The sequence below is a fragment of the Panthera leo genome, chromosome A3 (genome assembly GCF_018350215.1).
Source record: "Panthera leo isolate Ple1 chromosome A3, P.leo_Ple1_pat1.1, whole genome shotgun sequence".
Taxonomy (NCBI): domain Eukaryota; kingdom Metazoa; phylum Chordata; class Mammalia; order Carnivora; family Felidae; genus Panthera; species Panthera leo.
This window is the reverse complement of record NC_056681.1, coordinates 55,184,744-55,328,922: the sequence shown is the minus strand read 5'-3', so window position 1 is coordinate 55,328,922 and position 144,179 is coordinate 55,184,744. Positions and strand designations below refer to the sequence as shown.

Genomic DNA, 144,179 nt, shown 5'->3' with positions numbered 1-144,179 from the left:
GCGACAAGTGGCCAGGTGGGGAGAAAAAGAACAGAGAGAAACTTATGTAGTCAACAAAAAAACTAGTCTCTAGCCTAAAGATAATATATAGATAAATGAATCTGGTAGCAAAGACTTGAATACATGTGTAACACAAGATATGGAACATTAATGAAATGATCCATTGTTGTAAACAATGCTACTATAATAAGCGAGGTTATACAGTTTGGTATTTTGATTTTGTTTGTAGTTTTATTTTATCAACAGAACATCCCAGACTTCAGTTCTGTTATCCTCCCTCCACAAAATACAAGCCAGTAATTGAATTTCCGGGTCTTACTCTGATCAAATTGTTAAAACCTCCTGGCACATTAGCATGTGATACAACTTTTAGCAAAATATACAACTTTTCTTATGTTATAGGAGTTAACCTACAGCCTCTGGTGCGGGATTATAAATGGGAAAACATCTGGACCATTTGTAAAAGGGCATTTTTATATCATCTACTCTCTAATCCTCAATAGATGCGCGATTTCAGCAAACTCAGGTCTGATCGTCAGTTCCCATCTGGTATTTGAGTTGAGATTGGGCTATGCGTAGGAAGACAAATCGGGGGCCTATTTCAGGAGACTGGTGAAATACAAACTTCCCAGCACTACACTGGGCCCTGCTATGTCCTTCTCACCCACCCACTGCTTCAGGATTGGGACTGTAGATTTTAAGAGGGCTCACTCTTGCATATTTACCTCACTACTGTATGCCCAATGATTAGTTTTTAACTGGAACAGTGGAGAGACTCAGTAAACATTTATTTCATAAGTGAGCGTAAGTCTACAAATGAATGGAGGGGTAAAAATGATGAAATCTACATGTCAATCAAGTAAGTCACACAAAGAAAAAACACTATTAGAAAGGCTATACCCTGGGGTGCCTGGGTGGCTCAGTCAGTTAAGCATCTGACTTCAGGTCAGGTCATGATCTCACACTCCGTGAGTTCGAGCCCCGCGTCGGGCTCTGTGCTGACAGCTCGGAGCCTGGAGCCTGTTTCGGATTCTGTGTCTCCCTCTCTCTTTGCCCCTCCCCTGCTCATGCTCTGTCTCTCTCTCTGTCTCAAAAACAAATAAAAACATTCAAAAATTTTTTAGAATAAAAGAAGGACCGTACCCTTTCTAGGCCAGTCAATTCATAAATCCAGATCTGCAAATGCCATTAAGAGAAAAACAAACTTGCAGTAAACCTCCCTTGTTGACAGTGGGTAGAAGAATATTTGCAGGAGAATGTTTCTTTTCTTTTTATAAGTCTACTTTTTATTATGAGAATATCTAAATATATACAAAAGTAGAAAAAATAGCCCCCAACGTGCACATCACCCAGGCTCAATGGTTATTTACACAAAGCCAAACATCTGCTTCCCACTCACTCACCACTCCTCAACCTGCACTGGATTATTTGAAAGCAAATTCCAGACATTGTATAATTGTATCCATAAATATTTCAGAATATGCCCCTATTATTATTATGATATGCAACTAAATTAACAAAAACTCCTTTATACTATCAAATTCTCAACCACCATTACGGTTTCCCACATGGTCTCATAATTTTTATTAAAATTTTGCGTGTGTAATGTTATAAAATGTGTAGAATTATTGAATCGCTATATTGTACACCTGACACTAATATAACACTGGTAGTTAGTAATTTAAAAAGGAAAACAATAAATAAAACATTTAACTTAAAAAAAACAACTCTGTTTAAGATTGAAACACGATCCAATCTGCATTTAGCTGATGCGGCTCCTAAATTTCTTTTAATACACTGTATCTCTTGAAGAAAACATGTTGGTTGTTTTGTAGAGTTGCCTACATTTTGGGTTTTCGTTGCATTCCAATGGGATGTTCAATGTAGTCTTCTGTCTCCTGTATCTCCCATTAACCGATGAGTAGAATTGGAGGCTTGGTGAGACTCAGGTTCATGTTGTGTACTTCCTATTATGTCACATCAGGAGGCGATGCTATCTGGCTGTCTCTCTATTTTTGTGATATTAAGAGCGATTAATAGGTTCAGGCATCGTCAAACTGATCTGTCCATTGGAATGTTTGTCACCAGCTATTGACCTAGTGATTTAGCCACCATTAGCGATCAACTAGCTAGATCCATTCTTTTATCTGGGGTTTTAAAATAGTGATATTTTATTTCTGCCATTTCTTGTGAAAAGACATTAAAAAAAATTTTTTTTTAATGATTACTTATTTTTGAGACAGAGACAGAGCGTGAGCAAGGGAGGGTCGGGGAGAGAGAGAGGGAGACACAGAATCCGAAGCAGGCTCCAGGCTCCGAGCTGTCGGCACAGAGCCCGATGCGGGGCTTGAACCCACGGACCGCGAGATCATGACCTGAGCAGAAGTCGGATGCTCAACCGACTGAGCCACCCAGGCACCCCAGAAAAGACGTTTTTTAAAAACAAGTTACTATTCTATGAGCATCTACATATATGTAAAGTGAGGACAATAATACCCGCTTTACCTACCTCACAGAGATGCTATTGGGTAGGTACATGAAGCATGAGGTAAACAGAAGTCACTATACAGATGTGTGGTAGACATCATGGCTGATCCCCCCAAGAGCCATTCCACTTTATTTTGTTTTTAATTTTTTTTAACGTTTTATTTTTATTTTTGAGACAGAGAGAGACAGAGCATGAACGGGGGAGGGTCAGAGAGAGGGAGACACAGATTCTGAAACAGGCTGCAGGCTCTGAGCTATCAGCACAGAGCCTGACGCGGGGCTCGAACTCACAGACCACGAGATCATGACCTGAGCCGAAGTCTGCCGCTTAACCGACTGAGCCACCCAGGCTCCCCGAGCCATTCCACTTTAGAGGAAGCATAAACAATAGTCATGCTGGTCACTGACTTGGGAATGGGCTTGTGACTCCACCCTATGGATGAGTCGTGAGGAGAAGCGTCCCAAGAAGCTCTGGGGAGAGGTCCTTTCTTCTCAGATGGAGCCACAGGCAGGGAGGGTAGCTCTTTTTTTCCCCTAAACAACGTCATATCTGGAACGTCACCTGGAATGGGTGCCGTTATTTGCTACCCCACTGAGGAGAGATGGTGAGCGCCTGGATCCTTGGCGACACTATTAATTTGCTGAGTCAGTCAACCCTGCCAGCCATCTGCAGAATCTCCTGAGGAGACATAGCATATGTATTGTTGATGGCCAGTTTGAGTTGGAGTTTCTGTTGCAACGAAAAATCATCCTAGCTAGTAAAGAAGGTCAGGAATGACCATGGCGGTGATGGTGGTGAATATAGCAGTGTAAGAAAAGCACCGAGCAGAAGTGAGTATTAGAGGTGTGGAGTAGAATTTAAGCGTGTAAACACTCAATGTTAGTCAACACTGACTGTATACGGATTCTGTATAAAGCCCTGTACAAAATGCTAGTATAATTTTAAGCAGAGAGACTTCCAGAAATGACATACGTGTTAATTCCTAGGTAAAAGATGTCAGGACTGATTTCCACTCTGGGAAATGGTATCAGCAAATGACTTCATGGTCCTTCTTGAATTGGGTATCCTCTCTACTCTTTAAATCTTGAAGTCTCTTTGAAGGGTAATAACTTTACCCGAAGCATTAACTTCAGCTGCACCTTAGGAAACTGCTAGATGACTTCCCCATATTGTGACTTCCCACCCACAGCTCATAAGGCACTGCCAAAGGTACTTTGGAATGTGCAATGCCTTTCTCATTTGAAAAAAATTTCTTTTTAGAACACAAAATACCGTATCTTCTAGAAGATGTCTTGAAGTCCCAGAAATACCCTGTCTACACAAAAGCTTGCGTCTAACGTATACACGACATCCCCTCGTCTTAGATTGCGATGTAAAATTGTGTACTTGGGAGAATGGGAGAGAATGACACTAAAAGCTCTTCAGGAAATGCTTAGACCTCCAAAATACTATTACGGGGCCTCAGTCTTAGAGGCCAGGCTGGACGGAGTGGTGCACCGGAAACTGCCACCCAGCAGAAAACATTACAATCCGTCTCCATGCCGGGAGGGACCTCATCCACGTGAAGAGAAAGGGTCAAACCAGGATAGAGTTGTGGACGTGAATGTAAAAAAAAATGGAGGGCAAAATGCGGGGGTAGGAACCAGGCCTTGGCTCCGTAGATGAAGCACAAAAGCCGACCCCAGCATCCCCGGAACAAATCGAATCAAAGACCGAACGTAGGACCCATCATCCAAGATGTCTTGAGAAAGAGGAAAGGGTTCATGTTTGGTCCCGGGAGATACGGTGAATGGGGTTATAACAGACGGAGGCCCAGAAAAGATGAGGAAGCGGCTCTAAGATTGAAATCGATTTTACCTGACCCCAGTGTGATTATCTTGGACACCCAAGAAAACGGCCTTGCTTTCCGGGATCCGGGCCCAGCGTGATCTAGAAAAGGCGGTCAGTGTAGGAACGGGTGAGGCCTGGGATGAGTCAAGGCTCCCCAAGCATGAAGTCTATGGGTAGAAAGTTCCTGTCTCCCTGTTTAGTAGAGTCAAGCCATTTAGGGGGGTGGACATGAGACTGCCCGTGTCAGACACCAGGAGAGCAAGACAGCAGCCAAAGTTCAGTGACAGAAGGGATGCAGGAAGGGGCTAACGACTCAAATGACCAACTAGAGGGAGCCAAATCCTTACAAGAATGATCTTAAGACAAGGTCCAGGGGAAAGGTAAGATCAAGGTCATTGGGCCCTAGCAAGAAAAAGGGCAAGGATCAGTATTACCTCCGTCAGAACAGGTAAGTGCTACGGAGGCCTATTTGCCAGAGGACCACCCGTGAAGGCACCGACACTTACAAGTGCCTCTCTCTCAGCCTTAAAGTCCTGGACGTTGACTAGAGCAGATAGCTTTTCACCCTGAAATCCTTAAGGCGAGAACACGTGTGGGATTGGTCTGTGAAATTCCTGGCAAATGTGACAAAGCGTTTAGCTAGGTCTGGGCTGGGAAATCTTCCACGTGCCCCTCCAAATTCGCTGCTCCTCCTTCTTCAACCTGCCCCACGGCCAGGGAGGTTCACCTGTATGGACTGTACCCACGGGCCCCATTGGCTTCTGGCTTCTGGTTGGTTCAGCCACGAGACGATGCTGGTAGGAGGTCAGGGGGAAGGCAGAGTGTGGAGGAAAGGCATTTATTCCCTCAATAGCTTCCCTAAGTCCCTGTCTTCTGAGAAAGGCCACAACTTCTCCCAGCACACTCCATTCAGCCAACTCACACTCATACTTCCTATGCGCCCCCATCACACACACACACACACACACACACACACATATGCACGCATGCATACACACACATCTGACGATCATTCCTTCCCCTTGCCCCTGGTCAAGTTCAGGTGTGGTGAAGCTCCTGCTGTTCGTAGCCACAGATACTGCACCGGCCCTTATTGCTTTTCCTAAACTTTGCCCGCGTGGTGGTAAAGAATCCTTTTATGAAGCTCCGCTCCGTTTCTCAATTCTGGATGTGCCATTACATGGGATTCTTACGGCTCCGTGCTAACCACCGTCAATAAACTTGGTTTTTTGTTTCTTTGCTTGCAGGATGAAGTCTTAGAGGAGTTGGTAAGGCAATCTCCTGGCTTGTGATGAAGAAGAAAGGGCAAGATGACCCCCCTGTGGGAGTCAGTGGGTGGCAGTGATTGCAGGCTGAGCAGAGGGCCACGACCCCCTGCCTCTGCACCGTGCCATGGTGCTAACAAGAAAAATCAGCCTGGACACGCGTCACCAGGAGTTGTGCATACACACTGCTGTGGCCAGGCCGGTCCATTCCTGCCTCAAAGCTGTTTCAGTGGGACAGCAACAGCGAGGTCATGGAGAGGGTGGGGCTCAGTTTTGCAGGAAGTGCGGAGAACAGCAACAACTTAAGAGTGAGCAGAACCACGATCTGTTGCTGCTTTTGCATGACCTGTTCGAGCCGTCTTTGGCAAAACTCTTTCTCCCTCTTCCTGGGAGGGTGGGTTCCCGGCCACCAGCAATCACCTGCATGCGGGAAGTCAGCTCCGTGGAAAGGATCTGCAGGCCAGGGAAGGACAACCTCTTCCGGCATCCTTCTGCATCTTTACATTCTAGAATCTGGATCTCTGCTGGAGGTTGGCACATCATTGACTGCCTCACGTTCAACAGGACTCTCCAGTGCCTCTGCGGGGACTTCTACAAGACACCTTAGAGCTCTTACATGAGGTCAATGACTCAGCGGTGAGCATTCATCAACAGATGAATGAGCTTTCTCTCAGTACGTTCTTTCTAACCTACATTAGGCAATCTCTTCAAGTAGCCCAGAGCCACCAGGTGATTGCAGATATTGTTTTAAAGTACACGATGTAGACCGTTCTTCCACTCGTTTACTCACTTGACAAATATTTGTGGCTAGCTAGGTACTGGAACTGTACTTATTTATAAGGATTAATAAAGCCACGGTATATGCCCCAAAGACCTCCAACTCTCTTCAAGAAACGGAAAAGTCAACAATTGCCTGGAGCACAGTGTTCTTAGCACCCAGAGAGCCCAGGAACAAAGAGCAGTGGGGGGACAGGAAAGAGAGCAACCAATTCTGCCATGGTGGGGCTGGGGATAGGGAGTCAGAAAACGCTCTCAGAGGTGGTGACATTTTAATTGGGTCTTGAAAGGTACTCGGGATTTTACTAGGCAAAGAAAGGAGACAAGGGCGTTCCAGACCAAGGGAACAGTATGAACAAAGACAAAGATTTGCCTCAGCCAACCTACCCCTGGTCTTTATCTTTTATAACCTCCAAACATTGGAGGCTTTTGGACCTTGGGCCTGGGTCTTGAGTTTTCTTCTCTCCTCTATCACATATTCTCATCAGTAAGCTCATCTGATTTTGTGCATTTATTTATTTTTTTTTATAATTTTTTTAACGTTTATTTATTTTTGAGACAGAGAGAGACAGAGCATGAACAGGGGAGGGGCAGAGAGAGAGGGAGACACAGAATCGGAAGCAGGCTCCAGGCTCTGAGCCATCAGCCTAGAGCCTGACGCGGGGCTCGAACTCACAGACCGCGAGATCATGACCCGAGCTGAAGTCGGAGGCTTAACCGACTGAGCCACCCAGGCGCCCCTGATTTTGTGCATTTAAACCTCTGTGTTGGTATCTCCAGAACTCTCTTCTGTGCTCCAGGCTTATTATCTAACCATTGCCTGGACATTTCTTTAAAAAAAAAAAAAAATTTTTTTTAAGTTTTATTTATTTCTTTTTGAGAGAGAGACAATCACAAACTGGGGAGGGACAGAGAGAGAGGGGGGAGACTCAGAATCTGAAGCAGGCTCCAGGCTATGAGCTGCCAGCACAGAGCCTGACCTGGGACTTGAACCCATGAACCATGAGATCATGACCTGACTTAAATTGGATGCTCAACTGACCTAACCACCCAGGTCCCCCTGCCTGGACATTTCCATATGGATTTTAAGATGATCCCACCCAAACTGGCTCTCAAGAAAGGGCCACACAGTTCTGAAGTCCTTAAATCCATTCATTTCTCTCCATCCTTATTGTCACACTTGTGACTAAGCCACCTTCGTATCCTGTCTGGACCATTGGAATCGTCTGACAACTGGCCTCTCCAAGTCTATTCATATGGCATCCAGGCTGATGTTATTAAAACATAATTATTTTACTCCCCAGCTTAAAATCCTATGATGATTACTTATTGCATTTAAAAATAAACCCCAGGGGCACCTGGGTGGCTCAGTCGGTTAAGCGTCCGACTTCAGCTCAGGTCATGATCTCACAGTCTGTGAGTTTGAGCCCCGTGTCAGGCTCTGGGCTGACAGCTCGGAGCCTGGAGCCTGCTTCGGATCCTGTGTCTCCCTCTCTCTCTGCCCCTCCCCTGCTCATGCTCTGTCTCTCTCTGTCTCAAAAATAAGTAAAAACATTAAAAAAAATAAAAATAAAAATAAACCCCACACTCTCTAGCCTGGCTTATGAGGGCAGCAGGATCTGGCCCTGCCCACCTCTGTCAGTTCCTAGAACCCACAGGACTCTTTCTAGCTTCAGGGTCTCCTTCCCCAGAGCTGTGTATGGCGGATTCCTTCTTGCCCCTCATATGTTAACTGAAATGTTTCCTCTTCAGAAGGATCTCTCTCGACTCTCTTGCCTAAAATACCACCCCCTCCGCTTACTGTCCAGAATATCCCCTTGTTGATTTCCTTTACGGAACTCACCACAACACAAGCAGTGCGTGGATTTTTAACTTAACCCTTATCGTGTGTCTCCCTCACTGGAGCTCAAGCTCTTCAGTGCTGGAAACCCTGACTGTCTTGGACTCTATCTTATTCCTAGAGCCTGGCTCGGTGCCTGGCACAGAGTAGGGCTGCACAACGATATTTGTTTGTGACAAAATGAATGAATGAATAATGGCTCCCTCCTGGCTATCTCCTTGCCCTCATCACTGAACCCTTATCCCCTTCCAGGGTCCTCCTGGAAACTCAATCCTGCACCAGTTCTGCATTGACTGGTTAAGAAATTCCAGAATGCAGATGTGGGGCGGACATCACAACATTTGGAGAGCAAAACTTCTCCCTGAGTTCCCTTTGCTACCCATTTAGAGAAGACCCATTGCCCATGGGGACATCTTCCTGGGTTAGGTTTGGTTTGACTTTTTTTAATCTAAATCAAAGCTTCTCCCCCAACCCCACTTCTACTCCCTCATTCCTTTCCTGCCCCTTGTCCACAATGGCTCAGAGCCAGGACTGACCTGCTGTCTTCAGTGTACTTCTGATATGTTAGATCGAAGTGCTTTTGATTGGGAGAGGTTGAAGGAGCTGGTGAATTACCTGCCTACTGAGTAAAGTCACACCAGGTGGTTGGACCGTTCTGACTCTTGCCCTTTCCTTGACCTTGCTCAGTAGGAGAGGAAGGCAAAAATAAAGATAAAGCATGAGCAGTAAGAACACGATGGTGAATATTAAGATAATTATTCATTCCCCTAGCAAGACTTACGAACAGCCTTCTGTAGCTCCCGTTTACATTCCCCAAGCTTTTCAAATTTACTTTTCGTTTTCACGATGATCATAATGAGTTGAAAAGAAGGAGATACCTGTTTGGGAAATATGTAATTAAATGCAGGACTTAATCTAACCATTAGCTGATATTCTCCTTTCTCAATTTATGTTGATTACAATCCACTTACTGTATGTGTGGACAAGTAATTTATGGTGGTTCAACCTTTACTGGATATAGATTGTATGCTGGGTAATAAGCATAGCAGCCACAAGGGATCCAGAGATGAATTAGACACCTTATCTGTCTTGAAGAAAGTTCGGAGGGCAGGCGAACACGTAAACCACTAATTAAAAGCTTGCGACGAGGGTAGGGTGTGTGCAAAAGAGAGAAGGGGGAAAGTATTTTGGGCACAAGAGAAACAGAAATAACTTGCGGCCATGGGTCAGACTGTGGCAGTCTGTAAATGTGGCCCCGAATCCTGAGACTTCTTTCAGTGAGAGCAGATGTCTGTTTCCCCTGCCCTTGAAAATGGGCTCCGGGACTACTTGATTGATAGATTCTGTGGTGAAAGTGACACGGCCGGTTCCCAAGCCTTCAGGAACTGGTAGCTTCCGTTGCTTGCCTCTGATGTCGCTTGCTGTTCGAAGCTGATACCGTGCCTGGAGGAAGCCCAAAGTAGCCCTCCTAGAGAAAGCACGTGAATTGGGAGGCCTTCAGACTTGAGAGGAGAGGAAGAGATAGATATGCTGGCCAGTGCCCCCACCTCTCTGTCCTTCACGCTTCCATCTGCAACCACTCCTTATTCCGTTTGTCTCGCTGGAATTTCTCTATACTTGCAGTCGGTAGGTAGCTGGCGCTGGAGTCATCCGAAGGCTTGACAGAAACACGGGGGGTGGCCGGCCTCTCTCCCTCTCCTTGCAAATATCAGGGCCTTTCCACGCAGCTACCCTTGCCTTCCTCATAGGACGGTGGCATCAGGGGAGTTGGACTTTTTCCACGGCAGCTATCTTCCCCCAGAGTGGGTGTCCCAAAAGGAGAAGATAGAAGCTTCAAGGCTTCTTATGACCTCGCCTTAAAAGGCTTGCTGGCAACCCAGATTCAGCACCAAAGGGCCCATAAAAGGGCATGGCTACCAGGAGACATGGCCGACGTGGGCGACATCTCGGAAGATCAGATGATAGCCTAGATATTACCTTACAGGTAATGTGGCATCATGGGAGGCTTTTAAACAGGAGCGGGATTGCATTTGAGCTTTGTTTAAAACACTGATTCTGGGACGAGGGGACGAGATCAGGAGGGATCAGTGGACGAGATCAGAAGCCTGTTTCTCTTCTGGGTGACACCGTGGTTATATGGGGAGGCTTGGAGATCTCTGAAATGCCTAGAGAAGGCTCAGGGCTGGAAACCCGGTGGCCCCCAAAGCAGAAAGTCTTGGCCCATATAAATGGGGCAGTCAGCGCTGCTGGGATGGAGAGGCTTCAGTATGATTAAATTCTCTCTACCACATTGCAGTGTCACTTCCTAATGTCCCAGAGGAAGCCAAGAAATGGAGAACAGTTGGAAACAAAGTGGAATGTGAAACCAACTACGCAAAATGTAAACCACAAGTGGGGGAGAGGCAGACACAGAATCGGAAGCAGGCTCCAGACTCTGCGCTGTCAGCACAGAGCCCGACGTGGGGCTCGAACTCACAAACGATGAGATCATGACCTGAGCGGAAATCAAGAGTCAGACGCTTAACCGACTGAGCCACCCAGGTGTCCCTATATGGGTTTTTTATAAGTTCCTCTTTAGCGTTCTGTTGCCAGAGTGTTTATAAATGAAGAAGGAAAGGACCTTACAGCTGACCATAGTTCCCTGAATTCCAGATGCAACTCTGGCCACAAGAAGTATAGTAACGGCTTCTAAAAGCTAATCTGGGGCTTTGAGCTGCAGTCACTCAAACCCAGAGCTAAAAATTCTCTTCTATCATCAGAGAATTTAAGAATCCTCAGCAGTGCCCAGCTGGAAAAACAAAAAAAATCAGCAAATGCCACCTCTGTGGCTCCCATTTCTATCATTCCTATAGGGCTCGTATTGCACGGACTTTTTCAACCTGTTCGATATAAAGCAAGGTTTGGGGGGAACAGAGTTTCTCAGCCAGCAGCAACCACACCAGGCTGCAGTGTCTGTCTCTATCTTCACAGATCTGCACAGGTCACATCTCAGCGACACCAAGTCCTGGTCCATGTCGTCTCGGGCATCAGAAGGAGGCTGAAATCTCAAAGCCCCACTCGAGGTAGTCATCTTTGTGACTTTACGGCACCATGCGTATGCATCCCTTGGTGTCCAGCCAGGAGAGGGAAACCACATCAGAGGTCATTTCACATCCACAGAGATAATCGAACATAAAGAACCGCTGGCTAGATATCGAGAGTTGCAAGGGCAAAAGGGAAACAGTAAGATACGACAGGGGTAGCAGGTGCAGGAAGCAGCCCCCTCCCCCAGCTAGAAGCCGGAAGAAGAGGCTGGGCAGAGCTGGGCCCTGATGGTCTGAGAAGGTGCGGGCACCACCCACTGCGGGGGACAAAGCTGGTCCTGGGAGCCTCGGCACAGCCACTGACTTGGTTCAACGCCACCATTTGAATGAACACTGCTTGTGTGAGCGGAGAGGTGAGCCTGGCAAGGTTACAGGAGCGGGAGGCAACCGCAAAAGGACCAGTAACCCCCTCCACCTCCAAAGCGCACCTCCCTTGACTAGCACCCCCAACTGGCAGAGTGTGATTTGCTGATTCCCAGCCCCGGTATCGTAAATATTATGCAAGTGGGTTCTAGAGAATGGATCAAGAAACAATAGCTTAATAACTGGCACATTTAGTGAGACTTCGAAAATACAGTTGACCCCAGAATGCCATCCCTTACGCCCCCCCCGCCCCCCCAAAAATCACAACACTAACAGACACTCATTTGGGAAAATGTTTTGAGTTTAATCACTTGCTTTTTATATTAAGCCATTGCCTTGGTACGGGAAGAGGGGGGAAAAAGTGTTACATTATTATTGGAAACCCTGCATTGAAGTAATGCAAATCTGTCTTCAAGTTCATTTAACAAAGTGACATTTAAATTACTAAGAAGAATGGAATAAACTCTGTGTTATTTGCACTCTCCCAATACACTGGGATGAAATTGTCCTGGGATCAGCAACTGATTAAGCTGATTATATACCTCATACATGTAGGATGTGGTTTTCAACCGGCCACAATCAAAATACAATTTACTTCTGTTAGTATAATAATGTAGATACTATAAAAGTCATCTTTTGGTAAGTGTTTTTCATTTACATTTCTCCTACTATTAGCAGGGTATTTTCACAGCCTCACTCTGACTTCTCCCTGCCTTCAATTCCAAATTCTCAGAGTGGAATCTTTTTGACCTCCCTGGGTCAATACCGAAAGGGAAACTCGAGGCGCGATGGGAGCGGAAGGGGGCCGAGCCTTGGGAACCACACACACGCCTATGCCAGCCTGGAAGGTGGTGCTAGAATGTGGGTGGTTCCTGGAAAGGTGTTGAGGAAGACAGTGTAGGCCAGCGGAGTGGCTCAAAAGTGCCAAGTTGAAATGGATCTACCAATCACAGTCATTCTCCGGGTGCTTCTGTTCTAAAAGAACATGGGGACAATGATCTCCATGAACACGGGCTCATCAAAAAGGAAGACAGCTGTATTGACTCACTCACCACTCGGATGACTGGACTCCTGTCTGCGGTCTCTCCTCTGATCAGCACATCGATGATGGGACGTGCCTCCTCAGATCATACGAGATCTGCAGGGCGTTATCAAGGTGTGGGCGGCTCTTCTCATTTGCTTCTAGTCGGTTATGTAGGAACACGTGCACCCCTAAGCCATCTGTCTGCGTCCACTGCCACAACCCAGTCCAGGTGTAATTACTTTTGCCTATTACTACATCATCGGCCTGTTCTTGTCCCCTTCCAATTATTCTCCATTAAAGCAGTCAGAGCGAGCTTTGGATCACCCCCTTCTCTTATTTAAAAGCTTTCAGAAGGGGCGGGCGCCTGGGTAGCTCAGTCCGTTTAGCGACCGACTCTTGATTTCCACTCAGGTCATGATCTCCACTCAGGTCACCATCTCACGGTTCGTAAGCTCGAGCCCCTCGTTGGGCTCTGTGCTGACAGCTCAGAGCCTGGAGCCTGCTTCTGATTCAGTGTTTCCCTCTCTCTCTGTCTCTCCCCCACGCATGCTCTGTCTCTCTCTCTCAAAAATAAATAAACATTTATAAAATTTTAAACACATAAAAATAAAAGCTTTCAGAAGTTTTGGGGCACCTTGGTGACTCAGTCAGTTAAGCGACCAACTCTTGATTTCAGCTCAGGTCATGATCTCATGGTTGGTGAGTGTGAACACCGCATCAGGCTCCACACTGCCAGTGTGGAGCCTGCTTGAGATCCTTTGTCTCCCTCTCTCTCTGCCCCTCCCCTGCTCTCTCTCTCTCTCTCTCTCTCAAAATAAACTTAAAAAAAAAAAAAAAGCTTTCAGAAGTTTCCATTTCACTTTGGCTGAAATAAAAAAATTTTTAGCAGAACTTCCAAAGCCCTGCATGATCTTATCCCTGTTCAACCTGATGACCTCATTCAGTGCTATTCTCCTTGCTTAGTCTGTTCTAGCTTTGTGCCTGTTGCCCCGCCCCCTTCCCAGCTTTCCAGAATGTTCTTTGTTCCATGTCTTGTGCATATGACTTTTATGCATTCTTCATCCTTGAGCTCAGATGTCACTTACTCAGAAAAGCCTCCCTTGTTTCTTTCACCTTTTACCCAATTTAGAGAAGATCCCCCTCATCTTAATTATAACTCACCATCCAAATGAATTTATCTAGTTAGTATCCTGCTTCCCACCAGAAGGTAAGTCCCAGGAAGGTAAAGACCTTGTCTTTTTTTTTTTTTTAATTGATTATTGTATTCCAGGTACCTAACCCAGGGCCCCACAGGCAAGGGTATTCAATAAATACCTAATTCACTAAGTGAATTATTGGTACACTACCATACAGCCTGACTTAGCTGTCCTCGAAAGTTTTGTCATCCACTGACATAGAAAAGGCCAAATTTATCCCTTTGGGCCCATCATGTTGGTATCTTCTCAAACCACTTTCCCACTCAGGCATTCCTGACGTCTTGCCTCTCCTCACTGGCTGCCGTCTGCTAACATCCAAAGTCATACTAATTTATTCTCTGCCTCAGATAAGGTTTGCATGGAACCGAAGCCGCCCAAAGCGCCAGATCGGCCTTTCCACATTCCTAAGTTGATGAAGGTGATTTGCCAAGTTAACAACTTACTCTTCTGGGCTCAACCCCTTACCAGCGCTGGGAACCTGCCCACTGACAGTTTGTCCTTTTCACCAAGGCCCCTCTAACACTGTTTCTGTAAGTAAAGGGGAAATCGGTGGCGGTGGTGGTTGTTTTTAGTGTTTATTTTTGAGAGAGAGAGAGAAAGCACAAGCGAGGGAGGGGCAGAGAGAGAGAGAGAATGCAAAGAAAGCTCTAGGCTCCGAGCAGTCAGCACAGAGCCCGACATGGGGCTCCAACTCACAGACCGCGAGATCATGACCTGAGCCAAAGTCGGACGCTCAATCAAATGAGCCACCAGGCACCCCTGTTTTTTTTTTTTAAAGATCTTTTCCTTTTTCAATCTCCAGAACAACCTCCTAAAATCATGAAAAAATGTTACTTCCCATTACACGCGTGGTCTGTGGGTAGTGTCTAAACCCAGACCGCTAGGTTATGGTCAGAGGACAGGAATTTTGTCTCTGAACTGAGAAAAGCCTAGCCATTTGAAGGCGGAGTCTGGGCTCACTCAGATGCCAGGCACAATGCTGATAAAGCAAACAGACCTGGCCGCTGTCACATGCACCATGTGTTCTACTGGGTGATAGAACCAGAAGAGAAACCTTCCCTTCCCCGGGGACCTGACAAAAATAGAAATACTCGTTTTCAGCAAGGAATTGACCTCATTGTTAATATTCCCTAAAACATGCCAAAATATTTAAAAATTAAGGGCCCTATGCTTTATGTCATGAATATTTTACTTCTTATTTTCAAATATTCTGGCTCATACAGAGGCGGTGAAGAATATTTTACACTAGATAGGGAGATTTACATTTTCAGACATACACGTAAAGGAAAAATACCGAAAACACCCAAGAGGCCCTTTATTACCTTAACAACGATAGCAACATCCCTGATTCTATAGGTGGGCAGCAGTACGAATATACTTCCAGAAGGAAGAGTTGGAGGTCATTGAGCTTAAGGTTTTATAAGTTAGTAGCCGAGGCAGAATTATAATCTCAGTATTAACTAACACTAAACTAGTAATAATCACTTCGGCGAGAATCAGATGTTTTCCTCTGCTGACCACCATGACGTTGCACCGTCTCAAATGGAATGCAGTCTTGTGCAAGCAGTGATATAAGCACGTCCCTCCGTGAGACATCTGCCAGTGTGACTGCTGTGGTCCCAGATCCTAAGAAGAGCAAAGACAGCGATGGAATTGGTCATACCTAAAAACAGAGAAAGGATGTGCCATCATTAAACCTCTATAAAATAGGAACGTTTGGTGAAGCAACATAAAAAAAAAAAAAAAAAAAAGGCAGGGAGTTTTCACTCCTACCAATTGTAAGCAGTTTGACTTTTTTTTTTTTTTTAAAGTTCAAATACTTAAAACAGAGACCTATGATCCGAATGGATAATCATAGTCGGAACGTCCATAAAAGCGCCTTTTTTTCCAAGGCTTCTTTGCTCTCTTAATGCTATGCTGAGCTCTATGTGGGAAAGATGAGCGGAGAAAAAAACAGTGGTCTTTCCCAGGTCATTGGGGACAGCCTGAACCCGCAGCTTTTCATCTTTAAGCAAACACATCGGCGCTTATACACTGAACCTGCATTCCCCAATTCTGTGGCATTCTGGGAGAAAAAAGGGAGCCTTTGGGAACGGAGCCCGGAAGAGACCGGAGCGGTACGCTGAGGCTGGTTAATTTCACTTTCTGCAACTTAAAACCATGTTTTAAAGATTTTTTTTTTTATATCAGGAGGATTCTTGATCTAAAGAGGTACTTCAGGAAGTAATCAACTGTTTTACTGCCAGATTGAGATAATAGCTACTTCTCAGCCTATATAAACTTAAATAATATCCATATCTTGGCCCATGCACAGGAGAATGAAGCACTTCAGAACAGACTGATGGGGAAGGCTTTTGACAGCTAAAACCCCACAAGGCACACTGAGCAGGGGAGAATATGCACTGATCAAGCGGATGAGATAAGAGGCAAATTTTATCGACATCAGTTTATTCCTTATCACTCAGTATATGAGACAGAGAAGAGGAGAGTAAGTAAAAGGAAATGAGAGAGAAAAAGAATGAATGGGGATGTAAAAAAAAAAAAATCAGGGGCTCCTGGGTGGTTCAGTCGGTTAAGCGTCCACTTCGGTTCGGGTCATGATCTTGCAGTCGATGACTTGAAGCCCTGCCTCCGGCTCTGTGTTGACAGGCACAGCCTGGGGCCTGCTTCGGATTCTGTGTCTCCTCCTCTCTCTGCCCCTCCCATGCTCATGCTCTGTCTCTCTCTTTCTCTCAATAATAAATAAACGTTAAAAAAAAAAAAAAATCAGCCTACTTGTGTCAAATATAAAGCATGTCTTCATTATTCAGAAACTTCCGGTTAGTTTAGTTAGTTTACTCAGTTTTAAAAGAATCATTTAAAAATGCTTTTGTCTGTGTGCTTCCTTTCCTGATGATTTAATTCTCTACCCATTTCTAAAATACATAAAAATATGGAGACCCGGAAGCTGGGTCTTAACGATATTTACTCATTCATTTAAAGCTGGGCCTTTAGCGTGGAGCCAGACTGCCTCACTGAACCGGTAGAGGTTAGATCTGGACAGCAGTGTGGACAGGGTGGCACATTGTGGAGATGTTCCCTGCAGAAGTGCATTTACGCTATTAGTCCCAAAGACTACTCTTCCATTCGCGTGCTGAACACATAATTCAGGTTGAGTACACGTTACACAAAACTGTAAACTTCTTAGATTTTAAAGTATTTTTACCTGCCTTAACATCCATTTATAAAAATGGCAACCTTCTTATAAAAGAGCAGTAATTTTTCTTCTTCCTGTTTTGCAGCCCGAAAACTTAAGAGTGATGGGAGTTCCTTGAAATTTCAGAGCCTGTTATTGACAAAGGCCGAAGGGGATAAGACCAACACAAACAAACAAAAATTCCTTTCCACCAGAACACCTTGCCTTCAACACTAATAGCATCATTGAAACTCCATTCTGAGCTCAACTTAACATAAAATTAAGAATTCTATGCTCAGGGAAAGCTTTGAAAAATTAAGACACATCTTCCTAACCTTAAAAACTTCCTTTAAGGGATTGTGTAAAAAAAAAAAAAAAAAAAAAATGTTTCCACTCATTTTTCATTCACTAAGTAATAAAAGTAGAAGGAAGATAAATTGATATAATCAAGCCATAAACTCAAAAATAAGACTTAGTTTGACTTTCACTTTCTACAGACATACTGCACGTGGCTCTTTAATTACCCTTCAACACCTAGGTGAGCAAGGGTTTAGGGCAAATCACTACCTTTCTTTCTGATGAAATAATGTTTACATTTTGAGCAGTAGCATGATATGCCCGTGATATTTACAGCAACGATCGTTCTAAAAATTTTAGCATTGGAAACATTTTCAAGAGCAACTATGTACTTCTCTGTCATTCGCACCAGGAGGGGCTAACACTTCCGTCAAAGGAAACATAGGCTTTCATTCACTAATCCGTTCATTCATGTATTAGTTGAGTGTCTACTATGGGTTTCAGGCACTAAGGCCATAGCAGTGGGGAAAATATCATGGATATTCACGGTCTAGTGCCCTACATCCTAGATGAGGAGACAGGCAAGAAACAAAGCAAACAAGGATATAATAAGGAGATGATGATGAGTGTTTTGGAGAAACATGAAGAGGAGAAGGAGAATAAGGGCTGCAATTTAAACAACGTGGTCAAGGGTGTGTCACTGAAAAGGGGACGTTTGCAAATATTCTTGGGGGGTGTCATATGAGTAACTGTGGTGAGGGGTGAGTGTCTGGGGTGTGCGGGACCCAGGACGTGGGAGGAGCAAGGGCAAGGTCTTACATGGGAGCATACTTGGCATATTTGAGAAAAAGCAAAAAAGAGCCAGTGAGACTGGAGAAGCAAGGGGACCCAGAAGGAGCTGAGGTTAGAGAGGAAAGGGAGGGTTGGTAAGCAGGCAGATCCTGTGGGGCTTTTGTAGACATTGCAAAGACCTTCCTTTTACCCTGAGTGAGATGGGAGCCACTGGAAGATTTTGAGTACAGGAATGACAGGACCCGACTGACATTTCTAGACAGCAGAAGTGGAAGCAGGGAGGTGACTCAGGAAGTTATTGAAACGGTCCAGATGAGATAAGATAGTCGCTTGAGCCAGGCTGGGAGCATGGAGGTGATGAGTCATAAGTCTATTCTAAGTATATCTATACATATTTTCAAAGTTTATTTATCAATTTGGGGGGGTGGGGGGTGGGAGTGGGGTGCTGGGCAGAGAGAGAGAGAATCCCAAGTAGGTTCTGCTCTGCCACGGCTAGATCCCATGAACCATGAGATCATGACCTGAGCCAAGATTAAGAGTGGGTCACTTCACCGACTGAGCCACCCAGGGGGCCCCTATTCTAGGTACATTTTTGAGGTAGACTCCACAGGATTTCCACTTGGGTTGGATATGGGCTATGACAAGAAGTCAAGAGCGCCTGCAGGTTTCTGGTCTGAATGCCGGAAAGGCAGCAAAGGGTGACAGTGCCGCAGGACTGGGGGAAAGGCTGAGGTCATTGGTTCACTCTGGGGAATGGTAAGTAAGAGATGAATACTGGACACCCGAATGGAGGGGTCAAGCAGGCAGTGGGATTTACCAGGCTATCATTCAAGAGCGTTCAGAACTGAAGATTCCAATTTGAAATGTGAAGCCCTAAAACTGCATGAGATTTTCAAGGGAGGTGAGTGCAGGCTGAAAGGCATGGAAGTCCCAGGACTACGCTCTGAGCACGCCAACCTAAATAAGCAGAGAGATGAAGAAGAATGGGCAAAAGTAGGAGGAAGATCGGGAACTTGTGGCAAGCTAGGAGCCCAACGAAGGACGTGTTTCAGGGGTGGACCAATCAGCGGTGACAGACGGCTATGTGTAACCACTGAGAATCAGTGCTGCATTTAGCCAAGCGGAAATCCTCATTGGCCTTGTCAGCAGACTGGGTTTAAGACAGGATAGGTGGAGAGCATTTGGCAAATTACCCAGTGAAAGAGAGCAGGAAAATGGCACCATGGCTCAAAGGGAAGTGGAACCAAGGCAGGGGATTGTACAAAATAATATGTGACACTGACTTCAGTAGGGTACTCTGACATGGGCGGAGCCAAGGAATTGATGTCCTAATAACATTTTTAATTTCTTTTCATGTTTTTGATGTTTTTATTTATTTTTGAGACAGAGAGAGACAGAGCATGAGCAGGGGAGGGGCAGAGAGAGAGGGAGACACAGAATCCGAAGGAGGCTCCAGGCTCTGAGGCATCAGCACAGAGCCCGACGCGGGGCTCGCACTCACGGAGCGGGGGATCATGACCTGAGCTTAAGTCGGACGCTTAACTGACGGAGCCACCCAGGGGCCCCTAACATTTTTTAAATACGGACTTTAGGGGCTCCTGGGTGGCTCTGATGGTTAAGCCTGTGACTCTTGGTTTCAGCTCGGGTCATGACGCCATGGCTCATGGGTTTGAGCCTCGAACTGGGCTCTGCCCTGACGATACAGAGCCCACTTGGGATTCTGTCTCTCTGCCCCGCCCCCACCCCCGCATGCATGGGTGCTCTCTGTCAGTCTCAACACATCCATGGGTGCTGTCAGTCTCAAAATAAATCAATACGCTTAAAAAATAATAAATAAATATAGACTTTATTCTTCAGTGCATTTTAGGTTCACAACAAAATTAATAAGAAAGTACAGGGGCGCCTGGGTGGCGCAGTCGGTTAAGCGTCCGACTTCAGCCAGGTCACGATCTCGCGGTCCGTGAGTTCGAGCCCCGCGTCAGGCTCTGGGCTGATGGCTCGGAGCCTGGAGCCTGTTTCCGATTCTGTGTCTCCCTCTCTCTCTGCCCCTCCCCCGTTCATGCTCTGTCTCTCTCTGTCCCAAAAATAAATAAAAAACGTTGAAAAAAAAAAAAAAAAAAAAAAAAAAAAAAAGAAAGTACAGAGTTTCCACATACTTCCACCCCCACATAATGCACAGCCTCTCCACTATTAACACCCCACACCCTATGGCCCATTTGTTACAATCAAGGCACCTACCCCAATGCATTATCACCCCAAATCCCTAGTTGACATCTGGGTTCGCTCTTGGTGTTGTACATCAATGGGTTTTTCACCAGGGTACTAATATTTTACATAATTTAGAATAAATTTGTGTGACAATGACTTTTTTACCATAGTAAGAACACTTAACATGAGATGTAGCTTCTTAAATATTTTTAAAAAAATTTAATGTCTATTTATTTATTTTGAGAGAGAGAGAGAGAGAGAGAGAGAGAGAGTGAGCATGAGGGGGGGGGGGTGCAGAGAGAGAGAGAGGGAGAGAGAGAATCCCAAGCAGGCTGTGTGCAAGCAGCCCCACACCGGGCTCCATCTAATGAGTAAGATCATGATCTGAGCTGAAATCAACAGTTGGACCCTTAACCCAAGGAACCGCCCTGGCGCCCCCACCCTCTTAAATTTTTTTTTTTAATTTTTTTTTTAACGTTTTATTTATTTTTGAGACAGAGAGAGACAGAGCATGAACGGGGGAGGAGCAGAGAGAGAAGGAGACACAGAATCTGAAACAGGCTCCAGGCTCTGAGCCGTCAGCACAGAGCCCGACACGGGGCTCAAACTCACGGGCCGTGAGATCATGACCTGAGCCAAAGTCGGACGCCCAACCGACCAAGCCACCCAGGCGCCCCATAAATTTTTAAGTGCACAGTACAGTATGTACAATATTGTAGGGCAGAGAGCTAGAATTTATTCATCTTGCATAACTCAAACTTTTCACCATTATGCGACAACTCCCCATTCCCTCTTCCCCCAGCCATGACAACCACCATTCCACTCTGTTTCTAGGAGTTTGACTATTACCAAAATATAAAAGATGACAAATATTGGCAAGGATGTGGAGAGATTGGAACCTTCGTATACAGTTGGCGGGAATGTACAAGGGTGCAGCCTTTGTGGAAAACGGTACGAAGGTTTTCTAAAAAAATTGAAGGGGCACCTGGGTGGCTCAGGTGATGTAGCATCCGACTCTTGATCTCAGCTCAGGTCACGATCTCACCGTTCCTGGGATCAAGTCCCACGTCGGGTTTTGCGCTGGCCGTGTAGGGGCTGCTTGGGATTCTGTCTCTCCCTCTCTCTCTCTCTATGCCCCTCCTCTGCTGGTGCTCTCTCTTTCTCTCTCTCAAACTAAATAAATAAACTGTAGAAATAAATTAAAAATAGAACTTCCAGGCTCAGTCAGTTGAGCATCCAACTTCAGCTCAGGTCATGATCTCACGGTCCGTGAGTTCGAGCCCCACGTCGGGCTCACTGCTGTCAGTCTGTCAGCACAGAGCCCACTTCTGATCCTCTGTCCCCCTCTCTCTGTCCCCCTCTCTCTGCCCCTCCCCTGCTTGTGCTCTCCCCCCAAAAAAATATTTTAAAAAATAGAACTTTCGCCTGGGTGGCTCAGTCGGTTAAGCGGCCGACTTCGGCTCAGGTCATGATCTCGCGGTCCGTGAGTTCGAGCCCCGCGTCGGGCTCTGTGCTGACAGCTCAGAGCCTGGAGCCTGCTTCAGATTCTGTGTCTCCCTCTCTTTCTGCCCCTCCTCTGTTCATGCTCTGTCTCTCTCTGTCTCAAAAATAAATAAACGTTAAAAAAAAAAATTTAAAAAATAGAACTTTCATATGATCCAGCAATCCCACTTCCGGGTATATATATTCCCCCAAATTGAAATCAAGATCCCTAAGTGGTGATCCATTGCAGCACAAAGGCCAAGATGTGGAAAAAGCCTAAATGTCCACCGATTGAATGAATGGATAAAGAAAAGCTGGTATATTCATACAATGGAATACTTATTAGCCTTAAAAAGAAGGAAATCTTGCCCTACGCCACCATGTAGATGAACCCTAAGGACACGATGCTGAGTGAAATAAGCCAGTTCCAAAAAGACAAATACTGTATAGTTCCACCGACAAGAGGTTCCTAAAGTAATAATATTCAAAGCCTTGTTTTTCAGTAATTAAAAACATTTTTAAATAAGTTAAGGTGGCACTCAAAATAACAACATTTTAAAAAGTGGTCGTATTTTATCATACACTGTTCTGTGGGCTAATCGGGAGACATATTATCCACTAGAGTTTATAATTTCAAAAACAAAAGTACACAGGTCCTGCCTCCAAGGGCAGTGCTTCCCCTCCCCCCACCCCCACACCATCCCGTGAGTAGGCAACACTGTTAACCGTGCTCTGTCCCCACAGAATGCACTTAGGTGTCAAACTGCTGTAAAGTGCTGCTGGCTAAGGAGCTATCAGGAATACTAACAAGCCTAACAGAATGTGGGAACCAGTTCAACGGGCAAACAAAATGCTTTATGTAGTAGATGAACATTTCAAAGGACACAATGAAAAGAAGAACACACAAACACAGACACGCTCTGCGGGAAGTACAATTGTAACAATATCTACTATGTGGAACACGCCTTCTCTCTGCTAAGGTTTCAGCATTCCTTGTTGCTCCCACCCCCCACCCCCATTGTTGGGGCTATTGTCCCAAGGTAGAGGCTGAAGTACCAGGGGGGTTGTAACTGAAAAGCTAGAAAGTGGCCGTGGTGGATTCTGAACTGAATCGTTGGTATCTGACAGCAAAGCCCATGTTGTTTTCACTGGCACCGGGACACCTTGCCGGAAAAAGAAACAAACAAACAAAAAACACAGGAGTCAGTAACGTTCTCTCCACGACTCACAAAAATCTTCCTGGGAAAAATAGGAATTGCACATTTAAGAATAAAATGCTGGGGCGCCTGGGTGGCTCAGTCGGGTGAGTGTCCGACTTTGGCTCAGGTCATGATCTCGTGGTTCACGAGTTCGAGCCCCACACTGGGCTCTGCTGCCAGCTCGGAGCCTGGAGCCTGCTTCGGATTCTGTGTCTCCCTCCTCTCTCTCTGCCCCTCCCCTGCTCACACTCTGTCTCTCTCTCTCTCTCAAAAATACATTAAAAGGAAAACAATAAACTGCTACTCTAAAGGAAAATGGACAAGGGTAATTCAGCAGTCTGTAGTGTTGAATGCATTCTGTTCTTTCTAGAGAATATAAAACGGCTTAAAGGAGGTCCCAGAGATAGTGGTTGACCAGAGAAGTTCAAATACTTTATGAACTCAGCTGATAAGATTATAGGTATCCAAACAGTTTCATCCTACAATTACCACAACGTGTGACTGTAGCCAAAGGAGTGAAGTGTGCCTTTGCCATATTTTTTTTAACACTTTGCATGATTCTGTCATCCACCCAGAGAAACAAGCATCGATAATATTCAGCAGCGTGCCAAAAATCTAGACAGATTGGGTCAAGTTTCCATCATCATATTGCACCACATTATATTGCCATTTCAGCAATAATGTCGGTAATTAGATATTGGCTAAGTGCCCAAATCCTGGTTCACAGCTACGATTTAAATACATATCATACTAAATAGTGTCATTGTGCAAAGCCAAGAGGTATTCCGTGGTTGGTATTTTCCCCCTTCCTGAGACACAAAGAAGCTTATTCTGTTCTCCAGAATGCAGGTGTAACATTGGAAAATGCCTTGAAAATTCCACATGTGCATTTGCCTGGGAAAATAACTGATTTTTTTAAGTTATAAAAATATACTGGCTTTTCCACCTCAGTGGGCGGATGGAAATGGGTAGAAATGTATCATTCCCAGCTGATATGTTTATGTTATTGAAACCTTGAAAACAGTTCAAAATAAACAGCCCTAAATAGTTAGGCTAATAGGCCGAAAGGTTTCTCATACTTACTGTTTTGCATTGAACCTTCGCTTGTACACAGGAAAATGAGATTAAGGTCATTTCAGTACATTTGGCACGTGTCTTTTCAAAAAGTTACTTGCTGTGGATGCCAGGTCAGGAAAAAAGCAAGTATCTTCTTAAACTCAAGCCCAATACATTTGTGGCAACCGCAGAATTTCCAAAAAAACACGGGTGGGAGATGGGGACCGTGGTCTGTACACCTTCTCTACCCACACAGAGCGTCAGACAAATGGGAAGTAGGATATACATCGGCCTACCATATCACTAATTGACCCTGAATTTCATTGCAGAATGGCTTTGGTCCCAGTGGGCGCTATTTACCGAAAGCCTATTTCAGTCCTCCTGAGCCCAAATTAACCAGTCTTCGAATGTGATACTTACAAAAGGAAACGAAGGGCCTATTTGTCTGACAGTGTGGACCGAAAAGAGAGGAGATACGTGGCATGAATCTGCTATCTTTCTGTCCTAATTCCCCTGGTCCCAAGCCGCACTGTCTTTATGGTCTGGGCACTCTTGCTCAGGATGGTTGTAAGTGGTCAAAGAAGTGACGTCAATGACCTGTCCTGTACATTGACTTGGCTACTGCTGGCCCCCTATTTTCTGGTCCTTGGCTGATTCTCTTGGGCACGTTGAGAAAGAGGCATATAGGTTAAAGCATTATGGTAGATCGCTAAATGCAGCCGTAATTTGTAACTCCACTCATCCAGAGTGGAGTCTCTTTCTCCAGAGACTTTTTGTGTCTGGAGACCTTTGTGACCTTCTCTGAAGAGCAGAAAGCAGTGGAAGTGAGGTTGGCTGTGCTCTGAGCCCAGGCGTCCAGAAGCCTTGCTGCTGCTGCTTCTGGGAATCCTTTTGGCACAATGTGGACAAGCCCAGCCTGGCCTGCTGGACAAAGAAACACCACACGGAACTGGCATCACAGCTGTTCCCAGTCGAGGCCCGGGACAGGTGAGGAAAGCTTGCCAAGAAAAGTCAGGCTGGGAACAGACCACAGAGGCAGCCCAGTGAGCTCAGCCCAAGTTGTCTGAGTTTGGGGTTCCTTATTACACAGCTATAGGTGACTGTTACAAGCCCTATAGGCCATAACAGCCCTCTTAACAGTGATTCCCTTTGCTCAGTCCTTTCCCCTGAAGGGAGGTTAGATTGTTTCTAACAGATCTTTATCTGCCAAAGGTGATTATATCAACAACTGCCTTATATGACTTAAGAAGACAAGCTTCATTGTGAAAATCGAAAGGTTTCTCTGGATAAGGTGGGCTGGCCAACAAAGAAATTAACTCTAGTCTATTGTACAAATCAAGCCAAAAGGAAAGCATTGCCCTAGGTTGAAAGAACTATAAATCGAAGGTCCCCAATGACACGAATATCCAAAGAATTGACAGAAATGCCACCAACATAAAGATTAACTTTGACAACTCTACCAGGCTCGGGGGCACAATACCATGTTAGGAAAGTACCAGTAAGACATTTCTCCTCACTTACCACTCTCCTGCTCTCTGGTGCTCTCTGCTCTGACCGGCAAATGGGGAGCCAAGCCCAGGGAAGAGAGAAAGGGCCATGCTCCGTTTCCTTGGCCTTCCTACAGAAGACACCAGCTGGGCGGGGAAGCAGTTTTCACCCAAATCAAGTTTAAAGCCTTGATTATTGTAGAAAGGGAGGTACATCAGAGGGATCTCATACTCAGCTTGAAGCTACAAGCTTCCCTGTAGAAGGCCATAATTTGAGTAGGTGATAACCAGGTACGACTGTGGTCTTGCATTCAGAAAGAGAAAACTGGCGTGCTAACCACTTTGACTTAACTTTTGCTTTTGGCGTCCTAAAAAAATGTAATTTAAAATGAATCATGGGGCGCCTGGGGCCCTCAGTTGGTTAAGCGTCCAACTTCGGCTCAGGTCACTATCTCGTGGTTCGTGAGTTGGAGCCTGGCATCGGGCTCTGTGCTGACAGCTCAGAGCTTGGAGTCTGCTTCAGATTCTGTGTCTCCCTCTCTCTCTTTGCCCCTCTCCTGCTCATGCTCTCTTTCTCTCTCTCTCTCTCTCTCTCTCAAAAATAAACAAACATTAAAAAAAAGAAGAAGAAGAATCAGAAAATCACCTGGATCATAGATGGTAAATTATTTCTGAGCTTAGTAGTCTGTAAAATGTTCCTAGGGGCTATATATCACATCATATCACATCATATCACATATATCACATCATATCACATACATGTCAGAGAACCAGGCAGTAAGAGGAAGAGGACATTGTGGATGCCCAGTATGTTCTACTAGCAGGAATAGTCATGAGCTGGTGTTCGTGACATAACTGACAAGACAGAATAAGCGTCACTAAACACCAGATTCAGTTCTTTACAAAAGATACAAATGGATCACAAACCTGAAATTAAATGTAACACTTCGAGGGAAAAAAACAACACAAGTTTTTATACTGGACAACAAAAATATGATCTACAAAAGGAAAATTTTGTAGATTAGAGCTCAACAAAATTAAAAACATTTGTTCTATGGGGTGCCTGAGTGGCTCAGTCCATTAAGCCTCCGACTTTGGCTTAGGTTATGATCTCGCAGTTTGTGAGTTCAAGCCCCGCGTCCGGCTCTGTGCTGACAGCTCAGAGCCTGGAGCCTGCTTTATATTCTGTGTCTCCCTCTCTCTCTGCCCCTCCCCTGCTCATGCTCTGTCTTTCTCTGTCTCTCAATAATAAACAAACGTCAAAAAAATTTTTTTAAACATTTGTTCTGTGAAAAACCCCATTAAGAGTATAAAAAGATGAACACCAAGCAGGAGAAAATATTTGAAAACCACATACCCAACAAAGAACTTCTATCTGGAATATGTAGGGAAGTCTCAAAACTCATTGTTGAAAAAAATTCTTGGGGCTCCCGAGTGGTTCAGTCAGTTGAGCGTCCGACTTTGGCTCAGGTCATGATCTCTTGGCTCGTGAGTTCAAGCCCTGCATCAGGCTCACTGTTGTCAGCACAGAGCCTGCTTTATATCTTCTGTCCCCCTCTCTCTCTGCCCCTTCCCCACTTGCACACTCTCTCTCTCTCTCAAAAATAAATAAATCTTTAAAAAAAATTCTTGTTGGCAAATAGACAAAAACAGGAACATTTTCCTGAAAAGGATACATAGATGGCAAATAAACAGGTGGAAAACTGTTCAATTTCATTAGTCATCAGGGGAATGCAAATTGAAATCACCACAAAATACCATTGCACACCTATTAGAATGGCTAAAATAATTTTTAAAAAAACAGAGCTAACACGAAACACCGGTGAGGATGTAGAGAAACTGGGTCACTCATACATTGCTGGTGGTCATGAAAAATGGTATGACTGCTCTGGAAAACAGTTTGGCAGTTTTTAATAAAACAAAATCGGTAACTATCATACAACCAGCATTGATCCCAGAGAGAGAAAAATGTATGTCTGCGCAAAAACCCATACAAAAATACTCTTTTTTTAAAAATTTTTTAACGTTTATTTATTTTTGAGAGACAGAGACAGAGACAGAGCGCAAGTGGGGGAGGGGCCGAGAGAGAGGGAGACAGAATCGGAAGCAGACTCCAGGCTCTGATGCGAGGCTCGAACCCACAAGCCGTGAGATCATGACCTGAGCTGAAGTCGAACACTTATCTGACTGAGCCACCCAGGCGCCCCTGTTAGTTGTTTTATTCATAATAGCTGAAAACTGGAAACAAACCAGAGGACCTTCAACAAACAAATGGTAAACAACTTGTGGTACATCCACGCCATGGGGTGCTACTCAGCAGTGACAAGGAACAAACTTTTGACCCATACATCCTCCTGCATAAACCTCCAGGGAATCATGCCGGGTAAAAAGAAAAACAAAACTCAAGATGTTTGTGTCATTACATTTATATTAACATTCTTAAAATAATGTAATCACAGAGACAGACTAGATTGGAAGTTGCCAGAGGTTAGGGGGTTGGTAGCTGTGAGAAGAGGCTATAAAGAGATAGCATGAGGGGTGCCTGGGTGGCTCAGTCGGTTAAGCATCCACCTCTTGACTTTGGCTCAGGTCATGGTCTCACGATTCTTGAGTTCCAGTTCTGCATCTTGGCTCTGCGCTGACAGCATGGAGCTTGCTTGGGATTCTCTCTCTTCCTGCTCCTCCCTGACTCACTTGTGCTTTCTCTTAAATAATCTTGAGAGAGAGAGAGAGAGAGAGCATCAGAGAGCCTTTATAATTATGGAACTCTTGGGTATCTTGACCACAGTGATGAGTACATGAATCTACATGGGAGATAAATCTGGACACACTCTCTCTCTCTTTCTCTCCCTCTGTCAGTCTCTGTCTCTGTCTCTCTTCCTCCCCAGATCCCCCCCACCAACAAAGCGCTGTAGAACTTTACAGCAGAACTTTGCCAGAGAACTGATAAAAGCTGATAAGCTCTGTGGATTGTCGAATTCCCCGTGTCACGTTGCTCTGTAATTATGCAAGATGTTACCATTGAGGGGAACTGACTGAGGGGTACATGAAACCTGCAAGAACGTTTTTAATTTCGCAACTGCGACTTCAGCCTGCAACTCTTTATAACTATTCTGAATCTTGTAATGTTTAATCTGTAATTATATCTTATTTGGGGGCTACTCTTTATAAGGGTTTCAAAATAAAAATGTTAAACGAAACTAACAAAGAAGGATGCGGGACGGACGATACGGCACACGCGTTAACAGCAAAGATGAGTCTCATGACCCGGTACAGGTTCCCAGACACCGGTCATTCATTCAGGATGGGTCATCTGAGATGGGGCTGAGTGGGTGTGGCTCCCGGCCACCTTCAGCTGGTTAGGCGCGTGCCTCTCATTCTCCATTTCATCAATACCAGTCACTCATTACTCAACAGCGCGGCCGGGGTGCTAGCCCAGGCACGTAGACCTAGGCTGAAATCTATTTGCCTTGCATCTCATCTAAGCCTCCTCCTAACGGATTCCTATGTGAGTGTTGGAAAGGGTGTGCAATCCACACCTCTGGCGTCCCTAGGGGAAGCTAGAGGAAAGGCCACCTGACCAGCTGCTCCCCAGCCTTCAGCCGTCGCAATACCACACAGTGACATTTACAGATAGCCGCCACACACTCGGAGCAGGGCTGTGCCGTGAATTCAATCTGAACTCTGAAGTACAAATGAGAATGAGATTCTAGCAAAATAAAAATGACCAATGCCTGGAGCCTGGGGAAATCTACACACCCTGCTAACTGGTGGAAATCAAGTCTTAGATGGATTCTGCCTCATTCTAGTTTAGTGTGTGTGTGTGTGTGTGTGTGTGTGTGTATACTTCTTTATGACTCATCAGGGGATATAGAGCATCATTCTCAAAGTATAAAAGAAAAACCTATTTCTGGAAATGTCTATAGAAATCAGAAGAAAGTTTAACACTTATGCATCTGATTAGACTGAGAAAAGACAATCATGTTCTCAATGACATAAGAAAAAGAAAGTCCTAATAAATTCTATTAAGAAGTCTCAGAGAGATAAATAATTGTTTAAGGAACTTACATAGCCACTAGCTCATTTATGACTTCAAGTTTTTTTAAATAATTTTTAAAGTTTATTTTGATAGAGACAGAGAGAGAATGAGCAGGGGAAGGACAGAGAGACAGAGAGAATTTCAAGCAGATTCTAAGGGTCAGCATAGAGCCCCACATGGGGCTGAAATTCATGAAACTGTGAGATCATGACCTGAGCTGAAATTGAGTTTGACGCTTAACTGACTGAGCCACCCAAGCGCCCTGATGACTTCTTCAAGTTTTTAAATGGTGGGGTAAAGAGGATTGCCCTTTCCCCTTCTCAAAAATCACGCTGGAGTACTAAGAGAATAGGTACCTATAAGAGTATTAAAAGAAGAAACAGAAGCAAAATCCGTTTCCACTGAAATGAGGAGACATCTGCAACCGTGCACCTGTGAGGAAGGGCTGGCAAGAGTGGGGAAGGTCAAACAGAAGTGTGAAGCTGCCCAGTAGAGGTGTCTGCAGGTAGACTCTGGTGACCCAAGCCCATCATGAATCTGCTCTCAGCCTGCTTCTCAGCCACACTTCCCTTAGCTGGTACTCTGCAAACCACATTTCTCCTGCTGGAGTCTGCCAGTAGGGGGTGCTAGAGAAGGACCAGAAGGAAGAAGGAATGGTGACCACTGGTGCCACAGTTAATTCCAGTTTCCAGTTGTTGGTTTTCTTCTACTGTCCCAGAGCATCATCCTATCCCCTCTGAAATAGCTGACAACTGCTTCTCCATGGCGGTCTGTGTCTCCCGCCCACGAAGCCTCTAGGTTATAATGACCTTAGGCTTTCCTCCGATTTCCTCCAGAGCTAAGAGTGGTGGGGGCCTCCTGCAGTTCCTATCGCTCTGTTAAGTTAGCGTCCCTTTCCCCATTTTCCATCTGCCCAGAATCTGTTTAATCCAGCTCTTATATGAAACTCACTGCTAAAATAACTTGTGGAGTTCTGTTTTCCTGACTGGACCCTGACAGATATAAAATCACTATCCTCAGAAGTAAGTGACCCACTGAGAGGGGAAAAATTAATCATTCTTGAGGGCTGGTTGATCTAATGTCCCTGGCCTTGGTTTGATGGGGGAGCTTCCAGAAGCAGAGAGGGTGATGCTGCATAAACCATCACATAGAGCACCATTGCAGAAAGAGGTGTCTTGGTAAAGCGGGAGGGGAGGACAGTGTGCTGAGCCTCACGAACTGACTGCAGGACTTATATTTCTTGTCTAGGGAGAAGTCACAGCCAAGAGAACAGTCATACAGGGTTCTGTCACAGGAATCCTTGCCAGCCTGGGGCGTGATCCTGCCTGATGTCTGACCTGCACCTCCCATAGACAACTCGTCCAGGAAGAACTCATCTCATTTGAAGATGAGCAACAATCCAAAATGAATTTGCCATAAATTATATGCAGATACATACCATGTTCTACGTGAGAAAGCAATAGCATAAGAATAAATAACCAAAATTCTAAGAAAGATATTAAGCATATACAGTCAAGCAGTACATTTTATAATGATATAAAATAAATAAATAGGATTTATTTTTGGATTGATAAGATGCTTCAACATTAAAATATTCAAATATTATGTTAATAAATCAAAAATAAAAGCCAGGGGTGTCTGGGTGGCTCAGTTGGTTAAGCGTCTGACTCTATTTGGGCTCAGGTCAGGATCCCAGAGTCGTGGGATTGAGCCCTGAATCTGGCTCCGCATTGAGTGTGGAGCCTGCTTAAGATTCTATCTCCCTCTGCCCCTCTCCCCTGCTCATGCCCTCTCTCTCTGTAAATAAAATAAAAATAAATAAATGAATGAATGAATGAATGAATAAATAAATAAATAAATAAATAAATGCCAAATAACTCGTGGTGATTTTTTATAGGTACAAAATATGAACAAAATTCTATACCTATTACCAAAATGTTTAATAAAAGTAAAGAATTTTTCTCAAATATTTTGAACAGTATTTATCAGAAATCAATAGTAAACAATTCTGAAAATTTACAGGTATTCTGACTGTCAGGAACAAGACAAGTATGTTTACTATCTGTATTATTCACTGCTACGGTACTTTGGACAGTCTATTTAATGGAATAAATCTAGAAAACAAAATGAGAGGAAAAAGTGAGGTGGCAATATTTACATACGATATGATTGTATACATAGAGAAAAACCACCTGAAACAAATACAATGTTACACATCAATTGTATCTCAATAAAAAAATAAAGATTTACAAATTAATATCTTTGTTTCTAACTAGCCATAACTAGTTAGAAATGAATTGAAAATAAAATTCCATTTGCAAAAATGACAACTCAAAATTCATCAAGAAAAAAAGTATATATACATATATATACATATATATATATATGTATATATACTTGTAAAAAAAAAAAACTATGCGGCATTAATGACAAACGTGAAATAAAGCCCCAACTGAATGGGAAAACATACCATTCTCCTAGACAGGAAGATTCAAATAACATAAAAATGTCAGTCCTCCCAAAGTCATATATAAACATTGTGCTTTTTCAGTCAGAATATCAAAGGGATTTTGAAGGAACGTAATAAATTGATTCTAAATTTCATCTGGAACAATAATTCCATCAGAATTGCCAAGAAATATTTGAAAAACAGAATAATGAGTAGAGGCATGTCTTATCAGATATGAAAATGTCCTTGAAAACTATTATAATTAAAGTGCCATATTATTATACCAGGAATAGACAAATAGCTTGTTATAGCAGAATATAATCCAGAAATATGTATCTATTTAATACATGAAAAATGTGACATTTTAAATCAGTAGGTAAAGAATGAATTATTCAGTATTTGGATAATGGAACAACTGAATATCCATTTTGAGTAAATCAAACTTAGCTTCCTGCATTATGAGATATATATATGTATATGTACATGTATATGTATGTATATGCATATATACAATTATTTATCAGTGATGGTTTACAAAACCAGCAGAGAAAAATTTTAAGAAAGTTTAAAAAAATCTTTATTGGAGAATGACCTTCTACATAAAGTCCAGAAACCAGACAAAATTGGACATAATTCCTAGATTTTCCTACTAAAATTTAAATTTGCTCTATGTTGAAAAAAATACCATAGACAAAAGTAAAAAGATGAAATGGATTAAAAGAGAATGTTTGCAACTCAGAAAACACAGAGGGGCCAGCAGGGAGCTTCAGTCTGCTTTCAACTTGAGAGTTTTGGTGACCTGGTGAGCCTCATCATCAATTTTCAACAGCTCGGGAGAACAGGAGTAGAAGAAAAGGCCCAAAATGGGAGTAAGTAGGACCCTGTTCGCCACCCCACAAACCTGGAACATCAAAGGACTACACTCTCACAGTAAAGTTAAACTAGAAAAGACACTTCCCCTACTCCATTGGTCTAGAAAGACATGACCAATCTCAAACCGGTTATTAAGTAGCGAAACTATAACCCATCCTTAAGGCAATGAAATACCCTGAATTCAACTTAACTAGGGGTTTCAAAAAACCTCAAGGCAAGAATTTAACCTAGAATGCTCTGGGAGTGTTCCCAAACATTTGGCAAGAGCAAACATAAATCCTTTCTTCAGAAATGCACCTTTATCCAAGGTCCCGAGTATTTCCCTCCCTCTCCAAAAAAAAGAAAGAAAGAAAGAAAGAAAGAAAGAGGAAAGGAAAGGAAGGGAAGGGAAGGGAAGGGAAGGGAAGGAAAGGAAAGGAAAGGAAAGGAAAGGAAAGGAAAGGAAAGGAAAGGAAGGGAAAGGAAGGGAAAGGAAGGAAAATCCAAAGAAAATGAATGTTTTCAATCAAGACAAAACAAACCACAAAAACACAAGCACGATGAGTGAGCATAGCACCAACAATAGCTGAAAAATCTGACCTACAAATACTTTAGATGAGTTATTCTCAAAACATAGTCCCTAAACTAAGCAACATCAGCATCACCAGGGAAGTTGTTGGAACTGCACATTCCTAGGCTCTGCCCTGACCTGCTAATCACAGGTCCTAGGCGTGACGCCCAGCCATGTGTGTTTTAACGAGTTCTCAGGTAATTCTGATGCACACTCAAGTTTGGGAACCTTTGCTTAAATATTAAATTTAAAAACCCAACGTATGGTGCAAATATATTTGATGTGTTTCTCAAGAGAGGCTTGGAAACATGACAAAAGAGCGAACAATTTTGAATAAAGCTGAGCAGGGCTTTCAGAAATGAAAAATACAGCAACTGGAATTTAAAATTCAATTGATCCATTTAGCAGTAGACCCGATGGACATAGCCAAGGAAAGAATGAGTTACCTGAAAGACAGAACCAAAGAATAGTATGGAACGAAGCACGGAGACGTAAAGGAGACGAGGATGAAAGGCAGATTTAAAGACTTCGTGATGCACTGAGTGAATATGCATGTGTTGCATATTTCATGATGTAAAGGAAACATTTTTAAATGCTTGAATGACACCTACAATTAATACAACCCAATTAATGTATACATATTGAGCACTGCACCCACAGAGAAGTCCAAAATTATAAAGGAGAAATGTGGCCTTCAGGCCATGGTCACCCAACAAAGGATAGAAGTCACAGCAAAGGGTGAAGGTAAAAAGGTGGGTATGGTGAGCCTACAGCAGCATTCCTAGAAAGGAACACAGGGCCAGAGAGACCAGAAGCTTCTCTCCACACCAGAGGAGCAGAGGGTCTGAATAGGCTGTTAACAATATTGGATTCGGGCGTGGTCCCTAGGGTGGGAGTAATCTTATATTTGCATCGCTTTTAAGATATGAATGTGACAACTTTCAAGTTTCAATCAGCCTTCAAGAGAAAAGGCAGACTAAGTTAAGGGTCTCCGCACTTTCCTACAAGAGAATTCAGGGCATTTATTTCCTAGTAAATTGAGTGTGAACTAAAAGTTGCTCATGGCAAGCAATCAGGACCAACGGTACTTGCAAACTGCATTATATGTGGGTTTTATATGCTTTAGACAGTATATGGTTGACACTAACATCTAAATACAGTGGAAAAATAAAAACTCTTGGAAAACTAAACAAAATGCTCTCTCCTGGAGCATCTAACATAAGGCATACCTGGCTGGCTCTGTTGGAAGAGTGTGTGACTCTTGATCTCAGGGTCGTGAGTTCAAGCCCCATGTTGGGTACTGAGATTACTAAAAAAGAATAAAATAAAACTTTTTACAATAAAGAATATCTAAGTTAAAACAATAGCCAACACCATACTTTCACAAATCACCCAAGAGATTATCATTAAGTAAAGAAGAGGTCAAAAATGGCTGCTATGTACAAATTACTCCCATTGAAAGTAAAACCAAGAAGATACACTGAATAATTCTACCAAATTAATTTATGGGCTATGAGAATTTAAAATAAGTATGATAGAATTGATACATAAACTTTCTCCTTGTCTTTGAGATTCTTCAATTTTATGGTACTGTACTCAGAGGAAGGATTCATTTTATTACCCAGCCTGTGAACTTTTCCAACCTGAGGTCTTTCATTATTTCTTTCCTTCTAGAACATGGAATATTAAATTCTATCTAATAACAGGCAATTATTTTTAACAAGAAACCAAGTGGAAATAATAATTCAGAACTGTAATTGCTGAAACAACTGAATGGAAGGGGTGAATGTCAGCATGGATTCCACCGGAAGCAGATTTTATGAGCTGAAGATCAGGTCGAGAAATCCTCTCATCAGCAAGTAGTAAAGGATCAATGTGCTGGTAACAGGAGCACCAAAAGGACAGGGGAAAACAGAGGGGAGGAAGCATTTGACAAAGAAATGATAGGGGTGCCTGGGTGGCTCAGTAGATTAAGTGTACAACTCTTGATCTCAGCTCAGGTCATGATCTCACAAGTTCATGAGTTCAAGTCCTGAGTTGGGCTCTGCACAAACATTGCAGAGCCCGCTTGGGATTCTTTCTCTCTCCCTCTTTCTGCCCCCTCTCCTGCTTGCACTCCAAATACACACACACACACACACACACACACACACACACACACACATATATATAAATAAATTATAATTAGTGGAAATTCTCAGAACTTTACAGAGAAAAAGCAAATCACATACAAAGGACCAAAATAAATCAGGCTTTCAACAATACCACTGGCATCAAGAAGGCGGTGTGGTAAGACATTGAAGACCCCCAAAGAGATTGGCTAAATGGGATTGCGTCCTCGCCTCTGAGAGGCAGGAAGAGGAGAGAGGAAAGATGTGTAGAGACAAGTTAGTCGGGGATAGTGAGCTGGTCTGAGGCTGGACAGGATGCCACCACATGCAATCACAAGAAATGTCCCAGTTGGTGAAATAGCCAAAGAGTATTTTTAAGGACAACAATTTTGAGGAACTATATGAGCCATGGCTCAGAAATTTATAGTAGAATATTTTCTTCTGATGAATGCTTTCTATGAGTGTGTGTGTGTGTGTGTGTGTGTGTGTGTGTGTGTGCACGCACATGAAACATTCACAGAAGGGGTTGAATGTACCATCTGGATTGATGTGTAATAAATAAGACAGCTTCTCTGAAATGAGGAGCTTGGAGACAAAGGTGATCAAAAGGGTGTAAGCTCCTAGGAATTTTTAGAAATCTTCAAAGGCAAGGAGGGTAGGACATCCGCAAAGGTTTGAGTCAAGCCCACCTGGACAGCCAGGGTCTGGGGGACTTCATTCCAGCTGACATCTGGGCGACAGAGCACTTCTACTTCCAGAACAAAACTGTGCTCTCCACGGTGGTTCCTGCACCTGGGTTCTTTTTTTTTTTTTTTTAATGTTTATTTGAGAGAGAGAGAGGGTGTGTGTGTGAGCATGTGCACACTAGTGGCAGAGAGGCAGAGAGAGAGAGAGCAAGCAAGAGAGAGAATCCCAAGCAGGCTCAGTGCTATCAGTGCAGAGCCCACTACAGGGCTCGAACTCAGAAACCTGTGAGATCATGACCTGAGATGACATCAAGAGGCAGAAGCTTAACCAGCTGAGCCACCCAGAAGCCCCAGCCTTGGGATCTTTCTGTATGAATTCCCTGATAAATGTCCTCGCTATCTCTGGGCTCGTACAACTTCCTCAGTTTGCTCCCTTGTACACCGCCTGTCTTCCTCATTAGCTTGCCTTTCCTTCCTTCCTTTTGTGGAAACGGCATTTTCCAAGGGTTCCCAAGCACTCCCCTTCTGCTTTCCCGAGCTCGCTGATCCAGGAGGTGAGCCCGGAAGCCATGGCTGGCAGAGTTCCATCTCAGGTACACATGAATCACCTTGAACTCAAGGGGCCCGAATGGCTGCAGATTCACCATGTGTTTGGAAAGAAGGGGGACTTTGTTGTAATATTCACTTCATTTCAAACTTTTCCAACTTCTTCTGTAAAGTTTCATAACTATTTTCGATTTCGCAGGCCATATGGCCTCCGTAGCAACCATGTAGTTCTGCCATTTTGCACGAAAGCAGCCATAGATGATATGTAAACAAATAGTTGTGGCTGTGTTCCAGTAACATTTTATTGACAAAAACAGGCAGTGGAAAGGAGTTGGCCCACACGCCTTCTTTTGATGTAAGCAAGCACTTGCCAAGATGAACCCCCCCCCCCCCACACTCCTCCAGGATGTTAAGTATAGCAAAGGCCTGGGGAATATTGGCCCGATCTCCCTGTCGGTGTCCAATCCCTCCCCCAAGGTTTTTGCAGATTTCAAGATTTCTCAAGGTGAATTTTAGCTCTAGACTTTGGCTTTTGTGTTGTGACAGAGTTGCCTCTGTCATGTACCTGATCTGCCCTGATTTATGTATATAAGCCATTCACTGACTTCCTGAACCATCCACACGATATTTTGATGACTGTTATCATTTTACTAGGGCTGCTGTAACAAAGTACCACAGACCGGTAGCTTAAACAACAGACATTTATCTTCTCAAAATTCTGGAGGCTGGAAGTTCAAGATCAAGGGGCCGGCGGGGTTCGATTCTTCTGAGGCCTCTCTCTTTGGCTTGCAACTGGTCGTCATCTGCTCCCTGTGTCTTCACGTGGCCTTCCCTCCGTATGTGTCTGTGTCCTAACCCCCTTCTTACAAAGACACCAGTCATTTTGGACCTGAATGACTCTAATGACCCCATTTTAATTTACTTTCTAAAAGATCCGGTCTTAAATACAGTCCTATTCTGAGGTAATGGAGGGTTAGAACTTCAACTCCCCCTTCAATATGAATTTAGAGATAACATAAGATAGCCCATACTCATGAGAATATAAATTTTATAAGGTCTTATGGTTATAGCAAGGGGTTCTCCATATATATTACGTAACAAAATTGTTAAATTGCTTATGAACCATTCCTATTGTTAAAAGCCTTTTTTAGGAGCGCCTGGGTGGCTCAGTTGGTTAAGTGTCTGACTCTTGGTTTTGGTTCAGGTCATGATCCCATGGGTCATGAGATTGAGCCCCGCGTTGGGTTCCATGCTGAAAGTGCAGAGCCTGTTTGGGATTCTCTCTCTCTGCTCCTCCCCTGCTCTCTCTCAAAATAAATAAACGTAAAAAAAGCCTTTTAAAAAAGTTTTTATTTAAATTTCAGTTAATTAACGTACCATGTAATATTAGTCCAGGTGTACAATATAGTGATTCAACAATTCCATACATTACTGGGTCATCATGACAAGTGGATTTCTTAATCCCCATCACCCATGCCCCCACCCACCTCCTCTCTGGTAACCATCTGTTTGCTCTGTAGAGTTAAGAGTCTGTTTCTTGGTTTGCCTCTCTCTCTCTCTTTTCCCCTTTGCTCGTTTGTTTTGTTTCTTAAATTCTACATATGAGTGAAATCATATGATATTTGTCTTTCTCTGACTTATTTTGCTTAGCATAATACTCTCTAGCTCCATCCACATCATTACAAATGACAATATTTCATTCTTTCTTATGGTTGAATAATATTCCATTATATATATGTTATATATATATGTTATGTTATATATATATTATATTATATATATTATGTTATATTATATATATAATATAACATAATATATACCCCATCTTCTTTATGCATTCATCAGTCAATAGACACTTGAGCTGTTTCCATAATTTCGCTATTGTAGATAATGCTGCTGTAAACATTGGGGTACATATATCCCTTTGAATTAGTGTTTTTGTATTCTTTGGGTAAATACCTAGTAATGCTATCTCTGGATTGTAAGGTAGTTCTATTTTTAACTTTTTGAGGAACCTCCATACTGTTTTCCAGAGTGGCTGTATCAGTTTGCATTCCCACCAACAGCACAAGAGGGTAAAAGCCTTTTTTGACCACTCTGCCACTCTAGGTTTAATTATTTTTTTAATTTTTTATTAAATTACTTTTTTTTTACCGTACATTGCTTATTTTTGAAAGACAGAGCACAAGCACAGGAGGGACAGAGAGAGAGGGAGACGTAGAACCTGAAGCAGTCTCTGGGCTCTGAGATATCATCACAGAGCCTGACACTGGGCTCGAACCCATGAACCGTGAGATCATGACCTGAGCTGACATTGGACGCTTAACCACTGAGCTAGTCAGGCGCCCCCTGGGGAAGTTCTTTTTAAACTGAAGGTCCTTTCAAGAGAGTTGAGTAAGGCTAGTGCTCCTTTTGGCTCTGAAAGTACAGTTGTATCATCCTTGAAGTACTCAAAGTATTTTAATATACATTTTATTTTTCAATCATATCAGAATTACATGTTCAAATAAAATACCTACAATACACAGAAGGGAAAATCTGCCACAGTCATGCCACACTACCCATCCACTGTTAACTTTTTGAGGCTTTTACTACACTTTCTAACACAGTGGTGACTACAAGATGTATACATTATTGTTTCTTGCGAAGAATGTTTTTTTTTGTCCATAAGGTAATTAATTAGCTGGGTTTATTTCTACTTTGTCTCTGGAAAATATATCTGCTCAAGTACGAGGAATTTACCAGTGAATTACGTTATTAAGACATGGCCTGCCGTTCTCACACGGATGCTTGTCTGAAAGATAAAGGACAAAAATCAAAGCAGTGTTACTTACAGACAGCATTCACCAATAACTTATTCAATGGTATTCAATAGTAACTATATTAATATGCTCCTTTTTAAATCAGCTAATGGAAAGTTAAGTGTTAGCAAGGCCTGTTCCCAGATTTAACAAGAGTCATCAGCTTCCTGATAGTCAACTTTTGGGTTGAAGAGGTTTTTCAATGGAAATGTGTGCATTTGATGAATGCTAATTGCATGGTTCCAAATCTTCTTTAGCCAATCCGTTTGCAGCTGTTATCCAAGTTATTTTATAAACGTCTGAAACAGCTGTCAACATTTTGAGGGGGAAGCTCTTCAATCAATGAATTGACAGAAATGCAATACTTAGATTTTTCTGAGCAGAAGGCTCGAGAACATAATATACATCTATTTAGTGATGTAGCCAGCAATGAAAGGCAACGATTGATACTCCCATTGTGTTTTAAAGTGTTGAAGAAAATCTTCATGCTCATGGGCATGGAAAGTACATCTTAAGAGCACACTACTTGGTGGGGGGGAGACCCACAAAGTCAAATGGGATGTTTGAGTGTCCTAAGGATACAAGCAATGCAATCTTATTTCCCGTCAATAAGAATGCTTCTGATGGTATATAGCAACATTGTAAATCATATTTTAATTAAAATTTTAGTACTTGTTGATGTTATTTGTTTATTGTCTCAATAAAACATTTTTAACAGATGACATCTGGACATTTTGCTTGATTTCTTTCTTTTTTTGCTCTATAAAATTCTTTAGTAAATCTAATTGTTGGGAATTGCGTCAGACTGACAGCTCTGGAAAACGAAGCCTTTTATTCAGGCTCAGAATCTGTGTATTCGGAAAACAGCTCCCTTTATGCTGCTATGGGCCTCAGTTGCGTACCGAAACTAGAAGGCTCAGGTCACTTTTAACCTTCATGGAGCATTTGCTTCTTTGCTAAGGTTGCCACCTTTGGGGGGAAAAATGAGCATTTGTAATTGTGGTGCTTTCCAGAGTGTCACGTGTCCGAAACAAGGCTGAAGACCGCTATGTCTTTCTATCCGCAACTGGTCCATATGATTCCTGTCCTATCATGACCTACTTAAAAATAAGCCAGTGTTTTCTTTGCACGAATGGGAGACAAAGCCTGTCTGCTCTGACTTTTCATGGAACCATGTCCCTGTGTGAGCATGTCAATTTTTCATGCCAGTAACGAAAGAACATGATGAGGGTACGTTAAGTTTGCAAAAGTCTGCCTGGTTAAGTCATGCTGGCAGAACACATATACTCATCTCTGCAAACTCGATACTGATGATTGCATATATGAAAACATTTTGCTATTGGGGCTGTTCCCTAATAGATGAAAACATCAGCAGTCATGGCGTGATATCCCTGGGCAGTTTTTCAAAAACACACAAAATCATCTTTTAACTTTCAAATGATTAAACATAGAAAGTCCTCTTTGTTGACCCTGAAATTTCTTCAAGCATTGTGGAATAAGTTTGTTTGTTTCCAATCAGTGTTTCCGTCTTTATTACTTTCTCTTTCCTCTCTTAACTAACCTACTTCTAGGGTTAGTTACCATGGAGCCACCAGAAGCAGATACCGAGACAAAGATATGTGTGCAAATGATTTATTCAGGAAGTGCCTCCCAGGAGAAACTAATAAGGGACTGGGGAAGCAAGACACGGAAAGGCAAAGTGCAAGCCAGGGTATGATCTCAGGCAAAAGTCCCTGGAGAGAAGAACGAGCCTGATCCGGCTGGGGAACTGGATTACAAATTTTGCCTCAGTGTATCCGAACCGGAGGCAAGAGAGCTGGGCTTTCGTTGGCCGCACCAGTCAGCCATTGGCCAGGGGCTTCCCCCGAGGAGGCAAGAATTCCCAGGCATTTCCTGCTTTCTGTACTTGTGCCCAAAGTGACTTCGGCAGACCTTGGGCAGACCTCCAAAGAAAGACACAGGTGTGGACAGTTACAAGCAAAAGCATACCAAAGCCAAACGAGGGGTGTATAAGAATAAAAGAGATCCAGCTGAATCTGGCTGAGCCCCAGCAGTGTCCAATACACATAGGAACATTGGACAATATGCCTGGAATTGTAAAGTGAGGATAAGAGCTCATTCAGAACTCATGAGCTCCGTCCTGGTAGAGTACAAAAATGTGCAGTCATTTTGAGTAGCATGCTCATGGCCACGAGACAAAGAAAGCACAGAGCAGAGATTCCCATGCTCATTAGAATCACCTGGGAGCTTTCAGAACTCCCAAAGCCCAGGACATACCCCAGACCATTCAATCACCATCTCTGGGCCTGGTGCCAGACATCAGCGTTTTTTTCAGTGTTAAGGACCTTCGGCATAGAAATATGGTCTAGATATTGATGACCCTTGCCAAAGTTTGTCGTCGCCTTTCCTAAAATGGGTTTTGCTCATAACCTGTAAAACAACAAAACAGAACAAACAAACAACAATCGGGCTCCTTAATGTGATAGATAACATGTTAGTGGGAAAATGTCTTGCCTTTGGCAAAAATATCAGTCTATTTCCCTATTAATATAGGGTTTGGTACTTATTTTAAAATTGTTTAATTGGTTCAGGGACAAGCTATTAAGAGTTTTGCAGAAATCTATGGGGAAACATTGTAATATTTTAAAAATGCAAAACAAAGAGAACTATTTTAACAAATACTGAGACAGTTACCTTTTACCTTATAAAAATAAAGGGAGGACTCTGGGAAAATGGCAGAGTAGGAATCGGTCTCCCCACCTAGACAGTAATTGCACTGGCAGGATCTGTCTCATATAACGATTTTGGAACTCTGGAGTCTATTGAAGGCTTGCTACTTCCAGGGGAAGTAAATTTTCTGGATGGTAAATTGCACTTAATTTCAGTCAATTTCATTGTAGCAACTACCCATCTCCCATCCTCTGGCCCCACAAAGACAGCTGTGCACATGTCTCAGGAGCAGCTTGCATACAGCTTGAGGGAGCCAGGGTGGATAATAAGGACTCTGCCTCCAAATACCAGGGATCTTTGCTCTGATCACTGATTGCTGGAGCTGAGCGCAGACACAGAAGCATTGTTGCTTGCCTTCCTTACTCTGCTGTTAGAAGCCTTTCCTCTTTAGGCTGAAATGACTGTCAGAGGATTTAAAGGGCCAGTGTCTTTCAAAATTTTCTTTTGTTTTCTGTTCCCTCTCATTTCCCTCTTTTGGCAGCCAGATAGTTAAGGTCTAGGATATTCAAAAGTAACCACACATATGGGGAAATTTAGAAAATCATCAGGCATGCCCAGGGAAAGTTGCAGCCTCAGCGAGGAATTGAGAAGTCCTTTAGTTTATACCTCAGGCTGATCCCCAGCACAGATACAGTCTACAGCAATCAAAATATAAAAACAAAACCAAAAGTTGGCAAACCCTGAGGAAAAGGGAGAATCTGATTCCAGGGTTACCGCATTATTAGATAAAAATGCCCAGTTGTCAATAAAAAAACACAAGACATTCAATGAAACAGAAAAGGGTGGCTCATTTAAAGCAGGGGAAAAAAACAACAGCGACTGTCTCTGAGAAGAACACACGATGGACCTACTAGGCAAAGACTCTAAAACATCTGTTTTAAAGATGCTCAAAGAACTAAAGCAGACAGGGAGAAAAATCAAGAAAATGGTGTATAAACAAAATGAAAATAACAAGAAAGAGATTTAAAAACCTAAAAAAAAAAAAAAAGAAAGAAAGAATCAGAAATTCTGGACCTGAAAAATACAGTGACTACAATGAAAAATTCACTAGAGGGATCAGAGGGATTCTGAGGCAGATTTGAGCAGGCAGGAGAAAGAATCAGGAAACCCGCATATGGAAAAATTGAAAATATCAAATCTGAGGAAAGAGAAAAGATTGAAGAAAAGTGAACAGAGTCTATGGGACAGGTGGGACACCATAAGCCAATCAGCATACACATTGTGGAAATCTCAAAAGAGAGAAGAGAGGGGCACCTGGGTGGCTCAGTCAGTTAAGCGTCCAACTTCGGCTCAGGTCATGATCTCACAGTCCGTGAGTTCAAGCCCCACATCGGGCTCTGTGCTGACAGCTCGGAGCCTGTGTCTCCCTCTCTCTCTGTCCCTCCCCTGTTCATGCTCTGTCTCTCTCTGTCTCAAAAATAAATAAACGTTAAAAAAAAATTTAAAAAAGAGAGAAAGGGGAAGAAAGATTATTTAAAGAAATAATGGTCCCCAACTCCCCAAATTTGATGAAGGACGTGAATATAAACGAGAAGCTCAATGAACTCCAAGCATAATAAACTCCAAGGGACCCACACCAAGACCCATTGCAATCAAGCTGTTGAAAGCCAAAGATGAAGAGAGAATCTTGACAGCAGCAAGAGAGAAGTGGTTCTCAACAAATAAAAATCCTCAATAGAATAATCAGCAGACTTGTCATCAGAAACTTTGGAACCTGAGGCAGTGGCTGATACATTCATGTGCTGAAAGAAAAAAACATCAATCAAGAGTCCAAGATTCAGCATAACTGTCCTTGAGAAGTGAGGGAGGATAGTAAGACATTTCCAGATAAACGAAAGCTGAGGGAGTCTGTTACCACTAGACCTGCCCTGTAAGAAATGCTAGAAGGAATCCTGAAGGTTGAAATAACTGGACATGAGACAACTCAAAGCCATATGAAGAAATAAGGACCTCAGTAAAGGTAAATACATGGGCGGTTATAAAAGCCAGTATTAATGTAATTTTGATTGGTAACTCCAGTTTTTTGTTTTCTACATGATTTAAGAGACAAATACATTTAAAAAAATCATTGGTCTAAAAGCTAGTGTTACTCTAACTTTGGTTTGTGACCCTAGTTACAAACTAATGCATAAAAAAATGCAATTATTAGTTTACATTTTGGACACACATATGTAAAAACATAATTTGACATCAATAACTGAAAGTAGTGGGGATAGACCTGTATAGGAGAAGTTTTCGGCGTTACTGAAGTTAAGACGGTATAAATTCAAATTAGAGTGTTTTGACTTTAGGATGTTACATGTAATCATGGTGATCACAAAGAAAATATCTATGGAATGCACACAAAAGGAAATTAGTACATTTCACTGTGAAAACATCAGCTAAACACAAAATAATACGGTAACGTGGGAAATGAGAGACAAAAAGTAATAAAGCAGACAGAAAACAAATAGTAAAATGACAGTAGTCTCTCCTCAATAATTTTTTTTAATTAATTTATTTATTTAGAGACAGAAGGTGTGAGCGCACAAGTGGGGAAGGGGCAGAGAGAGAGGGAGATGTGGGGCTCGATCCCACAAACTGTGAGATCATGACCTGAGCCAAAATCAAGAGTCAGATGCTCAACTGACTGAGCCCCCCGGGCACCACATCAGTAATTACTTTAAATGTAAATGGATTAAACTCTCCAGTCAAAAGACAGATTGGCAGAATAGCTTTAAAAACATGATCCCAATATATGCTGTCTACAAGAGACTCACTTTAGCTCAAAGACACGAACAGGTTGAAAGTGAAAGAATGGAAAGGGATAGTCCATGCAAATAGTAACCACATAGCACATTATTCACAATAGCAAAAATGTAGAAGCAACCCGTGTCCACTGGCAGGCGAAGTGACAAGCAAAATGTGGTATATTCCTAAAATGGAATTTATTCCACCTTAAAAATAAAGGAAATTTCAGGGTGCCTGGCTCAGTCAGTTAAGCGTCCGACTTCAACTCAGGTCATGATCTTGAAGGTCATGAGTTCGAGCCCCACATCGGGTTCTCTGCTGTCAGCACAAAGCCCGCTTCACATCCTCTTCTCCCTCTCTCTGCCCCTCATCTCCCTCCTCCCCAAAATAAATAAACATTTCCAAAAAAAAAAAAAAAAAAAAAGGAAATTCTGACACATGCAACAACATGGATTAATCTGGAGAACATTATGCTATGTGAGATAAGCCAGTCACCAGAAGGCATATACTGTCAGATTCCACTTATATAAGGTTCCTTAAGTGGTCAAATGCATAAGGACAGAAAACAGAATGGTGGTTGTCAGGGGCTGGGAGAGGGGGTGAATTAAGAGTTCCTGGTTTCAGGCTTGCAAGATGAAAAGAGTTCTGGGGACGGACAGCGGTGATGGTTGCACAACAGCCTTACTTAATGCCATTAGACGGTACCCCACAAATGCTTAAGATGGTAAATATTATGTTATGTGTGTTTTACCACAACAAGAAAAAAAGACACATTCATATCAAGCTAAGAGAGAGAGGGTTTATGTGGAAAGGATTGTAAGTTAAAGAAGGAAAATGGCAAGGAAAAGACAGAAGGGATACCTCACCCAGTTGTATTTCTAAATCCTTATTTATTCATTCTTACTCTGATTTTGGAGAATCAGCTTGAATCCCCGGCTAACGGGGTATTTCATGAAACCTGGATACCAGTATTTAGCGCAAATTAGTGTTTTCAGTGATGAAATTATGTCAAAAATCATTAAAGGATTTTTTCACATTAGTCAGGGTATTTTGATTCTCTCTCTCTCTCTCTCTCTCTCTCTCTCTCTCTCTCTGAATAAATTAAGAACATCTAAGAAACTTAAACGGTAATTTCATTTTTCACAACCAATCTACCTAGTTAATGTTTTATTTTTCCTTTGAGGTATTTTATTTTCATAGTGTTAATAGGGTTTTTTTTCTATCTAAAGATAAAATAACACCTTCCCATTGTTAATATGTGCTTTTAACATTTAAAATATGCAAGCCAGTGTATCTGAACTTGACCATTTCTGGTATGCTTAAAATCTAATTAGACTGTTGTGTGAATCAAACGAGGTAAAATATATAAAAAATGCTTTGGAAAATGTAGATTATTGAATGAAGTTAAGGTCTACATTTTGTTTTAGACACGGTAATAAATCTAATTATGGAGAAAAACAAATCTCACAAAGTGGAAATTTGTAAAATAAAACATGGAGTTGTGTATCATGTGCAATACATTCATTTTAATTAATTCCTAAAGGTGCTGAGCTTTGGGTACCTCAATTAAATAATCATTACAATAATTCACTTATAGAGATATGTGCATGCTGGGTCTGCACACAACACGAAATGGAGATGTCTGAACAGAAAAAGAAACACCAGTGAAATTTTTTGGGAAATGAAACAATCAGGGTTTCTAAACTCAGGAATTAAAAATAAGTTAAAAAAAAAAAAGCCCTATTACGTATATGAAACAAAGGAAAGAAACTGGCAGGTCTTCTTATTACATCCTTCACTTCAAATCACAGAAACAAAGCCACATCAAGGACACGCTGTTTGGAAAACTGACCTGATGGTCATTGTTTTCTGACTAATCATGTTGCATTTGCCTTGCTTCAAGGTCCAAGATGCCACTTTCCAAACATAGAAGGAAGGCATTTTCTGAAGCGTAAAAATCATCAATGATACTTTTCTGTATAATAAAAGTAAAAATGGGCCCATCGGGCCACCACACTGTTACTGTAATGGCCAATCTTACACGGAGCCAAGTAAGCATCAAAATAAATTTAGTTGCCAGAATAAAGAGAAGGTGCACCCAAACATGTTCCCAAATTCTCAGTTTGTACTACATCCTTAATTTAGGAAAAGGAAATCAAGTGACAAAGTTATCAAAAATATCTATATGACATCAAACAAAAATTGGAGAATAACCAGTATATGAACCTTGAGCATTGAAGGATGGCGGAGATAGGAGAAAAAGACAATTTATGTTTCATGTGATCATTCATTTAGCCAACAAGCATTTACTGATTGCCTAGCATTGTGCCAGGCACAGTCCAGCTTTGGGATACAATATGAACAAAACAGACATGGACCCTGCCCTCAAGGGATTTATTTATAAAAGGACTTCAGATTCATCTCATGTAAGCATCCACTATGAAAGCAGGAAAGCTAAAGATTCCCTTGCAGCTTGAGTTCCAGGTATGGATTAGTTTCTACCAATCAGAGGGATCCATGTGAAACTTAAGTCAGTAACTGGTTTGAGTGGAAAAGACGAGCAGAGCAAGAGGCATATCCAGTTGGCTGATGCTCGTAATAACACTCGTCCTTGGAGAGATGTTCCTCGAAGTACGGCTACAGCTTGATCCACTTTCCCTTTCAATGATTTTTAAATACCTGGTAATAAATCCCTTTCTACCGAAACCAGTTAGAGTGGATTCAATTGCCTGAAAGTGAACACAAACTGACACAGTGTTATTAACACGATGCTTGGACCCATTGTCTGGCAAGAATTCCTCCCTGCTGCTGGGAAGCTATGAATCTACACTACTGATTATGGACACACAAAAGACAGAAGACGAAAACCGAAATCTCGTTTCTTTTCTCACATTCTCTCTTTTCAACAATAGGCCAAATGTGTATTAAAAAAAAAAAAAAATCTGGAAGTAGTGCTACCTCATGCCATCAATCTTACCTTTGACATAACTGCATGAGTTGTTGAATTCTTCAGTTGAACTCTTGAATCTAACGACGTAAAGAAACACATTGCACTGACTGGATAAGAAGTTGTAAGGAATATGAATATTTGGCAAGTTTGTGCCTTGAGTTCAGAGATCTACAACTAAAAAGTGCCGGACATCTAAATAAGATGACAGGAAACCATGGGTTTACCACACAAGCCTAAATATTTGTCAGTTTCAAATTGGGTCATTAAGAATGTAACTCTAACAGTTTGGTTCAAAAACTGATATGCTTATTTCAGGAATCTGTATTTCCCAGGATAAAATGTTCCTTTGAGTCTAAAGCCAGAATAACACCATGCAGGTGTTTACAATCTAATCACAGCAAACTATTCATAAAGAGATGAGATAGTTTAATCAGACACCAGGCTGTGATATGCTTCTTGAAATTGGACACAATTTCAGGTTTCAGATATGATACTTGATTTTGGAAAACACTTGGAAAATGGGCCAGCAATGTGTCTTCAGTGGAAATCGGAAAGGTGGCATGCAAATGCTTAAGAGTCATTTAAGGATATTGAAGAATAATTTTTAATCGCCTGATTTGATAAATTGAGATGGAAAATTCTACTTTGTAGGTATTATAAAATGGGGTAGGTTAATTGCTTTCAGAGAGGGTTTGGAAGTGGTTCTGCATAATGGTAAAGAAATGAGTTAGATGGTTTTCTTATTTTGATTTGCAGCTCTATAAAACATTTAGGAAATAAAACCATCTTGATCCATTTGGCAGGAAGTAATGTTTTCCTTCTCAAAGTCCCAAATTACTTTGCAATTCTTTCATGACTGTATCACAATCTTTCTAGAATGATCATATTTGTGTAAATATCTTTTTCTCTATATGTGTTGATAAGCCCTTGAAAGGCAGGTATCATATTAATACCCAGACGGTTCCTATCAAAGAGAATTTCAAAGTATGTATCAATAAATATCGGGTGATAAAGCTAAAATAGTTTTTTGTGCAGATTAAATTCTTACTGCAATTCCTAAAGTACCAAATTTCCACTTTTCAGCTGGGCAGTCGAGTCAGAAGACATACTGGGCAGATTTATCTATGTCTCCAAAATATGAAATATCCAGTTTCCTGGTTGGCCTATCTGGAAGAATCCTGTGGGCCCTAGAGCCCTTGCTATCTCTGAGTAGGCAAAATCTGAATAGTTCTGGGGTTCATGTTTACGTCAGGAAACACTTAACGAGTGCATGTGGGTAGCACTCAGGGTGGGCACTGTAGGAAGCAGGGTAGAGGATGAACATGCATGGGAACAGCCTGAGTGGGGTCCCAAGACTGGAGGGGACATGGTGAATGGAGGGTATGTGGTCAACTTAAAGCATCCATATTTAAACTTCATACACACACACCCCTGTGCAGACCAAGGACGTGAAGGGTGACCAGTTTTTGACCTCTGAAGAGCAATCTAAACCGGTGTATTCTCATGTCCTTCCACAGGAGATGGGATGCGTGGGAAGTATGAAAGCAGCAGACAGAATTAAGTGGGGTAGGATGCTAATGCAAGAGGACCAGTGAACGGGGTCCCTAAAGAGAATGGTTAACAGCAAGCAGATACAATGTATAAAGGGGAGAGTGAGGGTTCTAAAGACACCCTTGTTGACGAACTCACGGTTCTTCCAGGACCGGGCATAATATGGAAGAGTGGTTGCGTGTGTGTCCTTGGGTGCCATGGTGCCTGGTTCCATGCCTTCCTAGTTGTGGAACACTATGCAAGTTACCGAACACACCCCCGCCCCAGCTTCCTTATGTCTAATATGAGGAAAATAATAGTGCCTCCCTCATAAGGATGCTATGATTCAATGAGGCAGAAAGCCAGAACAGCCCCCAGCTAATGCCATATAATGTTGTATAATGCTCCCTAAATTAACATTTTGTGCGTGTTCATTTGCATATGATGTATAACTTCTATAACTCTCTTTTACGTTTCTTAGAATCGCATCTCATGGTCCATCTCAATCCATCCGCTTTCTCTGATAGGTTAGAAACATGTTGCTCTTCCCTTTGCTTCCTCAACAGCGTCAGAATGAAAATTACACCTCAGAACACTTCTTCTTCTTCTTCTTCTTCTTCTTCTTCTTCTTCTTCTTCTTCTTCTTTTTCTTTTTTCAGGTCCAGATGACAATCTTCTTCTGCTTATTTACATCGTTAGGCTGGATCAATGTCTTAGTAGCAATGCACTTTTTTTTTTTTTTTGTAACGTTTATTTATTTTTGAGACAGAGAGAGACAGAGCATGAACGGGGGAGGGTCAGAGAGAGGGAGACACAGAATCTGAAACAGGCTCCAGGCTCTGAGCCATCAGCACAGAGCCCGACGTGGGGCTCGAACCCACGGACAGTGAGATCGTGGCCTGAGCCGAAGTCGGACGCTTAGCCGACTGAGCCACCCAGACGCCCCAGCAATGCGCTTTTTAAGGCGCCTCCCTGCTGGGTAAAGTGGCACTTCCTGTTTGTCCTAAAATGGTCTCTTTCTGCCTCAAGTTTATTTTGCTCTAGTTTTCTGGAATTTGATTATTAAGTCTGTATTTGTTTTAACCGGGCCTGCACTGATTTTATTGATTTTGATTATACTCAAAATGTCGTTATTTGATTATATTCTTATTTGATTATATTCTTAACGTTCATTATTATTATTCTTATTTTTGCTCTGACATCCTAGTATCTCAACTATATTCAGTCAAACAACTCCTTTTTTCTAGACCTTCTTTACCTCCACTTGGCGTTCATCACAAGAAAGTCCTGTTTGGAGCCCGAAAGCATCCTTAGCTCATGGATGAAAGAAATACACATAATGTCATAGGACATTTTCCACACGCTATTATTTCCAATAGGGAAAAACACTTATAATTCCGCCACCCAATTGGAATAACTACTTCCACTGTCTACATGCACTTAAAAAAATGACTTAATCTATGCAAAATAATTACAAATATGGTCGAGAAGACCCTGGCCCCAAGCACACTGCCCCTGCACCTGTGTATGTTGGAAATCATTTTCAAGGCACAGCAAAAGGTCTGACTGATCCACCTTTATGTTCCCTGTAAATTTGTTTTGTTTTTGATAATGAAGCCTGGAGAAATGATTCTCGAAGCATCATAACAGCATTGACTGACAGCTCCCTAAGTGCCGTGTCTTTTATAGCAACCGTAATTGACAGCTCATAGGTAAAGAGCTTATGTAGACGGATTGAGCCCACATTGAACACAGTGGGGGAAAACACCAAAGAAGAAATTTGTTCTATTTTTTATTAATTAAAATTCAATTAACATGGTAAAATATATGCATCCTGGGAGAATAGATTCACTTGTAGGCTGAGACAGATTCAGTTTTTAAGCTGCTATAGAAGCTTCTTATATAGCAATTATGTACTAAAATTACCTCTCATAAATGTTTTTACACTTCAGTGAAATTTGCACTTCCTTACCCCACGTACACTGCTTATTTAGCTGGGAGTGGTCTAGGTCATTAAAACTTTTTAAGTTGTAGATCTAAACATCGCTGAAGTTGTGTGGGCACCTGCCTGTGGAGGGTACGTTAAAAATCTGGCCCCATTAAAAAGAATCCTGCAATGCCACTTCTGGGTATGCACCCAAAAGCATCGGAAGCAGGGATTCAAACAGATTCTCGTGCCCTCACATTCATAGCACCATTATCCACAATAGCCAGAACGTGGAAGCAGCTCATGTGTCCCTTAATGAATGCCGGACAAACAAAATGTGGTATATACATGCAATGGAATATTATTTATCCTTAAAATGGGACGAAACCCTGAAACATGGTACCACATGGGTGACACGTGAAAACATAACGCTAAGTTAATTAAGCCAGGTCCAAAGGGACAAACATTGTGTGATTCGACTTACAAGAGGTACTTAAAATAGTCAAGTTCATAAAGACAGAAAATAGAATGGCAGTTACCAGGGGTCGGGAAGAGGGTGGCTGGGAGGTGTTTCATGGGGCTCGAGTTTCTGTGTGGGAAGATTGACAGTTTGGAGATGAATGGCAGTTGTGGCTGCACAACACTGTGAATATACTTAATGCCACTGAATTGTATACTTTAAAAAGTGTTAAAATGGTAAATTTTAAGGTATGTATTTTTTAACCATGCACACACACAAAAGACATGTAGGAATCTGTATGGTCAGTCCAGATGGTCAAGTTGAAGGAGTATTGACACAGATGAAATGTAATGGAGTCTGACCTAAATAAGAATCATGATGGGGCGCCTGGGTGGCTCAGTCGGTTAAGCATCCGACTTCAGCTCAGGTCACGATCTCACGGTCTGTGAGTTTGAGCCCTGCGTCAGGCTCTGGGCTGATGGCTCAGAGCCTGGAGCCTGCTTCAGATTCTGTGTCTCCCTCTCTCTCTGCCCCTCCCCCGTTCATGCTCTGTCTCTCTCTGTCTCAAAAATAAACAAAAACGTTAAAAAAGAAAAAAAAAGAATCATGAATTATTTGGACAGTTTTATGCTGGGTCCCCCTCTCAGATGTAATAGGTCTGGACTGGTACCCAACGATCTGCATTTCTAACAAATTCCCTGGGGTATTTGTTTTTTAATGCTGCATAACGAATTATCCCAAATTTTAGTGGCTTACGAGAACATATTTTTTTATGTCAAAATTTCTGTGGTCCAGGAGTCTAGTGGTTCTGGCTCAGGATCTGTCATGAGGTGACAGTCAAACTGTTGATGGAGGCTGAAATCATGTGAAGACTTGGCGGGCAGGACCCAGTTTCAGGATGATTCACTCCCTGTTAGCAAGAGGTTTAATTCCCTACTAGGTTGGTCTCTCCATATGTCTGTCTCACCACAGGGCATCTGAGTTTCCCAGAATGGATGCTTCAAGAGAGTGAGAGCAAGCAGGAAGCCAGCTTTTGTGACTAGTATCCAAATTCTATTTTTCAGAGATAGGTCATTAAATGCAGCTCATATTCAAAAGGAGGGACTCAACCTTTCAAAAGGAGGAGTACTGAAAAACCAATTTTAAAAGCCAATACCCTGGATGTATTCCTGGGGCTGCTATAAGAAAGTACTGTAAACTGGGTGACTTAAACACCAGAAATTTGTTGTCTCACAATTCTGGAGGCTGAGAGTCCAAGATCAAGATGTCAGTAGGGCTGGTTTCTTCTGAGGCTTAGGGGGGAAATTTTGTTTCAGAGCTCTGTCCTTGCTTCTGGTAACCTCACGCTTTCCATGGCTTACAGATGACCATCTTCTCCCTGTGTCTTTACATTGTTTTCCCTCTATACATGTCTATCTCTAAATCAAAATTTCCTTTTTTTTACAAGTACTACTGTCATATTGGATGGAGACCCACTGTAATGACCTCATTTTTACCCGATTACCTTTATAATAACCCTACTTCCAAAAAAGTTCACGTTATGAAGTCCTGGGTGTTAGGACCTCAACATCTTTTGAATTGGATACAATTTAACACACAATACAATCAGATAATACTGAGGTTCCTGCTCTGGGGACAATACTTTCGAGAATCACTGGTCTAATCCACTCCTTGGTTACTCCAATGAGAAATGTAGGTTTTTCGGATCTCTGTTATCTGTGGACCCATGAAACCTTTGTGTTTTTTATAGGTTCTAGGTTCTTCATATTGACTCACAAAGCTCTGAAGTTCCAGGAATCCTTTAAAGGTGTGTGTGTGTGTGTGTGTGTGTGTGTGTGTGTGTGAATTTTCTGGAAACCACATCATTCATCATTTAAGCTATTTACACTGGGAAGGAGAAGAGAGAGGGTAGAAGATGAAGAGGAGATAATGAAGAAGAAAGGAGTAAGGAAATGAGATATGAGAAATACAGGAAAAAGAAATATTGTACCAATTTAGACTCCTACCATAGCCTGCTACATCATCCAGTGTAAGGCAGGGTGGGAGGTGAGATAAAATCAACTCACCTTACTTACTGTTATATGTAATCAACTTACTGTTATATGTATCTATATTTTTAGAAATTCAAGAAGAAAATGAACACCTGTGTATCTGCCAGTCATCTAAAAACAAAGAACAGTGGCAGGGGCACCAACGCCTCTGTGTGCACAGCTCACAGCACCCTCTCCCTCCTTCCTGGGTTATTTCCTAGTCCCACGTTTGTGTCTATCATTTTCTTGGTTTTCATTATGGTTTTACTACATACAGATAGACCCTTAAACAATATCTTGCCTAGTTTTACCTGTTTTTGAACTTTACATAAATGGAATCAGTCTAGGTGAGCATACGTGACTTTCTATTTTTTTCCTCCACCTGGTGAAACCCAACCATATTGTGTGGCTGTGGTTCATTCACTGTCATTGATGTCCACCCATCCTCTGATCCATAGATAGGTTACTTTTGCTGTCACACACAAAAGAATGTTATGAACACTCTTATGTTAGTGTATCAATATGTGTGCACTCCTTGGTGAGTTAGACACAGAGACGATACCAGGGGGAGTTGCCTCACAAGGCCATCTTTATTTGCAGCAAACCAAGGAGATCGGGGGAATAATTTCCAAAGCTGTGACTCCTGCAACAAGGGTCAGCAGGTTCTTTTTATTGGGGTTTGGATGAATCTTCAGAGGGGCAGGTCTCATCACTGAATGTAATGGGCAGGCATCAAGTTACACATTCCCACTCAGAAAACACGCCTATACATATATTACATGTCATCTAATGAGGCTTATGTCCCTCCCTGGGTGGGGATTTTTAACATTATCATGAAGCTCAGGTAACTGTCAGTCACTTTATGATTCCTGATTCATCTCCCCAGGCATCTGTCCTGGGGGGTGGGGGGGTGGTCATATTCAAAGGTTTCTTTTCTTGTTCCAGCAATTTGTTAGTTGCTAAAAGATAAAATCTGTAGTTAGGCAGAAGCTTCTAGGAGTTTCCTGAGTGCAGGGGTCTCGCTGATGACACTTTTACATGTCTCTTGATACACTGTGTAAGAATTTCTGCAGGGTATATGCCTAGGAATGTAACTGATGGAGTGCAGGGTGTATTCCCCTTAGCATCACTGATTGGTTGGTAGATTTCAGGAGGGTTGTACTAGAACACTCCCACCAGGAGCACCTAACTTATTGCTAGCTCACAGCTCAGCAGCACTTATTATTAGTTCAATATTTTGACTTGCCTGATGTCTACCCTACAAGCTGACTTTAGAACCAAACCCTCACATTAGATGTGACACCACCATATTGGACTTTTTGGGGACGTTATGATCCTCATGCCTAGAATGCCTGATGCCTCTGACATAATAGGTGCTCAGTAAATGAGAGAAAAATTAAATGAATCTTATGCTTTAGCTGTTTGGTAAAACCACACTTTTTCTTTCATTTTAAATGTTTATCAGCACATTCCTGATTCCAATCATTCTTTCTGACTCCAAACTATGTACCTAATGTCAACCATTAGTGGTATATTTTTTCCAAACTCAAAGGTTACGCAGGAAATTTAAGGCAGCAGTCCAAGTGTTGCCCCTAGAGGTAGGAAATGTACTACATTCACCTTACTGTAATCTAGTAAAAGACTGTAACATGAATTTAGACCAAAAAAAAAAAAAAAATAGAAGAAAAAACCTCCATAATTCCTAACCTTAATTACATAACCTACTTCGTTCTTATATGTTCCAACATGTCATTTTGTAAAAAAAAAAAAAAAATAGTAAAAATTCTGCATTCACATACTTATTTGATTGTTTTATACTTAATTAAATTTCCACAGTTAAAACCATTTTTTGTGACAATGTGTAGGAATTGCTATTTAAAGACATCTATTTTAATGAGCTATAAAGTTTTGGTTCCCAAACGCTAGTTTGCGGACCTCTGCCAATTTCTGATGGAAGTTATTAGCCTAAAAGGTACTAACAGAAAAACAACAGAGTGAGCTTTTCAATACAATGAAATGCATTTCATTTAAAGGAACACCCCCGCATTTCCCCCCTGAGATTATGTCATTTCTACCTTTTTAATTACAAAATGTGTTTTAAGAAATTATGGTGTCTTTATTTGTTTGACTACTCTGTCTGAACTCAGATTTTGTGTGTGTATGTTTGTGTTTTAATTTTACTAATCCTTGAAGTCTAAATGTTTGGAAGTCCTTTCAGAGCAGTTCAGTGCATTATTTAAAATGCATTTTGTAGGAAGCACCCTGGGAGTTACTCTCAAGAGCACACAAGTCTCATAAAGCAAGGTATACTCATTTCTATTCCATGACTGTGGATTTAATTGATTGGTTGCAAGTAAGGCTTAGGACTAACACTATGGGAAGTGGTGTGCAAAGATGGGTAAGACTGTTTCATCCCTACCTGTTAATGGTTTAGTCTGCACGTTATACAATTAGAAGTGTGTGCCCTGGAACGTAGAGTGGTTTGGCAGCTGCTCAGGAGGGTGGAGACCCTGGACCCTGAAAAACGTGGAAAGGTATACAGGAGGGGAAAACCCTACTAGTAAGATAGATAGGAGCCAAGGTCTGAAATCCATTCTTGCGTGAGCAAGGAGAGCAGGATCCGGGTTGGAGCGTGGTGAAGACAGACTGCAGAGGGAGATGCGGGCGGGATGCGCCCGTTCTCGCGTTCCGGAAGAGCCTGCTAGAGGTGCAGCACTGGGCCAGGGAAGGAAGGGTGGGTTAAAGAACCACATGGAAGTCGTACCCAGACTTAGACAACGACAGAATTCAACAGCTGTAGTAGGTGAAAGAGACCAAGAGGCCTCCTTCGGAAAGAGGCCAATACTCTTGTGGTTACTACGAACTAGGGGATACTACGAACTGGCTACTCCAGGGGGTGGAGCCGGACACGCCCCTCGGGGGGTTCACACACCCAATCAGCGACGAGCCGCCCCGCCCCACGGGGCACGCCCCCTCCTCCTTCCCTACACCCTCGGGATCCCCCCCGTCTCCCACAGGCGCCTGCGCAGCCGTCAGGCCCCGCCCCTTCACCCTCCAGCCCTGGTCTCCAGCAGCCAAGATGGCGGCTCCCTGTGTGTTCTGGGGCGCAGCGGTTTCCTACCGGCTGTTTCTCGGAGGTAGGGTTAGCCTTGCCCTCAGACAGGGAGTCTGGAAAGCCGCGGCTGCTGAGTTGCAGGTAGGTACCGGAGAGAAGTGGAGAAGTGGAAACACTGGTCCGTTGTAGCGCGAGGATGTGGAGCCGGCGCCGCTACCTTCCCCTGGCGTCTCGCGTGCCTTCCGACGGGGACCCTAGGGTCTTGGGTATTTAGTAGAGTTGTGCGGTTGAGAGAGGAATGGGTATTGGCTTGCAGCGGCCACTTGGGGTTGTGTCTGGTTTTCGCGGGGTGTGCAGTGAGGAAGTTACCTGCAGACGGAACTAGAGCGACCTCCTTTCTTGAGTTGGCTGCCAGGCAAAGGGGAGTCTGTGCCTAGGTGTGGAGTAGGGTCCGGTCCCTCCCGCCTTCCCCGCGGTCCAGTGGGAAGGAGGGCCGCGCCGGAGGCGGTGAATGAGAACTGGACTCCTGCAGTGAGTGGTCTGGAAGACTTCACGGAGAAAGTCACACAGTGGATAGGATTGATAGCGACTTTAAAAGTGCCTTGCATCTGTGCAGTTTCTGTTTTCTTAATTTTCCCGACACCTTGTCTCTGGAGAGGTGGAGCCCAGAACTTGAACTTTTCCGCTCATCCTGGGGGCAGTGAAAAGCCAAGATTCTAGCTTCACAGCTGGTTGAGTGATGATGCCATTTACTGATATGGGATCCCAACAGGAGGGGCAAGATTTGAGAGGGTAGAAAACGAGTTCAGTTTTGGATAGAATTATATTTATTATACAATTATAATTGGGATGTCCAAGTGGAGATTTCCACTGGGCTCAAAGATTGGCAAGTTTGTAGGTCAAGAAGAGTACTGATTTACAATCCTCTGTTACCTTGTAGATGGTAATTGAGGCCTTAAGAGTGAATTCAAACACCTAGTAAAGGTGTACTGAATTGGAATAAGTAGAGGTACAGGGCCCTGAAGGACAACAGTCAAGGAAGGAAGAAGAGCCTCCCAGAGATTGAGAATGAGCTGCCAGAGAAGTAGGGGGAAAACCAGACAGTGTGGTGTCATGGAAAACAGGTGAATGTTTGAAGTAGGGAAAGTGATAAAGAAGTACCAAGTATTGTGAAGAAGTCAATTATTATGATATAGAAACTACTGAAAGGGGTGCCTGGGTGGCTCAGTTGGTTGAGCCTTGCACTTCAGCTCAAGTCATGATCTTCCAGTTCCTGAGTTCGAGCCCCACGTTGGGCTTGCTTCTGTCAGCGCAGAGCCTGCCTTGGATCCTCTGTCCTCCTCTCTCTGCCCCTGCCCTGCTTGAGCTCTCTCTCTCTCAAAAATAAACAAACGTGAAAAAAAAAAAAAACTTGAAAAAAAGAATAGTCTATTTTAACGTAAATCAACCAGTCCACCTATTCATTTGTCCATCATTTGTTTTTTAATACTTTCTCGGTGAAAAATATGTTGGAAGTTTTTATTTTTTTCCTGCATCTTATTTGAATATATTTTTCCTGTGTATGCATAGTCATCTATAAAAGGGACTGTTGCATATATAATGTTTTTTTGCTGACACTTAATATGTGTCTGGGGGAGAATGCTCACTTTCTCTCCCTCAAACTCTGGAATATGCGTATCCTCCTGTGTCTTTCTCTATGTTCTTTTTATTGCATGCAAACATCCATGCACGTGCATGCTTTCCAAAAAAGTAGATTCCATTCTACATTTTGCTTCTCCAACTTACATATATAGTAGAAATTCCTTCAGGTCACCTGTTATGTATCTAACTGCTATATAATATTTTATTATGAATGTGTCAGAGTTAATATTTGATGGCCATTTATTTTGTTCCCATTTTCTTCCCACGAATAAAGAGTTCAGTAAACATCCTGGCATAATTCTTGGTACTGTTGCTTTTAATTGTGTAGTAGAGAGTTCCAGTTGTGAGATTCTTGTTACAAAGTATGTGTAATACATCTTAAATTTTAATAGGTATTTCCACATAGCTTTCCAGGAAGGCTGTAGCAATCCATGCTCTATCTTTCATGTATGAGAGTGCCCCCTTTTCTACTGGCATCAGGTATGTTTTCCATTAAGATGAGTGAAAAATTTAATTTTCATCTCCCTGACCACTCTTCAAGGTTTTTTCCCCCCATATGGCAAATGTTTACTGAGCACTTTACTTGAGCCAGGCACTGTGAAGTAAACAAATCATTATCGAATAATTACCCAGACAGTATTGACCCATAGCACTCTCCAGGGATGATCCTGAGACTGCCAAATCCCCAAATTCGTGAATAGTATCACAGCTCATGTTTTACCACGTGAAGTAGGACTCAGACATAACTGAAAGACTTAACTGACCCCAGTCAGACCCTTACTGTTACCATATATATGGTTAAAGACATTTATGAAGCTTTTTTCTGGCACAGAACTTGTCTGTCTTAATTAAATATTAATGTTTCTTCACTTCTGTCTCCAACATTAATAGTTGTATTTCTCTTAGGGGCCATGTTTCATAAAACAATAGAATAATAATAAAAACATCTCGTACAGGGTATTTTTGCAGTTTTTTTTTATATGTAAAAGTGTGACGAGGTGGTGATATAAATAGCTATTACTGTGGGTCACAGTCAGAAAAGTTTGAGGAGCACTGATGCCACAAGGAAAAAGAAACAAGTTTTGGTAAACTAGGATTCCTGTGGGCTCAATTGGGACCCTCACCAGCAGACTTCCTCTTGCATACCACTCTTGTGGTATACGCATTTCATATTAATTTCTCTACAACTGCAAATTTGGGGTGGAAGAAGGAGTCTTACGTGTGAATGGCAAAAGTTCCGATTATGAACCCCCGAATATCAGGGACTTACACACAGTGTACTGAGATTTGCAGAGGTAAATACAGAAGAGCCCAGATGTGCAGTGCCTAATGCAAATGAGTTGTAACACGTAGAGTGGTGCGGTGGGCAGTTTCTCAAAGGAGATGATAGAGTCTTCAGGAGCAGTGAGGAATTACATGATAAAAGAGAGGTATTCTGTTCTAGGAAGATGAAATAGGTTACAGAAGGGGCCAGATGTGTACAGAGTGTGTGGACTCTTGCCAACAACAAATAATTGGTTCTTCTAGCAGTTACAGTTGGTGTAGTTACAAGAATGGTGAGAGATGGGAAAGTTTGGCAGGGCCCAGGTTATGGTCAGTTTTGCTGTACTAAGGTACTTGAATTTTTCTTTTTTTCTTTTTATCTTTCGCTAATGAGAGTAGCACTGGCATTATTATAAGCAGTTGACAGTCATGGTGTCCTGCAAAGGTTACCCGTGAATTCTTAAACCCTCTATCAGTATAAGACAAGAATACTGATTTAGTTTCCCGAAGTATTATTTATTTGTGACTTTCATAATAAGTAAACCAGTAGGCCAATTCCTATTTTTTATTTTACTTATGATTTATTTTTGAGAGAGAGCAAGAACAAGCACGAGCTGGCGAGGGGCAGAGGGAGAGAGAGAGCCCAAGCAGGCTCCGTGGCTGGCGCGGAGCCCCAGCGCAGGGCTCTATCTCGCTACTGTGAGATCACGATCTGAGCCAAAATCAAGAGTCGGATGCTTAACCGATTGAGCCACCCAGTTTCTATTTTGAAAGCTAGTATTGCCAAATATCAAGGAGATGCCCTCTTTATTTTCTACTAAACGCTTAGTGCTTACACTTTCTGTTTTTATTGAGCCAGTATACTTCCCTTGTGGGATTGGACTATCTGCCGAAGAATGACAGGCACAATCAGTGGCAGTTTGGGAGCTTAGCCCTTGTAGATTTTGGTTTTATTGGAAAAACGTTGTTGTCCTTGTCTTAAGTATCTGTTCTTATCCTGTATTTATCACAGCATCCAGTTGGTTTACGGTAGGGTCTTAATAAACTTTATTGATAAATTGCTTAAAAACTCTTTGAAAAACAAATTTAAAAATCGACTTGCATTTGTATCAAATGCTGTATGCAGTTCTGTAAATTAGTTATGTTTTTGCCCAGGTAACTTTGAATTTTTTAAAAATCCCATTTTGTTAGCAATGGAGATAAAAACCCCTTGGTGGGATAAGTTGTTTCTTTTGAGATCTCACCCTGTCCTTTAAAGGATAGATTTAGTGTGTTCCTCATTACTCCATTATGAAAAATATTGACATTAAAAGTAAAATATTGACATTAAAAGTAGCATTTTCCTCATGTAGTAGTTTCTTACTTAAAGAGAGGCTGATAATAGATGCTACCATCATTCCCACCTATTTTGTCCTTATAAAGCAAATAAGTAAGTTTCCTTGTACTGTGCTTCATTGTTGTAATTAGGATGATGCACCCATTATTTATTGCCGTGGAACAAGTTACCCCCAAACTTAGCAGCTTAAAACAACAGACATTTGTTACGTCGTCGTTTCTGGGGGTCAGGATTCCACACACAGCTTAACTGGGTTTTGTGCTCACAGTCTCCCATAAAGCAGCAGTCCAGGTGTTGGCTGTGGCTTTAGTCCTCTCCAGGCTGGAGGGTGGAAATCTACCTTCCAGCTCACTCTTTGTAGGTGTTAGCAGGATTTATATCTTGGCAGGCTGTTGGGCCGGCTGTTGGTTGGAGGCCACCCTCAGTTCTTGCCACGTGGGCCTCTGTAGGGCAGCTCACCACATCTGGCTTCCATCAGTTGATCAACAGAGTGGGGGGAAAGAGGGAAGACCATCTTTTTGTAACCTAATCGTAGAGGCGACGTTCTATTACTTTAGTAGTGTTCTATCCGTCAGAAGCAAGTTACTCAAGCGCGCATTCGAGGGGATTGAACAGGATGAATATCAATCAGTAGACTCGCTGGAAGCCATCTTGGAAGCTGCCTACAACTGTGAAAGACCCACATTTACTTCTTTTTTATTATCTCAATATCTCGTGTGTTTAGGTCTTTCCCTTACAGTTGGTTTTTTAAACCTCTTGAGAAAAATAGCATAACCTTTGTATTCCTACTCTGATGCTTCCTGCAGTGGCCACAGACACCTCCTAGATGCTCATGGATCATTTCTTGAATTAAATGTGAGGAGTTCTAGGGGCACCTGGGTGGCTCAGTTGGTTAAGCATCTGACTTCAGCTCAGGTCATGATCTCACAGTTTGTGGGTTCGAGCCCAGCGTGGGGCTCTGTGCTGACAGCTCGGAGCCTGGAGCCTGCTTCGGATTCTGTGTCTCCCTCACTCTCTGCCCCTCCCCCACTCATGTTCTCTCTCTCTCTCTCTCTCTCTCTCTCTCTCTCTCAAAAGTAAATAAAGATTTTTTAAAAATTTAAACATGTAAGGAGTTCTTACATGTAGGGATATGTGCATGTGTACATGTGTGTATGCACATTTGTATATGTGTGAACACCTGCCACATTCTTTTTTGCCAGATAGATAGTAGCTTAAATAAGAAAACTGCATTTTTACCTTGTTTCATGTTTGCTTTTCTCAGTATGGCAACATTCTCGTTTTAACACCACTCAATTCTGCTTGACGGTTATTTCTGTTAAAATTCAGTGTATAGCCTGGCCCATAGTAGTTCCTTAAATTTCTTCAGTGAACTTGTAAAATAGTTTACTTTTTAGAATTTTATTATAAAAATTAAAGCACATTCAAGCATTTGCAAAAATAAAATACTGTAAGGAACCCATGTATATGTCAATCAGCTTCAACAATTATTAATGTTTTACCAATCCTGTTTATCTTCCTACCTTTTTTTTTCTGTAGGTTTTTGTGTAAATCTCAGGCTTTTTGTTATATTACTTATATATATATATACTTGATTTTTTTTTTTAACAGGTAGATTTTTTTTTTAAAGACCATAGCTTCCTTGGGGCACCTGGGTGGCTCAGTCGGTTAAGTGCCCGACGTCGATTCAGGTCATGATCTCGTGGTTCATGGGTTCGAGCCCTGCATCGGGCTCTGTGTTGACAGCTCAGAGCCTGGAGCCTGCTTTGGATTCTGTCTCCCTCTCTTTCTGCCCCTCCCCTGCTTGCGTTCTCTCTCTGTCTCTCTCAAAAATAAACATTTAAAAAGTTTCTTAAATAAATAAAAGAACATAGCTTCCATGCCACTATGCACATATTTAACAGAAAAAACAATAATTTTTTAATATCATCTATTACCTATTCCGTGTTCAAATTTCCTTGGTTGTTCCAACAGTAATCTTTTATAGTTGGTTTGTTTAAATCATGATTCCAACAAATTCCATATATTTTATTTGGTAAATATGTTAAGGCTCTAAATCTATAAGTTTGTGGAGTGAATATAAATGGTGAATTTTGCTCGAGTAGTGTAGGACATTTCCTTGTTTGTCTAACCTGGTGTCCATTTCCCCTTCATCGGGGCACTCCTATTTTCTCAGGAGTAATGAGTTCTTCCCCACTAGATACAGCCTGGAAGAACCATCATCTGGGGCATCTGACCCAAGGTAGCCCCATTAGATAGTCCTTCCCTTGAGATCTTGAGCAGAGAGAGAAGGACCGTTGGAATAGCATTTTATCTTAATGGCCAAGACTTCATTGAGCGTGCTGTGGATCATTGGAGTTCCTGCTTTTTAGCTGCCTGCTTCAACTATAGTCCTGCTAGTCTATAGCAGGACTATATTTTCTTTTGCTTGCATCCAGAGACCTCTACTTGATGAAAATAAAAACTCATTCAGAAAGGTTACTATCATTTCTCTCTTGGTGTCCTTATATTGTTTCTTTCCACCTTTTCTCTAATCTGACTTCAGTCTTTATCTTTTATTCCTCGAAGTATTTCTTTTTTTGCCTTTTCTGTTCAGATTAGCGGTGCATTCTTCTTTGTTCCATTTTTATCCAATTGAACGAAAAGGAAACTCCTCAATACTCTTGTAGTATCATTAGAGTAGTGTGTGGCACTGGCATTTGGCCAAATTTGGAACATCACTGCTCTGTCAGGATGTGTCTGCTTCTTTGGCAAACCTGCTTGATTGAAATTATAGTTGTCTGACCCACTGATTATCTTAAAAAAGAAACAAATCTGTCAACTTGTATCTATACCATTCCGTAAAAACAGAGTGTGAGGAAAATTCTCTGCCACAGCTTTTCGGTCGGAAATAGAACCTATAGAATATTTGGTTGGGGATTTGTACTTACCAGTAGCAAAGCACATTCTCTCCAGGAATTCTGACTGCTCATAGCTAAAGATCTAGTTGATTCAGATTCAGCCTCATCTGACTTAGTGGATTGTACTAATGAATAATGGTCTTTTTTGAATGTAAATACTTTTGTGTGAGTGAGTCATTGCTAGAATAACTTAGAACATTTATAAATATATTCAATACTCTGGTACTGATGCTGTAATGGCTTTGTAACTTTAATAAATATGAATTTCCAGAATGTCATATTCTTAGGCAGTACACTTGTCTTTGAAAAGATCCTAAAGAGATTTTTATGAAAAATAACAAAGTAGGGACTTTTTTAAAAAGTTCTTTCTAAATGAACAACAATAAAATTTTTTTGACAGTCTTTTAAGACTCATGTTAAAACTAAGAAAGCTGCCAGCTGTCACAAACTCGAAGAATATAGACAGACACAAGATCAAGTGAAGATCAAGTGAAAAAATGAGTCTTCCAGCCAATAATCAACTCTTTTGCTTGAGGTGATACTAAAATGTTGTCAGAACAAAATAAGAAAAGGAACCGAATAGGAGAGAGAGATGAAGAAAACAAAGAATATTTACTCAGCAACATGGAAGAATTTTTTTGCTATAACTCCTTCACACTGTCAAGGACACTTTAACGTTTATTTATTTTTGAGACAGAGAGAGACAGAGCATGAACGGGGGAGGGGCAGAGAGAGGGAGGCACAGAATCGGAAACAGGCTCCAGGCTCTGAGCCGTCAGCCCAGAGCCCGACGCAGGGCTCAAACTCACGGACCGCGAGATCGTGACCTGAGCTGAAGTCGGACGCTTAACCAACTGAGCCACCCAGGCGCCCCATGTCAAGGACACTTTAAAAATGTTGGGTGAGAGAGAGCTGTATGAAACAGGGGATAAGACAAGAATATACAGTTAAATAGTTAAGGAAAGATTTTTGAAGATAGATCAGTGATTTAAGAAGCTAAAAATTCAGAGTGGCTGCACAGTTGACACTGTAACACACACACACACACACACACACACACACACACACACACACACACCACACACGTCTCCAAGGAATAAAGGTTTAAAAATCATACAGAATGCGGAGCAAAAAGTAAGAAAGAAGTGAAGCTGATACGGTTGGAGGACAGAAAAACATAATTTTTATGGTCGAAAAAGAAAAGATAAATAGGTGAGAATTGAATGAGTATTACTTTCTGAAGTTGATAGAAGAAATACATTTAAACATTTTATTCAGAGACATAGGTAATCACTACTGAAATAAAGGCAGGCTCTATAATATCCAAATTGCCATATCAAAAAACAGATATAAAAATCTACAGACCATCTAGTAAAAGAAAGAAAACAGGAATGAAAGCATAACAAACAATAAAGATAAAATCAGATGAAAAATGAGACAGAATATCTATGAAATCCATTTAAATGTATTAAAAACTCAGATTGGGTCAAAAAAAAAAAAACTAAAATTATTCAAAATTTAAATGAAAAGTACTGGCAGTGACATTCCAGGGAAATACAAATTGAACTTTGAAAGGGTTGCAATATTATGATCCAGTAGAATTAAGTTAAAAATAAAAGTATTGCCTGGGAATGGAACACTTTATAATGCTGAAGGGTACAGTCTGCCCTAAGATGGAACTCTCCTGAGCCAGGTAGTGCATTGAATATTCCACTGAAACATACAAAGGAAATCTATAGGAAACAAAAAGGTAATTGACAAAATATTGTAGCTGTTGTATAGATGTAGATTCATAACTGTTTCTTTGGTATTATATTCCTGGCACACATCCAGTATAAAGGGGTACTTAAATTTCTTTTTCTAATTTTCTTCCTTTAATTGTCCTTCCTCCTTTATAACTGCTGTATTGTTGCTCTTTGAATATGAGGTATTCAGTCCGTCAAACCTGTCACTCCTTACTCTGCAGACCCATCTCGCGTCCCGTTTTATAAAAATAATGGCTGTGGGGTGCCTGGGTGGCGCAGTCGGTTAAGCATCCGACTTCAGCCAGGTCACGATCTCGCGGTCCGTGAGTTCGAGCCCCGCGTCAGGCTCTGGGCTGATGGCTCGGAGCCTGGAGCCTGTTTCAGATTCTGTGTCTCCCTCTCTCTCTGCCCCTCCCCCGTTCATGCTCTGTCTCTCTCTGTCCCAAAAATAAATAAAAAAAAAAAATAAAATAAAAAATAATGGCCGTAAGGCATAAGTAATCTTACCTTTCTGCCTGCCTTCTCTCATATACTGTGTTGTTTCTTTGCATAGTAGAATAGATGTTTCTTATTCTAACACTAATGCCTGCATTTCCCCTCCATTGATGGTGTCACATCATGCCCCATGCTGATTATTAACAGACGGCATCTCTAGCTCAGATCTTTCCTGTGCACACACCCACAGAGCCATCTGCCTCGCGGACACCTATCTCTCTGGAGATGCCCATCAAGCATCTCAAACCTGTCATGCCCCAAATTGAACTCATCACTTTCTTCCCTAATCTTACTCTTCCTGTAGAACTCATTACTTCAGTGAATGAGTCTCCTAGTGAATCCGGGAGACTTCCATTTCTCATACGGGCTGTGGTTGGTGATTGGTGGGAAGTGTAGTGGGTTCACCTGTATTACACATGGGTTGTTTTAGCTATGGACAGAAACATTTTGTCATATGACTTCCAAAACCCGCATGTGGAACCAAATTAATGATAAATCTTGGTGTTTAGTGAAGCAGTCTCTTCACTGTATCAGCCTAAAATAAGGACCGCAGAAGAGTCTCCAGCTAAGCTAAACTGTTTTAAGGCATTGAAAGATGGGCTATATTTGTACCCTTGAACCAGGTGACTGGTCTAAGTATGCTATTCCCAAGTGCATGTCCCTTCCCTCCCATGTCTTCTGCTTGCTAGTTTCTGCCTGCTAGTTTCTGCCTGCATGTGCATTTGCCTTTTTTTTTTTTTTTTTTTTTTTTTTAAGTAGGCTTCACACCCAGCACAGAGCCCAATGCAGGGATTGCACTCAGGACCCTGAGATCGTGACCTGAGCTGAGGTCAGGAGTCGGACACTTAACTGACTGAGCCACTCAGGTGCCTCTACATTTGCTTCTTTTTAAGGGAGTGGCATTTTACTCTTTATTCCCTGTGTGTCAGATACCACAACTAGTTGTCTTTGACCAATCAGTATCAAATGTGGATGTTTGTCATAGATAAGGAGGTGGCATATCACTTATAGGTATTTTGGGTTTTAATGTGTTGAAATGCTAGTAGTTTAAACTGCTATGTAAGCAGAAGCTTTTAAAAAGCAAGCTTTTGAGTGGGGAACAATTTCTAGTAGCTTTCTTAACAGGCCTTTTACCTGTTTCCAGACTCTTGCCAACTGAGTACTGTAATAAAGACAACTGTTTGAACATCCTGTTTTATCTAGAGACAGTGGCCTACAAGATCATTATTTGTTTTAAAACCTTTTTTCTTTTTGTTTATATTTTCTGCTAGATATTAAGGCTAAGACACACCACAGGTGTAACAGCAAAGAAAAATGTTGCAGCCTTAAGACGTGAAACTTACACAGTGGATTTTATTAAAAAGCAGATTGAAGAGTTCAACATAGGAAAGAGACATTTAGCCAACATGATGGGAGAAGATCCAGAAACTTTTACGCAAGACGATATTGATGTAAGTACAGTTACTCTGTTGGGAAACTAATTACTGTAGTTTTAACTGTTGAAATTACTTTTCTCCAGCTTGAATTCTTTAGCTCTGTGTAAATTTTAATCAAACTGTCAGAATAAGGACAAATACCACTATGCGTTGCATGTTGGAACCAGGCTTTCGAAGAGAGAGATGCTACTGTGTATTTCAAGCATTATAAAGCCGAGTGAGTTTTAGATTTTAACGAGAAATGGATAACTTTATTGTTTCAAGGTCCTAGGAGTCACTATGAATGCTTATACACAATTTGGAAACATTTATCCAGTTGTGTAGTCTTAAACTCCACTTTCTTGCAAAATGATGATGGAAATATAGTCAAGTATACAGGAAATTCCATAAGTAAACCTGAGTCAAGTGTTTTTTATTATCTTAACTATACATAAATTTTCAAAGTCAGGGCATGTTCTAAATGATTTGAGACTTGAGAGTTAGAACTCTATTATTGTTCCACTCTTGAGTTGTTCTAACTCTCATAAAAGTAGTAATGATACATTTTTGCTAGACATGTCCCAACATAGTTAACAAAGATACTTAAAATTTAACAACTTTGTAACTTGTTCTAAGTTTTTTTTATTCTATTTTGCATTCCATTATAGTTAACATAGTGTTATATTAGTTTCAAGTGTACAATATAGTGATTCAACACCATACAACACCCGGTGCTCATCACAAGTGCACTCCTTCATCACTTATTTAACTCCATCCTCCTACCAACCTCCCGTCTGGTAACCATCAGTTTGTTCCTTATAGTTAAGAGTTTGGTTTTTGGTTTGCCTTTCTCTTTGTTTCCTTTGCTCATTTTGTTTTGTTTCTTAAATTCCATATAGATGAAATCATATAGTATTTGTCTTTCTCTGACTTATTTCACGTAGCATTATACTCTCTAGCTCCATCCATGCCATTGCAAATGGCAAGATTTCATACTTTTTAATGGCTGAATAATATTCTTCTGTGTGTATGTGTGTATCATATCTTCTTTATCCATTCATCTATCCATGGACACTTGCTCTGCTTCCATGATTTGGCTGTTATAGATAATGCTGCTATAAACATAGGGATGTGTGTATCCCTTTGAATTAGCGTTTTAGTATTTTCTGGGTAAATACTCAGTTGTGTCATTGCTGGATCATAGGGTAGTTCTATTATAGATAGATAGATACATAGATAGATATAGATATATAGATATAAATAATTTATCGTGAAGTTAGCTAACATACAGTGTATACAGTATGCTCTTGGTTTCAGGGGCAGATTCCCTTGATTCATCACTTACATATGACACCCAGCGCTCATCCCAACAAGTGCCCTCCTCAGTGACCATCACCCATTTCCCCCTACCCCGCCATTAACCCTCAGTTTGTTCACTGTATTTAAGAGTCTCCTATGGTTTGCCTCCCTCTCTGTTTGAAACTATTTTTCCCCTTCCCTTCCCCCATGGTCTTTTGTTAAGTTTCTCAAGTTCCACATATGAGTAAAAGCATTTATCTCCCTTTCTCTGACTGACTTCTTTCACACAGCGTAATACCCTCCAGTTCCATCCACATTGTTGCAAATGGCAGGATTTCATTCCTTCTCATTGCCAAGTAATATTCCATTGTATATGTAAACCACATCTTCTTTATCCATTCATCGGTCGATGGACATTTGGGCTCTTTCCATAATTTGGCTGTTGTTGAAAGCACTGCTATAAACATTGTGGTACATGTGCCCCTATGAATCAGCACTCCTGTATCCTTTGGATAAATTCCTAGTAGTGCTATTGCTGGGTCGTAGGGTGGTTCTATTTTTAACTTTTTGAGAAACCTCCATACTGTTTTCCAGAGTGGCTGCACCAGTTTGCATTCCCACCAACAGTACAAGTAGGCTTCTTTTTCTCCACATCCTCTCCCAACACCTGCTGTTTCTTGTGTTGTTGGTGTTAGCAATTCTGACAGGCACGAGGTGATAGATATCTCATTGTAGTTTTGATTTGCATTTCCCTGTTTTCATGTCTGTTGGCCGTCTGGAGGTCTTCTTTGGAGGAATGTCTGTTCATGTCTTCTGCCCATTTTTAATTGTATTATTTGCTTTTTGAATGTTGAGTTATAGAAGTTCTTTATTATTTTGGATACTAATGAATTGCAAATATCTCCTCCCATTCCATAGGTTGCCTTTCAGCTTTGTTATTTCCTTCACTGTGCAGAAGCTTTTATTTTGATATAGCCCCAGTGGTTTATTTTTGCTTTCATTTCCCTTGCCCCAGGAGACATATCTAGAAAAATGTTTCTGTGGCCAATGTCTGAGAAATTACTGCCTGTGCTTGGTTCTCTTCTTGGATTTTTATGGTTTCAATTCTCACATTCAGGTCTTTAGTCCATTTTGGGTGTTTTGTTTTATTTGTTTTGTTATTGTTTTATTTTAAGAGAGAGGGGGCCCAAGTGAGCGAGGGGCAGAAAGTGGGAGAGACAGAGAGGAAGAGAGAATCTCATGAGGGAGAGACAGAGAGAGATTAGGAGAGAGGGAGAAGGGCTCACCCAAAGCAGGCTTGTGTTCACCAGAGCAGGGCTCATGCTCACCCAAAGTGGGGCTCGAACTCACAAATCGTGAGATCATGACCTGAGCCAAAGTCAGATGCTTAACCGACTGAGCCACCCAGGCACCCTTTTAATGCATTTGAATTTATTTTTGTATATGGTGAAAGAAAGTGATCCTTTTGTATGTAGCTGTCCAGTTTTCCCAACGCCATTTGTTGAAGGGACTTTTTCCTATTGGATATTCTTTCCTGCTTTGTTGAAGATTAATTGACCATGTAATTGTGAGTTTGTTTCTGGGTTTTCTATTCCATTGATCTGTGTGTCTGTTTTTGTGCCAGTACCATATGATCTTGATCACTACCACTTTGTAATATAATCTGAAGTCTGGAATTGTGAAACCTCCAACTTTGCTTTGCTTTTTTAAACTTGGCTTTGACTATTCAGGGTCTTTTGTGGTTCCTTATACATTTTAGGACTTTTTTGTTCTGTGAAAAATTCTGTTGGTATTTTGATAGGGATTGCATTAAATGTGTAGGTTGCTTTGGGTAGTATAGACATTTTAACAATACTCATTCTCCCAATCCATGAGCATGGAATGTCTTTCCATTTCTTTGTGTCTTCTTCAATTTCTTTCATCAATGTTTTATAATTTTCAGAATATAAGTCTTTTACCTCTTTGGTTAGGTTTATTCCTAGATATCTTATTGTTTTTGGTGCAATTGTAAATGGGACTGTATTAATTTCTCTTTCTGCTGCTTCATTATTAGTGTGTAGAAATGCAGCAGATTCCTGCACATTGATTTTGTATCCTGTGACCTTACTGAATTCATTTATTCTAGTTTTTTTGGTGGAGTCTTTAGGGTTTTTTATATGTAGTATCATGTCATCTACAAATAGTGAAAGTTTTACTTTGGATGACTTTTTTTTTTTTCCTTCCTGTTGTCTAATTGCCGTGGCAACGACTTCTGGTACTACGTTGAATAAAAGTGGTGAGAGTGGACATCCTTGTCTTGTTCCTAACCTTAGGGGGAAAGCTCTCAGTTTTTCCCCATTGAGTATGATGTTAGCTGTGGGTTTTTCTTTTATGGCCTTTATTATATTGAGGTATATTTCATTTAAATCTACTTTGTTAAGGGCTTTTATCTTGAATGGATGTTATAATTTGTCAAATACTTCTTATGCATCTGCTGAGATGATCCTTTCTGTTATTGATGTGATGTATCACATTGATTGATTTGCAAATATTGAACCACCTTTGCATCCTGGGAATAAATCCCACTTGATTGTGGTGAATGATTTTTTTTTTTTTAAGGTATTGTTGGATTCTGTTTGCCAGTATTTTGTTGAGGATTTTTGCAAGGATGTTTATCAGAGATATTTGCATCGATGTTTATCAGAGATATTTGCCTATAGTTCTCCTTTTTTGTGGTGTCTTTATCTGGTTTTGGTATCAGAGTGATACTCTCTTTATAAAATGAATTTGGAAATTTTCCCTCTGTTTTTTGGAATAGTTTGAGTAGAACAGGTCTTAACTCTTCTTTAAATATTTAGTAGAATTTGTCTCTGGAGCCCTCTGGCCCTGGACTTTTTGTTTGTTAGGAGTTTTTTGATTACAGATTCAGTCTTCTTGCTGGTAATCAGTCTGCTCAGATTTTCTATTTCCTGTTTCTTCAGTTTTGGTAAGTTATATGTTTCTAGGAATTTTTCCATTTCTTCTAGATTGTCCAATTTGTTGGCATATAGTTTTTCATAATACTCTCTTACAATTGTTTGTATTTCTGTGGTGTTGGTTGTTATTTCTCCTCTTTCATGGGTAATTTTGTTTATCTGAATTTTTTGGGTTTTGTTTGTATGTTTGTTTTTGATGAGTCTGGGTAGAGTTTTATCAATTTTGTTGATTTTTTTCAACAAATCAACTCCTGGTTTCATTGATCTATTGTTTTTTAGTTTGTATATCATTTATTTCTGCTCTGATCTTTGTCATTTCCTTACTTCTGCTCGTTTGAGGTTGTATTTGTTCTTCATTTTCTAGTTCCTTTAGGTGTAAGAGTAGATTGTTTATTTGTGATTTTTCTTGCTTTTGAAGTAGGCCTGTGTTGCTATAAACTTTCCTCTCAGAACAGCTTTTGCTGCATGCCAAAGGTTTCAGGCTGTTGTGTTTCATTTTCATTTATTTCCATGTACTGTTTGATTTCTTCTTTGATTTCTTGGTTGACCCATTCAGTGTTTAGTAGCATGTTATTTAACCTCCATTTATTTGTGCTCTTATCAGTTTTTTCTTGTGGTTGGTTTCTAAATTTATAGTATTTTGGTCAGAAAAGATGTATGGTATGACTTTGATCCTTTTGAATTTGCTGAAACTTGTTATGTGGCCTAATATGTGATCTGTTCTGGAGAATGTTCCACATTCACTTGAAAAGAATGTTTATTCTGTTTGAGGATGGAATGTTCTGAATACATCTGTTAAATCCATCCATTCCAGTGTATCATTCAAAGCTGCTCTTTTCCTTGTTGATTTTCTGTTTGGATGATCTATCCATCGCTATGAGTGGGGGTGTTAAAATCTGCTACTATTACTGTGTTATTATCAATTAGCTCTTTTATGTTTGTTATTAAGCATTTTGTGTATTTGGATGCTCTCATGTTGGGTACATATATATATTTACAGTTGTTATATTGTCTTGTTGGATTGTCCCCTTTATTATTATGTGATGTCTTTCTTTGTCTCTCTTCATAGACTTTGTTTTAAAGTCTATTTTTGTGGAGTGCCTGGGTGGCTCAGTCAGTTAAGTGTCTGATTCTTGATTTTGGCTCAGGTCATGATCTCACGGTTCATGAGTTCAACCTCTGCCATTAGGCTCTGTCCTGACCGTGCAGACAGAGCCTGCTTTGGATTCTCTCTCTCTCTCTCTCTCTCTCTCTCTCTCTCCCTCCCCACCCCCCCCCTGCCCCTCTCCCGCTTGCTTACACTCTCTCATAAATAAGTAAATAACCTTAAAAAAATGGTCTGTTTTTGTCCAATGTAAGTATTGCTAATCCAGCTCTTTTTTTTTTTGACATCCATTTACATGAAGTTTCTTCCCCCTCACTTTCAGTCTGCAGGTGTCCTTAGGTCTGAAATGAGTGTCTTGTAGGCATCATATAGATGGGTCTTGTTTTATCCACTCTGTCACTGTATGTCTTTTGATTGGAGCACTTAGTCCATTTACATTCAAAGTAATTATTGATAGATATGTATTTATTGCCATTTTGTTACTTGTTTTGTGGTGGTTCATGTAGTTTTCTGCATGCAGTATGCTCTCACTTGCAAATAGAAACAGCTTAACTTCTTTCCTTCTAGTCTGGATCCATTTTATTTCTTTTTCTTCTCTAATTGCCACGTCTAGACATTCCAGTAATGTTGAACAGAAATGGCAAGGGTAGACATCCTCATCTTGTTTCTGATCTTAGGGGAAAAGCATTCGGTCTTTCACCAATAAATACATTAGCAATGGGCTTTTTGCAGATACTCTTAATCAGGCATAGGAAATTCCATACCCAATTTATTGAATATTTTTATTGTAAAGAGGTACTGGATATTGTCAAATGCTTTTTATTTTTATTTTTTGCTTTTATTGAGACGATCATGCCTTTTATTGGTGTGGTATGTCACTGTAGTTGACTTTTTTATGTTTTTATCATTATTAAGTTAGAGTAGTAACAGCTACTTTCATGTTGTAAAACTGAAGAGATAAGCATAAGCAAAAAAAAATATTATGACATAGCAAATCGCAAAGTCAGTCATAAAGGAGGGTCTCATTTTACCGACAGATTTGTTCTGGACTTGATGGAAACAAATGCTGATTTTCTAATTATTATTATTATTTTATTTACATAAATTGATGTGGATGTTAAACTAACCTTGTGTTCCTGGAATAAATCTCACTTTGTGTGGGTCATCTTTTTTATGTGTTTCTGGAGTTAGTTTGCTAGCATTTTGTGGAGGATTTTTGTATCTGATTGATACTGATCTGTGGTTTTTTTATAATGTCTTCGTCTCATTTTGAATTCAGGGTAATATTTGGCTTCATTGAAAGAGTTGGTGGGTGTTTTCTTCTGTTTTCACAAGAGTTTGTGAAGAGTTGGTATTTAAATGTTTGGTTGAATTCATTTGGGCCTGGGATTTCTTTGTGGTTGGTTTTCTTTTTACTGCTGTTTGCATTTAAAACTGGTTCTCCTCGGGGCACCTGGGTGGCTCAGTCGGTTAAGCTTCTGACTTCAGCTCAGGTCATGATCTCACCACTCATGAGTTCAAGCCCCGCATCGGGCTCTGTGCTGACAGCTCAGAGCCTGGAGCCTGCTTTGGACTCTGAGTGTGTGTCTCTCTCTCTCTCTGCCCCTCCTCCGCTCATGTGCGCGCGCTCTCTCTCTCTCTCTCTCTCTCAAAAATAAAGATTCCAAAAAAAAATTAAGAAAAAAAAAAACAATAAAACTGGTTCTCCTCTCTCTTCTTGGGACCTGTGTGCCCCTGAGTAACTGTTGTCAGCAAGAGGATCCCACTACCCAACTGAGTTTACCACTATGGCATTTTTGAGGATCTTTACTACCTTTCTGGGCATATGGGGCATATTTAGCTTATTGAAAGAAATAAATTCCTTCAGTGGCTTTGTAATTCTGTCTGAGAAGATAACCATTTTCACACTGTTAGTATTAAAAATTAACTGTGTTGTTTGGAGTGGTTATTTCATTGCTTAGATACTTAATCAGAATATTAGTTTGGGATGTTAAAAATACTTTCAAGAGGATTTAACTTCTAGGTAGCAGACACAGTCTATAATTTAATTCATTTACCTGCTTGAAAGTCTAGGCTCACTGTGTAATTTTCACATTGGTAAATTAGGTGCCATTATATTCAGATTAAACGATTTGTTATTTTATATATTTTAGAAATTGGTTTTTCCATACTACTTGTCCAATTGCTAAAATAATGATAGCTGAAACTATCTGTAAAATGTACTTAAGCAAAAATACTTAAGATTGAAAACAACTTTCATATATGAAGATATCTTTAAAATTTGTTAAGGTGTTCGCCACAGACACACATGGGTGTCTCTATCTAGAGTATTCTTTTTGTATTATTAGAGGAATCTAAAAGGATCCTATCATTCAGTCAGGTTGAAACAATATGTTTTGTTCTGGTTCTTACAATATAGAATTGCTTTCCGGAGAAGAGGTATTTAAAATCAGTATGTGAATGTGAGAGGTGACAGCTTCTCTGTACTTTTAAAACTGCATGTGTGTATGCAGGTGGTGAAGGTAACTTGATGTTATTTTGTGTCCTTTTGCTAATAGAATATAGTAAAAATCTCCCTTAGATTTAGCCAATAGAGTGATAAAATCATGAATTAACATGAAAGCCATCCAATTGCTTCTTTAAAATTTTCTAAAATGAAGCGGAATTTCTTGTGTTGTAAGGAATACATATATCTACGGAATATATAGGACTTTGTTGTTAAATTTAAGTTGATTTTTTTTTTTTTTTAAAGAGATTCATTGTAGTTGAAGTGATGCTTTTGCAAGATGCAGAACCTGGAATCAGGAGATTCCTTGCAGTGTCACTAACCACTATAATGTTTGGCAAGTCACAGCACTCTGTCACTTGATTTTCTCATCTCTAAAATAATATCTGTTTGCCTACCTCAGAATATAAGTAGAGTATGAGATTAATGCAGCGTGTTATTGTTCTCATTACTGTTAAATGTCATAAGTAAAATCTATAATTTGAATCATTCACTAGTTCTCTAATTACCTTTGTCACACACATCTCCCATCCCACCTAAGACTGGATGTCGAGGAGAATAATAGGAAGTGCCGTTGAGTATATTGATTTATCACTGAGTGAATGGAACAAGAGATTACGTTGTAGCCACAGGTTGGGATTTGGTCTCACCTAGCACACTGCCTAAATGCCCGTGTGGAAGTGAATGGTGACCCCAGTGACATAATTCTGCCGTGTTGGACTTCCCTGCAAGTGATTGATCTGCCTCACTAAGTCTCACATTTAAATCAATTAGCTCTGGGCATTTTATTAAATTTAGTGGACTGTCTTTGGCATCTAAGTAGATGTAAAAGCAAAAAAGGACAGAGACAACCAGCTCAATTCTTTAACCAAAGAATTAAAAGTATATATACCTATTGCAGTTCCTGTTTGTGTGTGTGTTTTCAAACCTATTATTTGTGTTTGAGATTTGGCTGTATATATAACCTGAAAGAGTATATAGCTGATGAGTCTTATGTAGCGTTTCCATACTGACACAATGCTTAATTATTTCTAAAGACAAAACCAAATAAATTTCAGATACCCAAAATCAGGAAAGTGCTTTAAACTTCCAGATAATCTTTTGGAAGGACACTGTGATTGCTTTTACATATTTAGAAGTTGTAATGCTTTTTTGTAATGTGTTTAAGAATTGAAAACCAGGTACAGTAATTTTTCTCTTATTTTATATGATGAGGAAATTAGATAATCTGCAAAAGTGAAGTTTCCAGATAAGGGAAACTATTTTTAATTATTATCTGTAATGAAAAATACCACCACTTATCAAAAACCTCCTATGTATGTGCAAGATGCTGTCTGGGAGCCTGGTGTACATTACCACATTCAATCTTTATAAAAACCTTATGGGGTCAGTATTTACTGTTCAGGAATCCAGGGCTGGCCAGGTCTTTCTGTATGCAAAGCCGGTTTTTCCACACTTTCGAAGATTAATTTTTTGGGTAACATTTTCTAACATAAATGATGGTCTCCCCAGCCTTATTTAGCAGAGTATAAGGAGTGTAATTTAACCTTACTACGCCTCAGGATTTTCCTTTTAGCATGGTTGTCGAGCTGTGATAACCCTGACTGTGGCTCGTCGTTCCTGTTTGTCCCTGTACTGAATGGCCTGGCTATGCTTTATTGCTGATCCCTGCCATCTCCTTTCCTGTCAAGATGTCTGTGAGTCTGCCTCTGGCTGCTCTCCCCTCCAGCCTTCTGGCATAACTAAACTTGTTAGGCCTGAGAATTAAAACTAACAGCCACTGAACTTGGCGTGAGGACCTGCGTGTCCTTCCTACGAAGTAAAATCGTGAATTTATGTCGGCCAATTCAGCTCTTTGTAGGCATTTTTCTGTGGATTTCTAGGTTTAGAACTTGATTGCAGAAGGCTGAACTTGAAGAGAAATCTGGCCCTACTGAGTGCAGCATATAGAATATGTGAAATTATACCTTGCTAATCTTACATGCTATGTATATATAACGTGTATAAAGGCTTTTGAAAAGAGTACAGGGCTGGGGCGCCTGGGTGGCTCAGTCGGTTGGGCAGCCGACTTCGGCTCAGGTCATGATCTCGCTGTCCGTGAGTTCGAGCCCCGCGTCGGGCTCTGTGCTGACCACGCAGAGCCTGGAGCCTGTTTCGGATTCTGTGTCTCCCTCTCTCTCTGACCCTCCCCCGTTCATGCTCTGTCTCTCTCTGTCTCAAAAATAAATAAACGTTAAAAAAAATTTTTTTTTTAAATAAAAAGAGTACAGGGGCCCCCGGGTGCCTCATTCGCTTGAGTGTCTACTCACTTGAGTGTCCACCTGATTTAGCTCAGGTCACGATCTCACGGTTTGTGAGTTCGAGCCCTACATTGGGCTCTGTACTGACAGTGCAGAGCCTGCTTGGAATTCTCTCTCTCTGCCCCTCCCCTACTTGCATGTTCTCTCTCTCTCTCTCAAATAAACTTAAAAAATATTTTAAAAAAAGATTACAGTTGTGGATTTGCAAAATAAAAAGAGGTATATATGTTATAAAATTTTCTGAATAAAAATAATTCTTGTCACTTTTAATATTTACTTAAAAGTTACATTATTTAGAAGTTTATTATTAAAGCTACAGCACTGTATATTGGCTAGCATTTTTTTGTGTGGGTGCAAAATTACTTTGCTGTATTTAATGCTCAATCTTGGTATTGTATTGATGTGACAAAAATTTTTAGTTTGTGAAATAACAAATTAACTAGAAAGAAATTAGTCATGGGCAAAGTAGATTTTCTGCATTTCGAGATAGTTTAATTTTTGCCTACTATTTTAAGTTCTTTTGAAAAGGAAGAAACCACTCGTTGCACTTCCCCACTGAACCACTATGATGCTGCTTTACCTCCAGCAGATCTGAGAGGGTCGGTCCCCTCTCACAGTCAGTAGTGTATATGGTCACTTGCTGGAAATACTTAAATGCTATGCTGAATGTTTTGAAAATCTGTCTTAATCCTGTGGTTCTCAACTCCTGTTCCTTAAACCTTTCACAGATTACTGCCAAATGTTGATCAACATGTAAAACATATTTTGGTCTATAACCGTACGGTTACCATGAGGAGGATTGAACTGTCAGATTGAATAGTGAGCTGAGTGGGTTCTGTATTCAATGTGAAACGGTTCCAACTTGGCCAAGAGAAGACTATGTGTACGGAGACTGTAAAGAAATAAACCCCCAGCGTGTAATGGAGGCAGGGCTGCATCCGTTTTCCTTAGTGACCCAAGGCAAAAGGCTGGTCCAGTGACATTGTAACACATTGTTATGCTAGAGTAGACAGTGGGTTACAGTTATTTCAAAATCATGCTATCAGCACCCAAAGAAGTTGAGGACCACTGCTATTTACATTTCCCGTTTTGAATTAAGTAGTATCACTTACTAGTTTTAAGTTGGAGACATTTCGGTTGTGTTAAACGTTATGGATACAGAATTGCACTTGCATTTACTAATGTCTTTATTTGGGAATTAAAAGTTAAGTTCTACATTACTATAGCATTTCAGGAAAAAAGCCAGCAAATTGATATATAACACTGCTGAAGTCTACCAATTACTTTTTAATTGGTATTATAGACCTCATTCTGAAACCAGAATGTTTTATTCTCCTAAGTGTGAATATGCTGTATGAAGTTTCTCTAATTGATTTGCTGTGCCCATTCCATTTGATGTATCATTTTTCACAATATTTCATAATTTGTGCTCACTTCTAATGAACAGAGTCGTTAGGACAGGCATGTCTAAGTACAACTGACAGCTAACATTAGGTGCCAGATGCAGTTTATAAAGCTATGTAGAACTGTAGAGAACAGTTTAAATAAATTAGCACCTGTACATTAGTCTCACTTGCTGGTAATTTATAAGCGAATCAGTAGAGATGACATTTAGGTAAGTCATTGATCAAGTTAACAGCTGCAAACCCACTGCCCAGCTGGGATACCTAATTAATAGAGATTGCATTCCTGACCCGGTGCTCCTCCTGGGTTGAGCCTGCAGTCCTTTTATACTTTGATTTAAGCCTAAGAATGTAGTTAAATACTTTGCCTTCGTTTTAGAGAACGCTTGAATTACCCAGTATTCTAGTTAGACACCTAGAAATGTAAGAAACATATTTACGAGATGAGAATTACCTTACTCCGTGACTTATGTGGATGAATTTTTTAAAAATTTACATTCTTTATTTTTGTCAGTATTTTTTTGTTTTAGATTCAGGTAAACCATGCTGTCGTTCAATAAATATTTTTAAATCTTTATTTTATTTCGAAGGGGAGGGCGGAAAGGCAGGGGGAGAGAGAGAGAGAGAGAGAGAGAGAGAGAGAGAGAGAGAGAATCCTAAGCAGGCTCTGCACTGTCAGCACAGAGCCCGATCTCACAAACCGTGAGGTCATGAGCTGAGCCGAAATCAAGAGTTGACTTAATCGATGGAGCCACTTAGGTGCCTCTAAACTTTTAAAGGTTTCTGTACTTATCATTAAATGTATGCTCCACTTTTTTTATCTCCAAAAGAAGCAGAATTTTTGTGGTTTGTTTTTTTGTTTTTGTGACAACCAGCTATTGAACCTGCATCACGTATATAACATTGTTTTCAAATTTGACGTAACACCTAAGATTTAAAATACCTAAGAACTTTGCCAAGTTGAATTCCAGAACTTAATATAGGAAATGTTAATCTAGAACTTATTATAAGAAAATAGGTTTTTTTTCCCCTATCCCTATGGCTCAGAGTTTCTTCTGAGTGAACTTAAGTCTGAAAGATTAAGTCATCAGCAACCTTAAATCAGAGTAAGGCAATGATTTGGCATCTACTTCAGGTATATAATCGTAGACATTGATGATGTTTGCACACGAGTGTTAACTACAAGCTACACCCAGAATCTGGTTCCTACTAAGAAAAGGTTCTCTTGAAACCCAAATGCTAACCTAAGACAAATACCGATATTGAGCTAGTAATATTGTTTTCAAGCTTCTTGAAGAAAATTGATCCCCTACTGATACACAGTTGGCCTTTCCACAACACAGGGTTCAGGGGTGCCAACCCCCTGTAGAGTCGAAAATCCTCAGAGAACTTCTGACTCCCCTAAATGTCACTTAGCTACTTATTAATGGCCTACTGTTGACCAGAAGCTTTATCAATACCTTGTATCGATACAGTTGATTAGCACATACCTTGTATGTTGTGCGTATTATACGCTATGCAGTTACAATAAAGCAAACTAGAAAAAAGAGAGTGTTAAGAAAATCACAAGGAAAATACATTTACAAGTACTGCACTGCGTTTATCAGAACACAACTCAGCGCGTACCAGGGACTCACAGGAATTGAAACCTGTGTCGTTCACTGGTCAAATGCATATATTTCTGTTTTTTGTTTCTATGGAAGAATTGGCTGTTTCTTAGTTTATGTAATAGTTTTTTATGTAGATTGCTTAGAAGTGAAACAATGCTTATTTCAGATGATTAGAAAACTTCTGTTAATTCTACTGTAGTTGATACATGTGGTCCAAGTGGGCTAAACCACAGTTCAGATGTGAACTGCCAATTCTCCTCTAATTTTAAGATACTTGAGGTCCTAGGCCATGTCCTGCTGGTGCTTTTTCTCTAGTGCCCAGTAAGTGCCACACATGTGCCAGGAACCCTGGAACATTACAGGTGACGAGTTTACATTAGCAGAGAGTCAAATATTTCTCTCACCGCCTTCCTTCGCTGATTTTCTGGTTGACTTAACCTCACCTATCTTAATATTTCAATTCTCCGTTTTTTATCATGCTAATATAGATATTTCTGAATAACATCAGGAAAACTTTTTTAAAAAAGTATTTTAACACTTTCTTTGCCTTTGTTTCTCATTTTCATTTCTGGTACTTCTAAAACTTTCCCAACCAAATCTTTACCTTAATTTAAAATTAAAATAAATTTTTTTCAATGTTTATTCATTTTTGAAGGATAGAGAGACAGAGGACAAGCAGGGATGGGGCAGAGAGAGAGCGAGACACAGAATCCGAACCAGGCTCCAGGCTCTGAGCTGTCAGCACAGAGCCCTATGCAGGGCTCGAACTCCCGAACCGCGAGATCATGACCTGAGCCGAAGTCAGGTGCTCAACTGACTGAGCCACGCTGGCGCCCCACCTTAATTCAAAATTTTGTGTGAAAAAGCCCTTCTGCCTGTAACCATTCTTGCTGCTGCTTCTTTGTTATACTTATTTGAAATACGGTCCTTAGCCTTATGTTGAATTAGGAATACTATTGTTAGGTACTGTGCATTTTGGGAAGCCCCGAGGACTCAAGGCGTGAGCCCGTGGAAGACTTTATCTTCTATGAGATGTTTTTCAGGTGCGGGGCAGAGGCTGTCGTTGTAAGGAGTGAGGGTGAAGCTGTATGCCATCTGCAGGGAGAGCTTGGGGAAGTCTCTCGAGCCTGTGGCTTTGGAGAGAAACTGATTGAGGAAGCCAAAGGGGCAAATTAGTAGCGGTATGGAGAGAGGTGGAGAGGTAGATGCCGTATTTGGAAGGGCTTGCACAAATCCCTTTCTGCTAAAGTGTCAGGTCCCCGTGCCCTAACAGACCCCTGTAGGGGTTTGGGATGTGCCTGCCTGGCCTTGATTACACACAAGTCATCCTGGTCAAGGAAGGTGAAATCTTATCCCTGGGTAAGGAGACAGTCTGAAAAGCAGGAAGCAGGAAAGCTGTCGTGTTCCCTGGTGGGATCGCTCTCATTGCAGGGGCCAGTACCCTTACAGCTGATGGCAGAGCTTCTGTAACGAGATGGCAGTGACTTGGGTGACACCATGCTCGGAGGTTGGTGCTGGCACAGCAGACTGCAGCACACACGCACGGTCTCATACTTTGCAAACGTGCACAGTGTCCAGGAGCTGTGTCACTACCAGCAGCGGTAGAGAAAGCTGATGGGTGCCTGCCTCCTCTCACCATTTCTGCCTTTAAGGTGGCGGTGGGGACCTGGACTGAATGCGCTGCAGACACTGGGAGAGGGTTCCCTGGAGGGCGTGTTGCAGACGAGGCTCTGTCCTCATGGGCTCTGGAGGATGACCTTGTTCCGTCAGGTGGGCGTTCCGAGGCCACAAGAAAGAAGGGGATGCTTGTCATTTTGGTTGTTTTTTTCTTCCTTTTGCTTTGTTCCTAGGAGGAAAGAGGTGCAAAACAAGCAGGAGTTTTCAGTGTTGGTCACAACTCGGTATTTACATCTTTTTCTTTCCAGTAGCAAGTTAAGATTAACTGGAAAGGAACAGACGGGGGTGGCAGGAGCCGCCAACTGTAATAAGGGCCCTTGAATTAATAAACATCACAAGAGGACTAATTGGGTATCTGTCGAGTCTTGTGATATTACTTTCATTTTCACCTCACGTGAGTGTTCGTGTGTGTATGTATATGCCTAGGTTTTCCTGCCACTTACTGTATATAAATGTTTCTGCCTCCTGTCCCCAGCATTTAAATTCAGGCAGAAATGGGGTATAGAATCCAAGTTCTGAGACACAGTTAAGTTAAAGTCATTCTGGTTAGTAGCAGAGGGCCTCAGTGGTATCAAGAGAAATGTCAGGAAATTCGACTTTCTACAGCTTTCCCTGATGCTGAGTTCCCCATCCAAGCCCCCAAGGAATCAAATCACAGATCCAGAGTATTAAAATGCCCTCACCTCACAGAAGAGAAAACTAGGAATGGCTATCAAGTTCATTAAAATGAACTAACGTTAAAGTTTAGTTCCTCAGTCACACTTGCCACGTGTCAAGTGCATCATGGCCGCGTGGGCTACTGGCTGTCGTATCAGCCAGCACAGATTATAGAATATTTCCATTATCGGAGAGACTTCCTTTGGTTGACCAGAAGATTGCTCCGTCATTTCCCCCCAAGTGAGAATTTGTATTTTTTGCCTTATTTGAAAGAAAGAGAACACTTTGGAAGTATAAGTAATATCATTCTGTGATTTCATTTTATATTGTCTTTCATTAAAACAATTCAAAATACCTGAAATATTTGTTTTGAAAACAGTTCAAAAATACACCGAAAGAATCAATAGAAATTTAGAAGTGTAGACAATAGTTGCTTATATCTGACTGAAACAGCAGTTGCTTATATCTCACAATAGTTGCTTATATCTGAACTGAAAACAATTTCAGTTCAATTGTAAAAGAATAAGATTCATCACTTGTATGTGTGTATGTATCTGTGTGTATACACACACACACACACACACACACATCTATGTATTTATGTAGGTTTATTAAACATGGGGGTAGGAACCAGAACTGAAAAAGCGAAATATTCTAGGCTAATAGCAATAGCAGTAAACATGAATTTGTATATTTTTTCTTGTGAAAATTTCAGTCATACAGAAAAGGAGACATCGTTGTACAGTGCATACCCGATGACCATCACCTAGTTTAAATAACTTGACATTTTGCCATATTTACTTCACCTTCCTATTTTGTGGCTGAACTACTTTCTCTTCAAGTCAATTACAAACATTAGGGTACTTTAGCCCTTCATGCATGAGTGCATATCTCCAAAAAATTGGGATGTTTTCCTGTACAACCACAATACCATTATCACGTTTAACAAAATTAATTTGAATATAGTCTGTAGCAGGGTGTGAGAACATTTATATATTAATCTGTATTTCAGTTTCCCCAATTGTCTATAAAATGTTCTATTTTCTAGTTGATTCACTTGAGGACTCTGCAGTCAATTTGGTTCTTGATTTATCCCTTGAGTACAGTGTTACCCTTCTGTCTGTGGTTTTGCTTTCTGTGGTTCCAGTGATCTGTGGTGAGTCCCAGTCCAGAAGCACATGATCCTCTCTCTGCCATATCAGAAGGTCATTAGTAGCCTAATACTACGTTACAGTGTCTACATCCCTCGCCTCACTCATCCCATCGTGTAGGTATTTTATCATCTCAGACTATATTATCATCTAATAATATGGTGAGGAATTATGAATTAGTAAATATGTGTTAATTTGCTTTTAGCTGAGTTTTTTTTTTTAAGACAGTGCTACTTTTCCTCATCCTTTCAGGAAATTGCAGAGTATATCTAGCAGATTCTTTATTGGCTTGCTTTTATTTTTTTTTAAAACTGAGATTGCCTGTAAGACGTAGACGCCCCTTGCAGTCAACACTTTATTTTCAAGTTCTGCCAATTAACTTCCTCGTGACTTATCTGAGTCTTAGTTTTCATGAGAAATCCAGCTGTGGGATGGAATTCTTTACATTTTCATTCTCTTCTTGGACTTCTAAGTTAATGGTAAGTTTTATATTTGAAAATGATGCCAGTAACAGCTTGAACCGAATTTGAAAGTTGGTTGGATTTCCCCCCTGTAATTATGGAGCGCTCACCCCCAGCTGAAGAGCTGTCCTTTATTCCTCCCCGCTAATACTCTCCCCCAGGCCTGGAGTCAGTAGCCCCTTGACCAAGATGTCTGACCAGCCTTGTGTCCGACTGTGGGAACCAGGCCTGAAGTCTAGGTGGCCCACACGTGCTGTAGGCTCTTGGTGGCCCTGCTGAGACCGGTTAGATTTGGAAAGATCTGGCTGACTTATTTTTTAATTTTTAACATTTTCCTCAGTTTTTTATTTTGACATTTTTCAAATTTCCAGGAAATTTGAATATTCAACGAATACAAACATGCACATACATATATACGTATACTTTTCACATAGATTTGCCAGTTAACGTTTTGCCACGTTCCCTTTCTCTCTATACATTAAAGCTTTTTTTGAATAAGCTGTTGAAAATGCAGATATAACACTTAACCCCTAAATGGTTCAGCATGTACCGCTAAATACATACAACCTTTATACCATTTTTTCCACAATACCACTATTGTACCTAAATGCAATTATAATAATTCTATAATGTCATGCATTATATAGTCTATACTTAAATTTTCTCAATTTTCTCCCAAATGCCTTTATAGCCAGCTAGTTTTGTAGAACTCAGACTATTTGTCTTCTACAGTTATCCCACATTCTGGCTTTCTACTTCCTTGTGATTAGATTTAGAGTATATACAGATAGTTCTCCCATGATATTGTGTACTTCTTGTTCCCTCACACCGGGAGGTACATCGTGAGTTTGTCCCACTATTGATTGTACATCTTATCCCTTGGTTAAAACTAGTAACCGCTAGACCTCTTTATTGTAAAAGGAACTTCTTCCCCGCCTTGTAACTGGCAGGTAATCTCTAGGGTGATACTTTGGATTCATTTGAATATTCCATTCCCCAGTAACCTTTCAGCCAATGATTTTAGCATCCACTGGTGATCCTTGGCTGAAATTGGTTATTACCTTGAAAGTTATAAAACAATGATTTTCTACTTCCGCCATTCCTTCTATTTTTATTTAACTGGTATTCTTTCATACAGAGGCTTTCCTTTTCTCCTCACCCCCTACTTCAGAACTCTGGAAAAAAGAGAAAGCCAGTGACCCTGTGTGTGTGTGTGTGTGTGTGTGTGTTCACAAGCACACTCTTCAACATGTACATATTGAGCATGTTACAAGGCATAGTCATTGTTCTTTTTGATGTTCGCGTTGTCCCAGGTATGGCCAGTGGGAGCTCCTTGAAGCTGGCTTCTCTGTCTTTTTGAGCACTTCCTTGTTTTCTGGCACAGGAAAGTGTCTCAGGCTTATTTTATACTTTTCCTGCCTAAGGCCTAACTATTTCTCTGCCATACGCTGTTCCTTGTACTAAGAAATTGTATTTAGAAACTAAGATCTGGATGCTAGGGGCCACCCATTGTTCCTAGAGTTTCATTGCTTCTATGCGCTTTCAGGGGACACAAGTAAAAACTAGTATCTTTTAAATATTAGAGTAATAATGTAGGAAATAATATTTTTTAAAGATCATGAGTGTGTATTGATTTGTCTCATTCAAACTGACATTTCTTTTATATTTGTATCTCCTCTACAGTAAAACTTTGGTCACTGTAAAATTAACATATGTATTTACTTTATGCTATGTAAGATACACATAATATTTCAGAATTTTAGTATTAATATTCCTGACGCTAAGCCTTCCAAATAAAGTTGGGGATTTCTTTGCAATTGTTTTTGTCATTAGAAGTTAGGTTTATTTGTTTATGTCTGCATTAAGTTTTAGAGTTTGTTTTGAAAATTTTAGTCTTTAATGTATATGACATATTCACGCTTCAGAGGACTCGTCCCCGTGCCCCTCACCTGCTGCTGCCCACCCCTTAATAGATGATGGTTTTTTTTAGTTTCCACTTTACCTTTCCGTGTGGAAAGAAGCCGATGTATATCCCACCCCCCCACCCCCCGTTCCTGTGTGTATTATCTTATTTCTTTTTCTTACACCAAAGGTCACACTCTAAGTACATTTCTTTTGCATCTTGCTTTTACCTGTCTTTTTTTTTTTTATGGCTCGAGTGCTTGATGGCAAGGGTGTGCCATCATTTATGCAACCAACCTTGGCGGGGGGTGGGGGGCGGTGCTGAGTGTTTCTCATATTTTATTGTTATAAATCCATGAATAAGCTGTATGTTGGTTTTGCCTGTGGGGGTGTAGCTTGTAAAGGGATTCACCATGTTTTTTCTTCTAGTACTTGTTTGATTTGATTCTCTGTGTTTAGCCGTCTGACTCATTTGAAGTTTATTCTTGTGTATGCTGTTGGGTTTGCATCCACTTTTATCATTTTCCAAATGGCAGTCAGTTCTCTCAACATCACTTATTAAAAAGTCCACCTTTTCTCCTTCAGAGAAGGAAGGCAGAGGAGTCTCTGGTTTTAGAAAGAAAAAAAGTTCACAAAATGAGCCCTCTGATGTTTGATCTGAGAGTGTCTTCAGTGTCGGTTTTATTGCCAAGAGGCCGAATGGGAGAATGAAGCTCGACCCAGAGTCACAGACGGGCTCCCTAATATAATGGAATTTACAAGCCCTAAATTACAGGCCCCTACTTTCGGGGGCAGAATCTGGTCTAGCACATTTCCTGTGAGGGTGGGCAGAGAGGCCCATCGTGAGAACAGCCTCTCTAAAAGAGCAGCACTGTGTTCCCATGAGCTGCCAGATCATTTAGAGTTCAGATACAGAGCTAATAAGATCCAAGGCCACAGACTTCTCATCCGACACCCTTCAACAGAAATGACAATGCACGTGGTTTGCTTTTCATTGTGAGGAGCGGTGTTGGAGAAGACGACGCTGGAATGAATGGCTTATGCAGTTGTCAAGGTGGCGGCGTACGGGGAGGCAAGGGGCATTTGGAAACGTGGGGGTGAGATTTGTCACAGGCACCGGGGATGTTACTGGCATAGGTTGTGGAGAAGGGCCGGCGTGCTAAGTGACCTGCAGTCCAGGGGAAGGGGAGGGCTGCCTGCACCAGAGCTGTCCCACTCAAAATGCCAGTAGCATCCCCATTGAGAAACAGACATTTAGGAGAACTTGGCTGGAAAAAATGTAGCTTAAAAGCCTCTCACAACTTCTAGGAAGAGTTCAAAGAGTGTCAGAAAACGTCGGGGCTGTCACGGTGGATGAGACTTAGAGCCTGCTCTTTTCGGTGTTCGGTCTTTGATATTTGCACCGCCAGCAGGGAGTTCGAAGGGGTGCTCTTGAGCACAGAGGTTATAGACGAGTGCCTCTCGTTTGCTTTCAAAAAAGAGAAGTTTGCAGTATCACCTCTGTGTTTCAAAGTTGTTAATAACTAGTTTAATAGTTACAAGTTATTTTTCTTTGGGGGGATGTGGATGTGGTGATTTTACTATCCCATTGAAAAGATTATGAGATGAGATAATGTGTATGAAACTCTTAGTTTGCAATCTGGCATGTAGTAAGCACTCAGTCTCTTGTGTTTATATTAACTGTTAATGAACCTTTGTGTGTCTTTTCAGAGAGCTATTGCTTACCTTTTTCCAAGTGGTTTGTTTGAGAAGCAAGCCAGGCCAATAATGAAGGTAGTTATCTTAATATTTTTTAAAAATTTCACTTCGGTTTCTATGTTACAGTAATTTATCTAATGTACTTTAATTTATTTTACAGCATCCTGAACAGATTTTTCCCAAACAGAGAGGTAAGTTGGCTCAAGAATGAATGAACAGCTCTTCCCGTACTGCAGTGTTACGTTGCGTATCTGCAGCCGCTCGCACGTGGTGGAGATGCGCTCCTGTGTCATGGCCATTGTGAAGTCAGCCAGTGATATTTTATACCTAATGAGAAATGACTGCAATTTGCAAACTGTTTTCTTAAAGTAAGTTATATTACAATCAGGTCAGGTTAGAGTTCATGCCTATACTGATGTCATACTAATCGCTTTGCATTCTAATATGCTTTTTTGAGGAAGAGTGGGGAACAGATCTGCTGAAGCCTAATGCAGTTTTTTTTTTTACTTGAAAACTTAAAACTTTTGTTCATTTTGGAAGCATATTTTCACTGAATATAGATCCTCCCCCCCCCCCTTTGATCTTTCCTTACTTTATCGATATAATTCCATTGTCTTTTGTCTTGCATTGTTTCTGATGAGCAGTTAGCCATCATTCTTGCCTGGCCCTCTGTTTTCTCTGGCTTCTTTTAAGCTTTTCTCTTTATTTTTTAAATGTGTAAAATTAAATCTTGAAGAAGACATACAAACCAGGAAATCATGTATTTACTGTTGTCTAATTTACATTAAAAGCCTGTTCCCCAGCGTGGACTGGTGGTAGTTGTCAATTAATTTAAAAAGTACTAAAGCCAGAAATCACTTCTTAAAAACACTTGCTATAAATTTACATTTATTCATCAATCTTTTCGTATAACCCTAGAGGGTAGTTTTCTTTGAGTAGGTATCTGTTTCTCCCTGTTTCTCTGGCATAACCCTGCTGTCGTTGACGTATCATCAAAGTGTTTTAGGTTTGGTTTCCTCACGGTGGAGCAAAGAACTTAGACTTTCCAAGAAATCTGAGTGCAAAATATTTCTTCACTTCTGCAGACTTTTTCTCTAACCACACTGAAGATGGACAAACTTGGTTTTTTGGTAACCTGCCTTTCAGTTTTTCTAAAGCATTCAACTTCGTTTTCATAGATGCGAAAACTCTTTTCTGTTTCCACTCATATTTCATCCGTTTATGTAATACTTAACTCACGTAACTACAGAAGGAGGTACAATTGTAATAAACGGGCTTGGGAACGAACACAACTGACTCTTAGTAAGCATGTAACTCAGCAGCAAAAATGTGCCCGGTAGAGAAGAGCCCGGTAGCCGCAGATGCTCGATGTGCAGGCAGCATTCATTACTCAGTATCTAATTAGAGCTGATTAAATAGAGATTGGTAGGAGAGCAGATATTTCTATAAAAAATGTATTTGCGTTGCCTTGATACTTCTGCTAAGTCTTAACCTGTGTGCAAAGCCAGGCCTTTTTTCATTCTGCTGTTTCCCTTCTCTCTTTGAAATGAGAACTTGTATTTTGAATCCCGTTACAAGTATTAGGGGTCTTTTTATAAATACATTCTGTCTTTTTATATTTTCTCATTTTTTTGACGTGGTTGATTGTAAACTATAACACCAATTCAGTTAATAGCTCTTGGAGACATCATACGTGAAGGCTGTGTTACAAGTACAGGTCAAATTTAAAGATGCAGCTCGCTTTAGAAATAAAACTGCATATACAAGGCATACACACCCAAAAATGTGTAACTTTTTTTTTCTTATTTTTAGTGGCTTGTCTATTTTTCAACCTCACAGGCTCCTCACTTACGTGTCTTCTTCTCTTTGTTCTGTGTATCTCTACTCTTTGCATCTCTTATGCATCCGCCCCTCTGAGGCTGTTTCTTTCAAATCTCACCAGCTTCTCAGTATTAAAAGTTTGTTATTACATCACTTGGAATGCAACACTGAAAATTCTAGAGATCCCTGCAGAATGCTTGTTATTTTGGAACTGTGTCAGTAGCAGTAGGATTTTATTACACTGCAGTTAACTATTTAAACAGGACTCCTTGAGAATTAGCAAATTTCCTTTTGTCACCTACCTACCAGTGTTGCTGTACTTTGTAAACATAGGCAAACTGATTTTTTTATGTTTAAAAATACCAGGGAAATTTAGATTTGACTAGACTATGATGTTTGGAAAGTGCCACCTCTTTATTAAAAGATGGAAGCGTCCAGATTGAGTTAACATAAAAATCCTGCTCTGCTGTTACAGGCAAGTGATAAAAATATCGGAAAAAACAAAGATATATACCAGATTGGTGACAGGCTCAAGGAATAGCACCTAATACTAGATGAAATGGAATTCAAGGAGGTCGGGGAATGGTTCGATGAGACAAGAATGTTAATTTATATTGATAGGATCTAATATCCATTAAGTGGTTTTGACGACCATGAACCTTTTTGTACCAAGCATTTAGCATTGAAATGTTCATAGCAAAAGCTGTTAACTAAGGCTCTAAAGAATTTGAATAACACAGCATGATTTTATAGCTACACATACAAGTACAAAGAATACATTTTTCTGTATGGATGCTAATGGAATATTAATAGAATTATATAGGTCATAGAGAAAAATCTAACAAATTCCAAGAATTTATATAGATTAGATTTTCTGACTTAAAATCAACAGAACCATAAAACTGTTGGATTAAGGAGGAAATCCAAATTGAGATTACAGATTATTTAGAAATGTAGAACAACGAGAACGGTTCATAGCAAACCCAGTGGGATATGGGCAGGTGTTATACAGAGGCAAACATGTATTTGGCAGACATTAAGAAAGACTAGAAGTAAATGAACTAAGTATTCAGTTCAAGAATGCAGGAAAAGAACTCTATTGAAGGAAGAAATTTGAAAGAAGAGGTAGGATAAATAAAACCAACTGGTTCTTCGAAAATTGATCAACTTCTGGCAAGTCTGGTCAAGGAGAAAGGAAAACATAAAAGGACAGTATTAAAATTTTTAAATAATATTCAGAGCGTATTATTACAGTGTAAGATTGTTTTTGGGTAGCTTTATTCTAATTTGAAGAGTATCCTAATTAATAAAAATGACCAGTATTTATCGAAACATAGAGCAAGTCAGGCCCAGCTCTTAGTGCTTTGTATGTATGTCCTCCTAATCTTCACAACAGTCTTGTTAAGTAGATACCATCGTGTTCCTCATCTTACAGACGAAGGAATTGAAACACCAAGGACACACAGCTAGGAAGCGACTGAGGCAGAATGTGCACAGGCCCCAGCAGTCGTCGCTCCAAAACACTGCCACACCCCACTGACTCTCACACAGGTAGTTTAAGGAAAAATATGATTCCCCAAATTGTCCTAATCAGGAGAATACTGGTTAGACTCAAAGCTAGAGAAGTCACAGGTAGTCAGAGAGGAGCAAAGTCCAGAAGTTCTGTCCGTGAGGTCTATCATACCTTGGCTAAAGCTTGAACTTTTTAACATGTTGCAGAGCAGAAAAAAAGAATGAAAGCTTGCAGAGTCACTTTAAAGGCTCACACAATTATTAGATCTAGACATGAATTGCATAAATACCTGTAGTCTGTTCTCACTAAATAAAATGATAGCAAACCAAATAAAGCATTATATGAAAAATGTGCCAGAACCTTTTTATCCCCAGGAATATAAGGATGGCTTAATATTAGGAATTTATTAATGTGTTATTTGAGTCAGGGGAAAAAACATTTTCATAGATGAAAAAAGGTAATTTAACAAAATTCAGCGTTTTGGGTTTTTTTTAACGTTTATTTTGGGAGAGAGAAGGAATGTACGCATGCATGAGCTGGGGAGGGGCAGAGAGCGAGAGAGAGGGAGGGAGAATCCCAAGTAAGCTCCTTGCTGTCAGCGCAGAGCCTGACCCGAGGCTTGATCTCACACACTGTGAGATCGTGACCTAAACTGAAACCAAGAGTGGGATGCTTAACCGACTGAGCCACCCAGGCACCCCCAGCATTTATTTTTTGATGAAACTCTTAAACCGCAACTAAACAGAAACTTTCTCAGGTTGAGAAACAGAAACACATTAAATTAAAAAAACCTGTCATTGGATTCCTTTACCTTAAGTTCAGAAATAAGTATGTGTCCACTTGGCCCTGGTACTCGGTATTGTTTTGAAAGGCTTGAGCAGTAGGGTTAAAAAAGGCACCGAAATTAGGAATAAGTCAATTATTTATAGAGATTAGGACTGCCCACTTAGAAAATACAAAGCCACAAACTTAAAAACTACATTAGATTTACAGTAGAATATCATTACTTAAATATCTGAATATTGGAAACATTCAAATTATCAATTATTCTAATTTTTGAAAATGATACTCTGTTACAAAAACATGCCGCAGCATCAGTGAAGGATGAAATGCTAAGCATGCAGAGATGATATGAGCATCCTGCCAGTTGATGACGAGGTGGTCAAAACCACACAAACCAGTGTGGAATGGAGCGTGAGGATGATCTAATAAGTAACATGATGGTCTCATTGGTAACAAATAAATTGCGATTTTTTTTTTCTCTGCTTGTATGTATTTTGGTGGACAGGAGCTGTTTTAAAAACACCGAATTGCAACATTACAAATAAATTCATGTCTATGTGTACACATACAAAAATATGTGTCTGTGTGTATTCTATTTTTTTAAATATTTTTCTTCTGTATACTTCTTACTCATCTTTGTTCTAATCTTCCATCTATAATTAAATTGTTAAAGGCTGCCCATAACTCCTTTTGCTAAAGTTTCCTTTGTCATCTCTTGATTGAAAGGAGTTCGTTTTCTAGTCGATTCTTCAAAGAGGGCTCGTAGATACAAAAATTTTAGAGCTCTTATGTGTTTAAATTGTTTTCCTATAGCCTTGATACTTAAGGACAGCGAGGCTGGAGGGAAAAATCTTTGGTTCACGCTTTCTTTTCTTGAGTTTCTTGAAAGTGCTGCTCTGTTGTTGCTTTGCTTTGGCTGTTGTTCTTGAGAAGTCTCATATCAGTCTGGTTATCTTTCCTTAGGAGTCATTTAACCTCTTCCCCTGGTGATCCTAGAGATTCCTTATCTTTGTTTAGTAACTTTATGAAAGTATGTCATTGAATTGACTAGTAAAGGTTAGCTTACTGTGCTGCTGCTGAGCTCTTTCAGTATGTAGATTCTGGTCCTTTACATCCAAAAAGTTTTATAGATGTTAGTTCTGTTCCATTTTTTTTTTTTTGGTCCTTTGGGTCTCCAATTATATAAATGTTATTCCTTCTTTGGTTGCTTCCCACATCAGTCGTGGTCTGTCTGTCTGACTCCTCTTCTTCCTTTGTCTCATTTTCATTTTCTTGATTGTTTTTCTACTTTTTCCCCCAATGTCCTTTATTATATTTTAATCTAATTCTTCTTTGAGTAACGTATAAGTCAGTCTACATTTCTGATGATTTAAATTTTTTTTTTTAATTTTTATTTATTTTTTGAGAGAGACAGAGACAGGATGTCAGTGGGTTAGGGGCAGAGAGAGAGAGGGAGACACAGAATCCGAAACAGGCTCCAGGCTCCGAGCTGTCAGCACAGAGCCTGACACGGGGCTTGAACTCACAAGCTGTGAGATCATGACCCGAGCCGAAGTCGGACGCTCAACTGACTGAGCCACCCAGGTGCCCCTACATTTCTGATGATTTTAGCTTTTTCTTCTGTTTCTTCTCTGATTAAGTTGTTTCATTTCTTTTAGTTTTTTGTCCATTATGATCCCATATTTCGAAGATTTGATTCAGGGTATGTTCCAGTAAACCCAAATGCTTGTTTGAGGATACTTAATTCAGTTTAGAGTGTTGCATTACACCCTTTCCTTCTGTTTTGCCTTTGGTTTGGGTAACATTTTATTCTGTATACCTCTTACTCATCTTTGTTCTAATCTTACATCTATAATTAAATTATTAAAAGCTGCCCATAACTGCTTTTGCTACAGTTCCTTTGTCATCTCTTGGTTGAATGGAGTTCATTTTCTAGTAGATTCTTCAAAGAGGGCTCATAAACACAAAATTTCTTGAGCTGAACATTTGGATTATTCTCATTTTCTGTTTTAACTTTGTAGCAGTCTTTAAAAAATAGATGGAAATAGGTGTCTGCATTTCTGTGGACAGAAGTGTCCTATTTCTTAATCCACTCAACGGAATTAAAAAAAAAATTGTATCCATAAGATGACAGAATTGGGTCAAGACTTAAAAAGTTCATTATGAATTAAGAGATTTAGATTCTAGAATAGAATTAAAGTGGCTAGTTGAAGGATAAACATACAACTATCAAATAATGGGTAAGATTATACCAGTAAGTCACAAGAAAAGCAAAGGAGAGAGATCAATAAACTATTTTAAAATTCAGAACTTCTGAATTGGAAAAAAGACACTATAAATTTAAAAAGCAACTAGAGTGCCTAGGTATCTCAGTTAAGTGTCAGACTCTTGATTTGGGCTCAGGTCATGACCTCACGGTTTATTAGATCGAGCCCCACATCGGGTTCTGCCCTGACAGCATGGAGCCTGCTTGGGATTCTCTCTCTTCCTCTCTTTTTGCTCCTCCCCACCCCCTCAAAATAAATAAGCTTAAAAAAAAAAAAGGAAAAAAAAGCAAGCAACAAACTAGAGAAAATTTGAAACAAGACAGAGGTCTGTTATCTAGAATAAGTACTCTTAAAGTTAAAAACAGCTTAAGAGAAAAATAGTCGATTCATTAATGAAAATACAAGCAACCAGTAAACATAGGAAACTATCAGATCAGAAACCATGCTCTATAAAACAATGAGAAGAAACCATTATCCCTTATCAGATTGGAAGCTGTAAGTATTATGTGTCGGCAAAAAACTAGAAACAATCTAAATGTTCACCAATTCAGGATAGCTAACTAAACTGTCAGAGAATCCTACTGTGGAGTAATATGCTGATGATCGAGAGAGGTAGTTCTAGTTGTGTTAGTACAGATAAGACACAGTGTTGGGTGAGAAAAGCAAGTGAAAATGCTGTAGTATTGTCTTAGTCCATTCAGGCTACCACATACCAGGTGGCTTACAAATCACAGAAATTTATTTCTCCCAGTTCTAGAAGCTGGGAAATCAAAATCTCACTCTAGTGAAGGCTTGCTTCCTGGTTCATAGACCACTGTCTTTCCCTATGTCCTCACATGGTGAAAGGACCAGGGATCTCTGGGGTTCTTTCTGTGAGGGCACTCCTCATTCTATTTATGAGGGCTTTGCCCTTATGACCTGATTACCTCCCAAAAGCCCCACACTGAGATACCAGCACATTGAGGATTAGGTTCCAACATGAATTTGGGGGGCAGGGGAAGACAAAGAGTCTATAGCAAGTACGTAGGGTAAATACAGCTTAATATCACTCATGTTTTTAAAAAAAACATGCAGACAGTTCTATTTCAGTAGGTGTGTGTATATATATGTATGTGTGTGTGTGTGTGTATACACACACACACACACACACACACACACACACACACACACACATATACTGAGAGAGTCCAGAGCTGTAAACTTTAACCTTGCCTCTGGCAAGAGAATTCTAATATTTAATCTGTATGAGAGGAGTGAGTAAAAGAAATGTTCAGAGGGAAATTTATAGCATCGAATGCATATGTTAGAAAAGAAGATCTAAAATCACTTATCTAAGTTTCCATCTTAGGAAACTAGACAAAGAGCAAATTAAATCCAAAGTAAGTAAAGAAAAAAGAATGATAAAAATTACAGCAGGAGTCATTGAAGTTGAACACAGGAAATCAGTGGAGAAAATCAACAAAAGCTGGTTCTTTGATCATAGATTGTATACATCCGTTTTATGTTATCGGTAAAATCGATGAGCCTCTAATCAGGCTAACTAAAAGAAAGGAGCGAGGATACAGATTACAAATACCACAACTGAAAGAGAGGATACCACTACAGATACCAGGACATTCAAAGGATAATCAAGGAATACTATGAACAACTCCATACCTACAAACTGGATAACCTATGTGAAACGGACCGATTCCTTGAAAAATACAATCTGCCAAAACTTACTCTGGAAGTAGACACTTTGAATAGGCCTATGTCAGTTAAGAAAATTGAATCAGTAATTAATATCCTAGAAGACCTTGGGTTTGGCCATGGCTTTTTATATACAACACCAAAGGATAAGCTGGATTCCATTAAAATTAAAATTGTCTGCTGTGAGAAAGACACTGTCAAGAGAATGAAAAGCCACAACGAGGTTGTAGAAAATATTTGGAAAAGACCTATCTGATAAAGTACAGTTACCTAAAATACACAGAGAACTCTTCAACTCAACAGTAATTTCTTACTGTTGATGACCCAATTTAAATACGAGCCTAAGTTCTTAGTAGATACCACAGAAGATCTATGCGTGGCACATAAGCATATAAAAAGATGCTTCGCATCAGCGAAATGCAAATTAAAGCAACCCTAAGATACCACTACACACCTTTTAGAATGGCCAAAACCCGGAACACTGACATTATCAAATTATGCCAAGGATGTTGAGCAGCAGGAGCTCTCGTTCTTCGCTGGTGGAAATGCAAAAATGGGACAGCCACCCTGAAAGATATAGTTTGGTAGGTTCTTACAAAATTAAGCATCCTCTTCCCCTGTGATCCCAGCAGTTGTATTCTTTGGTATTTATCCAGAGGGCTTGAAAACTTAAGACCACACAAAAACCTGCATACAGATGTTTAAAGCAGCTTCATCTGTAATTGCCCAAACTCGGAAGTAACCGAGATGTCCTTTGGTATGTGTATGGATAAACTGTGGTAGGTACAGACAACGGAATATTATTCAGCACTTTTGAAAAGAAAGGTGCTGTCAAGCCTTGAGGAGACTTAAATGCAAATTACTGAGTGAAAGAAGCCAGACTGAAAAGGCTACCTACTGTATGATTCTAAGTATAGGACATGCTGGAAAAGGCTGAACTATGGAGACCGTGAAAAGGTCAGTGGCTCCTGGGGATTGAGGGGAGTATGTGGAGCACAGAGGATTTTTAGGGCATTGAAACTACTCTATGATATTATACTGGTGGATCCAGACCCCACTGAGTATACAACACCAAGAATGAACCTAATGTAAACTATGGCCAGACAGAGTACGTTCACTTGTAACAAGGATACCACACTAGTGGGGGGGGGGGGGGGATGTTTATAATGAAGGTGGCTATGCATAGGTGGGGGCAAAGATAGTATAGGGAAATCTCTACCTTCCTCTCACTGTTGCTGTGAAATATTCTAAACCAAAAAGTCTACTAAGAAAATAGTGAAAGGAGAGTATATTGTGAAAAGTTAATTTTATAGAAAACATAGTTAAATGAGGGAGGGGGCAGTGTCCAGAACAACAGAAACTTAAACACAGACACAAGTTAACAAAAACATGCAAGAGATTTATGTTGAAAATTATGCAGCTTCAAGATCATAAGTGAAAATCTGAATAGCTGGGAAGAAAGACTTCATGTTGCTGTAAGGAAAGATTGCAAGGTTGCTTCTTTTCAAAGTATTAATTAGCGTAATTTTCATCAGAGTCCTGGTAGGACTTTGGGGGAAACTCAGAAACTTTATTCGAAAGAGTAAATGTGCAAGAAGCAGCGAGAAGTGTTGAAAAAGAAATAAGAATAATGAAGGAAACTTACCCTACCAGCTATCAAAATGCAGCAAAAGCTTCTTTGAATCGTGTGGGGTAGTGGTGCAGTATTCTGACAGACAGACCAGTGGACCAGATTAGAGGACTCAGCATCAGCATGCTTGTTGATGTGAATTCTAAGACAGTTTTTCAATTTTAAGATCTTTGACAGCGGGATTCATTTTACAATTAACGTAAACTATGATGATCGGCTTTTTTTCCTTCTCTCTTTATAGAACATACAGGATAGGGCATCTTAAAATCTGGGACATCTTTAGATTGAATGAAATATCATGAAATCAAATATATATACATGCATGCACATACATACGCACTCACACTCATGAAATGAGACCCAATTCAGAAACCCCTCCAAGTTTTACAGTAGAGTCGTATCTGCAGCCATGAGATTTATCTTTCTAGGGCACATTCTGACTTGAATGCTTTAGCGACACAGTGAAAACGGATTGCAGAGTAAAGTTCTAAATTTTGGAAGATATGCAGGATTTCATGAAGTCTATGAAAATGATGTGGGAGAAGTATTTAATCATCCATAGCCATTGACAAATAAGAATTTGGTTTTCTTTTTCAAGCTGAGATCCCTATCAAGACTTTCCTTCATAATTTATTAGAAATTTTGGTCTTCATTTTACGTATGTTCACTTAAAGTGGCCTATGTGTAATGTCAGCTATCCTCAGAAGACAAAAATATCCTACTTATTGTACAGGTGGTATTTCAACAAAGCATAGTATCAGAAGAGTAATGGGATAATGACTCTTTGCTGGACAAAGTAATAACTTGGATTTCTGCCTCACGAGCACAAATTTCATAGAGGTGAAATTTCTGCACATGAAAAAAATAAAAATTCCAGAAGAAAATATAGGAAAATAGTTTTTAGGAAGCCAAAGTCTTGAAGCATGCTCGCTCAATAGGATTGATGTTGTCCCTGAGGTGGCATAAAAGGGTGCATAGGAGGTGAGAAAAGTCTGAGCTGTTACAATGTTTATGGTCCTCCAGAGGACCACCATGTACATCAACAAATATGCAGTGTATTTGTGGTATTGAAATTTCATGGAGACAGAGGCAGTTAGAGCGGGAAATGTCTAACAAGACTTCTTAGTAGAGGTGATAGTGAAAAACAGTCAAGAAATGGTGCCATGGAGGAAGTGACTGTGTCACACGTGCTATGTTTCACACATGCTATATGTACACATGCTATAGACACACACATATATGTACATTTTAAACTTACTGGTTATGAAAGACCTGTAAACCAAATTAAAAGGTGGGTGACAGATTGGGAGAAAAGAGTTTTCAACTTATGTAATGGACAAAGGAGTGTACCTTTAACATATTGGTGTTCCCACAAATGGTTAACCAAGAAACAACTCAGTAGAAATAAGGGCAAAGGGCGTGGAGTTAGGTTTGGTTTATGTAGTGCAGTGACTCCATTCCTTAGTTTATTTGGTGTTTATTAGATGTGAATGACCATCTGTATTTCAAAAGGAATTACACATAACACCTTCAGGGGCCCCTTCTGTTTTAGACGTTTAAACTCTCAGAGGTATGTCACCACAGAGTTGGAACAAATAATGTGGCATGGAAAAATCCATTTAGTGTTTTCCTTTGTTATAGTGTGCTTTTTCCTAATGTCCTGAATGTACGATGTCATTGACTTTATCCGTTTTCCTTTTAAGGAATATGGGGGCGTACTGTATTTACAGCCAAACTTAAATTTTTTTGTTCTAACAAGAAGATTTGGGCTATTTTATATGTGTTTATTTAAAACAAGTTCTAGAAATTCTCATGGTGAAATATATAGGAATATGTTACCAGATATAAATGTTGTTTTATGTTAACGAATATGGAATTTTAAATATCCTGAATATTTACATGTTAAACATGCTGAACTACATATTAAAATACTATATATTAATGCTGTTTTGTTATTTTAAAAGTTAATCGGAATTATAGACATGTCTTACCTTCAGTTAAATACAGCTCTTTGAGCTCTCTCCGTGTATATTTTTATTTTTGTTTATTTTTTTTCCATCTGGCTTTTCATTAGCAATCCAGTGGGGAGAAGATGGCCGTCCATTTCATTTTCTCTTCTATACTGGCAAACAGTCGTATTATTCACTAATGCACGTAAGTATATTACATTTATGATTAGTGATATGAACCGTAAGGTAAGTGACTAATTATATCAGAGATTAGTCAGCTTCAGAACTTACCTTGTATGTTTCATATTGAACTAAAACTAAGACGTCTAGAGGTAAGGCAGTGTGTTGAAAAGCTTTATATTTTATTAATTCGTTTTTGCTAATGGTAAACATCACAGAATTTATATAAGGGCGGTTTGACCTTCAAAGGCTGTTACTTCCAAATTAAGATCATTTTAGGGGATAGGTGCTCAGCTCAGGAATAAGGCCCGCGTGTGCGTCGAAGGTAAACGGCGAAGCAGGAAAGGGGACAAGTATATGCTGCTGTCAGGGGCTGTAAGGCCTTTACCGTGGGAGAGAGTCCAATTGTTGTCTGTGCTTTTTGTTTATTCGTACATAATTTTTGCTTTTCAGAAGCGAAGGCAGTGTAGGAATCTAGAATTTGTGACTCCACAAGACCTAAGAAATGATTTTATTACATTTTGACTTGCAACCGCATTTGAGTGTACTGGGACCCGCTTTTATTTTGTTTCAGAGCTAGAGGTGTCTGATGGCAGATTTGGGAAGTCCCTAGGGTACCACGAATGAAAGGCCTGGATGCTAATATCCAGTTTTCAACAGCAGAACCCCTTTCACCGTAAGAACACGATGTCAAGTTTTATTTTCTTCATTATGTGATTTTTAAAAGTTGTGAAAACATTCACCGGGCTTCCCCCGTCCCCCGTCAGATTTCAGGTTGCTTGACTCCCAGGCACACATTCACTCTGCTGTTTCAGGACGCCCCGGTGTTTATTTGTGCGCCACAAACCCACAGGACAAAAATCCCCCCTTGTCAGGTACATTTATTTCTTGGGAAAAAGAAAAAAAAAGAAAACCTTCTTTTCGCTCTTTGTTGACCTTGGGCAAATGAGCTTCTTGCCCTGGCAGAAATGAAATGAATGATAAATGTAGAGGGTGTCTTTGCTGAGTAATGGAGCCGCGGCTGGCGCTCCGCCGAGCTCCTCCGCGCCGCCCGAGGCTGCCCGAGGACCCCTGCTGTTCATTTAAATAGGTATGTCAAATCTGCCTCCCAACGCCGCTGGTTTGATCTGTGGTAATATTTGTGAAGGTTCCATATGGACTTGAGCCCCCTGCAGTGCTAAGAAATAATGTACAACGCTTCATGGTGCAGACGCAAATTTTCTCTGAAAAGGGATGCGGTGCCGCGTTTTAGCTGTCGGAGGGGATGATGGAGCTGACGCGCTCGGCCTGTCAACTTGTTACACGGATGGGTTGCACGCAGCGAAGCTGTGGAAAATCTGTGCCTTTTAACTTTTCTACTTAATCACGGTTGTAGCATTGCCTTTAGACTGTATGCTACATTAATTCTCTTCCTGCCTTCTGCCTTTCATCCCAAGTTTCACGGAAAAAAGTAAAGCATGCAGGTCTTGTAGAGGAGCCTTATCAAACAGCTGTCATCTGACAAGCCATTTGCATTTGTTTGGGCTGAAACTGAGCGACCCAAGGGCAAGATATTTTGTTGCATTCCATCATAATGAAGAAATTACACATTGCAAAAGAGGCCCAACTTTTATTTTGGCTGCCGTGTGTGTTTTGGGAAGGTACCGCTCCAGAAACCGGTCGGTTTCTCCGTAGATGAAACACTACCATAGTCTGACTCACAGGTCGAATTACATTAATAAATGTGTTTTTTTGGTTGTTTTTTTTTGTTTGTTTTTTTCTTTTTGAGTAATACAGTTTGTGTCGCAGAGAGCAGAGTTCTTTGGGCTTTTCTGTGTCAGTTAAATTCAGTAGTTACGGTCCGGTTTATTTCGTCGGGGGGTTTGACTCCCCTCGCAGCGTGGGGCTTCGCTTACACCCGCGAATCACAGATCTTCGGGCTTAACTTGAGCATTTAGTTCAGCTAATTAGTAAAACCTTGTATCTCCCAAACTTTCGCGAATGGAATTTTAAGGTGAACTTCTGTAGGGAAGAAAGGATAAATGCTTTCCTAAACATACGCCAGTCACTTCAGCGTCATGTGTGGCCAGTTTTATTATGAATTCACAACTGCAGTCCTACCAGCCTCGTTTTCCAGATCATGCCAGATACCCTTTGTTGCTTCGAAACAGTACATGACTGAATGAATACTCACTGACTGGCCACTTTACAGAAGTGGTTCTGTGGGGGAAGGCCGCACTGGGTATAAAGTAAAAGGTTCCAACTTGAAGCCGCTTCGTGTGTTTGCCGGCTCCTTTGTTCTGCCTTCTCTTGGAGGGGGATGGATGGTGTTCCATTCTGTGGGAGAGCGAGCCCCGTGCTGCTGTCCCACGCATCAAGGACTTGGCCCCCAGAGACCGAGGCAGGCACTAAACACTTGGAAATGTATCGTCGTCGTTATCGTGTCCCTTTGGTGTAATTTCTTACCATGTGACCAGGTAAAAAGACCCTAAGCCAGTCTCGGTTTTCATCCTTGGCCAACTGTAATTGTGTGAGGCATGGCAGTCAAAACAAAGAAACAGAACTCAAAAAAACCCCCCACAGATCTAGATCCTGTATGCAGTTCTGCCAGGAGACCTTTCTGACATCAGTTAACCTTTTTATCGTCTGTAATAATGCCGGTTCCTCTTTTGAGTATTTGGTCGCCGTTTGTATGTGTATGAAGCTTATCTATTACCTTACAGCGGCTAATACGAGAGAGTCCTGGTGTGGCTTACGGTGAGGGAGAACATATAATGCTTTAGTGAACACTGTCTCCCACTGGCCTATCATTAGTCCATCCGGGCTTTGTGGAGAAGCGGGAGGATTTTGAGGGAAGATGAGGACGAGAAGAAAGCAATTTATTGTTCCCAGAAGTGAAGCATGATAGGAAAGCGTAAAGTGGAGGAAACGTGCCGATCCGTGGCAGTCTCAGACTTTGTAGATGTGTTTTATGTTCTAAAGGATGTTACCCCCTTCGTTGGAACTCCCTTTTTCCTACGGAGACAATGTATGTCCTCAGGTTCCTGGGAAAGTCAAAAAAAAAAACAAAAACACTTCTTTTACCCAGTAGTGAATAAGGTGTACCTGTGTAATGCAAAAAGTATAGAACAGTACAAACAGGTCGTGTCTTAAGCAGTAAAAAGTGGTTTAAGGAAGAAGAAATAAGACACTCAGGGAGTTTCTCCAAGGATGGTTGAGTACTGAAAAGGGAGCTCCACGCTTGCTTGGCACTGGCTCATCGGTCTTTTTTCACCCAAAATGGATGGCTTTCCATTTCCTTAATAGCCATGTGACGAGTAGCACTTGTATACTTTTCAGACATGATTTAGAGTTTCAGTTTAGGGTTTCAGCCGCGGCAAGAGGAAGCAAAGGGAGAATGAGAGAACTTTCCTGAAACAGCCAAGCCCAAGTGTAAAGGAAAGGGAAGAGTTTTTAAAGAGAATACACGTGTTTGTGCAGAAAAGAAAATGCTGTACCGTGGACCGACTGAGCTGGGAGTAGCCGAGGGCTAGATGAGGAGGACCGCGTGTACATAGTTAAGGGACGGGCTGGAAGGGCGGTCTGCCTTTGGGTCGGCCAGCCTGCCGGGGCTACGTACCCCTTGTCCACAGCAGCGGGAGCCTGGCCAGGCGGACCGTGCTGGTGGCAAAGAAAGCTGGACCCATGAGCAAGACAACTGCACCTGCAGCCTGGACAGTCATGGTCAAGTTTGGGCAGGGCCTTTAATTGTAGGGAAATGTGAATTCTGGGTCACTCGTTAATGCAGACACACGCTTTTGAAAAATTTTAAGTTCGCTCACTAAAAGTGAGTTGAAAACTATTTAAATTTCATTACGGGAGGTGATTATTTGACTCTGAAGTGGGAACCCTCTGTAAAAGATGATTTGTTAAGTCCGGGCGTGTCTACTGCAGCCTTTCCCAAAGTGGTTGCTGAGAAACACAAGTTATCAACTATTCGTCATGAGAAAGGTTCTGAAACTGAGTGAGTTTGGCAGTGCTGGGTATTGCACCCTGGGGAGCTCTAACAAGGAGCTACGCGACAGCACGATAAAGTCCTTCGGTAAAGAAACCTGTTGCAGTGACCCACTGCTGCTCAAACAATGGGTCACGAACCCTTCCTACCCACAACACCTGTTAACGCCCCGTGAGACCAGTACTTGGGAAAGGTGGCACTGATGTTGCAAACAGGTGTCAGATACATTAGGCATTTGCTGAACTTTGACAGGAGCCCCCTCACCCCAATTTTTAAGATACGATTGTGCATCTCTAAAAACGGCTCTGGGAATTGTGCATCTTATAGAAACCTCATGTTCAGGACTAGTTTACAGTAAACAATGGATGATTTTCAAAGTGTTTCTATAAATTGAAGGAATTACATGGCCACATAGGGAATTTGTACCCAAAAAAGTATGAAACTAAGGAATAAGTAGATCATTATGTATTTAAACTATTCTGCTGAAGTGAAAAAAAACCAAAAGGTTAAAATTTGAAAGAAAACCAAGTAATTCTAATCCTGATAACTTATGCATAAATGGGATTCATTTGCCTTTTGAAGGAAGGCTGACTTATTTAGAAATTCTCTGGTTTATTTTAAATGACTTCAGTAACCTTCTGTGTTCATAAAGCACGAGAACAGCAGCCCCAGAAGCATGCGGCTTCATTATGTGAAGATTCCAGACTCCCAATAAGCCAAAGTCCTGGGCACTTAGTACGACAAAATTCTCACGTCGTTTACATCTTCTTTGTAACCCTGTGGTGAATATTTAAAATTTTTGATATAGTGTCCTTATCTTTAAAAATGGAGTTAAAATAGTGATCCTTCTCACAGTGAGGTATTATGAAAGAACTCCTTTAAAACTATGCCAAGTGCTGATTTTTAAAAAGCTCCGGATTGGTGCTGACATTATCTCTGCATGCTCTTTTAAGACTCTGTAGCCCTATTGTGTTAACAGAGTGATAGCAAGGGTCTAGGGTAGTATGTCACCTGGAATATTAGGTAAATAGCAGTAACTGTGACAAATGAATTATATATTATGTTTGTTTCATTTCATTTTGTATATGCCAATAGCCAAAAAATTGAGAAGATTGCTAGTTAGGGAATTGAATTCTCTGTGGGTTTTTTTTTAAACAACATATTTAAGTTGGTTACTTTTCTGTTATTTAACTAGTATCTAAGACGGTAATTACTATTAGTTTATTATTGTATGTTTTGGGTATCAAAATACAGTTGACTTCCTATACCACCCCCACAAGAAATTTTTATTTGTTTACCTTGCCTAAAATTGGAATTTCTACATGATTAATACAGCCAAAACAGATTTTAGAAGGATACTAAAAACCATATTGCTTATGCTCGGGGAGGGCTTGGTTTAAGTATCCTTTTTCTGCAACCTGAGCATCTGGTATTTTCAAATTAGGCACCTTCTAAATTTGACTCATACATTATGGAAATCTGATGACACGAGGGGTGGATAGGCTTGCTTTGATTTTATGAAATATTAATCATAGCTGTGATTAATGATTCAGCATTTCACATCTGGGTTATTCCTGTCATATTTGAAAATTATACTATTAAATACAGTATATAAACTTAGTGTAGGTGGGGTCACTCTGATTCTCTAGTGTCCTTTAAAAATTAAGTGGAAACTTAACAATATACCAGAAGCTACCAGTGATAATCTGTGATGTTGACAGTTCCTGGCATATTTTATACCCTCAAGGATTTTTAGATACACGTTAGTACACATCTCTTCAGGGAGCTGAAGCTATGCAATCTACTTTCCAGAGAGCTGTTGTCTCTAACTAACCAAGATAGAATCTCAAGAGCGGTTTTATTATATAGAGAAGAGAAAGAATAAATAGAAATGGTACACCAGTAAAACTGTTTCAATTGTTAGACTCTTGAATGCCACACCTCCCTCCCCCCGACCCCCCGCTGTCACTTCTTGACCGTTACTACAGGTCAAGCACTGTGCTAAGTACTTGACATGTGTTTTCCTGTTTGAAGAAGTATATGGGGTGGTGTAATGAGAATCGTGTAAGTCGATGGGTTACAACCATCAAAGTATAAGCATCTGCCCTAAATGAATAGAACGTACCGTCTTTGAAATTTGGCGTGTACTTTTCATGGGTGTTTTTTTCATGTTACACACTTTTTGTCTGATTATTTCATTTGGACTATTTAACAAATTATTATGGAGCTAAATATAACCCTGGAAGGTAATAATAGTATAGTGAAAAAAATGGGAAGAAGAGTATGGGCCTAAAAATTGACCCAGAGTCACTGGAAAATGGTGGTGACTTTAGCAGCCTACACACTGACTTGAAATTTGACTGTGAGGCAGGCCTATTATTATTATTATTATTATTATTATTGCCTTAGTTATTACAGAAAATAACAAAAGAGCCTTACAAGCAGGGGAGGGCATCGTTATTACTATTGTTGGTGTTCTCTTGGACAATTTTTTTAGCTGTGTTTGAAAGATACAACGTGTCTGACTTACGTATTCTCAGAATCTCCAGACTCTGGAGCAGACCAGAGAGACTGGCGCCACCCCTTTCCCAGACGCCGAGGTGCGGCAGCGTGGCTGATGTCCTGCCTGCTGACGGGTTCGTGCCAGGTGCACGGGGAGGTGCTCTCGGCACCGTGTCTGTTCTGCTTCGTACAAGTGGGGCAGGATTCGTTTTGTAGGTTGTCGTTTCTTCCTTTGGTTTACCTGTTCCTTTATTTGACCTGTTCAGAGCACTTGAGAATTACTTTCTAGAAACAGTTGCACAGAAATGATTCTGATATGGTGGTATCCAGCTGGGGTCACAACCCAGTATCTTAGCCTTTTAAAGTGAGTTAAAAGCACCTGCAGCACAAACAGTCAAATGAGGCTTCGCCATAATTCTTGCGAGAGAAGTGGTAGACTTTTGTTGTAAGTTGAGTAGCAGGCACACATGCTACACGTGGGTGGTTCACATTTGCCTTTGCTTTCTTTGGGGTAGACCGCTGTAGTTGTGCCGCTACAGGTGATACGTTTGTACTTCGGATGTAGTTGTAGACATTGTTACACTTAATGTGCACACTAGAGTACGATTAACTGATTTTGTCCCTTCGCTGTATTATGTTGAACTAGACTCTTGGTACTTCTAGCGTTCACATCCAAACTGCAGTGTATTATCACTTGGGCTCATCATTAAAACAGGTCGCTGGGGGGCGCCTGGGTGGCTCAGTCGGTTAAGCATCCGACTTCAGCTCAGGTCACGATCTCACGGTCCGTGAGTTCAAGCCCCGAGTCGGGCTCTGGGCTGATGGCTCAGAGCCCGGAGCCTGCTTCCAATTCTGTGTCTCCCTCTCTCTCTGCCCCTCCCCCTCCCCCGTTCGTGCTCTATCTCTCTCTCTCTCAAAAATAAAATAAACGTTAAAAAAAAAAAATTTTTTTTTAAAAATAAAAAAAAAACAACAAAACAAAAAAACAGGTCGCTGGGCGCCCCCTCAGACGTTCCTCATCTGAAAGTACGGGCTGGGACCTGAGAGGTTGTATTTCTAACCAGTGCTAGGCTTGTGTGCTGCTGCGTCTTCCCTGGGAATTTACCTTTGAATTACTGACCCAGCGATGGTTTCACTCTGTTTGAGATACTCACGTACACTGTTAATGTACACACTGGTACATACACACACCGGGGCAAAGGGACACGTACCCTTTTCCTAGAACAGACTCTGTCAACAACCTTGTGATTTTGTGTGTGTGTGTGTGTGTGTGTGTGTGTGTGTGTGTGTAAGAAGTCGCATCTCACAAATTTGGAATTCTCAAGACTGAGATATGAATGGACATATCCATTGGTAATAAGCTGTGTCTTCATTACCTGACATTAGCTAATGATATTGGAAGGGGTCATTCCCAGAAAGAAAATAAAAGTCATGTCACCTCCATCTCATGCTTTGAAAATGTCTACTCATTGGGTATCCGTATGGTAGATGATGGTAAATTATAAATGCATGGGGGCACCTGGGTGCTTCAGTTGGGTAAGCGTCCAACTTTGGCTCAGGTCATGATCGCGTGGTTCAGGAGTTTGAGCCCCGTGTCAGGCTCTGTGCTGATGGCTTGGAGCCTGGAACCTGCCTCAGATTCTGTGTCTCCCTCTCTCTCTGCCCTTTCCCAGCTCATACTCTGTCTCTCAAAAATAAGTAAAACATTTAAAAAATTTTTTAAAAATTATAAATGAGTACACACATAGTGGATGTGAGTCCTCAGTTAAATTTGCTCAGTCAAAAAAACTGGGAGACAATTTGTGTGATTCTGCTTTTGTCAACTCATTTCTTGGAAAATGTATTTTCTAGATAATCTTCATTGCCAGATTATTGCTTTTTACAAGTTCTAACAAAATGGCAGTTTTTCCCGTTTGCATTATAATTTAACAAGTGACATAATACTCAGTCTTTGTTAGAAAGTAAATTAATGGAAAGAAATCAAATAATGAAAAATAAACGTAGTAGCAAACTTTTTAAGATACAGACTAACATGGTGAGGACTTAAATATTATGTAAATATTGAATATTAGATAAGTAGTTCAGCTACAAATGCCATAACTTTTATTGGTTAATTCCCTAAGTTTAAAGTGCATATTGCTATATAAATTATGATTTTTTTTTAAAGGAAAATTTTTGGTCCTACTCGTGGAACTTAAAGGAAGATAGTTCATAGCTTTGTTTTGTTTTTACCAACTTCACTGGAATTTTTTTATATAGAGTTCTTTACAGAGTAAATTTCTTATAGGGTTATTTAAAAATCAGTTAAAGTATGGCACTGCGTGTGATACAGAATTCTCATTGAAATTACTGTCCTTTAGTTTGAATGAGAAATAGTATAACTAAAAAGCACTTTCAGTATTATTTGCTGTGCAGCTAGATTATGTGAGGAGGTCACTTCTGAAATGAAGGCTGCTCACAGGGAAGGTAGGAAGTAGAAATAATGTACTGTATCTCTTATTTTAGTGTGTATATTTTATTTGCCACAGGAAGCATATGGAAAGCTACTAGATGTAGAAAAACGTCAGAATCAGTTGCAAGCCAAAGGTCTATTTTCAGAAAAAACTAAAACCAAGTAAGTTCTTCTCTTGCATTAAAACATATGAAAAATTTGGGGCTCCTGGGTGGCTCAGTCAGTTAAGCGTCCGACTTCGGCTCAGGTCATGATCTCACAGTTCCTGGGTTCGAGCCCCACATTGGTCTCTGTGCTGACAGCTCAGAGCCTGGAGCCTGCTTCGGATTCTGTGTCTCCCTCTCTCTCTCTCTGCCCCTCCCCCGCTCATACTCTCTCCCTCTCTTCAAAATAAATAAACATTAAAAAAAATAACATGAAAAATTTGAATGAAAAACATGACACTTGTCATTGGTGTTTTTAGGCATATTTAAAGCCTAGGAATTTGTTTGCTATTTCAGCATTAATCATTCAAGTTAGGAGTCAGAATAATAGGTGAGTTTTTTGTTTGGGGGGAAGTAGATATTAAAGTTAAATCTGCATTCCAGATTTATGTATTAAATGACACTTAATTTCTATATTTGAAGATGATGTCCTTAGAATTTTTGTTTATATAGCTGCCTATTCACTGAAATACCAAAAACAAAGACTTGGACTTCCATGTGGCAGTGGAATCAGATTAGATCTACAGTGAAAGACTGTGATGGATTAGATCTGTCAACCTGGTTGTTTTGGCCTATTCACTTAACTTTTTCTTAGGCAGAAGACAAGTGTTTGAACATCCCTTGTTTAAGTCGTAAATCCTTCCCCTAGCTCTTTGGACTTAACACTACTTTAGTCCATTGACAGGCTAACTTTGTGTCCATAACTTCTCTTTTGAAGTGAATTATGAAAAGTAAGCACCATTTAAATTTTTAAGAACCCTGGTACCTTTTAGTATCACATGAGTTCCACAGTGGCATGTTTAAATCCTCAAACAAAACATTTGCTAGACTGCGTATCTTTTCTAAAGTACAACAAGGGCATGAGCTAACACTTCTCAAAAATAGTTTACTTGGGTTTTAAGGCTTTAGAATACAAAAATTTGTTTTCTAATCAAGAATCGCTACTACATGTGTGATCTTTTGTGATACAACTCTAATTGCATGGTTAATTTAAAAGAGAATATATGTGATATTTTAACAGAGACCTGATTGGCAGCAGATGGCTGATTAAGGAGGAACTAGAAGAAATGTTAGTGGAAAAACTGTCAGATCAAGATGTGAGTAATTAATCTTTTAAATTTAAGGGGACCTGTGCCATAAGAATGCAGACAATTGCTGTATTTAGGATCGTCATAGTAATGTTTCTCAGATGCAGGTGTTCCTAAGACAGTTTTCCTTTCTAGAACATATTTACAGCTGATTTCTGCCACAGGGCCTTACTGTGGTCAGGAAAGTGACATGCCTGGTGTCTAGATCCTCGTGTGTAAGTGCCTTTGTGGCTCGGCCAGTTGTTCTAGGGGACTGTGGCAGATGTCAGTTTTCACTTTCTCCGGTAGAGCAGATAGCTGATTGTATAAGCTAATGGTAAGTAGAAGGAATCCTCAGAGGTTAAGTCAGAAAAGAACGGAGCACACGGTTGGTTACTTTCATGCAGTTTGCTGCTCCCCGGCTGACCCGCGTGCAGGATCTGTAAGGACAGTAGTTTTCATCTTGGAATCTGTAACACCACCTGCATCAGTCATTTGAAATGCCGGTTAGAAAACGCGGTTTCCCAAGATTCAGACCTACCTCAGAATTTCTAGGGGTGTCCTCCTGGAATTCCTATTTTTAACAGCTCCCTGGGGAGTATTCTACCCTATAAAGTTGGTGCTCCCGCATTAGGTTTTAATTGGAGTCTTTTGCTAAATGTTCTAATACATGCCAATGTTATCAGAGGAAATTTGATGTTTTACATATGTGGGTGTTCCAAATTTAGATTATTCTAGAAGATTTGAATGTAAATTTCACAGATTGTTCCAAGAAGGGTTTTTTTCTTCCATGGCACTGGCTAACATTGTTAGTACCTTGCCACCCGTGTTGATTTTAAGTCATGTACTTAAATTGCTCTTTTTCTCATTTAACATATTGAAGAAATTAATGATTTGGAAACGTTGCAATTTGCTTAACAAGGTGTCAGGCATTTGGTGAGCGGTGGATCTGGAGTTAATTTCTAATATCCTAACTGCCAAGTCGGTATTGCTGCATGGATCTAACTGAAAAATCTCTCTTTGCTTCTTCATTGAACGTGTCATTTCATTGTGCCCTCTGTTTTCTGGCTGCTTTGATCTTTATACTACAAGTTTGGGGTTGTTAGTTTTTTGTTTGTTTGTTTTCTCCCATTTTGAAGACATCCCAAGGACTTCATTACAGATATGCAACAGGAAAGACAAAATAAATAGATACATTTTATATACGTGTGTGTGTGTGTGTGTGTGTGTATGTATATATATATATATATATATATATATATATATATATATGTAATACGTGTATATCACATGCATAGATAGTATATGTAGTGCATACGATAGTCTTCTATACTTTTAGGGTCCTGGATAGCAACAGAAATCCTGAAACGGATGGCTGGTATCCAGATGAGGGAGGCAGGGACTTCTTAAACCTTCACCCTGGTCCTGGAGAAAGGCCATGCTGTACTTGTAGGTACTCCTTTGTACGTTCACAGTCAGTGTGTGGTGGGATTGAGAGAAGCGCTGAGAGCCAAGGACGCAGGCCTGTAAATGGAGGGCGAGAACGGAGCTTTGTCAGGCCGGGTACCACAGGTGGCAAAGTATGTCACCCTTACTCAGAAAACTCCCTTCTCTTGTGCGGTAACAGCACAGGAAGCAGTCATTGGAGCCATCTGTGAGATGGTGAGATTTCTCCACATTTCAAATTATTAATGGCGGATGTTCACAATGAAGTCAGAGGTGACAGAGGAGTATGATTTTTAGGGCTGACAAAAACATACATAAGGTTATCAAAAATTGAGTCTCACACTGCACATTAACTAAGGATCTCCGGTGTTAGTTGTCTCCTTCTGCGTAAACACTTTAGATAGTGATTACTGTGGCTTCTAATTTTAAGGGGTTAATACCAAGTTGTTTACTTTCTAATCACATGTTCAAGAACTATTAAAAAAAACGCACAGAGTAGCAGGGATAATTTATTTCAAGAGGTTGCCCTTTAAGTCAAGTATCTCTTGAATTTTTAAATAGCTTGATTGTTCGGTTTTAAAGGAAATCATAAACATTAAAGTAACACAGCTTGAACAGCTAAAGATATATTTGCCAAATATATTATGAAATATAATTTAAGAGGTACATTTTCTCAAAATCAAACTGTTCCCATTTTACGATACATAACTTACTGGAAATTATTTTGGAACCTCCTCTTGATCCAGTTAATAAAAGAGTAGAAATTACACTTGAAGATCATCTAAATATGTTTTTAAACGAATTTAAGTCTCCATTTCATGTAATTAGAATACAGAGAAATGGACTTTTCTTTGCATGGTAAGTGTCTTTTGTTTCTTAAGAGAAAAGCCTGGGCACGGCGGGTACGCAGGGAAAGCGTTGCATCTGCATGCTGTTTAAAAGCAGCATGTGAAGGTGCACGGGTGTCATCCTGTCAAAATTCATCAAGAAAAGCAACATCGGAAAGATCAAGTATACAAAAATAGAAAAAACTTAGCAAATGCAATTACACTTGCATCTTCTAATGAATTTTTATTTTATTGTCTGCAGTATGCACAGTTCATTCGGCTGCTAGAAAGGTTATTGACAGTGGAGTGCAGTGCCGAAAAAGAAGAGTTTGTGCAGAGGTTTCGTAGGAGTGTAACTGTTCAATCAAGAAAACAGCTGATTGAACCCTTGCAGTATGACGGGCAAGGAATGGCCTTCAGCACAAGCGAAGGTAATGACACTCTGGGGAGAGAAAATAAATTTCGTGAAAACGGAGAAACTATAGTTATTTTTATTTGCTCTTGCTCCCTGGTATTCATTTGGTTCATTTGGGGGTTTTTTTCTTTGTGTTTTTTTTTGTTTTGTTTTGTTTTGTTTTGTTTTGTTTTGTTTTGTTTTGTTTTGTTTTCCACTGCTGCCACATTGGATTTTCTGATTTTCAAGGCTCTACTGAAGTTTTGAAAATCTGAACCTTTTAAGGCCCCAAGAAAAAATGTGGATGTGTGCCTACACAATCACGTTAACACTTTATTTTCACAGATCTATGTTAAATCTTTTTATTTTCACCTTTTCAACTGCCAGAAAGAAAAAATGTTCCTAATAAAGGTTTCCTGTGTAAAATGAAATTGCTCGGGAAATCTGCTTGTCAGATACCGAATCTGTGAAACGTGGTCCTTGCCTCCCTTCTTCCTTGTGGCCAGGCGGACGTTCATTTTGCTGCTGCTTTTAAGGACCGACCCTGTTGCATGATAGACCTGCAGCTCTTCAAAATTGAAGAAACGAGTGATTTCAAAGAAATGGGACCTTTCCTGAGGAATCCTTTCATTTCTACCGATGATATTTTTTCATACCCCTCATATATTTGTAAAAGCTGTCGGATTAAATACACTCTGATGGATTGTAAACGACAAACACTGTAAATTGGTTGTTTTTCTCAAGTAACATAAATACATAGGAATTATCTCACTGCTTATTGAAACTGATTGAAAATCATTGTGGTATTCCTAAAACACAATTGAGGAACAAAACTACCCCATAATAAGCTTTACTACATGGATTATGGTGTAGTCACCTGTTTTGTTTTTGTTTGACTTACAGTAGTTCTAGAACTTCCCTATGCCCCCTGTATATATTGTCATTCTGGGGTGTGGGGGGGGAATCTAATGTTGTTTTATCGGTCTCAAAGCATTGGCCTAACGGCCAATATCTTAAAAGACTTTCCCTGGTAGAAATTTTATATTTTAAAGGTAAAAGAAAGAGTGCAAAAGCAGAAGCCATTGTTTATGAGCATGGAAGTGGAAGAATAAAAGTAAATGGAATCGATTATCTGCTTTACTTCCCAGTGACACAAGACAGGTTAGTTTCTGCTTTTGCGTTTGCTTTTCGTCTTTATTCTTTATATTAAGGGGGCTTCCGATTTTCCGATTATGTATGTCTGAATGATGGTTTCTCTTTACCAGTGTGATTAATTTATCAAACTAGCTAGAGGGAAGCTACCACTATTCTTTATGTAGCTTTTCAGGTTTTGGAAAAGCATCTCTAGAATTCCTCATCAGTTGAATCTTCCTCCTCTCTTCATCAGCTCCTACTGGAAGTGGAGCATTTGGGATGTAGCTCACATTCTGGAATGCAGACTATGCCAGAATGAAAGAAGAGTAGACTACCACCTTGTGTTTCCCTAGTTGGGCGGGGGGGGGGGCGGGGGGTGGGGTGGATGCACACAAAACAACAAAAACCAACCTTGGCCCTTACATGGAAAATATTAGACAAAGTCTGCTTTGTCACTTTGGATTTTTTCCTACTCAGAGGAAATTGATTATATATTGAGCAGGCAATGAAACCTGACGTTTATGTGTTAAAATAGGAGCTCATCAGGCTTTGCTTTAGTTCCCAGGGCTAAATATGGCAGCTTTATGTTTGGAACTTTGTAGCCCATGGAGAAACAGACATTAATCATAAACAGGTATCAGAATTCAAGTCCTCGAAACATGCTCCTCTTTGATCTCTGTGAGTCACTATCCAAAGACCTCTTTTGGAGACGGTTATTATTTTTCTAGTAGTTACTGTCCTTATGCACGGGTAACACAAGTTCTGCATGATCAGGCCCTCCTCTTTAATCCTCCTGTTCCCTGAATGTGTACTGTGCTATTTAAGGTGAAAGGGGGCAGGAGCTCTTACGATCCCCATGCTTATGTAAGGAAAAGAGAACCCTGTTAGTGTAGTGCAAGCCTCTGGACTGCATACTTACTTCAGGGAATGTATGTTTATTTTATTGCCATATGTGTCTGGGTCAAAGAGTAACCAAGTCCGTTCAGCTTGTAGTTCACGGAGTAAACTAATTCTGCCGTCCCTCTTGCAGGGAGATGGGTGGAGGAAGCCCTTCTTTCCCTTCAGAAAAGCCAAAGAGAGACCCAGAACTTGAGCATTGGGAACTGCTTGGAGCAATGGCATTTGATCCTGACTGCCAGTTTGCTTTCAGATAGAGCTCCCGATGATTTAACAAGTCTCAGTTTATGGCTTGGTCTCATAATTAAATGGTAGCCTTACAATCCTTAGAACTTGTCTTTCACTCTGAATTCAGCAGGCATCTGCTAAGGATTGTCCGTGTATGCAGTCCTGTTCTGGGCGTTGTGAAGAGATCAGAGCTGTCGAAGATAACGATTTCTGTCATTAAGAAACTTCTTCTCTGGGAAGCCTAAGGCTACTCTTGGTGGGAATGGGCCCCCAGACCATCTCGTCTTTAAGCGGTTGCAGGGATTTGGGGCAGCTGTGCTAGCTGTGGGCTGGCCTTTCCTCACGCGGAAGCAGCTCGAGAGCTTACAGATTCCGCAGCGAGGCGACCACTGACCAGTAGGAAGACAGCTGAACGGAGAATCAGATGATCTTGCTTCTAGTTCTGTTTTCTAGTTGTGTGACCTTTGCCCAGATACTTAAAGGTCACTTGGCTAGTCAGTAGGAGAGAGTTGGACTTCATCTCCCAGATGCTCTTCTGAAAGTCCGCTGGACTGCTAGCTGTCTCTCCGGGGCCCTTTCTTCAGGCTGTGTGCACAAACATAGCAGACAGATCATTGGGAGCACTGACTGTGTTGCCTTCCCAGGGTTATCAGAAAACTTGTTCATTCGTTCATGTGTCACTTACACATTTGTTACTATGTGCCTAGCACTGTGGGATACAAGGATTAATAGCCCTTCTGATTTGGAAAGGCCTTGGCTCCATCAGCCAACCATTAAAACAACTCTGAGTTGATCATCTGTACAAAAGAAACACGTTCCTCACACAGCACTAGCCATGTAATAGGGGAGATAAGATTAGCATTCTGAGTGGTTACAGAAAAAAAAAAGTATGCGTTTGTACAGATGCTAAGTTACAGGCTTTTGAATTGGTGCCATAAGGGGTAGTGTTCAGAGAAGAGAGAAAGGAAATCGTTTTATTTTTATTTTTTTTCAAAATAACTTTGGTTATATAACAAAGAACAAAACAAATTTGATTCTTTTTTAAAAAAAATTTTTTTTAATGTGTATTTATTTTTGAGATAGAGACAGAGCATGAGCAGGGGAGGGGCAGAGAGTGAGGGAGACAAAGAATCTGAAGCAGGCTCCAGGCTCTGAGCTGTCAGCACAGAGCCCGACATGGGGCTCGAACTCACAGGCCGTGAGATCATGACCTGAGCCGAAGTCGGACGCTCAACCAACTGAGCCACCCAGGCACCCCAAATTTGATTCTTTTAGCCCAGGATTTCCTCTGAGATGCCTGCGAGAAGATGAAGGCTGGTTTTGCCTATGTTCGTTTGCAGTCCAGAGGAGCGAAAATTGATAGCTGTAGATAATCATTTCCCTTTGGGTGTTTTTTCACCTGCGTATAAATTTAGTTTTGTTCCTCCGTGTGCACCAGCTTCCCAACCGTCCAGGCCCTTCACGATGGTCTGTCTTACCTTGACAGGTCTGTCTCAGTCACCGTAGTATATCTGGTGTAGATGGTAGAATGTATGTCTTCTGAATTTTAGTCTAGGTTTCTTTATGTAAGCATTTGTTAGGGAATCTTAGAGTCTTAGGAATTAAGACAGATAAATGTTTATGCTCCCAAACAAGTGGGTGACCAGAGCTTCTCTTACTAATGTCACGTACCTGTCACTGACCGCTTACCTGTGTTGGGCAGTGCAGAGACCTTCTGTGTGCGATGGAAACAGCATCCCTACTGAAGCAGTGCTATTGCAAACTCCAGTTAACTATGTTCTTGGAAGGTCTTGTTCAGAGAGAAGGTTCTGCCCATTTATCTGCATGCGATTATTTTGCTCATGCAGTCCAAGGAGTACAGTGTGAATGTCCCGTCCGCATCAGTCTTTCAGCATCACTGTGGGACAATAAGCTTTATTTGGGGTCCAGAAAGCCACACTGTCAGATAAAGCAAGCAAATGCAATATAAATTGGCTTTGCTAAATATTCAGTAGAGGTATTAAGGCAAAATAGCAGGGGCGCCTGGGCGGCTCAGTCGGTTGAGCGTCCGACTTCGGCTCAGGTCGTGATCTTGCAGTTCGTGAGTTTGAGCCCCCCATCAGGCTCTGTGCTGAAAGCTCAGAGCCTGGAGCCTGCTTCTGATTCGGTGTCTCCCTCTCTCTCGGCCCTTCCCTTGCTCACACTCTGTCTCTCTCTCAAAATAAATAAAGGTTTAAAAAACTTTAAAGAAAAAATAGCAAAATCCAAGTACCCGACAGAGGCAGTGGTGAACACTGTACCTGGTACATAAATGATGTTCGGATACTTGCTGGGTTGAGCGAGAGAAGCTCCAGGGTCGTGTCGTGTCTGTGTTCCGGTCTCTAATCCGGGGGTGCCTGCCCGTGCCCGAGTGGGCACTCCCTGACTGCTGTGGGAAGCAGGCCTGGCTGGGGTTGTGCGGCGTCACCTGGCACCCGGCGGGTAGTGGGACCCCGCCACTTCGAGAACTGGTAATAAGAATGGGTGTTTCGGCGGGGGGAGCGTGAGGGTGAGAGGAGTGGAATGTGGTGCCAAGAATTTTAAAAACCAACCACGCCAGGATTAACAGCATACACTAGACAGGTATTTATGGTACACCTTGTTCAGCGAGTCCAGATGGCATTTGATGTTGCTTGCCGACTGAATCCAGACAGATTCAGCTGACGAGGGGAGGTCCCCCACTTTGAGACTTCTTTACGAGGTTATCCTTGAGCTTCGCAAGGTTCTCATGAGAGAAAAGGGGTCAGCAGTGAGAGAGCGTATATCGCCGTATCCAGGAAGAAGGAGTCAACCTCGCATTCCAAGTATCAGAAATACCAGTCGTCCTTCACTTAATAGGTTTGGCCGTGAAGTATGATCTCTGGCAAGCCTCATACGCTTTGTATACATGTTGAGAATATGAGCAGTTCCTAAAGTGGGTATCTTTACAGTAAACTTCCTTTCCTTGTGGTGCGTTTTAGAGAACAGCTGATGTTCCCTTTCCACTTCCTGGACCGGCTTGGAAAACACGATGTGACCTGCACCGTGTCGGGTGGTGGGCGGTCTTCGCAGGCGGGAGCCATACGCTTGGCGATGGCCAAAGCCTTGTGCAGTTTTGTCACCGAGGAAGAGGTCGAGTGGATGAGACAAGGTACGCGCTGAGGTGGGAGTTGGGGGTGGGGGGCAGCTGTCTCCGCGCCATCTGTAAGTGGTCACGGAGTCCCGCACCAGTTACTGGAAATCAGAGAGTACTTGGTATCGCAGATTGCTGCCTTCTCTTTTCATGCTCCAGGATCATAACAGTGTTTTACGGTTTTGATTTCTGTGAGGTGAGTTTGAATTAAAAAAAGAAAAGGAGGTCCTCCCGGCGTCCGGGAAGGTTTCTTTTGGCCTTTAAGGCCTAACCTCTTATCCAGTGTAGCAAGCGCTACTCCATTATGTTTCACAGGTGAACCGGTGATGGGTTTTTTTGTTTTTATTTTTTTAATGTTTATTTATTTCTGAGACAGAGCATGAGCGGGAGAGGGGCAGAGAGAGAGGGAGACACAGAATCTGAAGCAGGCTCCAGGCTCTGAGCTGTCAGCACGGAGTCTGATGTGGGGCTCGAACTCACAAACCGTGAGATCGTGACCTGAGCCGAAGTCGGTCGCTCAACCGACTGAGCCACCCAGGCGCCCCCCGGTGATTGTTATATCATAGAAATTTGTAACCGTTTGGTGTAATAACCAAGCCCATACTGTTTCCAACATCATTGGAGATTTTTGTTTTTCCACTGTGATGTGGTTGTGAATTTTATGTTGTCTTATTCACTGCAACACTCTTGTCACCCCACCATGAATACAAGAGTCTGTGCAGTGTGAGAAAGAATACACAGTCAATATGTCCATTAGGGCCCCACTTTCACACTTAACTACAAATCAGGGCAGTTCTAGCTGAAGGTCACCCTCGAACTGTTCACAAAGGGAAGAAAGCGTTGCAGGCGCTCCTAGCTGGCTGCATGGCCTGGGCGAGTCACTTAGCGCCTCTGTGCCTGCACTTCCTCTCTGGGCACGCAAGCTGGCCTCTGCACCCCCTGCCCTCCCACAGGAGCCGCTGGGTCCTCACTCTGTGCTGCAGATTAGCACCGCTTAGGGCTTAAGTTAGTTGAGTTTTTAAGTCTCTTAAAAGTCCATAAACAAATTGATTTTTAAGAAACCCACTGTTTTGTGGGATTCATATCTAGTCATTAAAGTAACTTGTAGGACCTTACTTAGCAGTTCTGCTAGTTTGACTTACTGTGTATATTAAAAAGTAATAAAGTGTTATTATTTATAATTCAAACTAGAATTTAGACAAGTCATGTCTGCATTTTGTCCAAAATACTGTTTTATTCCATGCCTTTTAAAGACAAGTAAATGCAAAAACTTACATAACAAGTGATTGAAGTTTCCTTTGCTTTACGGCCATTCACATACTCCTAATAAGATACCTAGACCTGTATGCAGTGACAAGAAGTGCTAGTTTTGGAAGAGTGAGAAAGACACTGAAAGACTGGGGTCTGTTTACATATTTGCAAAAGCAATGTAAGAGCTTTCTTATCACTGGTATTCTTGAAATCTGTGGTTCCAGCCACCACTGGGGCACATTATTTGGGGCATATGTTTGAGAATAACTCATTAATTGCCTAGAAATCTTAATTGCTCCTGATGATTAAGAGAGTGGAAGCTCCCAGAAGTTTCTTTTCTAAGATATGTTTGATAAGTCATACTGTATGTGTTTGTGTACTCATGTTCTTAATCTATAGTGCCCATATACTCCCTCTTACTTCACCATACAGTGCTGCTTTTCTGCCTCTTCTCCATTCGAACTTCCACACCTGTAATAATAAGTCGGCGACGTAAGTCCAGTCACAGTGAAGAGTGCCCGCCCACATAAGAGCAGACTTAAGTTGAACAGGCTTAAAAACTACAAGAACCCATGGTCCTCATGGGATAAGGAGAGCAGACTCAAACAACGTAGCTGGTGTTTGTCTCGAAATGGGGAGAATGTCCTAAAAGAGTGAAAGCAAACTGCTCTCATGAGATTTATTCCAGGCTGGTAAATTATTACAGGTCTGGTTGCTTTCCGGCTAGGCAGCGTGCTATTTCCATGGTTCATAAAGGCCTCTCTCTCTACACTGCAGCTGGACTGCTGACTGCCGATCCACGGGTCAGAGAACGGAAGAAGCCAGGCCAGGAGGGAGCCCGCAGAAAGTTTACCTGGAAGAAGCGCTAAGTGTTCTTTCACAGGAGAGGAGAGGAAACGCTGTGTATATGTGCCCGGCATGCGGCAGACATATGATAAATATTTGCCGGCCAGTGTGAGGGCAACACTATCGGGCGTTTGAGTTGTGAGACAGTTTATTTTTAAACGCTACTTCGTAAAGGTTACCCTGTAAATACAATTTTTAAAACATGTTTAGCTTCATTCTGCTGCTTTATTTTTTAAACTTTTTCAGAAGGTAGTTTTAGAAGCATGATTCATAGAATTTTGGCATATTAGATCTGAAAGGAACATTCAACAAAATCTAGTCAAGTAACCTCATTCTGCAGACGAGAAGGCCCGGCCTCCAAAATGAAGGGACCCACCAGCGCTACACTGCTAACTGAACAAGAGAGGTAGACCAGAACTCGCTTCTCCTGCTGCTGTGGTTTTCCCGTACGGAGGCTGTTATCCCATATTTTTCAAACTGAGAGGTGAGGATGCTTGTTCAGAAGAATGAAGTAAGCTGTGAGCGTCTTTGTCAGGAGCCGGAGAGGGCTGGGCTGCCAGGTGTCAGAGGAGTGGCTTCAGACAACAGGCCAGTCTCCCGCCGGCCCCTGGCAGTCACCATCCTCCTGTTTCTATGGGTTCAACTTCGTAAAGATGCTACATAGAAGCGACACTGCATGCTGTTGGTCTTCGTCCAGCTTCTTTCCCCGAGCGTAACGCTCTCCACGTCGGGTACACGCTTTCAGCTACAAGGTGAATTAGTTCCGAGGATCTAACATGGTGATGATGATACTGTACTGTTACAATGGAAGTTTGCTTAGAGAGTAGACCAGAAGCACTCTCACCAAAAAAGGTGGGGCCAGGGGGTGGGGGCGTAACTCTGCAAGGTGATGGTTGGGTTCATTAACTTGATGGTAGGAACCCTTTCACAATCTGTGTATATGTGCACTAGCCACCCACCCCCCCCCCCCCCCAGGCATTTGTTCCAAGACGCCCAGTGGATGCCTGAAAGCACAGATGGTACCAAACCCTGTACATACCGGGGCTTTATCCTGCACATAAATATCATGATAAAGTCTAGTTGATGAATTAGGCATAGCAAGAGATTAACAGTAATAAAATAGAATAATTACAATGTGCTGTAATCAGAGTTACGTGAATGTGGTCTCTTCAAAATACATTTTTGCACCGTATCCCCCCTTCTCATGCTGCCATGAGATGATAAAATGCCCACGCGAGGTGATGCAGTGAGGTGTGTGCCCTGGGCCTTGGGACATAGTGTAAGGCCACTGCTGACCTTCTGATAAAGTAGCAGGAGGGTCGTGTGCTTCCGGACAGGGGTTGACCTCGGGTATCTGAAACCACATATAAGGGGGACTACTGGATACCACATCGTCGCACTGTACATCTGAAATATATTACTACAACTTCGTCAGTTCTACCTCAGTCAAGCTGCAGAGAGAGCCAAATGGAATTAGAGTCTGTAATCACTGCTATAGTGTAAACAAGAGACTAACCCAGGGGAGGGAGGTGCTCCCCCAGCCCACAGAGGTCTCAGCAGAGGTGTCCGAGGCAGGAGATCCAGAGGCTCTGAAGGAAGGTGGGGAGGCCGGGAATTCAGAGGCGGAAGAGCAGGGGTGGGGGCCCAGGTGTGGAGTCCTTGACTGCAGGTGACCCCTCCCCGCCCCCGGGGCGGCCGCGCAGTAGCCATCTGCAGGTCAGCAGCGGGGAGGGCTGCTTCCCCGGTACAGCCTTGGTGCCTGTGTTGGGTCTGAAGGATCACATTTAGGTTTTTGGCCAACAGCTGGACAGACTCCTTAGTCATAGCTAAATGTTAACTTGAGTTGGTTATAGGATTCCTGAAGTTCTTTGAGAAACTTGGATCTTAACTTTATTGCAATTTTGCAGTAGGCTTCTGGCGGGGGAAAAGGTAATTGGTGTCAGAGGTACCTTAAATCTATTTTAATATGGTTGTTTTAATAAATACAATACTTAAAGAATTAGACCCTCAGTGTTCAGTTTTCCTTCTGTAGAGAGTTACCTAGTACTGGTTTCTTTGTAAATTTGGCTTAAAAAAATCTAGGATAAGGTCTGAAACGTGTACATACTTCAGATCCTTGAAGGGTACGGTAACATGAAACGTGGGAGGTGTGTCACCGCATCGGACCCAATGCACTTTTCATCTCCCACGGAATCGCAGGAAACATGTTCTGTTTTTTTTCCTATGCAGCAGTCCTTCTCTTGTGAAGCCCTGGCAGGTTTTGCTCAGCCCCTGCCTGTCCGAGCATGCTTTCTCTCACCTTGACAAGAGAGAAGTGACGCGTGGCCCTGCTGTGCGGTACGCGTCTGCTCAGGGCTTGTAGGTGTCTGTGGGGCCACCAGCGCGGGGCTAGCACCTGCCGCCCTCCTGCTGGATGGGCAGGGCCAACCACGCATGCGCTGGCCGGAAGCTCTCCTGGCAGGTCCCTCGCTGTAGTGGAGGAGACAAAGTGGAGGAGGTCTCGTGGGAAAGCGGTGAAGTCACAGTGAAGCCGGGAATGGAGCCACTGACCAGGGCCCTGAAGGACAGGAAACCCAGCAGAGACGGGAGTGGGGTAAGACGTGGGATTGCAGACTTCGGCAGCAGGAGACAGGCAGGAGGCAAGTTCACAGACGTTTGGATGTTTGGGGAACTGAAGGAAACCTGAGGGCTGGGGTGCTGCCGGTGGGGTAGGTTGCCACGGAAACCCAGCCAGGTCTGCGACGGCGGGAAATGTCGGAGAGATGTCCTTGCTCACCACCCAGGGGGATTCATAGCCTTTGAGAGAATAGCAATGAGGGCTGAGATTAGAACAAGGATTTCAAACTGTTAGCCACACGACTCCCTTATTTTAGCTATTAGGTAGGATCATAGCACATAGTACAGTTGTCCTTTGAGCTGCACGGGCCAACTTACATGTGGATTTCTTTTCAATAAGCACAGTACTGTGAATATATCTTACGATTTTTCGTAATAACATTTTCTCTAGCTTGACTATAAGAATATATAATAAATATACATAAGATGTATTAAACAAGTATTTGTCATCAGGAAGGCTTCCAGTCAACAGTAGGCTATTAGTAGTTAAGTTTTGGGGGAGTCAGAAGTTACACACGGATTTTCTCCTGCATCGGGGTCAGCGCCCCGAGCCCTCATGTTGTACAAGGGTCATCCTATAACAGAATATGAGTGTTAAGTGCCACCTTCCTGTGAGGCAGCTCTAGGGAGCACACTCTGAAATCTGTCCCTCATGCAGATCACAGTTGTTGCAGGAGCAAGAGGGACTCGAAGTACAGGACCCCTCCGGAGACTACAGTGACACTGAGGGAGCAAGCAGAGTGACCAGAAAGGGGATGGGTGTGTGGAATGTTCCAGAGATGGCCTGGACAAAGGTGACAGACTGCTGTAGGAAGCAGGGGCTGTAGATACCAAGCAGGAGAGTAAGCGGGCATCTGATAATTCAGAGAACCACAAACCCGGGAAGGGCAGTTGGTGGCAGAGGGGACAGTGACACGACAGGGGCCGGCTTGGGTTTTGCGGAGTTTCCGGTGTTTGGGGACCGCTGAGTGGTGCTGCCCGGCACACACTTGGGAACCGAGAGGCTGTAACTCGGATCTTGCGGATCTTGCGTGCGTCAGGCTGGAGACCTATTGGGGAGGCCATCACATGGTGGGGCATTTGCGGTGGGGCTGGAAGGGACGCACAGCAGAAAGAAGGCAGAGACTCTGCTCTGGGCTTTAAAGCCTGAGGTAGGGAGAAGAGCCAGAAGCAGCACCAGTGACGGTGGAGGAAGGAGGACATCTGGGGGATGAAGCTGTTGGTGTCTTCCCCGTGCGGGCCAGGCAAGTGCTGGGGGTTTGTGTGCTCGGCAGATCACCCTGCCCTCCGAGTCTCAATTTCCTCACGTCAGGGTGGGGTTACGGTCTGCCCTGGCAGCGCCCGGATCAAGTAAGTTAAAATGGGAAAGCCTGTTCCAACTGCAGCCCAGGCACCGGGCCATCCGAGTGTGGGGATGGGGCAGCCGACCAAGAGGATTAAATCAGCTCCAAGCCCTTGTTTCTTTGCTCAGCTGGAGGCGGGCTCTTTCGCAAACAAGTGGTTAGGGCAGGAGCAGCAGGCACTTGGCTTTCCAGCCTCTGGTTCGTGACCTTCTCAGCCACCTTGGTTGGAAACTTGGGGAGTGTGTCCGAACACCCCACCCACTGCGTGTGTGGACAGCGTTGGAAAGGGCTGACAAGAGCCAGTTTCTTAAAGTAGGCATTTGACAAGATTATGGCCTCGAGATAACAGCAAGAGCTAATGGCTTCTGTAGTTCCTACTCGGTGCCAGATACTGTTCTAAATACTTGGCAAATTTAATCCCTGCGGGAACCCTGTTAGATAGACACAGAAAAATCATCGCTCAGGGAGGTAAGTAACTTCCCCAAAGTCACACAGTGAGGAAGCAGCCAAGCCAGGTTGAAATCTGGAAAATCGGCTCCAGCATGTGTGCTCTGAACCCACCGAGGCAGGACAGGATGGAGCACGTGAGCCGCCCCGACCACCTGTGCTCACATGGCCCACATTGTTTGGTGCAGTCAGAAGATTCGACAGAGGAGGCGGGGCTTCCGGCAGATCCTAATGGACAGGTAAGCATTGATTACTTCACATTTGTACTATACCCTACGTAGAGCCTACATCACATCCAAAGAGGGGTGTCATAGCCACGCCATCGAGATGGGATCACTAGGACAACAGTGGTGGGCCAGATGCCTGGGGAGAAGGTTCTAGGCGAGGCATGGACGACAACAGCAGTCCAGGGACAGAGCCCAAGGAAGGTGAGACCCCCGCCAGTTTGCCCACGATGGCCCAGCCTCCACCCCTCATTGTAATTGGTTATCTCAGTAGAACTGCTAAGTAGTTCTGTCTTTTGCTCCCCACACTTCTGGGCACAGGTGAAACCTTCCAGTCCTTCCCAAGGTCTTGTGGCTCTGTCATTTTTCCTGGGCGTAGGTCCAGTCCATCGCTCTCACAAGATGCCCAAAGGGGTCCCTCCCTGTAATGGTAAGGACCACTGGCAGAAGGTTTTTGTTTTGTTTTGCTTAAGGAAAACAAGCCTGGCCTTTGGGGGCAGGCCCGAATGCAGTGGGTGAGGCAGAGCAGGTGTTGTAGGACACTGGGGAGAGGCGCTGCACCCGGTGGGGGCAGAGGGTTGGGGAGATGGGTCCATGGGTGTCCACTTAATACGCCTTCCACAGGTGATACATTGGATTCTCATTCTGCACTGTTACATGATACAAGTAACTGCAGGGCCACCCTGAGGCGGTCCGTGGAGGTTTCAGAACAGTCTCTGGAGTTCGTGACTGTGACCTCGAGCAAGCTGACCACCTTACCCCTCAATTGCTCACTCGCGAAGTGGGGAGAACAGTGGCACATGTCCAAGGATCACAAGGAGTCCTGAAACCACAGGAAGTGCTCTATAAATGTTGGCTGTGACTCTCATCAAAAGATCCCTCTTTCGCCTCTGTCATTCGGCTAACCAAAGTGCATGGTGACCCACGAGCTTAGAAGAAGTGGTGATGTCAGCAGGTGGTTTCCTTGAAAATGAAGGACCACGTCATGCGGTAGGTGTTTTCCTCCTCGTGTTCACCAACTACCCAGAACAAACTGAAACGCAATGGCACAAATGGTGGAGTGATTTGATGTTGCAGAACAAGTGTCTCCATGTCTGTGAAAAGATCCAGGCCAGACTGGATCCAGGGACACACAGACATCGGGTGTGTTCAGCCTGGGAAAGCCCCCAGGGCCACGGTAGAGGGCACCTGGCGAGGTACTTGGAGGTGTTTACGAGGAAGGATCAGTAGGTTGTGTTTTGCAAACACTGAAGTCAAGTGCCTTTAATAGGCTGTAACACAGTCCCCAGAATTAACAGGCACTGAACTATAAAAATAAAAATCATCACCTCACAGAAATTATTGCCCCTTTGGTGAACAACTGTGTGGTGAAAAACAACGGAACTTTCTCCTATTCTAAGGCTAAAACAATCAACGCATAACTAAAAACCGGAAATAATTTTTGAACACTGACCTATAAAAGCTACTGAACATCACTACTGTGCGCAAAGTCTTAGCAAAGAATTTTTGCTGTCATTTTACAGGAAGTAGAATACAAATCATTACTGAGGTGCAAAGTGTGAAAAGGATTTTCAAAGAAGAATTCAAGTGCTATCATAGTATTACTCGTCCATCAATCATAAACCGTTAGCTTCTTAAACTAAAGCATCAATATGGGGCACCGAATGGCTCAGTCGGTTAGGCATCGGACTTCGGCTGAGGTCATGACCTCACAGTTCATGAGTTTGAGCCCCACGTCAGGCTCTGTGCTGATAGCTCAGAGACTGGAGCCTGCTTTGGATTCTGTGTCTCCCCCCTCCCATGCTTACTCTCTGTCTCTCAAAGAAAACAAAACAAAAACTAAATCAATGAAATTAGTATCATATATATCATATATATATGATATATATCATATATATATATATGATATATATGAAAGGAACCACAGATCAAGTATTTCACTAGGATTAGAAGACACTTCAAGTTTCCTCGTGTAAGTCATAAATGATTATGGAGCAGAGGCCTGTATTAACCATGTGTTTCTGATGTGTTCACATCCTGGGGCCAGACCTGCCTGCCAGGGAACCTTTCATATGCAAACCAACCGGTCCAGCCTCCACACCCCCAGCCACCACCTGTTTTGGCTGTCACTCTTGAGGACACCCTCCTCCTGCCCTAATCACCTCAAGGCCACGTGTCCCAGCGGCTCCTGGTGCTGCCCTGCATGGCCCAGTGTGGCACTGCGTGCCCCTTCCTCTCGGGAACTGTGACAAAAGACTTTCCCATGGCAGTCACCTCCTGATCAGTTGGCCTCACCATACCCGAATCATAATAAAACCTACATGGTCAACAAGGCTTCAACCATGAAAGGCACTGCTATACTATGACCTCTCTGTTCTACGATTGCGGTAACTTCTCTATGTTAGTGCTTTTTGTTATTCAATTTACCACCCTTTCCTAGGGTGGTAAATTACCTTTTTTTTTTTTTTTAATGTTTATTTATTTTTGAGAGAGAGAGAATGTGTGCAGAGGAGGGGCAGAGAGAGAGAGAGAGGGAGACACAGAATCTGAAGCACGCTTTAGGCTCTTAGCTGTCAGCACAGAGCCCAACGCAGGGCTCAAACTCACAGACTTCAAGATCATGGCCTGAGCTGAAGTCTGGAGCTTAACCGACTGAGCCACCCAGGTGCCCCCCTGTTACTTTTCATTAATTCACCCTTGCTTCAGCTTTAACAAAAGTTAGAAGCACTTCGGGATCTTCTCGGAAAACTGTTCATGAGAAGTCCAAATTCCTTTTGCATTTTCTCAGCACCTGGTTGCACTCATCCTAAAAATGATTGAAACCTCTCCAGGGGAGCCAGCCTCACAGTGTAAGGCCTTTACCTCAAGGTCAGGAATGAAAAGATTCCTGCCCAGCTCTTCACAATCGTATGTAACCTTCCTGGAAGCCCTCCGCACTGAGGCCACCACGGCTTCTGGAGGAAACTGTTCCCTCACAGTGTCCCCCAGCATTAAGGTGAATTTCTCTTTTATAATTTTCGAGCATTGCTTCTCTGAAGTGAGGGGAGGAAGTGGCAGAGGGAAGGGAGGTTTTCACAGGGGTGTTCAATGGATAGAGTTAAGGAAACTGAGTATCGGGTCAGTTGGTAGTGGTGTTTGCTTAGGATTAGGTGCTATCAGGACTCTCCTGGCCGTGGGCAGCAAAAGCCCCAAACTTGGACTATCTTTACACCGCAAAGGGGATTTTCCAGGAAGCTCTCAGGATATCCGGCCTATTTGCAGGAAGAGGTGCGCCGCCATCTTGCAGGAAGGGAGTAGTGCCTCAGGTTTGTAGGACGCCATGCTTCCAGAACTCTCACTGCGCCCTCTGCTTCCTTCCCTTCTCGCACAACTGCTACTCCCGCAGGCAAGAAACACTCCTGCTGGCTCTCGTATCTCCTGCTTCTCAAGGCGCTTCCAGCGATGCCAAGAAACCACTCATGAGCCCACCTCCAGTTGGCTGCAGGGAGCGGGGCTCGTGTTGGAACTGTGGCAGCTCCCAAGGAAGGCCGTGGTTGGAGCAGGAGACAGGACAACAACTAGAAGACAGCAGGTCCTATTCCCAGAAGGCAGTGGTCCCACAGACAAAAGAACCGTGCATCCCAGGGTCACCCCTGGGCCATCTTAAAACAGAAACGGCCACTGAAGGTCTGTAGGAGGCAGTCTGAATGCTCTCTCTGCCACACAGTTGCTGGGAGCCCCTGACCATTAAAGAATATGGCCTCTACCCACCTTTCTGGGCTTATTTCTTCCTTCCAACACCCTCCCAACAGCCATCTGAGGTGCTGAGGCCTGGCCTCACCATCCCCCCTCGATCTCCTCTGCTCTCACAGCACTGGTCCCATGCAGCAGTCACAGCACTCAGCCAGTAGTGCCTGTCCATGTATTTTCTTCCCACCAGACTGTAAACTCAGCAGCGGCAGAAAGAATGTTCAGCTCATCTTCGTGCCTCACGGCCTGGCTCACAGAAGGGACAGGAAGAGTTCAAGGACTTCATCACTGATTCCTCATAAAAACGGTCAGGTAGTTTCAAAGGTAGGGATCTGCCTGTCTGCCTTGTGCAGTCTGGACTCTTCTGTGGCCCCACCCACATTCACTGAGAACTCCTTTGGGTCCGGCCCAAAGGCCAGAAGCACCTGGGGCAGGCAATGAGGCTCACTTACTGTCCCCTACAGCTTCTCCTACTTTCCAGGGTTATGAAAAAAATGATCAAGTCAGAGCTGTGTCCCCAGAGTCTCAACTAGAGAAAACAATTAGAAGGCAGGCGATTGCTGTAACTGCTGCAAACAGTTGACTGTGAGGGAGTGAGACCAGAGGTGACAGCCATGGGGCCTCCACACTCTGGGCCCACGGGCTCTGAGCCCGGAGGGCCTGGCCCATATTAGGTGCTTGGGAAACCATGACTCTGCCTTCACCAAGCCTCAGCTTTCTCGTCGGACAAATGGAGTCACTGTCTCTGCTTTCCAGGGTTCTGTGGACACTCAACAAACATGGGCAAAATACCCAGCAGAGTATCTGATGTGGGCACGTTCTTGGTGAATGTGTGTGATGGGGTTCAGGACGGGCCGCCACTTTGGCATATTGATTTTTTGGAATTAAAGTTACTTAAGAAGGACACCCTGACCCTCCTTTGTCCCCTGAAAGCAGAAAATGCTCCCCATGTGAAGGCTACCCTCCCTGCACCTGGAGGGTAGAAGGCATCCTTGTCCCCAAAATAGGGCATTCAGGGCCACCAAGGCTGTGCAAACAAACCTCGTTACTTCTTCAATTATTTGCTACCCCCAGCCTCCCAGAGCTCTGCCCGCAGGGTCCCCTGAAAGCAAGACGGTGAGAGCCCTTTCCTTAGGAGAAAACATCTGCGTGCACTAGTTCCTTGTGTACAGCGACTCTGGTAAAGATTTGTCAGGAGTACTTTTGCCCTCTGTTGATTCTCTTCTTCCCACAGATGGTCACTGCTTCCTTTTGTCTGTCTTTTGTGTTGTTTGTCACAGGGAAGAAACCCCCACGGTGGAACACAGACATGAGCCCCATCGGCTGGCTGTTCCAGCGGCCTGACACCGATAAGTTCACGGTTCTCGCCAGACCAGCGTCTCTTTAGACCGACTTTGCTGTGGGTCCCCTATGTAAAAAGTGAATGAGGTCTACCTCTGTCTTGTCCTGTGTCCTGAGAGCCTGGCTTTGTGACCAGTGAGAGTATTCCTGCTGGCATCCACCATCTAGAAGGTACATGTACCATTGTGCATCTGGTGGCCAGTCCAAGAGACTGGGGATCCGAGACACGAGGTCACAGGCAGTGGTCTCTTTGTCCTTCCATGCCGGCCCTCAGGGGAGTTTGTTTTTAGGGGTCCCAGCCCATAGGGGGCCTTTGTCACCCCAACTTTCATTATTTTGAAATAATGTTAGAAACACCCCATAAGCCCCATTCCTGGGGCACCTGCCCCATGTCACAGATTAGCGGGTCTGTGACTGCAGGCGTCCCATGTTCCCATGACAGACCAGAGACACCGTTTTCACTACACTGTTCGCCTGTGACAACAAAGGTCTGTGATTTCATAGGGTAACTCCGGGAGACTTTGGATTGTGGGGGCTCTATCTTCTGTACTCACTTTGGAGATGCCACTTGCATCCATGACTAAGACTTACTGATTTATTCTAAGCCTCGAAGTTACCTCCAGGTCTTTCCATTAAAAAGGCTTATTGGATTGAGCCACATTTGGAATAAATATACTAATGGAGACCCCACTCGTCAATGGCCAGATGATGGATGTTTTGAATGGGAAAATTTTCTATATTTAAAAACAAACGTGGGACACCTGGGTGGCTTAGTCAGTTAAGCATCCGACTTTGACTCAGGTCATGATCTCACAGTTCATGGGTTTCAGCCCCGTGTCGGGCTCTGTGCTGACAGCTCAGAGCCTGGAGCCTGCTTCGGATTGTGTCTTTCTCTCTCTGTTCCTCCCCCACTCATGCTCTCTGTCTCTCTCTGTGGAAAATAAGCATTAAAAAAATTTAAAAATTTTAAAATGAAAAAATAAAAACAAATGTAATGAGCTCTCCTCCTACAGAGCTATCTTTCTGGTATCTCTGGGAAGATCGGATTGAGAACAGGACACCAGGGAATACAATGCCTAACATTAGGGGCTCCCTTAACAAGACGAAGGAACAGAAATTAGACTAGGAACAGAGATTAAAATCCACATCTAACACAAATCCCCTGTCCCCAACTTCTGGTGCACCGATTTACTCCCCATCTCCCTGTCCCCTACCCTCCAGAAGATCATTTGGATCTCCAGGCACTGGGTCAAAATCCCCCTTCGCAGAAGCCAGCCCCAGCTCCCCAGGAAGTTCCCTTAGCTTCCCAAACTCTTCCACCTTCCCTAGAAAAATCCCTTAAACACCCAGCTACCTGTTTTAACTTCTCTTTCCCTACAAGGTTTACTGAGGGCGCTCTGGCCTGACTTCCCGGCCCATGGTATACAAGTTATCTGTGGAAATGCTGAACGTCAAGAAGGAATATATATAGCAGAAGCACCTGGGGCAGGTAATGAGGCTCGCTTACTGTCCCTTACAGCTCCTCCTACTTTCCAGGGCTCTGTACGCAGACCCTACCAGCCTCAGGCCTTCCTATCAATGTCCTTTATGGATGCATCCTGGTACACCCACCACAAAGAATTCACATCCCCTGGACAGCGGCAAACCTTTGAAATTATAAAGCCTTTTACCTCCACTTTCAGAAGATCCTACCAAATTTAGAGAGGAATTAGGAAGATTAGTGGCCATTCACAACCCTACTCCCGGAGACCTTGATTGCCTGCTTAAGAGTGTTCTTTCCTCCCGTGATTATACCGGGGTTATTAGGCAGGCCATACAGCCCCCTGGAAAAACCCCCTCGTGGAGGAAACAGATGGCCAGGAATTCTCCAAGGCCCTTCTGCAAATGACCAGGATGTGGCTCAGCTGGAGGCTGTTATTCAAGGCTTGATAGGAACAATATTAGAGGCTTTTCTCCCTCAAGTGAATTGGTCTAAGGTTGAATTGTGAGCTCAGAGGGAAAGAGAACATCCAGAGGCCTTGGCTGAATGCTTTATACGAACTCTTCAAACGTGTAACTGCACTGAACCCAGAAACTCCAGAATGTAAAAACCTTTTAATTTCCACTTTAGTAGGAAACTTTCTCCCTGATATAAAGAGGCAAGTTCAAAATAATGTAGTTGGATGGGCCAGCCAGCCTATAAATGTCACAATAGAAGCAGCTACTAAATTCTTTGAAAATAGCTGGCAGGAAAAAAAAAAAGTTAAAATCAACTATTCCTTCTCTGCAGTTTGAATCTTTAGAGCGACAGAATTGTAACTTTCAAAGCCACTCAAAGGCCACTGTGACCCTCCCTATCTGCCCCTAGACATTCGCAGATAGTATAACAAATACTATTGGAACAATAACTGTCCTACCCTTAAGAGAAAAGTCAAAGAAACAATCCTCTGGGACCTCGGTGTCCCCAGAAGGTCAGTTTTTCTCCTGTGGGACAATTCACCATCAACTCATAGGGTCAGCCGATCCTCAGTCACACCCAAGCCCACTGTTAAATTGAAAATAGAGGACCTGGAATTGGATTTTTGTTTTTTAATTTGAGAGAGAGAGGGAGAACTTGCGCACGAGAGAGAGGGAGAGAGAGAGAATGTGTATGTAAGCTGGGGAGACGGGTGGAGGAAGAGGGAGAGAGAATCCCAAGCAAGCTCCACACTCAGCACAGAGCCCAACGCAAGGCTCGATCTCACGAACATGGGATCGTGACCTGAGCCCAAATCAAAAGAGTCAGATGCTTAACTGGGGGACCCAGGCGTCTTACGGGACTGGATGTTTAAACTGACCTTGGTGTGATTTGCCCTACCAGCCCCTCTGAGGATTCATCTCTGCCTATCACCTGATTCTATTCAAGCTACCAGAGACTCCGGGCACCCATTCCATGGCCCCTGTCTCAACCACCTCAACCAGCATGCCTTGCTGGGGTCCAACTGCGCATTGGCAAACCTTTCTGGTACAGAGTTGTTACGGAAGTTCAACGCCACCGTAAAGCATAACGAGACAGGTGCTCATTTCTCTGCCCTCAGACCACATGGTAACTCATCTTGATTTAGATTCCTCTGGAGAGGAGGGGTCTTGAAAAGACGCCCGGTTTGTCTCTGGGCCACACATGGAGGTGAGTCTGGCTTGTCACTGAGTGCCGAGCCAGGTGCGTTTCTTGGAAAGTAAGCCGTTTTCCATCCAGGAGCACCCTATCCCCAGATACACAGAGAGAGGAGTTGAGCCTGTAGGAGATTCGTTGGAAGGAGATTGCACTGGTCTTTACTGTCTCACCCTGTAACACTCCAATTTTGCCAGTAAAGAAAGAAGGTAAATTTGACTCGGACAGGAACCAAATCTATCGACCTCTGGAACACCAAAGAGCCATAAAGTCCTGCACCCCCTCCTTACCCTGTGTCCCTGATCCAGCCACTGCTCTTACCTCAATTCCCAGAAAGGCCATCTGGTTCACAGTGACTGACCTCTGCTTGGCTTTCTCTCCCTGACTCAAGATTTCTTTAGGGAAGCAGTTATCGTGAATTCGCATACCTCAAAGATATTATGGGTCTCCCTCAATATTTTCCCAAGTCCTTAAAGCCAACTGGGATTCTGTAGCCTTCACACAAGGCCCCCCTCTTGTTCAGTTTGTTGATGATCTGTTATGCTGTAAAGACACGAGACCAACCGCTCTTACAGACCCCCTCATCGTTCTAAAGGCACCAGCTGAACGAGGCCATCAGGCCTCCCCATCTAAACTTCAGTGGGTCCAAGCAACTGTTACCTACTTAGGACATGAGATGTCCTCGGGGTGCTCAAAAGCTCACCCTAAAATGTCTTGAGTCAATGTTGTCTCTCTCCCCAAAACCAAAACAGTTACATAAATTTCTAGGGGCAACCAGCTACTGCTACCAATAGATTCTTAGTTTTGCAGCCCTTGCTAAATCTCTGTATGTCCTCCTCCCAGAGAACACCCCAGAGCCAGTTTGCTGACCAGCCTTTGAAACCATTAACCTCCTCTGAAGCCTTAAAATAGACATCGTCCACACCCCCAGCTCTCCACTTACCTAATTCTGACGAACCTTTTTATCTGTACTGCCATGAAAATAACAGGGTCCCAGGACAGCCTCTGCCTCTCAGACTCATTCTGTGGCCTACTGCTCATGTCTGCCAGGCCCCCTGGCTCCCCAGGTTGCCCACTATAGCCACCATTGCCTCCTTGATTGACAAAGCCTTTCATTAGGCTCGCCCATTCGCCCACGTTCCCCATGAGGGGTCTGCCCTCTGACAAGTTCGTAAGACACAGCATCTCTCCACACAGCAACAGACCACCTACGACCAAGTCCTTGTGACTGATGCTCTCAATCCAGCGACCATGCTCACTGCACCCCCTGCACCCCCTACCATGATGGTTGCCTTGCATCTATAGAAATGGTCTCAAAGCCACCAGGGGACCTCCTAGACCCGCCGCCCCCCCCTCCCCAGAGGCAGCCCAGATTTACCTCTAGTTTGTCATGGCTTCCAGAAATGAAATTTCCAGGGAAATGTAAAAAACGGCTATGCCATAGTGTCCCCACGTGAAACACTGGCACCATACTCCTTCCTTACCTGCTATAAAATCAGCCCAAGCAGTTGAACTGCTAGCTCTCACCACAGCTTGTACGTCGGTGGAAGGGAAAACTGCCAGTTTTCACACAGACTCCAGATAGGCTTTCGGGGTCTGCCGTGCTGTTGGCGCAATTTGGAAATCCCTCGGATTCTTAACCTCTGCAGTCCTCTTGCTGCTAATGTGCGTATGATTGCTGCCTCGTTACAAGCTATTCCCCTCCTTCTAAAATCCCCATTGTTCACTGCTCAACCCACACTAAGGAAATGGATGTCGTATCTTTAGAAAGGAATAGGGCCGACGGAGCTGCTAAGTGTGCAGCCCAAGAAAAGTCCCTTCCTATCACCGCCCAGCTTTTAAGCCCGCCTTTCTCCTCGACTGATGTCTCCTCCCCACCCCAATCTGAAAAAGACGAATGGATCCTAAAAGCTGCCAAAGCAAACAAGTTACCAGATGGATTCCCCATTGGGCCAAATGGACTTTTGTAGCCCCTTTCTTTTGAACTGGTTGGCTTGTATTTCTCTCCCATCGAATGGGACCCATGCGCAGGTGGGGTGTAGGTAAGGAACTAAAAGACAATTGATTCCACCCCAGCATCCACAAAATTGCTGCCCAGATTATTTCCCGGTGCTCACTTGTCAGCCTCACCAAATTTCTAGAAGAAATTGACATTCCCTGGGAAGTCCTCCCAGGGCCGCACCGCCCTTGGGAGTGTTCCAAATGCATTTTATAGATTTGCCCCCAGGCATGGGCTATTCTCGCTGTTTGGTTTTTGTATGTTTGGTGGACAGACTGAATGCTAGCTGACTTGATATGCTGTTGCCGCAGTAGTGTAAGAAAACTAATAACAGATTAATCCGTGTTTTGTCATTCCTTTATGGATCGAGTCAGACCAAGGAATTCCTTTTACAGCAGAGATAAACCACCTGCTTGGAGAGACTTGGAGATACTCGTTACAGTTTTGGACTCCTCGATCATCAGGGCAAGTGGAACATAAAAATTGAGACATAAAAAGGACTCTAGAAAAGACCAGTCAAGAAACTGGACTTAAATGGCCAGATGCTGCCCCTGGCCCTTGTAAAGATCCAGAATACTCCAAATAGGAGAGATGGATTGATCGCTTCTGAAAGAGTGCTTGGACATCCAATGCCTCCTGACATTTAAAAACCTCCATTCCTGGGGCGCCTGGGTGGCTCAGTCGGTTAAGCATCTGACTTCAGTTCAGGTCACGATCTTATGGTTTTTGGGTTTAAGCCCAGAGCCTCAGGCTCCATGCTGACAGCTCAGAGCCTGGAGCCTGCTTCAGATTCTGTGTCTCCCTCTCTCTGCCTGCCCGCACTCGCATGCTGTCTCTCTGAAAAATACACATTTTTTTTTTAAATTATAAATACGTAAATAGATAAACACAAACTTCCATTCCTGGAGCACCTGGGTGGCTCAGTCGGTTAAGCATCTGACTTCAATCAGCTCAGGTCACGATCTCATGGTTCGTGAACTCGAGCCTCACGTCAGGTGCGCTTGTGCCCTGCTTTGGGTGAGCCCCGTTTCCCTCTCTCTCTCTCTCTCTCTCTCTCTCTCTCTGCCCCTCGCTGACTTGTACCCTATCTCTCTCTCAAAACAAAACAAAAACAAAAACACTTCCATTCCTGGATTCAGTGGACACTGTGGGAATTAAGGGAACCATGTGTGCTATGACGAGCTATATATAAGAACTAACTAGCATCCTTGAGGTGCATCACCAGCAGGTAAAGAGGCATGGCCTCCACTGACAGACAAGCCTCACCATCGCTCTTGACCAGAAGACCAAGAGATCTCAAGATCTTTAGAAGGAAACATGCACTGTCACCTCACCGGGAAGGACCTTCCATAGTACTGCTGACCACCTACACGGCAATAAAAATAAAAAATAAAAAAAGTCCTTCTGGATTCATGCAAGCTATGCCAGAAAAGACCCAGCTCATCACTTCTGAGATAATTGGAAGATAGCCCCTACAGGTGACCTTCAAGGAAGCATTTCTAGAGCCAATCCCCAGGCTCCTGAAACAGACGGTGATAGAAAGTGGAAGAAGGTCAGTAAAGTATCCTCCACACAGAGAAGGCACTTTGAGACTGAAAACTGAAGCAAGACACTGTGCATACCGTTTACGCAGAGTTTCGTTCCAGGTTCTTACTGACGTGGAGATCGGGCAGACAGGAGGATCCAAGAGGTACGTGGCCGTTCTCCATCCCTCGTCTCTGCCCAGACCAACCTGAATCCCCAGCTTTTCTGGAGTGCGGGGCATGGTGGTGAGGTCACAGGGCAGTTTTCTAAAGTGGCACCGTCTATGCACCAGAGGATCTCCACTAGTTACCCAAAGTGGGACTTTCGGCACACGAGCCATCTCCAGTAATACATTGCCCTCTGCGCACCACTTTAGGGCAGACCAGAACAAGCCCTCCCACGTTCCAGGCAGGGTGTACATTAACCTCCATGGGGCCTGGAACATGTGGCCCTGAGGGCGGTCGTCATGGGGCATGAACAAGATGGAAGGCCCAAGATGGAGTCAATGTTGTCAGCACTCCTACACTCCACCCCTGCCATCTTTACAGCACGTACAATCTCCTGTCCTTCTTCTGTGATGACCCTAGAGCCAGATATCAGGATGTGACTTGCTCCCCTGTGCCACGACAGCAACATTAATATACCTTTAAGCCCAAAGGAAAAAAAGAATGGTTCCCCAGCGACCCAGTAAAGAGGTCCTTTCCACAGGGGGATGGTGAACTTCAGTGTAAGTGGTGGCCCATGACAGGAGGAGGTTTCCTGACGTGATAGGAGAGGAACAATGTGAGGGTAGAGGCGATAAGAGAAATGTTTTACAACAATAGCTTTGACAAATCTTCATTTCAGAGCAGCACAGCAGTTTGGTCCCCGTGAGTCAACACCACCATTGGCTTAGGGATTTTCCCTGGGGGATGATACCATAGATGTCGCTCCTTAATATAATGAGAGGGTGTGTCTATATTGTCATCTTGGTTGGTACCCATACTAACAACCCTGCCTCATCATGAAGAGTTGGAGGTTGAGAAGTTATTTGCAGGTGTTGGGCCCCGACCAATGTCCAGGGGTTAAGAATAATACGAGATGTGGGGCGCCTGGGTGGCTCAGTCGGTTGAGTGTCCGACTTCGGCTCAGGTCATGATCTCACAGTTTGTGAGTTCGAGCCCCGCGTCGGGCTCTGTACTGACAGCTCAGAGCCTGGAGCCTGTTTCGAATTCTGTGTCTCCCTCTCTCTGCACCTCCCCTGCTCATGCTCTGTCTGTCTGTCTCTCTCTCAAAAATAAACATTAAAAAAATTTTTGATAAAAAAAATTTTAAAAAGAATAATACCAGCTGTGAGCCGTTGGCCCCAAGGCATTAGGACACCAGGCTCCCTAGAGAGGCACTCCAAGCTAACTTCCAGTGAACGGAAGCCTTACCAGGTGGGAGGGCTTGTAGCAATTGCAAACGGAGTCCCTCCTCCAACCAGACAGGCCTCAACCTCCCGAGAGTCCTGCACCTGAGCGCCCAGGCGTGGGGCTGCTGTTGGTTACCCACTGTACGCTGATACCTGTCCTGCTGTGGGTGAGGTGTCACGGCGTGGAATTGCCGTTAGTCATAGAGACCATCCTCTGAGGAGGCCGTTTGGTGACAAAGTCTTGAAAATGTTTGTGATCAGTCCATTCATCCTTTCAGTTAGTCCTGCAGCAATGGACTGTCCGGCAGATGCAAAGTCCATAATATGTCCCGGGCCTCTGCCCGTTCTTGACCCTCACAGCCGGTACAGTGAGTCCCTTGATTCCTATGTATCTGAGTCAAGTCCCACACATGCCCTCTGGTTGATTAATCCCTTTATAGTTGCAGCCTGGCTGGCTCTCTTACAGGCAAAGGTTGGTACAAGCCCTGCGCAGGTCAGCGTGTATCTGTGCCCTTCCAATACCGGCAGAGGGCCTGTGCCATCTATTTGCAATGTGGTCCGACCGACGTGCCCCGGCTGTCACCGGCGGTGGCATCGGGGACAGTCCTTGTCAGCAGCTTGTGGATCTGCCTCATGACCACCTGGTGGTGTGGGTGGGTACTGAGTGGACCCTTGCCATACTTGGACGGCTGCGTCGGGTTCAGCGCATCCTTCCCAAATCTCTTTCTCTGAACCAAAGCACATCAGAGTGCAGTGGGACGGCAGAGGGACTTCATTTGGGGTGGGCTTTCCCCGGCAGCCGCCATCAGTGTGCCATGTGGGTGCTGGAGGCCAGCCTCCCCCTTCCTTTCCTTGGGGAATAATGTCTGTTGGGGGGAAGGGTGCCATTTCTGCGAGGGGCTTCCCTGGGCACAGGCACTCTTAGGTTTGCTGAACATGTCTTTCATCCGTCCTCCCATCTGCAGAGAGGTTCCTGCCATCATCACAAGCAGGTCAGGCAGCAGGACTGCTAGCTGTTGCTGTACGAGATACACAGCTCATAGTTGTTTCTTGATGGGACTATACCTGACTGGTGTTCTCTTCCGTAACTGAGATGGGCCACAGCTAAGGAGGTTCGTTTCCCATTTTGTCCCTGCCATGAGCCCCAGACAGCCCTTCTGGATATGAACTCACAGCTCATTCACAACTCGAACGTGGCATCAGTACCCCCAGGGCCTTTATCATTTTTGCCTTTAAGAAAGCCTTTTGTTGGTTAGCACATCAATCCCATCAACTTCCCTTCCTAACCAAGGTATATAAAGGTCTTAACAGCTGCTCTCCATGGGAAATAAAAGGTCTCCAGTAATCCAATAAGCCAACAAAAGCCTGTAATACCCTTACCGTGGTAGGGATTGGGAAGACTCAGATCTTATGGATAACTGCCTCCCGCATCACCTGTGTCTTACTCAACCAAAGGACACCCAGGCACTGTATTGACTGACCCTGACCTTGGATCTTGACAGCATTTACCTCCCATCCTTGTGACTCCTGGAGTGACATGGCTGCTTGAGATAGGGAGGATACATCATCACAGGTTAACATGACATCTACCTCATAAGAAAGCACCATTTCCTCTGGCAATGTCCATTTTTTCAAATCTCTGGCCACCATCCCATGACAAATTATGGGGCTATGGAGCTACTGTTGGGGCAATGACTGGAATGCCCATTGTTTGCCATTCCACGTGTTGGTAAATTGGTCTTGGGATTCAAGTCCTAACGGAATGCCAAAAAAGGCGTTAGGTCCAGTACGTAATGTCTTAGTAGACGCCATGATTTTCTCTGAATATAAGGCTGTATTAAGCACCGCAGCGTGGATGGGCAGAGCTCCCTATAATCTATTGTCATTTGTCAGGTCCCCTTAGATTTAACCGGTTTACTAAACCCTGGCTGCAGGGACTGATGAATATGACCGCTCATTATGTCAACATCTAGATAGTGTGAAAGAACCTGAACTGGTTTCATTCCTGCCAGTGAACACCTGGTGGAGTAAGTAATGGGAAATGGGTGAACGATGAGGTGTGGTATCCACGACGAGAAAAAGATCCCGCCGCCTCTTCTTCGGGTGGGTGATTTAGGTCTGGGAAAACCTCTGTAGGAGCTCAAGGACTGTCCCTCTCCCAGATAAAGACATGCCACTGGACCTTTCCTGGGTCACATACCAGGACGATGTTGCAGTCAAACCCCGTGGTTTGAGTCCATAGATGGCATCTTCCAACAGGTCAAGGAGATTGAAAATGACTCTTAGCACTACCTCCCATGGCACAGATGTTTGCCAAGTCACCAAATGTTTTAGGTAGTTCTCAGGCTACCCTTGTATGACTTGGGGTATCTTAGCTCCTCCTGGATTGGATTACCTGATCATATGGTAAGCTGACTATATGGAAGGCTATATGGGAGTGGACCAAAAGTCTAACTTGGCCAGGTGACAAAACCAAGAGTAAAGTTGCCAAAGCCAGAGTACAGGCTTCCCGTGTCAGATGTTCTGGTCTTAAAAACTGAAAAAACGCGGATGTGTGGATGCTGACATTACTAGTAGGATAGGTCACAGAAAGCCCCAGATCTGAGATATTACAGATTCCACTCTGACCTTACCTTTGAATCACATTGGTCTTTTTATCTTATATATGTAAAGGTATGTATGTAAAGGTACAGGTACGTAAAGGGTTCCCAGCTAAATGGTTAGCATGATATGGACTCGAATGTCTGGCTCTTTCTGCCACTACATACTCTTCCTTAAATGTTGGCCAAATTTCGGGACGCCTGGGTGGCTAAGTCGGTTGAGCGTCCAACTTCGGCTCAGGTCATGATCTCATGGTTCGTGAGTTTGAGCCCCGCGTCAGGGTCTGTACTGACAGCTCAGAGCCTGGAGCCTGCTTCAGATTCAGTGCCTTCCTCTCTCTGTCCCTCCCCCACTCGTGCTCTGTGTCTCTCTCTCTTGCTCTCTCAAAAATAAATATTAAAAAAAATTTTTTTAAGTCTTGGTCAAATTGCAGACTTGGGCCCCCTTGTTCATGAAGTCAGGCCACATAAACATCCCAGAGTAGAAAATCTGCTTGGGTATCACCACTGCAAGGTCTTTGTAGCATTGAAGATCTCATTCCCAAGCTGTGGGAATTATGAATTGGAAAAGGTGATCTTAAACCTTTCCATGGTAATAGAACAAGAGTTCAACACCATCACGTGAACTTGGGAGCTACCCAGTCAGAAGTTAACAGCTTTGGCCTCTGCTGTCCTCCACGTTCATCCAGCCCTCACTGTCCAGTGAGGAGTAGCATATGCAATCATCGGTGAAAAATGCTGCTGTGATGTAAATCAAACAGGACAAGTAGCATCTAATGTACATCTATTGAAAGAGAAGATGAACTCTGTGCATCAGCTAAATGAAGCACAGCCATTTTTTTGCACTGATCAAGTCCCAGGACTGGGAGGTGGTTTAATGAGTTGTGCACAAAATTACTTCCATTGTTCTTATCTGTCCATCCTGATTCTAATCTACACTCTTTTCTTCCTTCACAGACCTCTTACCACTCAGCTACTAACCTGATTCTGCTCTCTACAACCACCAGCTCAGCTTTAATGTGTGCACTTCCCGGGAAGTTTCAGAGGAGGGAACTGACGGGGTTCAGGGCTGGCCACCCCAAAATATGCCACTTTGGTATGTTGATCATTTTGCGTCAAAGTTACTTAAGAAACAGGGGTGCCTGGTGGCTCAGTTGGTTAAGCATCCAACCCTTTGATTTCAGGTCAGGTCATGATCGCACCGTTCATGGGATTGAGCCTCTGCCTGGGATTCTCTCCCTCTCTCTCTGCCCCTCCCCACTTGTGCATTCGCTCTCTCTCTCTCTCAAAATAAGTAAATAAAGTTTAAAAATATATACAGTTACTTAAGAAACAGTGCAAAACGGACACTCTGACCCTCCTTTGTCCCCTGAAAGCAGGAAATAACTCCTCATGTGAAGGCTACCCTCCCTGCACCTGGAGGGTGGAAGGCATCCTTATCCCCAAAATAGGGCAATCAGGGCCACCAAGGCTTTATAAACAAACCTCGTAACTTCTTCGTTTATTTGCTACCCCAAGCCCAAACCCCTTCTCAATTCTTCACAAATAAGTGTTTCTCTGTTTAAAAGATACCAAAGGCTGTTGGCTTTGGTCACTTCAGGGAATCTCATATTTCTGCGAGCTTTTATATGGACAAAATTAAAGCTTGTTTTTCTCCCATTAATCTGTTTTGTGTCAATGTAATTGTCGGGCCAGCCAAAAAAGCCTAGAAGGGAAGAAAAGTCAGTTGTGGGTTTTTCTGTTTGTTTTTCCCTACAGATGTTACCAGGGTTGACCCAAAAAGTCAAAACTGCTTTTGGGGGGAAAAGTGAGCCCTGACCGGCAGCGAGCATTTAGAGAAGCCTGTGACGTGGATATTCATTCTTTCTGGGCCTCTTCCTGAGAACAGAATCGATAGGAAAACAATCCTGACTTGATGTGTCACTGGGTCTCTGAGGACCATGCTATGATTATTTCTTCATATGTGAGTTGGTTTGCCTTTACTTGGCTTGAAGTTCGTGTTGATGTTCTCTCTTCTTGTTTCTCTTTGCCTTGACCTATCTCACAAACTATGAAAGGCCTGTCAGCTGTGGCCAGACACACAGGTGTTGGAGGCTTTCTCTACCGACATCTTTGCAAACAAATATTGTCCCCGCTAGAGGCCATCATGTACACTGTCAGCGCTCAATTTCTTTCCAAATGATGTGAATTTAAACCACATAAAAATTCTACTAATCCGTGTTAGAGTGATCGGATTAGGTGAAAGCAAAGGACTCTGGCCCTGGAAAAACGTCATGAATCGGCAATACCATACAAAAATGTTGAGAGGTTCACAGTAGCCGAAGGTTCACCCGGGCACTGGGGCTTCTACCCACCACCAAGCTAAGAATTCCCATTGAGTTCATTACTGAGATGGGACGAATTCAAAATCGTAAGGTCAACTTACTTAATTTCTGATTTTCTTGCTCCTACCTTTAAAATACTTGTTTAAAAAAGCACAGTGGATTAACTTTGGCCTTTGTCTATCGGCTTCCTACCAGCCCCAGAAACCATCACGTGTATGTGATAGGTGTTTCTGACTGTCCAAACAGTATCGCCATCTGAGGTCTCTCCCTGGTCCCAAACTTCCCAGATTCCCTCCTCCACTTGCCTCCCACCCAGCCTGCCTCTGAACCTGGGATCTGAATGAACGAATGGCGGTATGTCAGACAAAGGGGCAGCTCACCATCCAGCAGTTTACCCTTGTCTCCACACGCCGCTCCTTCCCTAGAACTGCCTGGCTGATGGGTAGAGACCCTTTTGGATCTCAGATGGCTTGAAGGGAGAATTTGAAGACCAAAAGTAAGCCACCCAAAACTCCAGAGCAGATCTTTACAAACTTAGCTCCTTCCACACAACGGAGCCCACTCATGGGTAACACTAAAACGGGAGCTGAGAGGCCATACTGCATGCGAAGCATGACCCAGGGCTTGTGAGGTTTGAGGGGGTGACAGACACTAGTGGCTCGAGACTAAATTGATGGGTGTTTTTAATTTCTTTTTTTTTTTTTTAAGTTTTATTTATTTATTTCGAGAGAAAGAGCATGAGTGGGAGAGGGGCAGAGAGAGAATCCCAGGCAGGCTCCT

At 42.3% G+C, this 144,179-nt stretch overlaps 1 protein-coding gene across 1 annotated transcript; it reads left to right on the top strand.

The window, feature by feature from the left end:
* Positions 1-57,006: 57,006 nt before the first annotated feature.
* On the top strand, positions 57,007-120,934 carry MRPS9 (mitochondrial ribosomal protein S9). The gene is made up of 11 exons (XM_042931876.1): positions 57,007-57,170; positions 67,681-67,860; positions 88,560-88,622; positions 88,708-88,738; positions 100,325-100,404; positions 109,383-109,468; positions 110,531-110,606; positions 113,112-113,280; positions 114,296-114,404; positions 118,481-118,650; positions 120,661-120,934. Exons 1-11 carry the CDS (start codon positions 57,054-57,056, stop codon positions 120,750-120,752), a joined length of 1,173 nt encoding a protein of 390 aa, XP_042787810.1. The 5' UTR covers positions 57,007-57,053; the 3' UTR covers positions 120,753-120,934.
* The last annotated feature ends 23,245 nt before the right edge of the window (positions 120,935-144,179 follow it).

Bases quoted from the DNA above. Each gene is read 5' to 3' on its own strand.
- MRPS9 (XM_042931876.1), top strand. From the start codon at position 57,054: ATGGCGGCTCCCTGTGTGTTCTGGGGCGCAGCGGTTTCCTACCGGCTG. The intron at 88,623-88,707 runs GTAGTTATCTTA...TTTATTTTACAG, and splicing joins AAGCCAGGCCAATAATGAAG to CATCCTGAACAGATTTTTCC. The intron at 113,281-114,295 runs GTAATGACACTC...TATATTTTAAAG, and splicing joins GGCCTTCAGCACAAGCGAAG to GTAAAAGAAAGAGTGCAAAA.